At 47.7% G+C, this 143,866-nt stretch overlaps 2 protein-coding genes and 2 long non-coding RNA genes across 8 annotated transcripts in view; all 4 read left to right on the top strand.

Annotated features, from left to right (window-relative positions):
- The window catches only part of LOC143434029 (uncharacterized), a 1,293-nt gene extending 891 nt beyond the window's left edge, over positions 1-402 (top strand). The window contains exon 2 of the long non-coding RNA XR_013103175.1: positions 285-402. This is a non-coding gene — a long non-coding RNA (uncharacterized LOC143434029). The remainder of the gene's footprint in view (positions 1-284) is intronic.
- Positions 403-4,110: 3,708 nt separating this feature from the next.
- Positions 4,111-24,224, top strand: LOC143444100 (uncharacterized). 3 transcript variants are annotated; one of them, XR_013113662.1, is made up of 4 exons: positions 4,111-9,049; positions 10,803-10,994; positions 11,677-20,666; positions 21,847-24,224. It is a non-coding gene; the product is annotated as an uncharacterized LOC143444100 (long non-coding RNA). The 3 variants fall into 3 exon arrangements; XR_013113663.1 differs by having other exon boundaries at positions 11,677-21,957; positions 22,052-24,224; XR_013113661.1 differs by having other exon boundaries at positions 11,677-24,224.
- Positions 24,225-25,065: 841 nt separating this feature from the next.
- Positions 25,066-106,579, top strand: Rcan1 (regulator of calcineurin 1). Of its 2 annotated transcripts, none has more exons than XM_034515477.2 (4): positions 25,066-25,396; positions 101,270-101,443; positions 102,732-102,891; positions 105,430-106,579. In XM_034515477.2, the coding sequence occupies exons 1-4, from the start codon at positions 25,151-25,153 to the stop codon at positions 105,603-105,605; spliced, it is 756 nt and encodes a 251-aa protein (XP_034371368.1). In that variant the 5' UTR covers positions 25,066-25,150; the 3' UTR covers positions 105,606-106,579. The 2 variants fall into 2 exon arrangements, with proteins under 2 accessions (XP_034371368.1, XP_034371369.1); XM_034515478.2 differs by lacking the exon at positions 25,066-25,396 and adding an exon at positions 98,576-98,823.
- Positions 106,580-138,244: 31,665 nt separating this feature from the next.
- Kcne1 (potassium voltage-gated channel subfamily E regulatory subunit 1) overlaps positions 138,245-143,866 on the top strand; it is an 11,336-nt gene continuing 5,714 nt past the window's right edge. Inside the window, exon 1 of one of the 2 annotated variants that reach the window (XM_076911198.1) lies at positions 138,245-138,600. The gene's annotated coding sequence lies outside the window, so the exon portion shown is untranslated. Of the gene's footprint in view, positions 138,601-138,627; positions 139,074-143,866 lie in introns of those variants that run through there. The other variant, XM_034515855.2, reaches the window with a different exon arrangement.

The raw sequence follows: 143,866 nt of genomic DNA, 5'->3' as shown, positions 1-143,866 counted from the left end.
GCCCTTGGTGTCTCCTCTAGCAATGCTGAGTTCAGAAATTTGAGTTCAGTTCCCCTCAGTGGTAGTTTGAGTGAGAATGGTCCCCACAGGCTCATATATTTGAATGTGTGGCTTCCAGTTGGTGGAACTGTGTGGAAAGGATTAGGAGGCATGGCCTTGTTGGAGGTGGTGAGTCACTGGGAACAGGATTGGGGGTTTCAAATGCCCACACCAAGCCCAGTCTCAGTCTCTCCCTCTTCTACTCCCTCTTCTTAACCCCTCTCTTCTCTCTCTCTGCCTTTCAGGATATAAGCTCTCAGCTACCTATCCCAGCACCATGCCTGCATGCCTGCCACCACGATAATCATGCACTGATTCTCTGAGTTTGTCAGCAAGCCCTTAATTAAATCTTTTCTTTTATAAGCTGGCTGGGTCATGGTGCCTCTTTATATCACCAGAACAGTAACTAAGACTCCCTCTATGCACAAAACCAAGAACAGACACCCCTGCAGCTGGTTTCTCTTTGGCTGAATAGAAACTGAGAATACAAATAGAGGAGCTGGGATTAGTTTAGAATCTTGTGGCTAAACATGATAAGTTAGAGATGTTTTTCAACAGATTTAAATTTCAATTTCACCTGAATGAGACAAAATCACCCTGGTCTCACATAAAACTCCATTCCTTTTCCTAATGGATCCATCAAGTCAGAGGCCCGATCTTGAAATGCATGCTTAGATAAAACAGTGCCCAGAACATTCCCTCACGTGAGACTTGAGTAGAGAAAGTCCAGAAGAGGAAAAAAGAGAAGAAAGAACTTTACTCTCCTTTCATCCATCAAAAATTAATAATGTATCATAAATTCCTGGAAAATGATTGACTCTCTTAGATATTCCAACCCAAGTTTGTCTCCCTTTTTGAGGGCCTGATGATACATATACATATATTCTATTTTATGTATATGGGTATGTGTATAGCTACTATGTGCATGCTGTACCTGTAAAGGCCAGAAGAGGGCATCAGATTCCCCTGGAACTGGAGTTGAGGACAGCTGTGAGTCACCATGCGGGTGCTGGGAAGTGAACTAGGGTTCACTGGAAGAGCGGCCAGTTCTCTCGACCACTGACCTATCTCTTCGGCCCACCTGATGTCATATGTGAAGATTCTAGGCTCTGGCTTTTATCTTATCTTATTGAGGATGCCCAGCCCAGTTTATATCATCCCTTGGGCTATCACAATCACCTGCTATCATTCCTCAAGTCAAAAGTCTTGTCCTCCCACTGAGAGCAGTTTCTATGAGACATCTGGAAACTATGACAAACTCTCAAGTTGACTATAGCCCAGGCCCTGTTTTAAGTACATGGTACACATCTGCTCATATGATTTAATAATACTTTGACATGAATATTTTTACTGCCACATGTCCACTAAGGACAAAGAACTAGAGGGGTGGTTAGCCCAAGGGCACCTCGTCAGAAAGCAACGGAGCCCAAGAACGTTTCCAGACAGCCTGGCTCCAGAGTCTGTGACCTAATCCAACCTCGCCTTTGGACAACATGTGCTGCTCATTCCTGGTGCTGAGCTGCATGTGCGCACACTCGGGAGATATGTACAGAGACCTGCTGGGGTACTTGTCACTATTCTGGGGACAAGGAGGTGACAAGGACGCACAGGTCTTCATGAGCACACAGGTATTAAATGAGTAGTGCTAATATGGGGTGATTAAATGGCCTGTATACTTAGGGTGGGGACCCCAACTGTGACCTGGAACTGAATAATCTGGAGACAAGCTTAATCAGATCCAAGATCTAAGGTATACATTAAAAAGGAAGAGACATTTAACTGACACCCCACCCCCAAAGATAGAAGAAGACAGCATTCACTCTAAGTACAAAGGGAAACAAACTTGGAAAAAAAATCCTTGTCAGGCAAGTGTGTGTGTGTGTGTGTGTGTGTGTGTGTGTGCGCGCGCGTGCACACGTGCGTGCATATATATGTGTATATATACATATACACATATATATGCATATACGTATATGCATATACATATATATGTATACATATACATCATATACACATACATACATACATACACACATACACACACACATATATATAAACTCAGTTTAGTAGGAGCAAAGACTAGAAGGGCCCAGAAATTCCTGGAAAAGGTCAAGGAAACACAAAAAGGTCAGCAGGAACTCAGGTCCACAGATATACTCAAAAGTTCTTGACTCTATCCAAGCAGCACTGAGGTGCTCACGCTGTCGCAAATACAGGTCTTAAAGGAGATGAGTAAGAAGGTACAGCAGGGTCCAGGACAACGATGGTGACCACGCTCTCTGAAAAGCTGCTTAGGGATCCAAAGTGGGAATCTAGAACATAATGGCTGTGCTGGCTTTGATATCAAAAAGCGTGGGGAAGGTGGTATCTGAAAAGTGCCCACCCAGCCATGGGCACAACCGTAGTTCCCAACCAGGGGGCAATTAGCCTATGGCTGGAGACGTCTGGGGTTGTCACATCTCAGTGAGATACAAGCATCTGTACCTGGTGGTAGAACTTGGGGTGCTGCTTGGCACTCTGTAATGTATAGAGCAGCCTATTCTCAGATACCAGCGGTGTCCATGCTGAGATACACCACACTCCACAGAGGCCCCAAGGGAGCGACATGTAAGCCGCAGAGCCTCCTGCCCGGGAGTGACATGTAGGCAATTCTGATTAAGTTTCTGTGGGACAAAGAAGCAACATGGCCCTCGGCAGTACACTCGTCTCTTAAAAGTAAAATGAGTCAAACAGGAAAGGCTGAAGAAAGGCTGGAGAGATGGCTCAGCCAGCCATCAAGAGTGCCGTGGCTCTTGTCTGAGTTCCATTCCCAGCACCTACGTCATGTGACTCACAGCTCTCTGGACTTCCAGGTCCTGGGAATCTGACAGTGTCTTCCGGACTCCTTGAGCATCTACATGCTCATGAGCCAATAACTGTTGACTGAGCGCCTCTGTTATCAATGGAAAAGGAAATCAAGCATTTAGTCTCAATATCCCAATTTATTATAAGTATCTTAGCAAATTTCTCTACGCATTTACACACATATTATATTCATGTTTGGCTATTAGTAAAAGTGTTATTACATTCGCATATCATTTGTGCTGTAGGATTACACAAAAGGTACATAGCAAGTGAGGTCGGCACCCAAGATGTCTCAGTACGTTCTCAGAAGGTCATGGCCTGATTCTTGAGGCATGGGACTCCATTGGTATAGAGTGTACTTAGCATGTGGGAGATCAATCCTCAACAGACACCTGGTGGTGGGGGAAGCATCTTAAGTGTTGCGATTTGGGGGCAACTAGATTGGAAAAGGTTGTTCTGTTTATCCCAGGGCTTTATAAAAAAAAAATGCTTAGACCAAAAGTTTCTGGCCTCCAAAAGTTGAAATGGAATGAACAGATCGTCGCCTGGTTCCTCAGAGAGCTGTCTGTGGTTTCTGTCAAATAGAGCTCAATGCAAACATGCTCGCGTTTCAACTCACAGCATCTACCCATGTGTTCTGGAACAGGCTTGCCTCTTTGTGGTGAGGGAGACCCAACTGGAAAGGAGCCTGCATTGAACTGCTCATCCCGGCCATGTGGGATTCTGACCACGTCCAAACTCTGTCCACCTTTTCCTCACCAGGGGGGTGCCACAGTGAGGAGCCTTTCACATTTCCCCAAAGAAACCCTGGAAAACTTAACCAAGAGGAGGCGTGAGTGTGGGCGTGAGTGTGGGCGTGAGTGTGGGCGTGAGCTGCCATTGTGAATACTTTCTTAGCATGGCTCTACTTTTGAAATTGTTGAGTTGTCGACAACTCAAGAATAATAATTAATATTTTAAAATGAGATGAGCAAGTCCAGTTTCTGAGTTTCTACCCCCTCCTGAACTTCATATGTAGACTCTAGATTTTCCTAATGACCTTTCTTCTCCATGAGCCTTTATTCAGACGCTACACTAACTAGTTTGTATCTTTCCTGTCAGGCACAAATTCTGTGGATTTCCTATGACACGTACCAATCGGGTGTGCATCCTCTGTCTTTAAAAGGGCCCCATCTCCTTTAAACTCTCCTGGGCCAGCTACCACAGTCTGGTTTCAGTGAACTCTGTTTTGTTCCGGCTTACCTGCTCAAAGTATTTGTTCCCCTGGGAAGGTTTTGAATGAGTCACCTGATCCCGCACTGGCTTTGGGAGGTCAAAGTGCCAGTTTTTTTCCCCCCAGCCACCATCCCTTCTGAAGCCTTTTAAAGTGCTGGGCTGATGGTTAGAAGGGTGGATCATATATCTGAGGTGTGTAAGCCCCCTTTCAGAATGCGTTCACCTGTTAAGGAGCTTTTGGCAAGTGATTAGCCTCCAGGAATTTGAAGCCTTAACATGTTACCAAAGCCCTAGATTATGGGGCCCAAGCTCCCTTATTTGGAGGGCCAGCCTTTGGAATTCGTGACGTGCCCAACTGTACCAGGTACTTGGCATGCCTCTGTGCCCAGGGACCTAGACTCCAAAGCCTTCCTATGTTTCCAAGGGTTGGCCCTATGTTAGATCTCTTTGTAGGAGCCAAGGTCCCACCAGGACCAGAGAAAAGAATTCATGTGGAAGAAACTGGACAACCATGCAAGAAGGGCCTTCCTTCCTCACAGGATTTGAAGGATGCGCGAGGTCGTTGGAGGACACATGAGTACTGGGATTACTTCCCCCAGAAGACAACATGAATTGGTCTGAAATAACTTCAACCTGTACAGTAGGTTTGTGAGCGTGCAGATTTAGTGTGTATACACGTCTTAAATGCTGTGATTTGGGGGTGACTAGATTGGAAAATGTTGTTCTGTTTATTCCCAGGCTTTAAAAAACACTTAGAGCAAAGGTTTCTAGCCTCCAAAAATTGAAAATGAAACAGACAGCTCGTTGCCTGGTTCCTTGAAGCACCATCTATGTGTACACGTGTACACACATATAGAAGCACGTGTAAATGTGTGCATATGTGGGGGCTAGATATTAACCTCCAGTATCACTCCTTAGGATGCTTCTACCTTGGTTTGTTTACTTGTTCTGTTTTGGTTTTAGACAGGCTCTCTCAGTAGTCTGGAACGCCCTGATCCAGTTAGACTGGCTGTAACCACTAAGCTATAGGGCTCTTTTTCTCTTCTTCACCTCCCCAGTGCTGAGATTCTAAGCCATACCTGGCTTTTAAACAAGGTCTCTATAGGGCAAACTCAGGGCTGTGTGCCAGCACGGCAAGCATTCCACACCTGGATGATCTCCTCAGCCCACTGTCCGTAAAGTCTTGATGAAACTGAAATAACCAACTGTGAACGGTAGAAATATGGCACTATACAGCTCTTGTGAGATAACTTGGTAGCCCAATCAGTTTGTTTACACACACTAATGAATGCTCCGCTTCAAGGATACATTGTATAAAGCCTGGAATGAGAACTGTCTTTACTTGTCAATGTAAATGTCTCCTGAGAGAGACCTATGCCAAAAGGTTAACGATGAGAGAGACAGGCACAAAAATTGTAAGCCAAACTATATTAGAAAAGCCATATAATCATTTGCCATTTAACCCAGCAAACTTCCTCCTTGTTGGAATCTGTCCTGAATATTATTGCAAAAATTTAAAAAAGAGGTATATGCATAAGACTAGTCAAAAGTATTTTATCACCAGTGGGCGGGGATGCAGATGTCCACCACCAAGAAACTGGGGAAGGAACTGCATGGGTCCGGAGGAACCGGGACCTGTTCTGGATGATACTGTGAGATAATCTCATGTCTGTATAACTAAGTGAAAAGGAGCTGAAAGAGAAAAAGACACAGGGTGGGGAGAGACGCACAATCCATGGGTGAGGATGTAAGAGAATGGAGGTGGGGAGACACCCCATTCATGGGCAGGGGTGGGAGAGACACCCCATCCACGGGTGGGTGTGGGGTGAGACGTGCCATCCACTGGCAGGGATAGACGCCTCATTCATGGGTAAGGAGCCGTGTAAATCGAGAGTGGCAGATAGGGCTACAATTAAGCAGCCGGTTTTATCTGGGGTGTGTAAGACTCACTCACAGATGGGGAAACAAAGGGACAGTTGGAAACCAGGTGAGTGCCCACTTGGTGAAGCAGAACCAAGATTTAGAACGAATCAAGCAATCCTCGAAGGACATAAGCAATCCCGAGGTTAATTTCAGCACTAGGAAACTGCTAAGAAAAACAGTAACGTAGTAAGATTTGCAAGTCTGTGGAGAAGTTCCCAGTCAAGAGGCAAACTGGCTAACTTAGTATTTCTCAACCCTTGGAATTATTTGATATGGTTATGTTAATTGTTAACTTGACAAGCTAGATTCATCCAGGAGACAGACCGATAGACATGCCTGAGGTGGGGCGGGGATTAGCTTGATTAAATTAGTTGAGTTGAGAATGCATGCCCATGGTGGGCGGCACCATTCCCAGGCCTGGATCCTGGCTTTCGAAATGGGAAGAGAGTTGAGCAGGCAGCCCAGATTCACCTATTTCCTGTTTTGGATGTTTTGGCTTTAACTTCCTGCTGTCTTGATTTCCCTGCCATGATGGAGTGGACCTTTAACGGTGAATTAAAGTAAGCCCATTCTCCAAATCTGCCACAGTGTTTTATCACAGCAACAAGAAAAGAAACTGAGACCATAGTATTTGATTCCACTGGTCATTTCCTGACACAGTATCAATTGTCAACTTACTCTGTCCAAAACATATCTAAGACTCAGAAAGAAATTTTTTTCCTCCCTTTTGACTATCTGAGATAATTTTGGTTTCTGTGTTATCAGAGGGTTCTGTTTTGGGGCAGTGGTGGGCCATGTGAGCAGAGTTCTGGAGTTTTCTGATACACTCTTTTCCTATGTTGTTCCCCAGATGCTGTCTTTCTTTCTTTCTTTCTTTCTTTCTTTCTTTCTTTCTTTCTTTTTTTCTGATCAAGGCTCAAAGCTTTAATGTTCAGCTCTCAATTTAAAGGGGAAGGCCCAACCCACAACCCCTCCTGGTTTCAGCGGAGATGGGTGGGATAATCCATAATCCGTTCTAGGTCATGGCCGGAGATGTCTCAAGGCAAACCCAGGCTGCTGTGTTTCTTGATGGTCACCTACTCTGACCACCATGTCTGAAAGAGCCCTTAAACCATCATATAGTTACTTATATCGTGGTGACAGCAGGTGCTCATCAAGTGTTCTAGCCAAAGGGTGACTGTGAACTTCAGGTCCTCCTAAGTGCTAGGATTAGAGGTATGCCTGGTTGTAAGGCCTTGCCCATCAAAGCCAGGACTCCCAGCATGCTAGGCAGGCACCCTACTTATGTGGCTACATCCTCAGTCCTTGTTATAACGTTTGCTGACTGCTCTAATGCTCATCTGGAGGTAAGTCCAATGTTTCCCTGACATCTCGGTGACTTCTGTGTCACTGTGTCGCCTGATATAGAACTGCCAGGAGGCATTAAAGACTGGCCAAGAGCAGAGAGTTGCTGAAATGGAGGAGTGATTTGGTAAAAACTGCTCTGCTCTTCAGAGAAAACCACACAAGAAAATGCCTCTCAGTCCTTGGATGCTACTGTGTGTCTAGAGGTAAACATTGTATCCATCTCATAGAAAGGCTGTGTCTAGGGACTCATGGGGAATGAAGCCGGAACCCCGTCGGGTTCAGTCAGCCCTGAGATCTAAGCTTCCTGCAGACTTACAGTCAGATGAGTCAGTAAATCAGCCACTTGTCAGAGCTTTTCGAAATGGAGGTTTCTGGGATGTGGGGCTGAGCACATCCCGTTACAGGGGCTTCTTCTCTGTACCCTTGATGCTATAGGGACTTGAAAGCCATCCGTGTCTCACCATGGACGATTCTTTTCAGCTCATTCATACCAGCTGATAGGAAATATTCCACCTACACCTTTTAACTCATCCACCGGGCGTGCTCATTACAGGTCATCTCTGAGTCCCACTGTGTGTACATGCAGTTAGAGATGAACAAAGGCTCTGAAGAGAACTCACCTGTTTCTTACACTCTCTTTATGGTGCTCACTCCTCTAGTCCGTTTCTAGGTCATCAGAGTAGTGGTCACCTCAGTATGGGGGCTGAGCAGTCTGGTGACTGATGTTTGTATCTGTCTACTATGGTGGGACAGGGACAGGCTTCAGTGTGAGACTTCCTTCTTCCTTGAACCCCTTGGCCTTCTTACTGCTGAAAGTATCTCATCCTTGGACCTCCATAGCAATCCTGGGGCACCCTGGGCTACTATCCAAGATGCTGTTTCCTGCCATCCAGGTGCCTGGGAAGCAGATTTGTAACCATCGGGCAGCTTGATGAACAGGGATTCAGAGCACAGAAAGACATTTATCATGGATCATCACTCCATATGCAGGTCTGGAGCAGCAGTTGCCTCAGTAGCACTGTGGGCAAGATGGAGGTATCTGCCACTTGGACACACAACACAGATACACACAGAAAGACACACAGACATAGACACACGTAGAATCATGAGGGGAGAGAGAGAGGGAGAGATCATAGACACATACACACAGAGACATACAGACATGCACACAAGCATACAAACAGACATACTCACAGACACATACACATACAGAGACACACACACAAGACATACACACAGAGACACATACATACACACAAAAACAATTAATTTAAAAATTCAAAAACAAAGAAAATAAAGAAAGACCAGCACCTGTGTGCATTTGCCTGTGTTTTGGGGTAGGACGCCCTTGGCGTGATCATGTCTAGGTCCCTGGAACTTCTCCATGACAAAGAAAAGTTAAAGTTGTATGTAAAGTGGCCAGTGTGAATCAGCTGACTTTAAAAAGATCTGGACTCTCCTGGCAGGGCTATTGTGATGACCCTCCGCGTCCCTTAAAACTGAAAGAAGAGTATAAAAAAAAAAAAAAAAAAAAAAAAAGAATAAATGAAAGAAGAGGAAGAGACCGGGTGGCAAACACAAGGACGCTGTGATGTGAGACCCTAAGCCAGAGGATGTGGGCAGCTTTTGGAAACATGAGAAGCCAAGCATGGCTGCCGCAGAGGCAGAGGAGGCTGCTCAGGTGAACCGCTCCAAAAACAGGACCCAGAGGGGTTTGTGGGTTCAATAGTGAGGGAAACACTAACTTCTTAATACCTCTAACTCTGACCTGATTTAGAAGAAGGATCTTTGCGATGTAGTCAATTTAAAATGGGTCCTGCTAGATGAAAGGAGAGGCTAAATCCACTTCCTTATAGAAAAGAGGCTTGGAACCCAAGACACATGGAGGAGAGGGTCAGAGACGGAGATCGGAATGATGCCCTGCAAATGGAGAAAAACTAGGGACTTCCCCAAGCTGCAATTTGGCTTAGACCTCAAAGGGAGCCCAGTCTTGCTGGTCTGACCTAATCCTGTGGTCCCCAGAACTGAAGGGGGGGTGTCATTGGTTTCAGCCTTTCCTGTCCCCAGCTGGTGGCACTGCATGCCCTCCAGCCTTAGGAAACTCATATTGAGAGTTAGGAGCCTGATCACACCTCAGAGCATGGGATTGAGCCCTCCCAGAGTCCCTTTAAGATAGGCACCTTCCTCTGCTGGTGCAAAGTGACACCAACCAGCTACTGCCTAACCGGTGGGCCACATTTCACTAGAGTCAGATGAGTTGTTGTTTCTGACTGACCAGAAGCCAGGATGGAGATGGCTTTTTATTTTATATTTTATTTTTTGCCATGTCTGTTTCTTGTCCATTGTGTCTCCCATCTATGTGGTAGGGGCACCTCTATTAGGTACTTTTCTTATCACTGGGACAGAGTAATGGGCAGAAGCAGTTAAGAGAGACAGTAACTTAAACAACTGGCTAGTTGTTTAAGGGGGGAAGGCCCAGCATGGTGAGGAAGACATAGATTCCAGCCAGGACCATTCAGCATGGCTTGTTACATGTCAGGAATCACAAGCTAGAAGCCCAGTGTGAGATCTTCAGCCCAGCCCCTGCAGTCTCACCCCCTCTAGCTAAGCCCCCAGATGTTCCCCAGACTTTCAAAAGAGTGCCACAAGCCAGGCATCAAGCGTCCAAACGCATAAAGCCTGTAGGGGCACACTCAAACCACATCTTTTAAATGTAGTCTCCTAGTCTTGAGCTCTGGGTCCCAACCCCCTAATCCCAGAGTTGCCCTCCAAAGTCCCTGCCCTACATACCAGTCAGAATCCAAAGAACTCACCTCTCCCGCCCAGAAAGGCACTAGAATGCTAGCATATTTCCGGATACCATCAGGAGCATTCCAGGCTAGGGGCCAGCAAGATGGCTGAGCAAGGCACTTGTCAAATCTGATGTCCTTGGCTCCAACTCCAGAACTCACATGGAGGAGAGAAACAAATGCAAGCTGTCTTTTGATCTCCACATGTGCACCACAGTAGAAAGAGTGGGGGGGGGGAGAGAGAGAGAGAGATTGGGGAAGGGGAGAGGAGGGGAAAGGGGAGGGGGAGGGAGGGAGAGGCGGGGCACGCACAGGTGCACATACACAAAAAACCATGCTTGATTAATTCGTTAAGGTAATTTTTTTAAAAAAAATCCACCTGAGCACCTACCTAACGGGAGTGTCTGGCTTAGAACGAACCTGCCAGATACTCACCGCATGAGGGCATCCTGTATAGCATCACCTCTTAGGGACCCCAGCAGGGCTCGTGGACAGAACCTTGTGGCGGAACAAGTAGCGTTCCAGACCCCACTGTTCTCCAAGCCAATCGACCCAGAAAACACTAAAGACCAGACCTCCTCTTCATCCAAACTGCCCTTATCTTTCCAACTCACCTCCTTCTCTTTTCCTCCTTCCTTCTCCCAGCTTTTCTAAAGTGATATGTGCGCATGCTCGATGTTAAAGAAATGAACGGACAGCGAGCGATAACTACGGTTTTTGGAAGTCTGACTTTTACCACTAGGGGGAGCGTTTGCACAGCTGGTTCATCCCAACCTTGCAGTTTGCCTGTACAGGACTCCAGCGAGGAATGAACTCTAGTCTTCATATATCTAAAAGGTAAGAAAAGGCCACAATTCGTGGCTATAAGGGTAAAATCATTCTCTTGACAGATATCCTGATGAATCCCGAAGAGATACAATTGCAAGTAAGAATGGTTAGAACGCCATTCTAATTGTTCGTTTTGTTCTAACCCGGGTAGCAAAAGAGCTACTGCCGCTGTTGCCAGAATCCAAATATACCCCCAAGTTTTAGACACAAATGTTATTGGGAAAGTGCAGTAAGTTGCGGGTTGATCTCTGGCGGGTTGCTCTCCTGTACTGTTTGTGTAGGCATGCTATTGTCTTTAAAGTCGCAGGTTACGTTTTAGAGCAGTTTGTGGTTACAGGAAAACTGAATAAAAGATGCCCTGAGTGTTGTAAATAGCTCACCTACCTCCTCTCCCCCAGTTTCCCATCGCTAACATTTTGCAGTATTGTGGTTCATTTGTTAAAACTAATAAGCCGATGTTGATACACAATGATTAACTAAGTGTGTAAATCACAATAAGATTCATTGTTGGTGTTGTGTGTCCTACCCACGATGTACATATTGGCATGTATACGTGTGTGTATACGTGTGTGTGTGTGTGTGTGTGTGTGTGTGTGTGTGTGTGTCTTAGTTAGGGTTTTACTGCTGTGAACAAACGCCATGACCAAGGCAACTATTATGAGGACAACATTTAATTGGGGCTGGCTTACAGGTTCACAGGTTCAGTCCATTATCATCAAGGCAAAAGCATGGCAGCATCCAGGCAGGCATGGTGCAGGAGGAGCTGAGAGTTCTACATCTTCATCTGAAGGCTGCTAGTGGAAGACTGACTCCCAGGCAGCTAGGACAAAGGTATTAAAGCCCACACCCACAGTGACTCGCCTACTCCAACAGTGCCACTCCCTGGGCCAAACATATACAAACCATCACAGTGTCTACGTACAACCTACAGAATACAGCAAAACAAAACAACGATAAAAACCGCCTGTGGCTCTCCCCACAAGTTACATAAACTCTGGAGCTGACAGCTCCTGTCAACGGCGATATCCTAAGGAACACCTTTTCTAGTCCAACATTTTTGGATCCAGAGATTGACAGCTGGCTCGCTCTCTGTAACAGCCAATAGTGACCTCACTCAGCATCTCCTTCCTGGGGCGCAGCACTGTCACTCACTTATAGGGGCGTCTCATTTAGCAGCAAAGGAAATGCGGGTTAGGGACCTGGAAGCCCAACAAGGCTCAACAACCACACAAAGAGAAGCAGCTGAAAGGAAAAACAAAAAAACACACAAAAAAACAAAAAAACAAAAAAATAGGAGAAGTGAAGACGTCTGTTTTGGAAGTGACTAAAATAACTTAACATATCAAAAGCAAAACAACCAAGTCTGGTTAGGAAGATGGCTCAATGGGTAGCGCTTTCTGTGCAAGCAACAAGGAAGCCGAATCTGATTCTCTAAACCCACATTAAAAGAAAGAAAAGCTGAACAAGACAGTACAGGTTTATAATCCCAGCACTGGAGGCGTGGAGACAGGCAGATCCCTGCCCTTCACTGGCCAGACAGTCTAGCCTGGTGAATGTTGGCCAATGAGAGAGCCTGTCTCAGAAACCTACATACACACACAATCCAATTAAAACTTCATAGACACCTAAGACAATAAAGCCATGATTTAAGGAGGAGAAATCCATTAAAAGTAAAGAAAAAAAACTGGGATGCTTTTAAAAATTACACACAGACTCATTTCATTCATGAATAGGGAGAGGAAATAGACCAGTGGTGGATTGTGGGTAGTGTGGGTGGGAAAACGTAGGGTTGGCAAATAAGACCTGGAACTCAGAGGCATCTAAGGTGAGCTATGGGCCAGTCCTGAGCTAGTCAACCCGAAGGAGGAAGGCAGGAGAGCTGCTAAGTTCTCATTCTGGTACAGTGATGCACCAGGCAAACTGGTCAGGACCTGTGGTGACGGGCCAGCTGAAAGTGTTCACAGGGAATCTGTGTTTCTTCCCCAGAGAATGAGAAGATGGTTTAGCTGTAAACTAAAAGTGAGCATAGTGAGTGGGCTTGTCAGGAGGCAAGATGGCATCATGCTTCTTGGCCTTTTGAACTTGAGATAGTCTTGGGAGTTTGGTCTGTTTCTGACATGGGTAAAATTTCCATGTCAGAAAATCCCCACAGTCACAGACAAGAGCCCAGAGCAAGACAGTTGTCAATAGTAGAGTCTTATCCCTTCTATCAGGTTGGCGTATCGGGTCAGGACTCCGTGGTCGACAGTGGACGGCCTTTGTTCCCTGGAACCAGTGAAAACTATTTGTATGTTTATCTCACAGTGAAGACAGTGTTTTCTTCAGCTTTGTGAACTGGCTCTGGTGCAGAAGCCTGGGGCCTGTAGGGGACAGACATTTGCAGAACACAGGGTCAAGTGTCTGGGTCCATCTCCCAGTGGGAGCTGGCTGAGATAGGATACAGAAAGCCACTAATGTGGCCCCTGAAGTTCACAAGGTAGAGGCTGAAGTGTCTTTACACACCTTCTGTGCTTCCAGACCTCTGCTGCCATGGCAGATCTTGAGGTCCCATGAGGTGGATTTGTGGGTTATCCTATCTCATGTATAACTAGGTCAATCGTCCCTGAAAGGAGCAAATACTTTATAGAAATGCTACAAAAACACTATGAACTAATCCTATCAAAGACAGTAAAGGCTGGCATTCCCCTGCTCCAGGTATAGACGACTGCCAGCCACAGTTAAGGGGGTCGGGCACAGACAGTAATTTAAAAATATATAAGCAAATAGCACCTGCCGACTCAAGGTGAAGGAGACACCTGAGAGCGAATGAGAAAGTAACCACTTTCTGTCAGAAAATTGTCTGAAATTAGGAATTTGGAAAGATTTCTGTCATTAAGTGATTTTATTGCCCCAATCCGAGATGTATCTGTAAAAGTTCTCCTAGCTCACACTTTAAAACTTGAAGACAGTTTTCAGTCAGAAGCCTTCAATGGCCTCCATGGGTTGCACTCCTGTGCAAGGTTCAAAAAAGTTAAGTAATTGCATTTGATGTTCAAAAGTGACTTGCTGACCTTAAGGCACACGGAAAGTCATTGACTGTATAAAATTGGAATAATATTCCTCTGTGTATGTAGATGGTGTTGAAAATGCAAATACTGTGAATTATTAGGCATGGTACACAATGGTGGCACGCCATGATCTCTCAAAGGCGAAATGTGTGCTAATGGGGTGATTTCTGTTGACTAGCAACCAAAAGGAGCACACGAGTTTTTGAGAAGAGAAAGTTTTCTTATTTTATTCTGAGAGAAGATTCTCTGAGGGTCTGCCTGTGACTCTCCTGTCTCAACATTCCTCCTGAGATGGGTACACGACACCACACCCAGATAAACCGTCTTAGACTCTGAGAGTGTTTAGTTTCATTCCTGTTGCTGGAATAAAATACAGCAAAAGACAGCTGGAGGGGGAAAGTGTTTGCTTGGATCACAAGTCCAGGCTGGAGTCTGTCACTGCAGGGAAGTCACAGCATGAGCCCAAGGGACCTAATTACATCCACAGTCAGGGGCAGAGCAAAGGGGTGCAGGCTCGCCCCTGCTCAGCTTGCTGCCTCTACTCTACTTTAGAAACTCACAGATCCTCAGCTTCCACTTTCAGGCTGCAGCTTCCCACGTTATTAGTGTGAAAAGACACGCCCCTGCAGACCTGCGCACAGGCCTGCCTGAGCTGGACAATCTCTCTCTGTGACCCTCTTCCCAGGTGACTCTACATTGTGCAAGTTGACAACTACATCACAATAAGTAAGACCCATTCTTTTATTAATTCATTAACAAATGCTACTGAGACCCTGTGTGTGTCTAGAACACTCTAGGCTATGCAGATCATAGTTTGGATAAACACTGTATCATTATGCATGGGAGAGGGAGAGAGGGAGAGACAGAGAGGAAAAGGAGACATGCACATAGAGGGGGGATGTAGACAGGGGAGAGCAAGAGTGAGCAAGTGAGCGAGCAAGAGAGACAGAGAGACAGAGATGACAGACAGACAGACAGACAGACAGACAGAGAGCTAGCTTGCTGGCGCTCACCCCCTTTCTCTTTTTTCTGTAGCTGGGGACCTGGGCCTAGAAGGCAAACAATGTATTGTCTTTGTAGCTTCCATGCTAGAGAACAGGGAACATGCAAGAAATATTTAAATCTGTGGTCCTTTTCTTCCTTAGGCTGTCAGTACTAATTCTAATGTACGTTTTGTAGCAGGTACTAAATGTATCAACAGAGTGGAAGAAGCAGAGGTTGTTCATAATAGGTGTGTCTAAAAATTTGCATTTTTAGTGTCTACAACATAAGAATGTTACTATATGTTACCAACATAGTTCCATATTCATGTATGATGTGTGAATATACTTTCATAGACCATATTACATATAATATATATTAGGCCTTGTAGGTGATAACTGAGTTGTGAAATGTTGTATTATATTGGTTAACTCCTATTAATGTATATGCATCTACCATAGCTTTATGCATATAGTTATCTACCGTGTGGTATACGCACCTACCATAGCTTTATGCATATAGTTATCTACCGTGTGGTATACGCACCTACCATAGCTTTATGCATATAGTTATCTACCGTGTGGTATACGCACCTACCATAGCTTTATGCATATAGTTATCTACCGTGTGGTATACGCACCTACCATAGCTTTATGCATATAGTTATCTACTGTGTGGTATACGCATCTACCATAGCTTTATGCATATAGTTATCTACCGTGTGGTATACGCACCTACCATAGCTTTATGCATATAGTTATCTACCATGTGCGTATTTCCTAGTACACACAACTTAAGCCACATCCGTATATGCAAACTCTCTTTTTCTGTTCACTATCTCAGGTTCCTAGAAGACAAACTCCTTTACATTCCCCCTCGCTTTAAACACTCAAACAAACCCCCTATTCCCTATTCTTACTTCCTGTTTCACTGAGATTAAAGCAAACACAAGGAACTTCCCCAAGCCCAGACCTCTGCCTGGCTGTCACAGTGCGCCACTCTCTAGCCCTTGTGCTGGGCACACCTTGGGGTGCAACACTCCCTCCCATCTCTCCATGCACGCTAGTCCAGCACTCAAAGTAGCTTCCAACGAAACAAGGAAAACAGGATGGTAAACCTGAATTCTCATCTTGGTGGGATTTAAGATCTCCATCGGAACAGACCTTCTGGTGAACCTGTGAGAGGTTTACAGATTAGGTTGTAGATTGAAAGACCTGCCCAGGTCCATGTTATAGAAAAAAAGAGAAAGGGGGTAAGAACCAGCAGCTAGCTAGTGCTCTCTGTCTCTCTGTCTGTCTCTGTCTCTCTCTCCCTCTCTCTCTTTCCCCTCCCTCCCTCTTTCCCTCCCCTGTCTATCTTTTCCCATGTGTGTCTCCTTTTCTTCTCTCTCTCTCTCTCTCTCTCTCTCTCTCTCTCTCTCTCTCTCTCTAGATGCTGATGCAATGTGACCTGCCTCACACCCATCTTGTAGTAATTTCCCACCATGATGGACTGCACACCCCAAAACTGTAAGCCAGGACAAGTCCTTCCTCCTTTATGTTGGGTCATATGGATCATTCAATTCACAACGTGGAGAACTCCAGGTAGAGAAAAGAACTGATCCAAACTAATGGGTCTGGTGCTCTCACCCCACAGAAGCCAGCCAGAGGGGAAAACCTTCTTCCCACATTGTGAAAGACTGTTCTATAGAAGAAACACGAGCCTCTCCCAGATGAAGAACTTGTCTCCCTCCTTTATAAGCCCTCTTCTGAGGTGTTGACTGAACTTTGTGTCCAGCTCCTGAAGCATCTTGGAGAGAGGCTGTTTGTGTCAAAGAGCTTGGGGGATTTTCCCAGAGCCACTGTGAGGAATGAAGTTGACACAGGGTCCATATGGCTTCCTGAACTGTGCAGGTATGAATGACCTTGTGATGGGAGTGACTGTTTTAGATCAAAAGACACTTTGAAAAACGAGTGTGCACTGAACATGCCCAGGTTACTAGCTTTCAGGAGATAGGCTCAAAATGACCCCCACAGACAGCCCAGCTTCTGGATGCTGTAGAGAGAGGTTCAGTTTCTAGAACCTTCCTGAGACCTGGGTGTATTCTTGCCTTTGCCTCCCATGAGGTGAACTGTATCCTTCAAGTTATTCTTGTGATGATTCTCAAGAAGCACATAGCTACCCTTTGGGTGTGCATTGCTATCCTCTCTCTCTCTCTCTCTCTCTCTCTCTCTCTCTCTCTCTCTCTCTCTCTCTCTGTGTGTGTGTGTGTGTGTGTGTGTGTGTGTGTGTATGTGTGTGTTTCCTGTGTTTAAGTCTAACCATATATAAACCTCTTCATAAAAAATTTTTTTTCTCTTTAAACTGGTGGCTATGGTTTGTGGTTTAAATGTAAATTGTCCCTTATAGGTTCATGTGCTTGAAAAGTTGGTCCCCAACGTGGTAGTGCTGTTTGGAAGATTATAGAATCTTCAAGAAATGGGGCCTAACCAGAGGACTGGTCTGATGTCAGGGTGTGGATTGAGCCCTATGGCCTATGGTCTGCTTCTGGTTTCCTCTTTGCTTCCCAGTCAGCTGTCAGGAAGCAGCTGCCTGCCAGCTCTACAGCACTCTCGCCTCAACACACTGCACCCCTCAAACTGGGAGCCTCAATAAATTCCCCTCCCTCACATTGCTTCTCAGCAGGTATTTGGTTAGAACAAAAAGGAAAGGAATTGGGGAGCCGCTCTCAGAGATTCCTGTTCTCACAACCTGAAGAATCCTGACCAGGGAAGACTCTGCATCCTGTCCAAATGCAAAGGAAGAGAAATGCAAACAGTTAGTGACCTTCTCCAGACTGAATTTACGGCTGTGATAGAGAGTCTCAAAACTACCAGAGCTTTTAAGGAACGAATTTTAAGAATGAGCCTTGTGGTGGTTTGAATAAGAATGGCACCACAAACTCAATGTGTTTGAAAGCTTGGCATAGGGAGTGGCACTATTAGGTGTGGCCTTGTTGGAGTGGGTGTGGCCTTGTTGGAGGAAGTGTGTCACTATAGTGACAGGCTCTAAGGTCATATATGTTCAAGTTTGCCCAGTGTGGCACACAGTCTCCTGCTGCCTGTAGATCAAGACGCAGAACTCTCAGCTCCTTCTCCATCACCGTGTCTGTCTGCACGATGCCATGCTTCTCACTATGATGATAGTGAGCTAAACCTTTGAAACTGTACCCAGCGCCAATGAAATGTTTTACTTTATAATAGTATAATAGTTGCCATGGCCATGGTGTCTTCTCACAGCAATAAAACCCTAATTAAGACAGACCTTAAGGGGAAGAAATATATATATATATATATGTAAAACAAAGCAAAGCAAGAGGCTGGGGACTTAGCTCAGTGCTTAAAGCACTCTAGTTGTAAGAATGCAGGCCAGATAATGGGCTCCCAGAATCCATATGAGTGTTGGATAGGCATGGTAGCTATTTCAGCCTAGAAGAGGCAGCAGATGCCCAGAGAAAGCTGGCTCTGGAGATTAGCCATCAACAAGCTCTGGGTTTGATTGAGAGACCCTGCTTCAATGTATATGTGGATGTATGATTGATGAGAAGTCCTAACGTCAATCTTAGGCCTCCACATGAATGCACACCCATGTGCATACATGTGGATCCACACAAACATGTAGCTACTCACACGCAACTTTCATACACACACACATTGCATATATATATATATATATATATATTGCATAATATATATATATTAGCTGTCTTCAGACACACCAAAAGAGGGCATCAGATTTCATTTCAGATGGTTGTGAGCCACCATGTGGTTGCTGGGAATTGAACTCAGGACCTCTGGAAGAGCAGTCAGTGCTCTTAACCACTGAGCCATCTCTCCAGCACCAGCAAGGTACCTTCTACTCTAGGTAAAATTTGAAAACGTTTGTAATTTCTCAGACTGTGCAGGACTGTCATTGGTTCATTTAGTAAATGTTCAACAAATACCTCCTGCACACAACCCCCTAAGTCTCCAGAACAGACTAGAAAACAACCGAAGGTGTGGTAGAAGGAACCATCATGAGCAGGCTGGTATATCCCTTATGGGCGCTTCTGCATAACAGGGGGAGGGGTGGTTCGAGAGACAGGTGCTAGGAGCAAACACAACCATGGTATGCTAAGCCTCTTTTCTTATTATATACTAAGTATCTTAGCTAGGGCTTTACTGCTGTGAACAAACACCATGACCAAGGCAATTCTTATAAAGAACAACATTTAATTGGGGCTGGCTTATAGGTTCAGAGGTTCAGTCCATTATCATCAAGGTGAAAACATGGCAGCATCCAGGCAGGCATGGTGCAGGAGGAGCTGAGAGTTCTACATTTTCATCTGAAGGCTGCTAGGAGAAGAGTGACTTCCGGGCAGCTAGGACTAGGGTCTTAAAGCTCACCCCCACGGTGACACACTTCCTCCAACAAGGCCACATCTACTCCAACAAGGCCACACCTACTCCAACAAGGCCACACCTCCTAATGATGCTACTCCCTGGGCCGAGCATATACAAACCATCACCACTAGGTCGTTGCCATGGCCAATATAAGCATCAGGGGAGACATGAGTGACAGGAAGGGAGGTACACCAACTAAAACACCCCCACCTCATTTGAAGAAACATGAGTAGTTCTTCATCTCTTCCTTTCCATCTGGATCAAATCACCTGCAAGCACCAAGTCTGGTGCCAGTAAGAAAGGAAATCTCTCTAGTCAGACACTGGGAAGATCTGAGGTTCCAGGCCTGCAGCCAGTAAAAGGGTTACAGTTATCGAGCCAAAAAGGGTGCCTGGAGCATCCTTGATGCTTTATGGCGGCATGCTCTCTAAGAAGGTGGCCTCCAAGTTCACTTGATTCCCCTCAGAAATGGCTGATCATGTTTATTCCAGGGATGTGTCGGGCTTCGTTTCTGCCTGTGCTGCTGACAGCTTCACCGTCTATTTTTACCTCTTTGGGAGCAGCTATTGATTGTTGATACAGATAGTGTCACTGGAAACATAAGGCACAGCTTAATTAAGCTCCGATTTAAAAGGCACCGTGAAAGTTCCAGTGACTAGAAAATGCTATAGTCTAAGTGCAAAGAGACATGGGCCATGTTGTTATCAAACATGTTTCTGGGGGGAGGGAGCAAGAAGGATGGCTACCCAGGTATGAAAGGCAGGATGCTCATCCTATTTGTACACAACATTTTGACCTGGCATTTAAGAGGCTTTGCCTGATACCCATGCTGCCAGAGCTGGTTTGGGTGTGTCCGAGTGTGCCGCATAAGGGTAGCCTGTGGAGGTTGGCTGAACTTTCTCTTGGGATCATCACTTCTGCTCCCTGCTCTCTGTTTCTCCATTTTTCCTCTTCTCTTTCTTTGCCTTATTTTTCTCCTCCTCTTCCCTTTGGTCACGTCTCTTTAGACCCCTCCCATTTTTCCTTTGCTGTAGAACCAAAGGGCCAAGAGAGCATGAGAACGGCTGGGTTCTGCTTGCTGCCTGTTTGCTCGAGGGAAAGCCCTTTGACAGGTGCAAGGTGCCTCTGCTCTAAGAAACGGCAGGAGGAGCCTCTATGTTCGAGGATGTGAGCTGGCTTACAGATGCACGCATGGAATATTACATTAAAAGGAAAAAAAAGCTGTCTGGGATTGAAGAGATGGCTGCTTAGAGGTAAGATTACTGGCTGCTTTTTCAGGGGACCCAAGTTCAGTTCCCAGCAGCTACACCAGGAGCCTCCCAACCATCTGTCACTCCAGCTTCAGGAGATCCCAAATACTTTTCTGTTCTTCATGTGCTGATAGCACAGAAGAGAGAGAGAGAGAGAGAGGGAGAGAGAGAGAGAGAGAGAGAGAGAGAGAGAGAGAGAGAGAGACAGAGAGACAGAGAGACAGAGAGACAGAGACAGAGAGAGACAAGGAGGGAAGAAGGGGGAGAGGAGAGATAGTCAGAGAGAGACAGAGACGGACAGAGAGAGAGACGGGGACCACCCATGTGGGACTTGGGTGGGATCTTGGGGGGACTTGGCTGACAATCTAAGCACTGGCACTCACTTTGCTTGGCTGCCCAGGGAGGACGAGGCAGGAATATTCTTCATTCACATCTTAGAAGTGATCGGTAGCACTCTAAAACTAGCTACAGATCACTTTGTCCTTGCCACTCCCCTGAGGTTGCACCCAATTCTCCTGCCTCAGAGCTGCCACAGAGAGCCAGCTGTGATGGTACGCTTGACCACATATTGGGTTTCTGTCTCCATGGGGTGCTCTCTCCCCTCACTGACTTTGCCCATCAGGCCTGCTCTGAGTGCCACGAAGGACTTAGAGCAAGCCAGCCACCAAACAACGCCCTGCCCCTCGGATGAATACAACAGACCCACCCAGCAACTGGTTGGCTGGGTGTTGTTTTTCCAAAACCGGGCCTCGTTCCTTTTGTTACCCTTTTCAGAAGGTCTGGCTGGGGTTTGCAGAGGGTGTTGTGATGTTGTCCTCTCTGCTGAACTTCAATCTAATCCCGCGTGGCCTTTATCGTATCATATTCTGTTTTAAAAATACTGGCTATGACGAGACAATCGCTTGCTTTAACATTTACCCTTTAAAGCACAACCAAGTGATTTTTCCAATATACAAGGAGTCTGGCAGACATCACCGCCATCAGTTTTAGTTGTGACTCATTCTCAGTCACTCCCTATTTCCCTCCCATCAGTCCCTGGTAGCCACCGATTATTCTCTCTGTATATTTGCCTAATCTGGACATTTCATATATGCCATTGTGTGCATGGCTTCTTTCATCAGCATCATGTCTCCAAGATCCATCACGGTAGTGACAATATTAATACTTCTTTCCTTGTGTGCAGATCCTTCTGCTGCAGGTGCGCTCCTGGTGCATCCGTTCACAGGCCATTCCAATTCTTTACATGAATACATACATCAGCATGAACACCGATGCCAGGAGCTGTCATCTGCAGGTCTGTGTGTGGCCGCATGATTTTATTTTTCTTTGGATTAGATCTAGAAGAAGAACTTCTGGGTCACATGGTAACTCTAGATTTTCTTTTCCAGGAGACAGGCCTGAGACAGATCTGTTTCTCCCCATCCTCACACCCTCAGGGCTTTGTGAATTATTTCTTCTCTTCCATTCACAAGGGCATCATAACAACCCCAGTATGCCTTACACAGGGCATACTTGGAATAAATCTCAGCTCTATTGGGTGTACATTTGATGATAATAGATCCACTTCCTAACTAGATGGAGTGCCTGCTTTAGGAGAAAACACAGACCTAACTCAGCATTCCCCTAAGAACCTAACTGCACAAGCAGAGGTACCATTTACTGAGCACGCACTGAATTCTCAACATTCCCCTAAGAACCTAATCGCACAAGCAGAGGTACCATTTACTGAGCACGCACTGCATTCTTCCCCATATGACCTCGTTTCATTAGAAATGAGGGATCTCCCGCACTCTGCAGGTAATTAACTGTAGGGGTGATATTTAAAAAACTGTGCCTGGTCCAGCTTGCTCCTGGGCAGCCACCATGTTCCGGCTGCTCCTAGGCTCTGACTGGGGCTCCGGCTAGCTAGATGTGCAAGCCCTGGCACCTGAGAGATGCCAGTGTGGGAGATGGCTCTGCCAATCCCCCATGCTGCATCCACAAAGTTCAGCTGAACCCCAGACAATACCCACCATCCTCGAAGTACCTGGTAGAAATGAGACTCTTAAATCTTTTTTTTTTTTGACAGTTTTTAGAACTGTATTTCAATGTAAGTATATGCATAAGAAATGCACTCATGTTGGTTAATAGAATGAAATTATGTTTAACTTATCCTACACAATCTTGACCAGAAACTTGGTACATGGTTTACAATTTAAAAAAAAAAAAAAAGGTAACAAAAACCAAACTGCAATCTGTTTCATCTCTATCTATTACAAATGTATATTTAAAAAATCCTCCATCAAATGCTGCTGAAGGCAGCAGAATCTTGAGAAATATACCTTTGGTTTGCCTTAGAAAAGTAACACATATTGCACTGTAAAGGTTTATAAAATTGGCACAAAACATTGTTGTAATGTCACAATACCACTTTTAAGAGTTCAGTAACTAACGGGAGCCTATGGGCCATACACAGAGCTGTAGAGGCTATCACACTTAGCCAGGAGTACAGACTGGAAATCTACACAATCAGATCACTCTGAACTAAGACTATCAGCTCACCTCATGTGCTCAGTCAACCAGGAAACCCTAGATATACCTTGATTTTTTTGCAAAGAAAACAGGAGACTCTTAAATCTTAATGATTAAAGGATTTATATATTTAGAAATGCTCAATCAACAAGATGCCCACACAATTAGAGTTGTTACCCAATATCTAACCTTTTGATAGAAGTTGCTACCCAGGACAGCTTTCGACCCATCCGAGGGTTTCCATGGCTGATAACCTCCTTTCTCTTCCCCTTTCTCTTTTTCTCCCTCCCTTCCTCTCTTTCTCTCCCAGCTCCACCTCCTCTTCTACTGCCTAATCATAGAGCTCCACTGCGAATACAATGTAGCAGAATAAGAATTCTGCTATAATTAACAGAAAGGTGAAACACATAGTAGTTCTCACGCTGATGAGTTGTCCCGGCATAGTGCTCACTTGAGGTCCTGTTTCCCCTTAATGAATCCCCCCAATCCAAGACCCAGTGTCGTGTCTCATCTCCTACTGCAATGGTTCTCAGCCTTCCTAATGCTGTGACCCTTTAATACAGTTCCTCATATTGTAATGACCCCAAACTAGAAAATTATATTTTGTTGCTATATCATAACAACAATTTTGCTACTGTTAGGGAATTGTAGTCTAAACATCTGATACTTAGGACATCTATAGCAAACCCTCTGACAGGGTTGTTGGGCCTCCAAAGGGTTCAAGTCCCACAGATTGAGATCCCCTGTCCTACTGTACACAATTGTTTGAATAAGAAGTGTCTCCTATGGACTCTGGCATTTAAACATTGGCCCCCAGTTGGTGGCACTGTTTGGGGGAGGTTTAGGGAGGAAGTGAGCCACTAGGGGTGAGCTTTGATAGCATACAGGCTCCCCCTGTTTCTAGTTTGCTGTCCCTACTTCATGGTTGTGGTTGAGATTTGATCTCTCAGCATCTGGCTCCAGCTGCCATTCCTATTACTTACCCACCACAATGGACTCTTATTCCTCTGGGACTCTATATCAAACTCTAATAAACTCTTTTATAAATTGCCTTGGTCGTGGTATTTTATCACAGTAACAGAAAAGTAATTGATACACATGGCTTCCCCACCCCCACCCCCCTTGAGATACTAAAGCAGAAAGGGAAGTTTTAGAGGAAATAGAGGCAGCCAGCAGGATTGGAGAAAAGGCACAAGGGAAGGCAATGAGAGACAGATGTGAACAAAATACAGTGGTATCTGTGTATACACAAATACACGATATATGTACGAAAATAATTATTGAAACCCACTCATTTTTGTACTAAAGATGCTTCTAATTATCTGAAAATTGGAGGGTGACATAATAACTAATACGTTGAAGTATAAACGTAAAGCCATATCACGTCATTTAAATCTTATTTGTGATTCCGCGGTAATATGCACTAAGTATCTAAGCACTGCTAATGTCTACCGAACACAACCTCTAACTAGATTTAGTTTAAGTCCTCCAAAGTTGGCTGCGTGTTTCCAAACGTCGCCGCGTGGGAACTGCAGAAGCGCTGCCTCCTGGGTTACTGTCCCGCAGGCTAACACCCGGCTTGTGTCCTTCAACAGGCACCGCCAGCTGTCAGAAAAGCAGAACTGGCCAGAGGCCTCTGCCCCTAACAAATATGGCCGCCCTAAGGCTTCAGGCTTAGGGCGGCAGAGTGAGCCTCACGTGACAAAAATCCTGTTGTATCATTGGCCTGCTCTATAGGAAGGGCGGGACTTAATGGCCCGAGTGGGCCGACCTTAAAGGGAACGCTCTTGGGCTCCGCGCGAGCTAGGACTCGAGGCCGGCGGGCTCAGGCTGGCCGCCCCTCCCGCGCGGGGCGGAGGCGGACGGGGCGGGCGCTGGAAGGCGGCGTCCCTGAGCTGCGGTGACCCCGAGAGGGTGAAGCGAGAGCCGGCGGCCGCGGCGCCGAGCCGAGCCGAGCGAGGGAGCGCGCGCCGGGCATGGAGGACGGCGTGGCCGGGTCGCGGCTCGGAGAGGTGGCGGAGGCGGTCGAGGCGCGGGCGCCCCGCAGGGTGACTCTGAGGCCCTTCGCGCCCTTCTCCGCGGCTGCCGAGGGGGACGAGGGCGGCGGCGGCGACTGGAGCTTCATCGACTGCGAGATGGAGGAGGTGGATCTGCAGGACCTGCCGAGCGCCACCATCGCCTGCCACCTGGACCCGCGCGTGTTCGTGGATGGCCTGTGCCGGGTGAGGACCGGGCCGCCGTCGGGGGGCGGGGGGTTGGGAAGGCGGACACTTGTTGCGGGGCGCGGCTGGGGCGGGGGACGGGCCGCAGCCCTGCTCCAGGGGTCGCTGGTTCTGGAGGCGGGCTTCCTTTTGCACCGCCTACGTAGTCCAGATCGTGTTCTACAGGATCACTGAAGATTTGAAATCAATTCCTCTTATCCACTGCCATGGTTGGTTACTCATACCTGCCCCATATCTTTCCCAGGGTGTCAAATTTGTGTGGATTTGGGTGAGGAAGGAACAACTCCCAATACCGAGTGTCCCTGATGGTGGCATGTCACCCCTTTAAGGAACTAAATATCTTAAAGGCTTAGGAAAGGCTTTTCCCCCAAACTGGCCAATCAACCACAAGATAATGAGCAACCAGGATCCTCACCCAAACACTGGCTTTTCTTCCAATAGTGCAGATTGAGAATGCAGAGCGTAGTCTATTTATGAACGGTGAGTCACGTCTGTTTCTCCTTCCAATGAATGAGGTGCACCCCTCCTCTATCTAGTAAATGCAGGGCAGGGGCTAAACCCCCAGCGTTAAGGAACAGCTCCCCTAGCCACTTCAGGTGATAACTCATCCAGCACTTGCCCTAAAGGCAAAAATGCAATTTTATTTTCTGCTGTATCTTCAGATCCCAGAACAGCATCACAATAAATAAATAAATTAATAAATGTTGACATGAGTGGCTGACCAAGTGGGCAGAGCCTTAAACAATGCTGTTCCCAGATACCAGGCACCCAGGCAAGTGCAGTCTCACTTTGAATTGATCTTGCTTCAGGCAAAAAGAGAGAGCCCGAGATCTCTAAAAGAGGTTTGAAGTGCTGGCCAGAGCCCCGCCTGCAGAGAGAGACAGAAAGCCCCTGAGCTGTGACAATTGTTGCTCTACACAGGATGTCCTGAAGTGTGCACGGCCAATTGTAAATCCTCTCTGAAAGTAAATGGCCGTATAAATTATAAATAACCAAGACACAGCGGTGTCTCTCTTGGCCACAGCCCTCAGCTACACTTCATTGACATGTGGACTCAGTGCCAGGGGCTGGAAGCTTTGCTGACATGTTTGATTGAGGGAAACAGAAAAGATAAATATCAGCTGTAGCAGAAGGCGGCGACGGTGCTCTAGGGAGGAGGTGTGCGGGTGGGGGGGGGGGATAGGGTCTGAGGGAAGGAGGAGTTGGCTGCTGTGCATCCAGCGAGCAGCGATGGCACTCTCTGGAATGATAAGGCGGTGATTGCTGATGACCGGTGCTGGTTTCCAAAAGTGGTTTCAGACTCAGAGGAGGAAGTGGTGAGCTTGCCAGGCTTGTCACTTTCATGAGCTTGGATTCCAAGAGGGTGTGGAGATGGGCAGGCCTTTGGGAAGAAGCACATGAAGGAGGTGCTCTTGAGCACAGCCACCCCTCTCTCTGACATCCCTCTGATACTAAAATCTACACATGGCCAAGTTTCCTATGTAAAACAGTAGGTGCTTGCATATAGCATATGCATAATCTAGCATATACATAATCTAGCAGATGCATAATACAGTGTATGCATAACATAGTATATGCATAATATAGCATTTATAATATAGTGTATGCATAACATAGTATATGCATAATATAGTGTATGCATAATATAGCATATACATAATCTAGCAGATGCATAATATAGTGTATGCATAACATAGTATATGCATAATATAGTGTATGCATAATATAGCATATACATAATCTAGCAGATGCATAATATAGTGTATGCATAACATAGTATATGCATAATATAGTGTATGCATAATATAGCATATACATAATCTAGCAGATGCATAATATAGTGTATGCATAACATAGTATATGCATAATATAGTGTATGCATAATATAGCATATACATAATCTAGCAGATGCATAATATAGTGTATGCATAACATAGTATATGCATAATATAGTGTATGCATAATATAGCATATACATAATCTAGCAGATGCATAATATAGTGTATGCATAACATAGTATATGCATAATATAGTGTATGCATAACATAGTATATGCATAATATAGCAGATGCATAATATAGCATTTATAATATAGTGTATGCATAATATAGCAGATGCATAATATAGCAGATGCATAATATAGCAGATGCATAATATAGTGTCTGCATAACATAGTATATGCATAATATAGCATTTATAATATAGTGTATGCATAATATAGTGTCTGCATAACATAGTATATGCATAATATAGCATTTATAATATAGTGTATGCATAATATAGCATATACATAATATAGCAGATGCATAATATAGCAGATGCATAATATAGTGTATGCATAACAGTATATGTATAATATAGCATATGCATAATATAGTGTCTGCATAACATAGTATATGCATAATATAGCATTTATAATATAGTGTATGCATAATATAGCATATACATAATATAGCAGATGCATAATATAGCAGATGCATAATATAGTGTATGCATAACATAGTATATGTATAATATAGCATATGCATAATATAGTGTATGCATAACATAGTATATGCATAATATAGCATTTATAATATAGTGTATGCATAATATAGCATATACATAATATAGCAGATGCATAATATAGCAGATGCATAATATAGCAGATGCATAATATAGTGTATGCATAATATAGTGTATGCATAATATAGCATATACATAATATAGCAGATGCATAATCTAGCAGATGCATAATATAGTGTATGCATAACATAGTATATGCATAATATAGCATTTATAATATAGTGTATGCATAATATAGCATATACATAATATAGTGTATGCATAATATAGTGTATGCATAATATAGAATATACATAATATAGTGTATGCATAATATAGTGTATGCATAATATAGCATATACATAATATAGCAGATGCATAATATAGCAGATGCATAATATAGTGTATGCATAACATAGTATATGCATAATATAGCATAAAAATAATATAGTGTCTGCATAATATAGCATATATATAATATAGCATATGCATAATATAGCAGATGCATAATCTAGCAGATGCATAATATAGTGTATGCATAACATAGTATATGCATAATATAGCATTTATAATATAGTGTATGCATAATATAGCATATACATAATATAGTGTATGCATAATATAGTGTATGCATAATATAGCATATACATAATATAGTGTATGCATAATATAGTGTATGCATAATATAGCATATACATAATATAGCAGATGCATAATATAGCAGATGCATAATATAGTGTATGCATAACATAGTATATGCATAATATAGCATAAAAATAATATAGTGTCTGCATAATATAGCATATATATAATATAGCATATGCATAATATAGCAGATGCATAATCTAGCAGATGCATAATATAGTGTATGCATAACATAGTATATGCATAATATAGCATTTATAATATAGTGTATGCATAATATAGCATATACATAATATAGTGTATGCATAATATAGTGTATGCATAATATAGCATATACATAATATAGTGTATGCATAATATAGTGTATGCATAATATAGCATATACATAATATAGCAGATGCATAATATAGCAGATGCATAATATAGTGTATGCATAACATAGTATATGCATAATATAGCATAAAAATAATATAGTGTCTGCATAATATAGCATATGCATAATATAGCAGATGCATAATATAGCAGATGCATAATATAGTGTCTGCATAACATAGTATATGCATAATATAGCATTTATAATATAGTGTATGCATAATATAGCATATACATAATATAGCAGATGCATAATATAGCAGATGCATAATATAGTGTATGCATAACAGTATATGTATAATATAGCATATGCATAATATAGTGTCTGCATAACATAGTATATGCATAATATAGCATTTATAATATAGTGTATGCATAATATAGCATATACATAATATAGCAGATGCATAATATAGTGTATGCATAACATAGTATATGTATAATATAGCATATGCATAATATAGTGTATGCATAACATAGTATATGCATAATATAGCATTTATAATATAGTGTATGCATAATATAGCATATACATAATATAGCAGATGCATAATATAGCAGATGCATAATATAGCATATACATAATATAGTGTATGCATAATATAGTGTATGCATAATATAGCATATACATAATATAGCAGATGCATAATCTAGCAGATGCATAATATAGTGTATGCATAACATAGTATATGCATAATATAGCATTTATAATATAGTGTATGCATAATATAGCATATACATAATATAGTGTATGCATAATATAGTGTATGCATAATATAGCATATACATAATATAGTGTATGCATAATATAGTGTATGCATAATATAGCATATACATAATATAGCAGATGCATAATATAGCAGATGCATAATATAGTGTATGCATAACATAGTATATGCATAATATAGCATAAAAATAATATAGTGTCTGCATAATATAGCATATATATAATATAGCATATGCATAATATAGCAGATGCATAATCTAGCAGATGCATAATATAGTGTATGCATAACATAGTATATGCATAATATAGTGTATGCATAACATAGTATATGCATAATATAGCATTTATAATATAGTGTATGCATAATATAGCATATACATAATATAGTGTATGCATAATATAGTGTATGCATAATATAGCATATACATAATATAGTGTATGCATAATATAGTGTATGCATAATATAGCATATACATAATATAGCAGATGCATAATATAGCAGATGCATAATATAGTGTATGCATAACATAGTATATGCATAATATAGCATAAAAATAATATAGTGTCTGCATAATATAGCATATATATAATATAGCATATGCATAATATAGCAGATGCATAATCTAGCAGATGCATAATATAGTGTATGCATAACATAGTATATGCATAATATAGCATTTATAATATAGTGTATGCATAATATAGCATATACATAATATAGTGTATGCATAATATAGTGTATGCATAATATAGCATATACATAATATAGTGTATGCATAATATAGTGTATGCATAATATAGCATATACATAATATAGCAGATGCATAATATAGCAGATGCATAATATAGTGTATGCATAACATAGTATATGCATAATATAGCATAAAAATAATATAGTGTCTGCATAATATAGCATATATATAATATAGCATATGCATAATATAGCAGATGCATAATATAGCAGATGCATAATATAGTGTATGCATAACATAGTATATGCATAATATAGCATTTATAATATAGTGTATGCATAATATAGCATATACATAATATAGCATATACATAATATAGCAGATGCATAATATAGCAGATGCATAATATAGTGTATGCATAACATAGTATATGCATAATCTAGCAGATGCATAATATAGTGTATGCATAACATAGTATATGCATAATATAGTGTATGCATAATATAGCATAAAAATAATATAGTGTCTGCATAATATAGCATATATATATAATATAGCATATGCATAATATATGCATATCCTCCCATGTGCTTTAAGTCATCTCTAGGCCACTTATGATAGCTGGTAGGTTGTAAAGGTATATAAATAGTTGCTATACTGTTTTCTTAAAATGACAAGAGGGAAAGGTATGTGCCTGTTCTTGTGAATGCAATTTTTCTTTATTTAAAGAGAAAGAGAGAGAAAGAGATTCTAGATTGCCTGAACCTGTGCATGTACAACCAGAGGGCATGAGCGCTGGCAGAAGAGAGAGGTACAGCACGGGATGGATATAAAAGAGAGTCAAGCAGTAGCAACAGGTGGCAGGCTGGTGGCAGCCAGGTTCCTTATGGGTTGCACACTGGTGGCTCAGGATGTCTGACTGTAGAACTAGCTAACTGGGCTGGCCTCAGGAGTTCCACAGGAGGTATCCACCAGACCAGTAGCCATGAACAGCCGCTAGAAGCTGGAGCTCTGAGAGGAAGCATTGTGGCTGGAACCCCTGTGAAGAGCTGCCTCAAGTGCATAGGTCTGAAGATGTGAAGTTTGGTGCTAAAGAGCCTGGCCTTCCCTGGCCCAAGGGAGCCCAAGCCAGATCCACGGGCAGGATCTGCCTTCCAGGGTCTGGAGGAGGCCTCTGGGGACAGTGCGGAAAGTGACGCAGTGAGAAGTCAGTGCAAGGAGCCTAGGGTGGCCCCTGCACAGGCTGGCTGGCTGCTTAAGGAGAGTTTTGTGTCTAGAATCCAGAGGGACAGCGACGCTGAGGTGCAGGTGCCAGGGTGACCTGGGTAAAGGCCAGGAGTTCCTGTGAGTGCTGAAGAGAAGGGTGCTGGGCTGCAGAGGTCTGAAGAGCATCCAGGGGAGGTCCCCAGAGGGCTGAACTCAGATGTTACTCTAACTTTAAAGTTGGGTGGAAAATGTCCTGTAGGGAAGGAAGATGGGTGGGGAGGGGAGGAAGCAGTGAGACAGGCCAGGGAGCTTGTCAGGTTGTTGGAAAGGAGAGTCCTTAGTGCAGAGGTGTGGTACTCAAGGAGACAGATAGAGGGCCTCTGAAGGCTCCTCTTTGTCTCCACCTTGAGGGCTGATGCTTCAGTATGGAGTGTTGTGCACTGGTTCACAGTGATGCAGACACCATTAATACATAGGTCTAAGAGTGCCAGTCCCCAGGGCCAGTATCTCTACAGGAAGACAAACTAACAAAACCACCATTGTGGTAGGTCATTGGTAGGCCTCTCTGCAAGCTGATTGTTTCTCAGCTAGAACCATCCCTCTGAGAGAAAGTGTGACTGGGGTTCAGTCTACCCCATGCATGCAGGTTACCTTTAGATGGTAGATTGAAAATGTGTCTGCTTCAAGTTGACCGCTGCAAAGCTATGGGGGTCCTCAGAGCTGCCGTCCTCCTTTCTAACAGTACTGAAGGGCCACCGGGGGTGCTAACCTGCAGAAAAAGCTCCTTTCCTATGACTCTCCTGATTCTATAACCTTAATCTTAAATGAAAAGAAGAAATGGACCTGAACTAGTCATTTGTTTGGGAATTCCAGAAACTGTTAGAACTACTAACAATCTGATGTGTGAAATTTGCTTTTAGTAAAATATGATAATTAAGTGTCTATATAAAAAATTATTATGTAAAATAATCTTACTAGAGAAATTCACACTGTTACAAGTTAGAGGAAACCTTTGTTAAAATAAGGTTATTTTCTACATGGGTAAATGTTTGCCTGGCACACTCTGTTTTCCTAGCTGCTGCTTCTGTGAACAGTTGTATTTAGAGAGCAGAGCTGTGCTTTGAACCAGTGATTACCCGTGCTTTGGGCTGTTGGCTCTGGTTAGTTGGTTCCCTCTGCTCAGCTGTCACCAAGCTAACCTGCAGTTTCAGAGTTTGGCTTCTACGAGGCAGAGCTCCAAACAGTAGCAGAAACACACACTTTCATTGGTCGTCTCAAACATGGATGCACATTTGATGGATATAGCGTCACCAAAAGTCTGTATCAGAATCGGCTGTCAGGAAATCGTATCCATTTCTACTGAACACACATTTCTTTTTAAAAAGGCTGTGATTCATGGTAGCCTTTTCTGTCATTTTCTTTTAATAACATGTGCTCTGATCTGCATAAAAGGGTCTTAAGCAAGAGTTCTGACTTCTCTACGTATGTGACCCTCCCCAAAAAGGGAGATTTCGATGGTACCTATAACCTTGGAATCTGTTTTAAAAACTCTGTGTGTGTATGTGTGTGTGTGTGTGTGTGTGTGGAGAGAGAGAGAGAGAGAGAGAGAGAGAGAGAGAATATGATAATATGCATGTGACATGTGACAGAACCTTTGGGAGCCTGTCCTCCCACCATGTATTTGAGGCAGAATCTCTCACATCCCTGAGGCTTTGCAGACTTCCAGTCAGTTGGCCGGAAAGCCTCCGTGTGCTTCCTTTCTCCTCCCCCCCCACCCCCCGTAGCCGTGGGGTGTGATGTGAGTAGCAGTGGGGTATGATGTGAGCGGGTGCATCTGGTTTCTTAACACAGGTTCTGGGGCTCATAAGGCTTGTAGCTAGCAGTTACCTACTGAGCTACCTCACCACCCCTCCCCCAGCCTCTGGAATCCCAGGAGAGGGTTTGAGAAATTCCCTTGTCCTCTCCACTCTAAACTAATTCCATTCTCCAAACTACTCCAAACTAATTCCATTCTCAGGGTGGGAGCTGGGAATGGCCTGTGGGTGGTTCTCTTCACTGAGAAGCACCACCTCCTGCTTAGCTGGAAGGGGTTTGGGTCTCAGCTCCTGCTTGTGATGTCAGTGCGAAGGGAGGATTGTCTTTTGCCTGATAACTGGGGAACATAGTGAGTTGTGGGTTGTGGTCCAGCCTGAGTGAAACCCCGTGGGGAGTAAAGGTAGTGGGAGAGAGAAAGAGGCATTGAGGGATTTAAAGAGAACGCTGAGTAACTGGTCCCACGCCTCAGCAGATATCCAGCCTGCCTGCGCCTTGCTTTCTTCTAGCCTGTAATGGAGGTCAGGTTCCGGACCTGAGGCTCCCTTTCCTTACCAGTGACTTTGAAGCCTGAGCAGGATAGTTGCTGTCAGCGGGAGGCCTGTGTGTTTAGGAAGTGGTGTTTAATTTAGGAAGCCCCACTTTACTCTAAAGATGGGCCACCATCCTTCCTCTTACCCTTATATTCCGTCCCCAAGGGCAGACCATGGACTTGTATGCAAGTCGACATTCAATGGCAAGTTGATGGTTGAAATGTTGGGGGCTCTGGAGTAGCAGCCAGTGTCCACTCCAAGATGGAACATCCCTGGCCACGATTCTGCCTGTTTTTGTCCAAGTCAGTCCATGTAGCATGCTGGGAACATGGACTGACTGGAGAGGAAGACTTGGGAGTCCTGGTGGTTTCTGGCCCTTCTCACGCTTCAGCCTATTGTGGGACAAAGCCGTGTTCTCTCAGACTCAATCTTGGTCAAGTTTTCCATGCCGTGGTTTGACCTCAGGTGTGGTGAGTTCAGCTTAATTGGAATGCCACATTAGGTGCAAGGTTTGGCTGAGAGTTTACCCACGCTTTCCTTGATTTTAGAATTTCTGACCCTTTACAAAGTGAGATGCTTTTTTTTTATTGGTGTTGTTGTTGTTGTTTTGTTTTGAGACAGGGTTTCTCTGTGTAGCCCTGGCTGTCCTGGAACTCACTCTGTAGACCTGGCTGACCTCGAACTCAGAAATCCGCCTACCTCTGCCTCCCAAGTGCTGGGATTAAAGGCGTGTGCCACCACCGCCTGGCATGTGAGATGCTTTTTATAGCCACACTTTGTTTTCCTTCCTTAATTTTTTAGTCTCCCTACCACCCCATTCCCTACAAGTCAGTCCACCACACAGCTTAATCGTAGCACTCTTCATAGCTAAAGCCACAACTACAGACTCTTCAAGCCTCAGGACAGTTACATAAGGTGACAGAAAAATAGGCTTCGTGATAGAGCAAGACAGGGGAAGCTGTTGTCTCCTGTGTTTATAGCTCAGGCCGTGCCCTTCTTTTAAAACCTGTGAAAACACAATCTACTCCCGAGTACAAGTCAGTGAGGGGCTGGTTTGCTTAGCTCTGTGAATGCTTTGCTCCCGTGCAGTGGTGGTGGTGGTGTTGTGTGTGTGTGTGTGTGTGTGTGTGTGTGTGTAATAGACCCTTGGATTATTTGTGTGCCGTGCAGTCATTAGGATCTATTTTCAGAACTGTGGGGAGTTCTAGCCCTTTGAAATCCAATTCTGTTGTGCGAGGCAATTTTTCCCTTTTTAAACACTAATGACTATCAGAACCTGCAGATGCGGAGGTACCAAGAAGGAAGCCATGTTCTGGAAGCAATAGCTGGTTTCCCCATAGCAATAGATAGTAAAAATGCTTCCTCTGTATCTGTGTTAGTCAGGATTCTGTTCAAGGAGCAGAACTGTCCCCAAGACTAGATGTCTCGGCAACCCCAATCTGATGCTGGGGTACTGGGAGGTCCTAGAGAGATGCCGATTGGTTTTCAGTCCACATTGGAATCCCAAAGAAGTGGACTCTAACACCCATGGAAGAATGGGTCGGGATAGGTGAGCCTGTCCGTGAGAGTGGCAGCAAGCAGGCAAGAAGCACACGCTTCCTTCTCCTGTGTCCTTTTAAGAGGGAGACCACCAGAAGGTATGGCCTAGATCGCCCAGTTTTAGTTAATTCCAGATGTAGTGATGCTGACATCCAAGGGTGTCCATCAGTGTATCTTTTTGGGGAAACCAAATATATCACAATATAAGATCAGGAGACCATCAGATCTGGGAGCATCAGGGTGTAAAGGCACGGCTTCCTGTTGTCTAAGTCAGTCTCTAGAAATCCTGGCATGGCCTGTCCACAAGGAGGCAGTGTAGCCTAGCAGTTAAGAGCACATTCACCCACCCGTGTCTTACTTTTCTTGCCTGTGAAATGGGGATACTAATAGTAGTTATGGAAGAAAAAAAAATCATGGGTGACTTGGATCTGGCAAAAGGACATGTAAGTTACTGTTTCCGTTTTCAAGTACTGTGTAACAAGGTTACCTAACACTTCAGTGAACTAACAGGACACGGTTCTGGGATCCAGGAGAGGCTGGGCTTAGCACAAAGCTGCAGTCCCCAGTCATTTATGGTCTCACAAGAAGACTGGCAGAGGGCATTTCTTCTGACTGTTACCGGGAACCTGAGCCCTTTAATGCTGAAGACTGGAGGTGTCTTTTGTTCCTTGCCTCTTGGGCCCCTCCACAGGGCTGCTCACAGCATGGCTGCTGGCTTCCCTCGGAGCAGGAGAGAAGCCACCATTCCTCCCTAACTGAGCCTCTGCGTGAGAGCCGTACTGTGCTGTTCTTCCAGGAGTGAGGCACAAGGACAGCTTCGGTTTAGGATTGGCCCTCTATCTCCCTAATCTTAATTTCTGACCCTTAAATAAAGGTGACTTCATACGGATACCATTATACAAGGCACTAGTGTTGGGAGATGGGTCAGGACCAGAGGCAGGCCACCTTGCAGCACCACAGTGAGACCTTTGCCATCCTGTTTGTTTACTTTTAGACAGACCACAGGAAGAACACAGTGGCCTTGAACTCGATACCGAGAACGACCTTAAATTCCCAATTCTCCTGCCTCCAGTTCCCAGGTGCTGGGGCTTCAGATGCAACCACTACACCTGTTAGGCTGTTGTGTTTTTGTGTGTCTTGTTTTTCTCCTTATAAACCTTTTAGGCTTCTGCTAATGTTTAGAAATGTTTACTAAAGCAGGCTTGAGCCAGAGCTTGGTGTGGACAGTGTTTGCTTGTTAAGTAGTCCCCCAAGTTCAAGCCCCGGCACAGAAGATACTTAGTAAGTAAGAAGATACTTAGTAAGGTTTTCTTGACCTTTTGAGGTCAACACCATGAAGAGTGCAGTTGTAGCCCCCACAGCTGACTGCCTAGCTGATGCTCTCTGGCTGCACTGTGGAGTGTCTGAGCATCAGAAGCTGTTATGAAGTTTCTGCGGGCGAGACCCAGTCGATGGCCACAGCGCCCTGAACACGGCTTAGCCCAGGCTGAGCAGGCACAGGCCTGGTTAACCTGGAGGGTTATCTCTCTGGCTTGGGAAGGCCCAGTCCTCCCCTTTTCCTTGCTATTTTCAACAGTTGAGGTATAAAATTTCCACTGCAACCGTAATTAACCCAGGAGAGAGAGGTATTTGAGGTTGGCCTGAATTTAGAATTAGAAGACAAACATGTTATTTAATTCAGAGAGCTAATTTTGGAGTTTTTTTCTATCTAAGATTACAGTAGCTTTCCTTACTTTATCGTGGCATTAGTCTGCTTGGGTTTTCTTCCCAAATACCACATCAGGTCAGGTAGCTTCACACACCTCAGCAGCCCCACGTCTGGGATCAGGGTAAAGAGTCTCTCCTTGGCCTGCAGATGGCACCTTCTTACTGTGTTCTCAGAGGGTCTTTCCCCGGATGGATGGGGACAGGGACTGGTGGCCTTTTACAAGGACATGTAAAGACATGAAGGCCCTGCTGTTGGCTCATGGATGAATTACTTTCTTAGAGGCCTTATCTCCCAGCCCAGCCACATTGGTGTTAGGTATTCAGCGTGCACATTAGGTAGAAGGGGGAAGGGCAGAAACATTTAGTGACTCATTCCTAACCTTCACATTCCTGGTTAATCTTTGTAACAAGTGCGTCTATACCATTCGTATCATACACATTGTTTCCCCATGGCTCAGCTGATTCAGGCTCTCAAATCCCAGGTCATTGCTTCCTGCTTCCATCCAGTCTTCACTGAGTCTGAAGTCCTTGATGCTTACCCTCTTCCAGTAGGACAGCATCTTATTGAAATCCCAAGGAGTTCTCTGAAGGACATGGTTTTGAACATAAGGTGCAGATAGACAAGTTACAACTCTCCTGTGCTTTGAGGTGTCTTTACTTTGAACAGATGTTGGGCTATCCTGATAGGTCAGGCACAGTGGCAGCTGTTATGTAAGTCTCCAAGCTGACTGGTACCTGGCCACTGGAGCCAGGCAGATCTGGGTCCAGCATTCCATCCATCCGCCCATTTGGCATGTTCATTCAACAAGTGTTTATTGGGTACCATTCACATTTTGCATTACATAGTTCAAGACTAGCCATCCTCAGTTGCCAAAAAGACCACCATAATCTCTATCAAAAGTCTAGAAAAGTCCATTTAAGGTGGTCCACTGCCCCCAGACAGTAAACATCTCTCCTTTCAAAGCCCAACCCCAAAGGAAGACATAAGAGATTCGTTTTAGATATTGGTCATGCTGTGTAAATGACGAACTGTGTGTTGGTTGTTGAGTTACTCTGCTTGTCCAAACTCTGTCTACTTCCTGTCATTTGAGCAGGTTAGACGGGAGCGTCTGAGGCCATGCTTAGCTCCAGAAGCAGTGTACTGTTCTCCCTGTGGGCGCCATTGCCCACTGCCCCACTTCTGCTCCCCAAACCCACGAGTCCAGACTTTCCCTCAAGCAGGATTTGCTCAGGATGAGATGTCTCCAGTCATTCTTGCTGTCCTCTCTTCAGGTCCTTCAGCCTTCCAGCCATCCTCTGTCATGTCTTACACCATTAGTTCATGGCTAAAGGAGGGTGACTTCCAGACACTTAAACGTTAATCTCTTGTACCAGTGAGGATTTAAATGACCCCAGCACTGGTCGTTAAATGGTCCAGCCACCATCTTAATATTTGCCAGAACACTAGAGTGACATTTGTTTAAAGTCTGACAGCGAAGTGTTTTCCAAATGTCATGGCAGGTTTACTTTAGTGAGAAGATGGCTGGTTGCTGGCCATCTACTTGATTTATGCTTATTTCCCAGGGAAATTAGTTCTTCTCTTCCTCCTCTCCTCCTCTCCACTTCCTCTTCCTCCTTCTCTTTCTCTTTTTTTTTGAGATGAAGTCTCACTGTGTTAGCCAGAGTGGTCTCCGGCTCCTGACCCCAGATGACTCTCGCTTCAGCCTCCAAGTGGCTAAGACTGCAGGTGCATGCCACTGCTCTGGGCTAGGGATGACTTCAGTTACATGTCTTTCCATCCTTAAGTTCTGGTAGTAAATTATAAAATTAGTAACTCCAAAACTAACTCTCAGCACGTCCGTCAATTTGGTAGTGTGTTATTTATGCCAACTCTGTAGAGTATTACTCTTTTGTTTTGTTTTGTTGTTTTTTTGTTTTTTGAGACAGGGTTTCTCTGTGTAGCCCTGGATGTCCTGGAACTCACTCTGTAGACCAGGCTGGCCTCGAACTCAGAAATCTGCCTGCCTCTGCCTCCCAAGTGCTGGGACTAAAGGCGTGAATCTTTCTTAACCTTTTAAGAGTGACACTGTCATTTGCTCATTTTCTAGACAAAGGTTACTTCTCTTTATAAAATTAATACGCATCGTAGAATCTTCTAGGTTTGGAGGTTTGATTCTGGGGTTCAAAGCCCATGTGAAGAGACCTGTGAACCTTGCCTTGCGTTTCTCTGGGAGTAGCTAAGACCCAAGTAGGTGACGGTATGGACTCAGGAGTGTTGGAGCCAAGCACAGGTCTCCGTTCCTAGCCCACATAAGGAGCTCAGAGGACACAGGCAGCGCGCAGGACGCTGGGAGTCAGAGCAGGTTTGCTCCACTGCTGTTCATTGATCACCACCAGGGGGCAGTAACTTCCCCTGTGTTCTCCATGGTGGGCTGAAGACTGTTCAGGCATGCCTTTCCCTAAAGGAAGGGAAGAACAGTCAAGCTCAGAGCTGCAAAGACAAGTTTGTAATCTCAGCTTCAAAGGGGAGAGACAGCATCCCATCTCCTAACAGGAGCCAGGCACACAGGAGGCCGCTCCTGCTGCTGCCTTCCCTGCCTTCCCTGCCTTCCCTGCCTTCCCTGCCTTCCCTGCCTTCCCTGCCTTCCCTGCCTTCCCTGCCTTCCCTGCCTTCCCTGCCTTCCCTGCCTTCCCTGCCTACCGGGGGCCGTTCTGCCTACTGGTCAGTCTCTAAGGTAGGAGAGCAGAGTCTGCCTGAGGGGATGCCTTTCTAATGGGGTGACCCTCCCGCCCAGCTGTGCCCTGGCACAGGCTTATACAATTTCTTTCTGAAAACTATGATTTAGTACAACGTGTGTGTGTGTGTGTGTGTGTGTGTGTGTGTGTAATATGATCCAAATAGCCAGAATAAATCATTAGGACTGGGTGTAGCTGTGTATGGTAGGTCAATTGCCTGACCTGTTCCATGCCAGCACCATGACCCACAATAAAATAGCATAGAAATTCTCACTCGGGAAAACGTACACATTCCAGAAACACTAGGGCATTCGGAGCAGCACACTGGATCAGGTTCCTGATGATTACTTTAAAAGCGGAAAGCTTATGCCCACGGGTGAGACACAGGGCCGTGTGCTTAGACTCGCTCACCCTCATGGGAGCCCTAAAACAATTTCCAGAATTTCCACTGCCCAGACCACACTGTGACATCATCTGGGGCCGGGACTGGGATTCTGGGAGGTACAGGTTGGTTTTAGCTTCTTTCATGCTTCTGGACCTAAGAGTCTCGGGTAGGCAGGGTCAGCAGTCTGTAAGACCTGGCAGCTCCTAAAAACAGGCTGCCAGCGTTGGGAAGTGACTCAGGGCCCGTTTGTTCAGGTGTGTAGCTTTCTAGAGTAGGTGAATCTGAGAGCAGATGCAGAGTGAGTTGGGCCATCATAGAGGGCTGTGTCGGGCAGTGGGCTCTGCACTTGGTGCACAGGACAGCTGGGCAGAGGACAGGGAACATCCTGTGGCTCAGAACCTAACTGCAGCTGCTCAGGGGTGCACCTGGGTTCCACGCAGCCCCTCATTGCATCTGGAGAGGTTCTCTCAGCTGAAATGTTTGCGACCTGAGGTGGCTGAGGCCGGGTTGGGAGTCCTTGTGACTTTGGGATATTTGCGTGGGTGTTACCAGTTGAACGGCCTTAAAAATCCAACGAAAGCAGTTTGGATTCTGAGGTTAGGGAGGATCTGGTGAGAGAACCTCCAGGATGATGTATGGGCACGCATGGGTCTGGTGAGCCACCAGGATGTATGGGCTGTGCACGCTCACTGGGATGCTGCGGCCTTAGTAATGGCATCGAAGATGGGGGCCACTTAGACACCAACCCATCTCCACCAGGGCTCCCACTGTAATGACAGCGAGATGTCCTCCCGGTGCCATGTGGTTCCACCGTCCATCCGTCACTTGTCACCTTCCCCTCAGCAGGGTCTCCCACGTGGTGGCAGGGGTGAGGGTGGTTCTTGCCACATAGAATTAACCTGGCTGGTTCTCATGAGAGCAGGGGTATGGTAAAGATGCACACAGCCACGCACTGGAACCCACTCTTCCGTACACATGAGTGCTTCTGCAGCCAGAGATGTACATTTCAGGGCCACACCATGTGGAAAGTAAGAAGCTGAGCCCTGAGACAGGTCAGGCTGAATTCTGGACCTTGATTCACTTGTGAGAAGCAGCTTTACCTGTGCTGACAGTCGGACAAAAGGGGCTAGGAGAGAGCAGAGAGCAATGCTGGAGGCACAGCAGGTGTTAGCATGGTCAGAGTTTCGTTATCATTAGTATCCAAATGCAAACATGACTGGGCCCTTTGTGTGTGTGTGTGTGTGTGTGTGTGTGTGTGTGTGTGTGTGTGTGTATTTGGAACAGTGGGGATAAAACTACCATAAAAATGAAAAGTATCCCTCTTCTCCCCTTAGCTAGGGTCTTACTATGTAACTCTGGCTAGCCTGGAATTTGCTTCTTAGACCAGGCTGGCCTTGTACTCACAGAGGTCTGCCTACTTCTGTCCCCTGAAAGCTGGGATTAAAAACTATCCAGAACCCCCAGCAAGCACTGCATTTTGAAGTCCATTAACTGGTGGCCTTTATTTTCCCGTGCCTGCCTGCAGGTCTAAGGGCGTGTGTGGCCTCTACATTTCCAGACACCCAGGACTCGGTAAACCTCTTGTCACTCGTAAATGCCCGGAACCTAGTGCGCTCTGGGACCTTGTTAAAAGGCTGTTTAATGCGAAATGAGCTTTGCCTCAAAGTCTTGTTACTTAGGAACTAAAGAGTGTTTTTAAAACTCAGGTGCAGAGAACACAGTGGCTGTAGAGACACCATGGGCAATGTCTGCAGATAACAGGTCTTAGGGTGTTCTCCCCCCAACCCCCACACAGCTGGAAAACAAATGCTAATGCTTTGTGGGGAGCTTTCCCTTCCCTCCCTCTTTTATCTCTCTGTCTCCTGAAAGGAGCCGGCCATCTTTTCAGAACAGCATCTGCTGTGTCTCCACCTCCTCTGCCCACCTCTAGCCCCTTGATGGAAAATGGCTGGGTGTCCTTTACCATGTCTGGTCCTTGGAGGGCCAAAGCAGCTGTGACCCTCTAATCTCTGAATGCCATCCTGGCTTGCATGAGGCTGTTCTGGGGAAGGAAGGCCTCTGTCTGTCATCGTCATCGGTGTGCGCCTGTGAAGGTGACTCCATCCTCAGTGCTCACTGGCTTCGCAGTGTTCAAGGCCCCTGCTGCAGTTTTAATTAATCTTTTAAACATCCTTCTTACCCACGAAGCTCTGTGCCGCCTAACAGCTTGGCTATAGCCAGCACTGCAAGATAACTGGTCACAGAGGAACCTGCAGGGGCTGAAGAGTGGAGGGGGCCTTTAGCATAACGTGATCCATACTCAGTTTTTGGGGTCCCCGTGATTCATCCATCTTCTGCAGACCGGAGAGTACCGCTGATGTGAGCTGAGTCCAGCAGACGGTTTACCCATTACCCACTAGCCCTGCTGCAGAGCTAACAGGCAGCTCTAGTGCGGGATGTCTGGAGAGCCTAGCTCATCCACTCTGTGCGCCAAGTACCAGCCGTAGACTCTTCCATGTGTGTGGATCGCCGTGAGATCGCCATGAGTCAAAGGGTAATTACTGTGAAAGTGGTTGTGAAACTAAAACTGCAATGTTTACTTAAACCCCGCTTCATCTTTCCCCAACCCCTTCCTCAGTGGTGGCGTCTGGGACATGTCCTGTGTTGTGTTTTCAAGGTATTTAAGAGTCTGGTGGGTAGAGATAAGTGCAGGTGCTGTGTTTACAAGCTGCAGAGTGCTGTGTTAAGACTATCTGCTGCTGCCTTTCTGTGCTGTGGTGGACCTGGACAATACATTTCTCATGTCTGAGGTTCCACTGTGACATAGCCAGCTTAGACAAGCCCAGTCCACTTGTGAGCAGTCAGCCTCTTTGGGGAATTTTTCCTTACTACAGTGCTGTGCTCAGAACACCCTCCCACGAATGTCTCTGTTTATGAGTGTAAACACGTTTCTGAGGCGGAGGGAAGGACGGCTGTTTAATATCCCCGCCATGTCACCGTATGGCTGGGTTTGCATTGCCGCTGGCCCCGTGGAATCCTGTCCCTTGTCATTTTGGGTCTCTGACAGATGGAAAAGAGTTTGTTTTAAGTAGCCTGGGCTTAATCAGGAACAAGGTCGGCCATCTTAACAGGCTCCCTGGTCACTTGTCACATTGTCTCTGTAAAACATTTTGACATTTTCTGTTTTTCTGGGGCTGTTTTGTCCCATGACTAAGAATTTAAGAGAAAGCTGGCACACTTAGCTTGCAGATATCTCTGCGGTTGGCCCTGGACTCACTGGTGATGGCAGCCTCACAGAGCTCCTGCAGTCCGCATCCTGCATCACAGACGTGAGGAGGCGTTTTCTTCCAGAGCTTTAGAGTCTGCTTTTCTACTTTACTTTAGGAAGGGAGTTAGTTGTTCAGCTGTCACCTGTGACTCGTTCCCTGTAGGCTTGTATCAGAACCCCTGAACCCCTGTTACTCTCTGTCCATTTCTGAGACAGCTTTGTACTGACTTGTGACTGCACTGGCTCAGCCTTGTGTTAACAGGACTGATTGTCTCCTGTTTCCGTCTTTGTCCCTTGTCCCTCCTCCCTTCTCACACACACACTTAAATGCATTAGAGTGAGAGCTGGGCCAGTGAGATGCTGCAGTGGGTGAGGGTGCTCACCACCAAGCCTGATGACTGAAGGCCACACCCACTGTGTGCACGTACACCCATACACACACACACACACACAGATACACACAGATACACATACACACAAGCACACACTCATACATATATGGGGACACAGACACACATGTACATGCATGCACAGACATCATGCCATGCACACACACATATCCACATGCTCACTAAATAAATATAATAAAGAAGGAAAATTAGAACTTACTACTTTTTTAAATTTCTTTTTTTTTTTTTAAATAAATTATTTATTTTATGTATATGAGTACACCATTGCTCTCTTCAGACACCCCAGAAGAGGGCATCAGATCCCATTACAGATGGTTGTGAGCCTCCATGTTGTTGCTGGGAATTGAACTCAGGACCTCTGGAAGAGCAGCCAGTGCTCTTAACCTCTGAGCCATCTGTCCAGCCCAGAACTCACTTTTATTTTTACTTTTACTTTCCCATAAAGGAAGTTTCTGTTTCTGTCTTGACTCTAACCCATCCTTCATACCAGTGCCTCCTGCTGTTTCTCACCAGTGGAGTGTCCCTGAAGCACTTGGAACAACCTGTCCTGACTTATTTTTATTGTATCTGTGTTTCAATGTCAACTCTTCACTCCAGTGTTGAAGTTTCCTCTTGTGTTATGTCAGTGTTTGAAAGGCTTTGAGTGAGGAGCTGTCAGATTTCTGAGTTCTGGACCAAGGATGCTTGACCTGTGCATGATTATTCTGCAATATTTAGATGTATAACCATGTCACATGCAAACAGTGACTCTGCCATCATCTATAACATACATGTTCCGGTTTCTGGTCTCCTGAGCAAACCGTACCACAGCATTAAACGGCGGATGTAGCAGGTCGACACCCTGCTTTACGGAAGGAAGCGTGATAATGTCGGTCCGTGGACTGAAACTGTGGAACACCTTGTGGTAGTTCACACAGCCATCTCTGGTGAATACCCTCCTGCTTTAGACCTGCTGCAGGCTAAAAGCACTTCTGGGTTTCTTCCCCAGTATCTTATATAGGTCCTAACAAGATACGCAGGTCCTTAGAAAGTGCCTTCAGGATTGTTCTAAGAATGTCCTATGAACTATGTGTCCCCACCTGCTGCAGACTTGAGGCTACCCAGTGGAACTCCATGCACCCAGATAGTAACGTTCCATGCCTGTGCCATTGAGGGCAATAACCTTGACCAGAAGTGGCCACTAGGGTTTGAACTGTGGCAGTTGGGACTGGGGAGCCAGGGTTATAGTTTATTAAGTTTTAAATCATTTTAATTTGAATCCCCACACTGCACTGAGCTCTTGCAGCTGTGCTTCTGAGCGTGTCTGAATCTCTAAGACTAGTTCATTTTCATTGCAATGGCACCTGTCACCCATAAGAGGTTGAGACTGGCCCCAAATCACACAGAAGTTTCATGACCAAACCCAACCTGGAAATCTAGGCCTCCTTTTCTTGGTCATGAGGTCCCCCCTGTGCCTGCCCCACTTTCTTCCTCTCCCCATTTCCTCTCTGTAACCCCAGCTCCGGTGTTTGTACCCCAGTAAACAACAGGAACTGCACCGACTTTTTCACTAAGGCTGGGTTGGTCCAGGTGTTTGTGTAAGTATTGAATTTTTGGCTAAGGTAACCCCGCTCTGGTCCCAGTCAACAGAATTCCCTGACTGTGACTCGGGTCTTGTGTCCTGAGGCCCCTGCTCCTGCTCCTGGCAGTCTGCCTCCTGGGCCCTTCCATTGTGAATCCACTAGAGCACCCATGGCAGCCAGCACCATGAGCCCATGGTGATAGAATAGAGAATACAGCCAGGCGCGGTGGTGCCTGCTTACAGTCTCAGCCCCCTCGGGGCCGAGGAGGGAAGGACAGGGAGTTCCGGGCCACATGGCAAGACCTGCTGTCAAACTAGAAGGAGGGTTTCTAGAAACTGGCTGAGACTCCCAGCAGGGCAGCTTCCTCGGGAAAGAGATGCCAGGGCTACCTCACCCACGTGTAGTTCTTCCTCTTCTGCTCTCCACTCAGCAGAAGCAGATGAGCCATTCCTCCAGAGCGTGTTAACCTTTCCTAGGGATAGGAAGCACCACCTCCGATCAAGGTCAGCGGCAGGACAGTAGTGCTGTCTGCATGGGTCTCCACTCAGTTCAGACAGCCCACCGTCAGGACCATGGCTTGCCCACTGTAGGGCAAGGGGGGGGTTATGTTTTAGATGCAAAAACGTCTCCAAAGGTGCGTGTGTTAAAGCCTTGGCTAGTGTTGGTGAATTCATCATGTACCACTGAGGGCGTACCCTGAAAAGATGGGACTTGCCCCTGTCTCCCGGGTCATCCCACCCTCCCTCCATTCCTTCCCCAGCTCTTTCCTTCCCTCCCTCCATCCCTGGCCTCCATGAGACTTTCCATCACTGCCCTTCTCCACGATGCACCGTGAACTGAACCTCAGAACCTACGCCAACATAAACCTCTCTGGCTTTTTTTAAAGTTGGTGTTCTCGGGTCTTTCTTCCCCATGATGGAAATGAGTACACTGCTCCTGCTTGCAGCCAGCAGAGCCTGTGTGATGTCCTCTCTGTGACCAGTCAAGATGTCATTCTTGGCTGTGACAGGGAGCCTGTCTCCTGGGAGCCGGAGCTAACTCAGTCTCCATGAACAGCACCGAAGCAGTGGCTCCTGGGAGGCTTAGATAGCAGCCACCTGCATTGTGCAGACACCCTTGATGCTTAGTGATTGAGCCATGGCCACACACTTGGCAGGAGTGTCGTTGAAAGGTCACACGCGGCTGGACTCTATTCTTCCAGCAGCTGCTGCTCTGCGTGGTTTGCAAGCCCTGAGGCGTGCGGGAGCTTCAGCACTGAGCTGGTTTCCTTCCTCTCTGGTGCCCCTCTCTGTTACCTGCCTCGAAGCCCACCCTCCAGGCTTTCCCCAGCTCTGTGGGTGGAGTAGTCTAGGCCTGTGGAGGGACAGTCCCTTGTTTGGTATTGCACAGCTAAGTCATGGGGGACAGGTGTGAACCCCAGTTGTTTTATTTCAGAGTCTATGGTCTTACCACCCCTTACTGCCAGCCTGCCCTGGTCTGTGCTGAGTCTAACCTCCAGTTGTTTCCACTGAGACTTCCCCACTACATTGGACTGTACCATGAGCTGTAAGTCATAATAAACCCTTTCTCACTTAGCTTTTGTCACTATTTACCACAGCCATGGGAAAAGAAACTAAGACACTCCCATAGTACACTTCAGGGACTCACGGGCTCCCTAAACGGCATTCGGTTCACCTCTGCTTCTACAGAACGCTATTTTTCTCTGACAACAAGATTGTTCTTTTCCTGTGTGTGTGTGTGTGTGTGTGTGTGTGTGTGTGTGTGTGTGTGTGTTTGTGTATGTGTGTGTGTGTGTGTGTGTGTGTGTGTGTGTGTGTATGCGCGCGCGTACGCGCGTTTGCAGCTTCTGTAGCCTCTTGTGGGAGGCATTCAGAGCCGTCATCTGTTCAGCTTCTGGCTGTTTATTTTAGAAGCTTTGCTTTCTGATTCAAGGGCTAGGAGAGACTTGCCTCTAAAATCACCGGTCTGTGGGGACATCTCTGTCCCCTTTCTGCTGTGCAGCAGCTCAGGATTTACTCGCTTGCCCACAATGCTGAATAACACGTAAGAGCACACTTCCTCCATCCCCTCCTTTCCAATTCCAGAAGGAAAGTGAGTGAACAGTAACATGCTTTCCTATTTACTCTGGAATTCTGGGTCTGCCCAGGGCATTGATCACCCTGGGGCATAATCTATTCCTCTGGCTGAAGCCTCTGTCCTGCAGGGCAGATGGGCTCTGCCTCAGCATTCTAGAGTTCCCATCTGTTTGCTCAGCATTGTGCCTACCCCTGGAGACAGCATGCATTCGTCTCCCTGCAGCAGTGGGCCTGCAGCAGAGCCATCTGCTGGTCCTGCATCCTAATATAGGGGATCACTCCTGTCTCCTGCAGATAGTCCACTGCCCCAGGAAGTGGGCTCAGTCAGTCCAGGCTGCTGAGAGCCACCATGAGTAATGGGGAAGGTGGCAGAGGTATTAGCCTTGCCTGTGGGGCAAACTCCCCAGAAGGAAGACTGAGACCCTGGATGGCCCAGACAGGTACTACTGACTGTTGAGAGAGTCATTTAGGAGAGCATCCTGACCTGACAGTTGTAGGCACTGTCAACCGGTGACAGTTGGGTGAGAACCAGTTAGTATTAGGCTGAAACTCTTGAACTTGCCAATACATGGTATTTTTTTTTTAACCAGGAATGAGTGTTTCCGTATTGTGCCTCTTTCTGACTACATTTCTCAGAGATCATCCTGTAACAACCTAGTGGGACCTAGCAAGCTGAAGACCATTAGCTGCAGGTGGCAGATTTTGTAGACATGTAGCCCTGGATGTTTGAGCTCCTCTCAGGAAGGGTGCAAGCATTCTTCAGTGCTGTGAACACTGGTGACAGCAGGACTGCCCCATCCATGTCCCCTCCATGAACCTAGGGCCCCCGGCACCAGCCCACGTCCTCACAGGAAGTGCATTTCCATGAGAGTCAGATGCTAGTTTAGGACATATTATTACACGTGATTATTGCCATTTGTAAAGTGTATCAGAAGGTGACTTTTAAACTGAGGTCTGAGGGATATAGAGCCAAGCAGAGGGAGGGATTGGCCCTCCCTGGCCAAACAATCATGGTGAGTTCACACACCTGTAAGCCAGCTATGGTGCCTATGCAAACAGAAGGCAGTAAACACAGGGCCATGTGCAAGACGAAAGAGTATTTAATAGTCTGCACCTTGCCAGGGTTCTCCAGAAAATGGACTCCACAGAGCAGGTGCGGAAAGAGGTAGCGATGCCCTGTGATGGTACACCTGGTATGACTGGGGGGTCGAGAAGTCTCACTGCCTGCCACCTGCCTTCTTCCCCCAGACAGCAGTGGTGTGGTTGACAAGAGTCTGGAGGCCTACCAGGCAGTGGTGGTGCACACCTTTAATCCCAGCACTTGGGAAGCAGAGGCAGATGGATTTCTGAGTTTGAGGCCAGCCTGGTCTACAGAGTGAGTTCCAGGACAGCCAGGGCTACACAGAGAAACCCTGTCTCAAAAAACCAAGGGGGGAAAAAAAAAAAGAGTCTGGAGGCCTGAGAACAGGTGGGGCCAGTGATAGCAGCACCAGTCTGAGGCCCAGCAGGTGAAATCTCCCATGCTGGAGAAGCCTCTTCCGACTCCCAGCCATGCTTTGAACTGGCTTCTTCTCCTTCTGTGTTGCTTGGAGTAGTCTTGAAGCTATAGATTCATCAGGTAAGTACAAACTCAGAATTGGTAAAATGACCCTTTTGGCTTTCAGTATTAAATGCCTCTGCTAGTCAGCTTTATGTCACTGTAACAAAATACCTGAAATACTCACCTTGTAAGAAGAAAGGTTCAAAATGGAGGAGTGAATGGGGCAGGGGAAGAGGGGGAGCAGGGAGGAGAGGGAGGGGAATCTGTGGTCAGGATATTATATATATCATATATGTATGGTATGTTAATGAATATATATACATACATACATATATATATATATATATATATATACACACACACCATTTTTTGTTGTTGTTGTTTTTTCGAGACAGGGTTTCTCTGTGTAGCTCTGGCTGTCCTGGAACTCACTCTGTAGACCAGGCTGGCCTCAAACTCAGAAATCTACCTGCCTCTGCCTCCCAAGTGCTGGGATTAAAGGCGTGCACCACCACCGCCCGGCTATACCATATATCAATACAATATTTATGTATATATGTTGTGTTGGAATGGCAGCTCGCCGGATAGACCACACCAGGCCAAAGCAGTTCCACGAGGCAGAGGTTTTATTAGGGAAGAACAGGGACAAAGGTGAGAGAGAAAAGACCAGGGGCAAAGGGGTCAAGGTGAGGAAAGGTTCACCTTTCATTTAGGCTGTGACATAGGGGGTTCCCAGGTGAGTGTGAGGAGTGGGCTCCAAGAAGGTATGAAAAGTTGTCATGGCAACAGGTGTCACCTATGTGTGACATTCCTGAGTTTGGAGCCGGTTTGCCAAGCTGGCTCTGGATACCAACAATTAAAGTTTTGTTTTCGTCTTGTAGCTTTAGCGCCCCATTGGTCCATTGGTGATCGGTCCGCCTGTTGGTGATTGGTCTGCCTGTTGATGATTGGTCTGCCTGTTGGTCTACCTGTTGGTGTTGGCTCTCCAGGAGGATGCTGGACGGCAGTGATGGGAGCTCACAGTAGAGCAGAACTGGTCAACTCAGGGCCAGAAAGCAGCCGTCAGGCCAGGCCGGGCCCACCACGTCCCCTCCTTCAAAGAGTTCCACACCTCCCAGTAGAGCCAAGCCTTCAACAGACAGCCTTTGGGTCTTTGCAGGGCATTTTGGCTTGAGCTGCCTGTCCTGGGGTGGGGGGGGGGGCAAGGCTGTCCAGGGCTTCTGTCACTCTTGCCCACCCCTCTCCTTGTGTCACCTGTTGGTTTCTGTTTGTTCTGAGTGACTTAGAGTCTGTACTTCTTTTGAAGTAAGTAATTTTTGAAAATTACTTCTTTCTGACTCAGGAACTTGGCTGTTAAGATATCATTTCTCACTGGGCTGTGGTGGTGCACACCTTTAATCCCAGCACTTGGGAGGCAGAGGCAGGCGGATTTCTGAGTTCGAGGCCAGCCTGGTCTACAGAGTGAGTTCCAGGACAGCCAGGGCTACACAGAGAAACCCTGTCTCGAAAAACCAAAGAAACCATATTTCTCTCTGTTTGAATGGCTCCCACTCAGGTGGTGAGTCCTGGTCTAATGCAAATGCGTATGTAGACAGAAGTGGTCCCGTTGGCGTCTCTGGCCAGCGAGTGACCCTGGAAGTGCACATGTCATTGGCTCTTGTTGCTGTTGGAAAAGAAGTAAAGCCCACGAAGACCTCACGGGAGCTTGAAGTAACTAATCACCAGAGTGAGTCGAAGATGATTATTAGAAGCCATTTAAGTTCTCAAACAGCTTGCTACTAGTTTTTTTTTTTTTTTTTAATTATTTTAGATAAGAATAACTTCTAAGTGACTTAATGAGTGTGCACAGTTTATATAAAATGTTTTGACAATATCACTGCATGACGCTGACTTGGGACTTGGTTTTGGTCCTCAGGTCATTCTCTGAGGCAAAGCTGTTAGGGACCTGTGAGGCTCTTCTGAAATCTGCTGGGATCAGGCTCAGCAAGGAAAGCATGCGTGGTACAGGTTAACTCACGGGGCTACCCAGGGCAAGCAGGTACACGCATCTGCAGTGCTCTGCAGACACGGGGCTGGTCAAGTAAACAGGTGACCCAGCATTCAAAGGAGTGATGGTCTTTTGGGTATTTTCTTCCTTTGACTGACACCCTCTGCATCCTGGGTAATTTCTCCCACTATCCTAATTACACCCACTCACCTAGCAATTTGACAGAAACCTTAATAGGTGCTAACATTAACAGGATTGTATTCAGCAACAGAACAGGCTTTCCACAGTAGTCAGCATGGCTGAAGGGTGAGTCTCAGCAGACAGCACTTAGCTAGAGAAAACCCTTTGCCAGAGGGAGGTGTCTGAGGTGCCATTTGCAGAACAAAGTGTAAGTCTTGTAACCATTTGAGTGCTGGTTTTCTCGGAGTTGGTTAGAACCCTCAGAAAGATGCTGGTGTTGAAAGGCTGTTTTCTGCTCTGAAGGTGTTTGGTGAATCCACAGGAAATCAGCCGGGCTGGGATCTCTAACATACCTGGGCTCCTGAACATCTTCTGGGGGCCGGGGAGTGATCTCAGAGATAACTTAAGTCCAGGGTGGGACTTCGACCTCTAAAATTTGGCAGAAGATTTAAATTCAACATGTTCATGCAGCATGACAGAGTGCCCTGGAGCCTTCCAAGCTCTGTCTTAGACCAGCTTCCAAGTGTCTTTGCAAGCTGTCTTAGACCAGCCTGGTTCTTGGGAATCAGATAGGGGCTGCAGCAACTATGCCGAGTTAGCACTGGAGCCACCAGAAGGCTGTCCCAAGGTACCTGAGGTGTACACCGAAGCTCTTGGTTAGACCTCGTTATGATGATCGTCATGACCTTGCTTCTGTGTGCCTGGGTGCATGTGTACATACGTGTATGAGTATGTGTGGGAAACAAGATGGAATCCTGTGTTAGATGGACAGACCCAGGTCTCTGCAGTGGCTGCTCTGGCCATGTGGTCTCTAAACTATAGTTCAGTTTATCAGCCTATAGATATAACAGAATGCCAGAAGCTTAAACAACAGAACTATCTCTCTTTCCCCCTCTCTCTCTTTTTCTCTCTCCCTCCCCCTCTGTTTCCCCCTACCTCCCCTCTCTCTCTTTTAAGTAATTACATTGTGGGTTTTTTTTTTTAATGTTTACCTATTTAGTTTATGTATAAGGTTTTGGTCTGCATGTATATCTTTATCAGAATTTTCTATTTATTTTGAAGTCTGGAAGTCTGAGATCAAGGCATCATCAGGTTGGTTCTTGTTGAGGCCGCTTTCTATTCCCTGTATCCTCACAGGCTGTCCATCTGTACACACACATTTCTAGCAACCGTTGTGTACCCCTGACCTTCCTGTCTCGTGGAGATGCATGTTGGATTAGCCCCACTTAATGACTGTTTAAACTTTCCTCTTTACAGGACTGTAAACAGTCAGTCTACAGCCCTGATGGTGAAGGGTCCATATCAGATGAGAAGCTGTGTAATAGCTGCCTGTATCGTTGCTCTAACCAAATACCCAGCAGACACAGCTTAGGAGTTAGTTGAGGATTTATTCTGGCTCATGGTTTCAGGAGACACAGTCCACATGGCGGTGCAATGGTGGCTGGTCTGTAGCAGTAGAGACACGTGACAGTGACTTCTCAGGTCTCAGCAGGTCAGAAAGCAGAAAGCTCTTGCTGGAATGTGAAGTGGCTGCTGCCTCCAAGGCCCACCCCAGCCATGCACAGGCTCAGGCTAGGCCACCTGTCCCACAACCTCCCCAAACCGTGCCAGCAGCTGGGGACCAGGTGTTCAAACACGAGACCTGTGGATGACCTTGCACAAGGCAAACTGTAACTGGGACAGGGGTCATGGATTCAACTCAGCTGTGATGGTGACCTGGACTCTCCACGGGCACGGTCAGAATACCTGCAGGATGTTATTAGCAGTAGCATTTCTGAAGTGGGTAGCAGGTGCTTCTCCTTTGAATACACTTAAAAATCTCTCCAGTGTCATGCAGCTGGCCCTTGGCTTTCTTCTTCACACTGTCACTCAGCTGCACATGAAGTGCTATGTGTCTGAAGATTTCCACATCCCTCGGCCTGCATGGGCACGGCCACTTTTTTAAACTTTAATTTTATCCTAAAAGTATGCATGTTGAGGCGGGTTGCTGCATGGATGCAGTTGCCCACAGAAGCCAGAAGAGGGTGTGAGATCCTCTAGAACTGTTCAGGAGGCTGGGAGCTGCCAGGCATGCGTGCTGGAGCTCAGGTTCTCTGTCAGAGCAGGGCATGCCTTTAACCACTAAGCCATCTCTCCAGCTCCCAATGGCCTCAGCATATTTTTAAAAATATATATATTTATTTTATTTATGTTTTGCCTATGTGTATGTGTGTGTATGTGCCACCTGTGTGCCTGGTATCTAGGGAGATGAGAAGTAGTCATCAGATTCCCTGAAACCAGAGCAACAGGCAGTTGTAAGCTGCTGTGGTGTTAGGAATCGAACCTGGGTCCTCTGCGAGAAGTACTCTTAACCACTAAGGCATCTCTCCAGCTCCTCCCGAGCCCCAACCACAGCCTCTTGATGGTCACCCTTCCTGTTTTCCTGAGGTGCTGTTCCCCATAGAAGCCAGTGTCACTCCCAGACATCAGTCGCATCTGCCTGGTCACACTGAGCATACTCCGCGTGCCACGGAGCTTCTGGGAACATGTCTGTGGACTGGCTGCTTCGCCCTTCCAGGGCCTCCTCCACTCCTTCTGGCATGGCTGGAGCATTCTGTCCTCTTGATGTTGCTCCAGTGTGATGGGTACTGTTTGGAATTCCTAGTGTGTTCCTCCTCACAGATATACCCTGAGTCCCTAACAGGCCTTTTTTTTTTTGGTTTTTTGAGATAGGGTTTCTCTGTGTAGTCCTGGCTGTCCTCGAACTCACTCTGTAGACCAGGCTGACCTTGAACTCAGAAATCCGCCTGCTTCTGCCTCCCAAGCGCTGGGATTAATGGCGTGCGCCACCACCACCCGGCCCTAACCGCGGGTCACTTCTTGACAGCTCCGATCATGGTCACTCATCTTTCTTTGTTGGACTACCAGCTGTGCCCAGGAAACACCAAGCACCTAAAACCTCACCTGGTTCATGAATAAATGTCACACTGCTACACATCCTCCTGTGGCGCCAGTGAGCCCAAGGTGTCAGCAGCTGACAGCACAGGGTTCTCTCCTGAGCTGGGAAAGGCCTGATGGCTCCTTGCCTCATACCCAGGACACACCCAGGAGAAACTGCCTGCAAGATTGTGTCTGACTTAAAGATCAGCCCTGTCATTGGATAAGAGATTCCTCGCAGGGGGCCACCGTTGCCCTCTCTCTCCCTCTCCCCATCCCCACATCGACTACTTTTTCCTGTTGTTCACCTTTCCCTCGTGGTTAATGGCAGTGATCTCTGGAAGTGACTGCTCCGTCTTTAGGGTTGGTCCGATGCCCTTAACCAGTTTGGAAAGTGTAAAGCAGAGAGTTGGGAGCTTAAAGGCTGGGAATCTTTTCTTCTGTCCTATCCTCTTCCTCTTCCTCCTCATCCTCCTCTTCCTCATCCTTTTCCTCCTCTTCTTCCTCCTCCTCCTCCTCTCTCTCCTCCTCTTTGCTGTCACTTCATCCCTTCAGTCTGAGGAATATTTCCCTTGTGGAGGGCCGAGCATCCGTGTGGTGTTTTAGTAAAGCCTGGTTTTCCATCTTCTAGTTTCCCCTGTCCTGGAACAGGCCAATGCACAGCATTCCCCTAGGCTTGCCTGGTCTTTCCTATCTACAGGACATTTTAGAAAGTTTTCACCTAAAGCTGTTCTCCTACCTCTACCCAACCCCGTTCACAGGCGCGCACTGCAGAATGTGTCTCCTGGTGCTTTGCTGAGATTCCAGTGTGTGTGCATGTGTGTAAGAAGTGGGGGTGTGGTTGCAGGCCATCAGTTATCAGATAGGTTCTGGAGTCTCCCTGTTTGTGCAATCTCGAGCTAGTCATTCTGTGGGACAAAAGCTACAGAGGCTTGAAGATCTCCCTGAGACCAGCACCAAGGTGGGGGCAGCAGAGAGTAGATGCTGCCCTCTGCTAGGTGTTTTGTGGGTACCACCACACCCACTGTTCCCTGACTGCAGCTCACAGGATCCTGTCCCTGCTGCTTTTGTAAGCACTGCCTCAGCTTGCGCCCCAGAGAAGTACAGGCCTGAGTCCTGGCCAGCAGCGTGAGCTGCAGTGATATTTTAGCCTGGGCCCCAGGCTGACTGTTCATTCAGTCATTTAGCCCTAAGCAAGAGTGGATTCAGACTTTCCATCAGGGCAGGGCCAGCCAGTTTCCATATCAGCCAGGCCTCAGGAAGGTAGAAGGACACGTTGTCAGTCTTTCCATTGCGGCTGAGCCTGCCTGCTGCCGGGCCTGCATGCCAGCAGAGCTCGCTGCAGGAAGTCGCCACTGTTGACCCTGCTGAGTAGCCTCGCCTCTGTACACTCGATGACAGATAAGATGGCTGACTTATCTACAAGAGCAAAACGCCAGCCACCCTTCTCCTTGATAGTCCTTGACCACTTCTCTTTGATTTTAAAATGTTGAGGTAATTGTGCTTATAAACATTTTGAGTCTGAGAGAACTGTGTGTGACATTCTCCCCTGGTGCCCTGACACCTGTGATATGTGACTGTCTGACTCTAGCTGATGCCATATGTAATCCTCTCAGCTACCCTGGGGACAGGTTGAAAGAAAAGAAATGAAAATCCCAATGTTCAGGCTCACTGCTAAGCCGGCAGCCTCGACAGGAGACGCTCATACACCTGGGCCTGCCGCTCTCTGCTCGCCTCTTCTAAGCACAGGGGTATGGGGGAGCTCAGGGGTGTGTGGGTGCTCAGAGGTATGAGGAGCTCAGGGTGTGGGGAGCTCAGGGTGCAGGGGTGCTCAGGGGTGTGGGGCGCCCTTGCTCTGGTTAGGAATGCACTGGAGGGAGATGACAGATGGGTCCGTTTCAGGACCCTGGATGGCTGGCTGGTTTCTTGTGCCCTTCGTTCTGTAAACAAGCAGAAGCCACCTACAAGGGTGAATGTCACCCAAGGAGCTGTGCTGTGCTCGGTTCTAGGGCATCGTGACTGAGCTGGTCTGAGGGCTTGGTCAGTACACGTGTAGGCTCATGTATCATGAGAACTGGGAGGGACTTTGGGCAGTGTATGCGGTGGTCATGGAGTCTGGCTGTATGTCAGAACCACATAAAGCGCTCATTTAAACTTCAGATGCTGTCAAACGTTTGGACTCTTTCTCAAACATCGTGTGTGTGTGTGTGTGTGTGTGTGTGTGTGTGTGTGTGTGTGTACACTTTTGTATACACCTGTGTGTGTACATATAGAAGTCCAAGGTCAGCCTCAAGTATCAGTCCACAGATGCTATTCAGCCTTTTTGGTTTTGAAATGGTGTCTGAAACTGATCTGTAGCTTACAAGTAGGCGGGGCTGGCAGCCGGTGAGTTCCAGGGATCCACCTGGCTTTTTCCTCTTTTTAAAAAAAAAATAAATAAATAAGTTCTGCGGATCAAACTCATACTCACAAGGCAAGTATTTTTTACAGACTGAGCACCCCCTCACCCCAGCCAGTGCATTCTTAACAGACTCTCCATGTGGGTCCTAAACAGCAAAACAGAAATCTCCAGGACCCACCTCTAAAAACCAAATCATAAATATACTTGGTTATTCTTTTTATTGGCAATGTATTTACTGTTACTCGATGAGAAACCAGACCACTTCTGCTGACTCTTTGTAACCTTCCTGCAGCTCCTGCTAAATTGCTGCAGCCCTAGGAGACATTTCTCCTCAGATAAAGGTGTAGGTTAGGGGAGTCCCTCCCCAGCCTCCCTCAGGGTGGGGTTCTTTGTGGGACCATCTACAAAGCCGCCTTCCTTCTGACCCATCCTACAGAGGGGTGCCACTGAGGCCAGAGCGGATGGATGCTAGCACTTGTTCTTAGATCAGTGCTTCCCTTTCCAGCTGCTCTCTATGGTGACCACATGCTTGGGAGACTAGAATGTGTCCCTTGCCCTCCCTCAAGCTCCTCCAATACAAGTGATGGCTACTCATAGCGAGGGTCTGACTACCTGTGTCTAAGGCTGGCCTTGATTTCCTCCTGCACAACGAGCCTGCACCCAGGTGGACGGAATAGGCCTGAGTCTTCCCTCCATCCCTGCTCTTCCTGGAGGCTCTGGCTGTAAGGTTCCAGCTCAGTGCCCAATCAGACGGGTAGAATTCAGTTTCCAGACTGTGCCCAACCTCAGTCTCCAGTAACATAAAGTCCAGTATAATTTCGTTTGCTTATTCAGATTACTTATTTTGGGCATGTGTTGGGCGAGCAGTGGGGAGCAAGGGTAGGGGTTTCCTGATGTACAAGAGGGCGGTGTGACACAAGGGGCAGGTAGGATGCCACAGTTTGCACTTCCATAGCAGTTATCAGAGTCTCTCAGATCCTGGCATGCTTTCCTTCATGGTGGCTGTCCTCTGCACTCTGACCCTGGTGTCCTGGGTCTCCTCATCTCTGTTGTGTCACTTGAGGACACAGACATGGCTCTCTGTGGGACACCAGGCTGCTATTCATGCTGTCCCCTAGCAAGCTTTTGTCTCTTGGACATTTCATGGGTATTTCAGTCACCTCTGGAGGCCACTCTAAGCCCAGCCTTTAGAGGGTCCCAAATGCAGTACTTCTGGAAAGACCAGCTCAAGTTAAAGGTAGCCCCAGTGTGTGGGGGAGGTGGGTACAGGAGTGAGCCTGAAGCACTCTGGACTCGGGTTACTACACTTCCCTGGCAAAGATGGTAGCAAGCCCCGGCCTTCTTTAATCTCTGAGTTAACTCTGAACCCTTCAGGTCAGCACGTAGGGCCTAAATGGGTCCGGCTAAACAGATACAGAAACCCTCCATGCTGCTGGACCAGCCGTGGCGCAGAAAGGAACAAGAGGGTGTACCTGTTCCACACACCAGTCACCACCGAAGCTGTGCCACGTGGCACTTTGCATCCTGTGGGACCTGCCACCCTGACTGACGGTTTTGTTTCCCTGTGTCCTTTTGTGTGCATTGTAGTCTGAGTTCTTCGGCTTCTCCTCAGACTCGAGCTTTCATGCTGTGCATTCTGCATTGGCCAAGATCTGAGGCTGAACTGTGTCCTCACCACACGGCCCTCTCAGCCTCCTAAATGACTGTCTGAACAGCATGTCTTCTGTTGTGGCTTTGGTCTGTTGTGGGGACAAAGGGACCAGAGTGCCTTGGTCTTGAAGAGCCACATTCACATTAACACACACACACACCCCAAAACAAGAAAGAGTGGAAAGTAAATTACACAATTTCTCAATAATGCTTGTTTGGCTATCATTCTTTATTTAGTTTTGTTGTTGTTAGTTGAGACAGTCTCACTGTGTAGCCCAGGCTGGCCTCAAATGTTCCATGATCCTCCTGCCTCAACCTACATACTGGGATTATGGGGTGGACCACCATGCTCCTCCCTCTTGAAAATACCTGAAAGTGCCTACGTCTACCCCTGCTGTATTTAAGGCATCTGCCTGAAGAGTTCTCCAATGAATGTTGTTTGGGGGAGGGGTGGGGACTTTCTTGTTTGACTGACAGAAGCCTGAGGCCTTGTCCCTGGCAGGCCTCCTCCTAAGGCCTCTTTCCACCTTTGTCTCTTGACATCTCACGTCTCAGCTTCTTTGGTCCTGAGCAGCTTTTTTTTTTTTTTTTTTTTAAGTGTTTTTACAGCCGCCTTCTCCTTCATTGCTTCTGTGGGATTCCTGGTGGCGCTGGGCCTCCTGGAGCGGTGCTCCCCGTTGCTGACATGTTTCGTCTGTGTGCTTTTGCAGCACTGGTAATGTTAGCCATTTTCTAGCAATTGGGAAAGCAGCATGCTCTGTACCAGCCGGAACAGGAACTACGGGTAAGACGGATTAAAGGGTGAAGTAGACCCTGGAGAAGCAGGGTACTAAGACAGGAGAGAGAAAAGGGGAGTCTCTCTGGGGCAGAGGAAGCACCAGGAAGGGTTAGTGGGGACAAAGGGAGGCATTATCTCTCTGTCTCTCTCCCTCTCTCCCTCTCTCTCCCTCTCCCTCCCCTTCCTCCTTCCTTCCCCCCCCCACCCCCCCAGGAAAGAACAAGTGGTTGCTTCTTATGTGCTAGAGAGAAAGAGAGAAGCAGGCTCTGATCAGGATGACGTGCTGTATAGCACAAGAGTGGCCCTTGGTAGCCACAGTATCGGGTTGAGGTCACCTCCAGGCTGATTCTGAGGAAGATAATGCAATGAAGAGCTTGAGAAGACAAATGCTGATGGGAACTTGACCCAGAGCTTGCGGACCCATGTGAGGTCACAGGATGTCTTAGTAGTGGGGCCAGTCGGCCTGGGTTCTAGTACTGATAGAAGAAGCCATGACCAAGGGCTTAGCTGAGATTTGGCACAGTCATCATGGTGATGGAATGTTGATGAGGGGTTTCCATCAGACACGCTGTTTCCATCTCTCATGGTTACCATAAGAGACTAGCTTAGGGATCTCAACTACATCCAAATGTGTGACATCATCTCTCTGAGCCCTCCCTACCACTCTGAATCACCATTTCCACACCAGGACTCGCTGAGGAAGAACCAGGAGCAAGTGGAACCTGAAGTCATGGTTCTCTGCTGAGCATCTTCCCATGCTGTGCAAACAACGCGCACACAGCATCTTCCCACATCCTTGCAAACAGCACCTCCCCACACAGCGTCTCCATACATACCTCAACAGGACTCAGAACCAGCTTCCACCTCCACACAAACAGCAGTCATGCGGCTTCACTCCATGTCCACTCAAACAGCATTCAGACAGTGTCTTCCCAAGTCCACCCAACAGCAAACAGAGCTCAGACAGCACCTTTGAATCCCGGGTGCAAAACCAAATCCTCACTCAAGAAAAAAGTCTGTCTTGCATTCGGAGTTTCTGCTGCTGTCTGTCAGGAGCTAGGAGCAGATGAACATGCTTCGGCTGACCAAGCCGGAAGAGGCCTCAGCCTCGCTGGATAGAGGCCTCAGCCTTGGTGGATAGAGGCCTCAGCCTCGGTGGATAGCTCTTGGGGGTTGGGAAACAGGTTCCCTGTACAGTTTCCATGTTGCTCTGAATGAACCTTTTTCTTTTTTTTTCAAATGAGTTCTTTTACCAAATCTTGACACACAAACCAGCGCCACTCCACTATGGAGGAGTCAGCCTTAAAGCCACACAGTGAGCTGTGCTCACTGGCCACCTTGTAGCAGGGCTCCTTGGTTTATGGCAGAGGAAATCAAGCCAGGAAGAAGTGTTGGAGTGTCTTCCATATTTTTGCCCAAGAAGCAATAGTTCCCGGGACCTATAAGCATGTGGTTTAATTCAGACTTCTGACATTCCAGTTCCTCACTGAGGCAAGAGGTTTGGTTCAGACCCTTGGTCCCTTGGGTTGTATAAACTTTCCTGGTCATAGGGGAGTTAGTAGCTGTGTTCTTGCCGTGTGAGTGGTTTCTGTGTCCCTTGGATGAAATACAGGTGAGCTCTGCCTGTGTCCAGTCCGCTGCAGTGACTGACAGTGGCCACCTCAGAACAGCTCTGTGCAGCCAGCCCTCTGCATCCACGGATCTCAGGTCTGTGGTGTCAACCAATGGCAGCTCACAGGGATCACATAGGCGCTCATAGTGTGTGCAGCTGTCTTAGATAATTGTTTTCTAATCAATACAGTTCACTAACAATCGGGATCACAGTTGCCCCTTATTAGATATTATAGCCACTCAGAGATGGGTATAACGCTTATCGGAGGATGTGTACCGACCAATTGTGCAGACTCTGCCTCATTTGACGACTGGGCATCTGAGGGGTGCCTGGAGCTCATCCATCTGGACACTGAAGGACAACGCTGTTGCCCTGATGATAGAAGAGAGCTTTTCTCACACTTAGAGGATTAGTGTCTTGTTTTCTTGGTTTCCAATTATGTTAGTGATTATTAAATTACGGCTTGGGTAGGCATGAAGTAAAAGCAGTTTGCTGTAATTTACCAAATTAAGTAAATTAACTTAATGATGTGGGTTTTTTAAAAAGATGTATTTGTATTCTCTATGCAGTTCTAATTTAAAACTAATTAATTGGTAGTATTAAGGAAATTTCATTTCCTTACAGTACTTTCATGTTTTAACAGCACTGCTTATTTTTAAGAAGTAGATATGTTAATTTTTATAGGATATATTTAACCAGTTTTTAAATAGTAATTTTGGTTTTATTTTCAGAATACTTTAACAACTATAACAGAAAAGTAATAACAGTGTGGTGCATTCAGAGGGGTCCCAGGTGTTTATAAAACAGCCCTTCCCTGGGGCCGCTGCCTCAGCTCCTCTCACCGTGGTCCATGTTTGTGGGTCTTGGTTAAAGGGTGCAGCATGCAGTCTGAGATTAGAGGAAGGGTCTGTTTCAAAAACAGGTCCTCTATTCAGCACTGTGTTTGTCTGTCTAAACAAAGGTCTCTGCTAAAAACAGTGAGTGAATCTTCTTAAATTACATTAAAAGCAAGTTCCCTGTATGAGAGCCATAGACAGGTGACGGCCACGTCCTCTTTTTGGTATAAAATTATGTTGCTGGTTTTATCATAGACTGATGTATCATGGTTTTATCAAAACAAATAAACTAAACTGTTTATCAAAACAAGTAAAACCCCACTATCTCCAAAAGGCAGAGGGATCATCAGAAAGATTTTATAGAAGTTGGTGGATGTTGTCTCCCACCGTGGGAGGCGCTGTGGGGCAGGAAGGGAGGGGCTGGCTTTCTCTAGTGGTCAGACGTCTTCCTGAGTAGAGGCAGGATACCCTAACTCAGACTGTCAAGATGCTGTTATGGCCTCTTCTTACTAGACATCTGCCTCGCTAATACCTCAAGCAATGGGAGTTGCATGCAGAAGCCAAGCAGTCTTGTCTTTCTTCAGGCATAGGAAGACTGCACTTAGGAGCACACACCTAAGCCACATAACACAGCTAAGAACAGTCGAACCCTGCTTCTGCATATCCTCTGTGCTGTCAGCCAGGGACCTTTCCAGGAAGAATTTATGAACATCTCCCATTCGTAAGATGCCAGAGCTGTAGACTAGGCCATTCAGAAAGAGCGGTGCTCATGGAAGACATGTGTTTTGGATGTGGTGGCTGAGCTCGCCGGTGTGGTGACGCTTGTCTCCACCAAACGGGGATCCTGTCTGTCCAGCCATTGCGGTGGGCACTGAGGAAGGACAGGGAAACACTTCCTTTGCGGTGAGTTCCAGAGCCAGTCGGGGCTTCCTTTCAACATCTCTTATTTTCTTTAGCTCATATTTTCCCTATGACTTTGGGGGGGGGGCATATATATTTAGGAAGGAAAGTGCTTTTTCTCTCTGTTTGGGGCCCATCAGGAAGCTAGAGCGATGGCCCATGCTTAAGAGCAGGCACCGCTCTCATGAGGGCCTGAGTTTGGTCCCAACACCACACTGGGTAGTTCAAATCTGTAACTCAGCTTCAGACCCAACATGGTTTTCTGGCCTCAGTGGATACCCACATACATGTGTGTGCGCGCGCACACACACACACACACACACATACACATAGACACACATGTACACACACATGTATACACATGTACACATACATATACACACATACAGATACACGTACATATACACATGCACACACATTACAGACAGACATACATGTACATATTCACATACAAGCAGACAGATGCACACGTACATACACACATATACACACATACACACACATAACTAAAACAAAGAATCTCTGAAAGCTCCCTGTGGTCTCACACTTTCAGAAAGCTCTGCTGCCCAGGCCCAGGGCCTCTTCCCAGCACCCTTAGCATCAGTCTGCACAGGCTCCGGGGATAAGCATGGAGCCCCCACCTGACTTGGTCCTCTCTCTCTCCCAGCCTCTTCCCCTCCCCTGAGACCCACAGAGGCCCCTTAGAGCTGCCTCATCCCTGGTTCCAAACACTGGATCCTGAGGATTGATGGGTCTGAGCAAGGCTAAACCTCTTTGCGGTGATTTCCTCTCTCAGACAGGAATCCACACCTATCTACCTCACAGCCAGGATGAGAAGTTCTCTTCTGTGCCCAGACTCCTGGTGCAGCACACAGCACAGTGAGCCTACGCCCTAGGATCCCTCCTTCTCTCCTTCCCTTGTGTCTCCGGGTGCCCTCCACCCCTCCCCGCACCTGTCCATCAGACGCTCTCAGCAGCGTCCTCATTTAATCTGCACTAGGCAGGTCCTTCCTCAGTGTGGGGCAGACAGAGAGGCCTCTGCTTCCCAACCCAGCTCCATTCTTCTGTCCCATGGATCATCATCCCAAGAGGGTATCTGGTCTAGGACATGGTAGTGTGTACTCTAGTGCTTCAGAATTGTGCTTAGGCTGTGTTAAATTATTATTGCTTACTATTATTACTCATTATTATTATTATTATTATTATTATTATTATTATTATTATTATTTGGTGGTGGTGATGGGGGTGGGGGTGGGGGTGGTGGTGGTGGTGGTAATAGTAAGTAGTAGTAGTATGAGTGTTTGCCCCCGTGAGTGTCTGTGCCAAAAGAGGGCACTGGGTGTCCTGGAACTGGAGTTATGGATGGTTGTAAGCCAGTCTATGGGTCCTGGGGACCAAAGCCAGATCCTCTGCAAGAACAAGTGCCTTAACTGCCGCGCTCTCTCAGCCCCTGGATTCAGTCAAGATAACTGTAATGAGACCGCCTCTCGGGGCTGTTCCTCGGGCTGCTACACAACCGTTCTGCCCACATCAGAACGAATTCCACATTATTCCGAAGTCTCTGAGCCCACTGCTCAGTGCTGGGCAGCTCTTTCCCACCTGTGCCACCCCAGTGCAGCTACATGCGGTTAGAAGCTAATCTGGAAACCTACAGGGAAGCTGTAACAGACAGACAGCACCCATGAGGAAGCGGGACTTAGGCAGCCTGGCCACTCTGCTGTGCCCGAAAGGCAGCTGTATCCTGTGCCAGTGCCCCTGTTCGTTCCAGGTGAGCACGCCTGCTCCCTGAAACAAGGCTCCTTTCTGCATAGAGAGTTCACACAAGACGTTGACTTCATAGACACTTCTCCATCTCAGAGCCTCAGCAGTTCCATGGTAGCCGCCAGGAAACCGCGGGGTGCCGGCATAGCCCGGCTCCAGGCTCCAGGCTGTGCAACTTTCAAAGTTAACTGAAACCTTTAGACACATTTGAAGTCAGCTCCAACAGCCCATCTAATTATAAGCAGAGCCCTTTGACAGACAGTGGACTAGGGGAAACACCGCACCCAGTACCAACCACCTTTATTATCAGCTGCACAGAGAAGCCTGGCCTCCCAGGATGAGCTCTGATCACATGGGCTAATGAGGAGGGAGCCCTGAAGCAGGAGGCCTGCTTCCCAGAGATCTGGTGACCTTCCTTCTGGGGGGACAGGGCATTCCTTCAGAGCCAGAGCTCCAGCCTTTTGGGGAGACGCCAATGGAAACTGCTAGAAGAACACTGTCCCCCTGTGTGCCTGTTCTTCCACATCCAGAGCCTGTGGACTGACTGATCAGTCACAGGAGAGGCTTGGAACGAAGAGGAAAGCCATGAATGAAGTCTAGATAGAAGCAGCCAACATGAGGCTTCCCGCTCTCTTCTTCTGTGACTGCTTTGTCGTGTCAGCCATGGCAGCAAGTGGAAAGTTCTCACCAAGCCCATATTGCTAGCACTTTCCTCCACTGTAATTTATCTTCCAGAGATCTGGCCAAGCACTTTCCCAGTCAGCTACACAGCTGAGGTTCAGAGTTTCTAAGCTGATTCGAGATTACTCTGAGTAATTATGGTTCCCATGCATCAGAGGCTGCCCCTTGAGCTGGCCTTTTCAACATTACGTGTCTGCAGTTTGTTTTCTTATGTGAGTTATCAGTATTTCTCTTATTTCGAAACATTTTGTTTATGTCTACACAATTTCAAATGTAAAAATTGCATAGATTCACAGTGGCATTTGGAGGGGTAGGAAGCGTGGATCTGTAAGATTTTTAGCCCAAAGCCATTTAGTAAAGAACAATGGTGTGAGTTCATTTAGAATGTTCTCTATGTCCCTTTGTAAGTGGCGCTTGAGTCCCTCCATTCCCAGGTGACTGCTGCTGGTACCATCAGGAGCTAGTGGTTGTTGTGTATGTACACATATACCATATATGCACACACACCATGTACACAATACTGTCTTCAGACACATCTGAAGAGGGCATGGGATCCCATTACAGATGGTTATGAGCCAGCATGTCATTATGTCATTGCTGGGAATTGAACTCAGGACCTCTGGAAGGTACACATGCTTATACACACCACACACATACATAAAAATATACCTACACATATACTCACACATACATGGCAATACACATACACCACACACACACACATATACACACACACACACACACAAATACTACATACACACCACTACAGTTACTACATACATACTACATACACACTGACACATACATATATACACTACACATATACACAACACACCTATACATATACTCACTGATGTGTTTATAAAAAGATAAAGAGATGGGGATATATATTCTATGGGTGTGTGGTGAGGTGTGGGGCAGGGGGATGTCTCAGCGGCCGATGCCGAGGTATCCCTTCCTCTGAGGGACCAGCCACACAACGGTATAGTATGAAACAGAGTTTATTCAAGGCATGGTCAGGGGAGTTAAGAGGGTAGTAGAGACAGAGAGAGAGAGAGAGAGAGAGAGAGAGAGAGAGAGAGAGAGAGAGATGCCATGAGCACATGGAGAGAGGGGGGAAGGGGCAAGGGGCCAGAGAGGGAGCAAAAAGGCAAGAGATCAAGAGAACAAGAGTGCAAGAGAGGGAGGAGGGGGCAAGCAGCCCCTTTTATAGTGAGCCTACCTGGCTGTTGCCAGGTAACTGTGGAGGTGGAGTTTAGACAGAATGCTAACACTCATACACACAGCACATACACATACACCACACACATACTTCACACAACACACACACTACATATACACACACATATATATGTATGCACACCACACCTACATATACACATATTCATACATACAGCCTACACATATACACACACACGTCCTACACACTTACACACGTACCACATATATACCACACATACATATAAACATCACACACCACACATACATGTGCTGAGAAGGGAGAGGAAAGTGAATAGGGAGATTATAGACTGGAACTGGGAATGCACTTGAAAAGCCCTTTACCCAGAAGCCATTTGGCTCTGACACCCTGCTGGCCCTACGCCAGTGGTGGCTCAGTCTCCGTGCTATGACGGAACAGCCTCCTCAGCCCCCACGTAGCCACGTCATCTTTACTAGGTTCTCACACAGTGCTTCTGTGTCCTCAGCTAGAAGTGCACACCCCTCCCCCACCCCGTGGTGTTATCTGGTACATTCCAGTATGATGGTCAGCGTGGTGAGCAGTGGTAAGCAACGGTAACTGCAAGAGTTGGGGGAGGAAAGGCCCCGCGCGCGCGCACACACACACACACACACACACACACGGGAGGGGGTGGGAGAAACATATCTCATATAGGAGCTCAGTCAAGTATATACACACAATCATTATTAAGAGACGCCAGGAGCCCTGTAAATCAAAAGGTGTATCATCTCTTGTTGAGTTCCTGTTTAGTTTGGTTTTTGGCTTTGTTTTGAGATAGAGTCTCACTATGTTTGTAGACAAAGCTGTCCGTGACCTTGCGATCCTCCTGCCTTTTCCTCCCCATGATTAGATTACAGGTCTGTGTCACTCAGTCCAGCAAAGCACACTCCTTCCCTTACCATCCTCGTGGGCCAGTTGGTCTAGTTTCCTTGTGTTGTTGTGGTAGAACACGGGGAGCAAAAGCAACTTAGTTTCACCTCAGAATTCCCAGGCCAAGATCCATTACTGAAGGACTTCCCAGCAGGAGCTCAAGATAGAAACCCAGAGGCAAGAACTGTGGAAGAATGCCCTTACTGGGGAACCCTGGCTCACTTTCTGCCTTGCTCATGCTCCTCTCAATTCCTTACACAGTTCAGGACCCCTTGCCTGGGGATAGTGCCGCCCATGGTGGCCTGGGCCTTCTGCATTTGTTAACAATCAGTACACTCCCTCATAAAGACAACCACAGGCCTAACTGATAAAGATACTTGCTCATCAACTGCTCGTGATTCTAGGCTATGTCAAGTTGACAGTTAATGGTGACTAGGATACTAGTCACAAGTATTTGCTTCAAATTGCAAATTATGTAGCGAACATAGAAAGGTCACTGAATTCATCCAATGTTACCTTTCTACCATGACAAAGTCTTTGAGCCATAAGAGGTTCTAGGTCTGTTGGATTGTAGGCACCCTTTCTTATACTAGCAATGTTTTCTGATCTGTGGGACAATAGATCACTCAGTGTGACCCACACCCAGGGCTGTAAGAAGTCCTCAAAGGACATCTGTTCAGCCCTGGCTATGCTACTGTATCCCGCAGTGTTTTCCACCACTACGCCTTCTCTATGTTGAGCATCTTGTTGGGGACTACGGTCCTATTTAGGATACAGGATGTGTGGGAGGTATTGCTGCTGTTGAGCATGGGCTGCCTCAGGCTGCTGCTCTCTGGACCACTCCAGCCCTAAGAGCACACACTTCCCTCTAGCATTTGTTACTGGGCTTTCCTCCCATGTCTCCTGTGTGCTGGGCTCCCCTAGGAAATATAGGAATACTTGTCATGTAGTATCATCCACACTGACTGAAGGAAGGGATGCTTATTGGAGATAGTGGAACACAGAGTTCAGCTGTCCATCATGGTCCCTGTGGAAGTGGCTCTGCTCTGGCATGACTGGGGTGTCAGACTCAGGAGGTGCTCCAATCCTGTGTGTAACACTCAACACTGCCCTGTGTGGTAACTGATATCATGTAAGTGTGTGCACACAATCACTGCACTGTACTGGCATGTGTGTGCCGCTCCCTTTCTGAATTTGTTCCCGGCACTCTGGGATTCGTGTGGCAGTACCCATGGATGCAGATGGCCGGCTAGATTCTGATTTCCAGAAGTGTAAAGACGTAGTTGTCACTAAAGGTGTCACTTTGTTGACATTTAGACAAACTCTACCCTAAGGGCTCGTCCTAGAGAGAAGTGGAGTGGAGGAAGTGCTGGACAGACCTTCCCATGGGGGTCAGGGAGCACTCAGCAGGCTCGTCCTAGAGAGAAGTGGAGTGGAGGAAGTGCTGGACAGACCTTCCCATGGGGGTCAGGGAGCACTCAGCAGGCTTTTCTTGAGATGCTTTACTCTGATGACCTCACAGGAAATGTGAGGCAGATGGGGAGTGTCCCGCCTCAGCCAGTGCAGTTACATGGGAGATGTAATTGAGTGTGGCGCTGGTGCAGGAGTGATAAACGACCTGGAATTTCTGGGTAAGTGTCTGCTGCACTGGGAGGAACAGGACTATAAGCCTTTTATGGAACCAAATCCCTGAGTCCTGCGGCTGCGGGAGAGTGCAGTCCACGGTCTAGGGTCCCTAGGAATCCATGTTCCACTTCTCATAAACAGACTTCTGGGGTAACTTTAACCTAAAACAACCCAGAAAGGGGCAACACTTTCCTGAAGTGGCTAGTCCCCACAATTCTGCTTTAACAAGGGCTGGGAAATGCCTCAGTCATTTTGAGCACGTAGGGTCGGTTGCCAGCACCCACTTGGTGGCTCACAGACACCTGTAACTCCAGTTCCAGGGGACCTGGTGCCCTCTTCTTGCCTCCACAGGCACCAAGCATGTGTACAGTACACTTATATGCATACGGACAAAACATACACATAAAATTAAAAAATAAGATTTTTTTAAAAATAAGGTATTTGAGCCACATAGAACTTGCTCAGTATTTTTACCCTTGGAGGAAGACGTAACAGTTCTGAATGCCTTTGTGTTTATGCACAGAGTATTAGAATAGAATCAAATACAGACAGGATGAATGGGCAGGTCTCTGTTTCTGAATTCAAAAATAGTCCCACCATGGCTCACAAATATGCTTCAGGGATCATTTTTCATTGCACTAAAAATAAAAGTTTCAAAGTAGTCACTTGCCAGAAAAAAAAAAAAAATAGTGCTGGAGAGAACCGGATGGGACTGGGACTGTCTCCTCCGTTTATGCTGGTCGTGGTTTCAACACAGTCAGCTGGCTTTACTGGACATGCCACTTGCATGCTTCCTGACTGACCATTAATTGTCTCTCCTGTCCCTGCCCCAGGCACCAAGTGGCTTCCTCAACTGCCACACTGCCCTCCCGGTGTCTCTCTGAAGCCGATGTCTCTCTGAAGCCTTGTCAGTACTTCTGAGTTCTAACACAGTTTTTTTTTTTTCTGTTGTCACTTCAACCAAATTTTCTTCTAGAACATTCTATATTATCCTATTAAGCATGAAAAGTATTAAAGAATTGCAAAATAATTTCCATTATAAAATGCTACTTTTCCCATTTACAGCTATCTTTGTAAAGATATTTCCAGGAAATGGGTCTCCTCCCAAAGTCCACAGCCCCAAGGGAAAGCCTTCTCTTCTTATTCCTCAGTTTGACCCCCATTCTCTGTTACCTCCCTGTTCTCAGTGAAAGCTGGAGAACGAGAAGGCTTGTCCTGCCTGCAGTCTCACAGAGAGGCCCAGGGCTCTGCTGTAGAAAGGCTTGTCACTGCTAAAATACTCACTGAAATGTGACTTCCTGGGAATAGCGTTGAAGGAAGGGGAAACTGACCAGGGCTAAGGGCCACTGAGGCTTTTCTCACGGGCTTGGATTAATTCTCGAGGAAGGAACTGTTACTGTCAGCACACGCCTGACAGTCCTCTCTGCTTTGTCAGGAGTTGACAGAGTAGGAAGTTCTCAATGGCTCTAGGCCCTTAGAACCCTGAGTTTTTTAAAAAAAAAAAATCCTCATGAATTGCCAAGTTTTAAAAATTTCATTGTAGACATACACACGCACATGCACACACATGCACGCACACGCATGCACACATGTGCACATGCGCCCACACACATGCACGCACATGCACATGCACACACACGCACGCATGCACCATGCTACTAAGGTAGTTTTACATGGAGGAGTCAAGGTTTTAAAATTATCGGTCTTAAGGAAACTTTCCAGTCCCTCCAGCGTGGCACTTTCATAGGTAGCCACACCAGTGCCAGTGTGTGTCTAGAGCCAGGAGCACCTTCACTGTGAGCAGCCCAGGCTGCTGGAGCTGAGTCTGTACTGGGTCAATCTAGACCCCCAACCCACACTTACTGCATTAGCATAAGAACACTTTCTCACCCTGAACACTCTCACTGAGTAATCCCTGGGCAATCCAAAGATCTGTCTGGTCCTTGTTTGCTTCCTGTTGCTGTGATAAACCCCATGACCAAAAACAGCTTGGGGAGAAAAGGGTTTATTTAGTTTACATGTTACAGTCCACCATGCTGGGGAAACTAAGGCAAGAACTCAAGGCAGACACCTGGAAGCAGGAACTGAAGGTGAGGCCACAGAAGGGTGCTACTTACTGGCTTGCTCCCCATGGCTTGCTCAGCCTGCTTTCTTATACCCAGGATCACCTGTCCAAGGACAGTCCCATGAAGAGCAGGCTGTGTCTTCCCTCAGTCGTCATTCATCAAGAGTGTGCCCCACAGGCTGGTCTGATAGAGGCAGTTCCTCTACTGAGATTCCCGCCCTCTAGCTGACTGTAGCTCGTGTCGAGTTGACAGAAACTAGCCAGCACAGTCAATGTACATACATGAAGCAATACAGGGGCTAACCTAAAGGCTCTTAATGACAAAAAAGAAACCAAACCAACAAACAACCCAGAATCCAGTCATACTATATAACAGGAATCAGTGTGTATCCGTGAACCCATGACCTTGGGCCAGTAAAGCACAGTTGGAAACTTTTTTAATTATTATGTTTCGTAAGCATACAAAGCAATGGTTTCCACTGTGACAGTTTCCTAGCATATGCATTAGCCTTTATTTTTAGCTGTCTCCTCACTGCCTTCCCGTGTCCTCCCTGCTCCTGCTGGCCTCTCCTCCCCCAATGGCCCTTCTCCCCTTTTCTCCTTTCATGTCACACACATGTGCACATGCAGACGTTCTAAATGTAGGTTCTGCATACAGGAAAGAGTGTATAGTATTTGTCTCTGAGCCTGGCTTTTTTTTCCCTTCCTGTCCTGTCTCCAGTTCCATCCATTTGCTTGCAGATATCAGAATTTCTTAATGAGCATGTTAATGTGGGGAGGACCTTGCCGCCTTCAGAGTGTAGGCTGAGTGTTACTTGGACACGTTGTCAGACAGAGCCCGCCTCGTAAGCTGGAAAATGTGAGCTACGTTGAAAAGAATGTCAGGCCCTTGTATGGGACCTGCCTCCAAACACTGTGACTGACCTAACCCACTTGGAGCAAAGATTTCAGAGCGTGGTTTCTACAGTCTTTCTAGACTATTGCCAGGGGGACACTTTTGTCCCCAATAAATAGGTTCTTTATCTTTTACCTCCGTCCTGCCCAGGAAAACTAAAAAGGTGTCTGTTGAGACTCCACACCAGGGCACACTGCCTGAAGAACTCTCCAGTATCAGACCAGTGTCCGGGATAAAGAGAAGTTGCCGAGGGCTCTTCCTGCCTGCATCCTGTGCTGAGAAGCAAACACACACTGTAACTTCCTGACGCCACCCAATGACTGAGTTTTCTTCTACTTGCGGCCCTAATTCGGCCTCCTTGTGCTTCTCCAGGCGTTCCTGGAACGAGCTTTGTCCACCTCTGCCTTCCAAAGTTCCCAGTGACCTTGATGGGAATTCCGTGCAGCCACACTGACAGAACGTTACGCTTCTTACTGTCAGGATTACGTGCAGCTTATTTCTGGTATTCAGACAAAACATCTTCACAGTCTCTGCTGTCGGTCTCCCTCCCCCACGAGGTCCAGTTGGCAATGCTGACCAACTGGGTGATGGTCCCCAGTAGCATCCTGCAGAGTCCTTGAACTCTGAGCATCAGGGCTGAAGGAGACTTGGTCATCAGCTTAGAGACAGTCAAGACTGAGGTGTGGGGGTCAGGATATCAGGTACCACATAGCCTGTCATAACCATAGCCAGGGCACAAACCAGAACTTCAGACTCCCAAGGTGCCACCATGGTTCTTTCGAGAACCAGAATAAAGATTTTGTTCCCTTCTGAGCTCCTTTAGACAGAACCATCACTGTGGACAGTGGGTTTGCTGAGGAGCTGAAGGTGGCCTGCTGTGTGTGGTGTGGTACGGAGTCCTACAGGTTTGACTGGGCATCTGTGTAGGACATGGGCTCCAACCCTCCCTCCTATGTGTGGATCAAAGTTTCATTCTTTTTTAAAAAAGGGAAATGATTACATTTCCTGTCTGGGACAGAGGGCACACACTCATGTGGAGCTCAGAGGATACCTGTGGCAGTCAATGCCCCCCGTACTAGGTGGTCTCTGGGGGTCAGTAGTCTCAGGTTGGAAACTCAGAGCCTTCGAGCATCTGAGCCATCTCAACAGCCAGTCATCTGTGTCCTTGGTAGATCTTAGTAAGGCCATTTCTGTCCATGGCTCCTCAGCCACCACAGGTGTCAGTCACAGGCTCTCCTACAGGTGGAAGCTTGAGGCCTGCCTTTCTGAAGAAGGTGACCGAGCTGGAAACCCTTCCCATCCTGTTCTTCCCTTGTTTGTGTCCCTGTGTATGTCCCTCTCCCAACCCCCTGTGTCTGAGGCAGGGTGTTACTATGTATCCCAAGCTACCCTCAGTTTTCAGTGTTTCAGCTTGAGTCGGGTGCTAAGAATAGTGCCCAGAAAACTGTTACTTATGTTTTGGTGGTAGTGGTGGTGTTTTGTTTGGGTTTTGGTCTGGAGCTTGTTTTGTTTTGTTTTGTTTATTTCTTGCAGTTCTAGGAGTCAAACCCAGACCCTTGTGCTAGTCAGCAAGTTTTCTAGCCACTAGGCTAAGCCCCCAGCTTTCCCTGCACAGCAGCTCTCTAGTGGAGAGCTCCACTGCAGGGTAGCATAGTGCCTGTCTATAGAAATGCAGAGATGAACGTCTGAAGCAGCCTTCCCCCTACAGTCCCCTCCCCTGTAGATTCCTTCTGCATAGCAGCCAGGCGTGGGGTGGACCACAGCAGTGTGGAACCCACAGGCTTTCTCCAGCAATGCTGCTGGGACCATGGGCACCACTGTAGGAACTTGAACTTGTCAGCATAGATTGTCATGGGGTTGATGGATCGTTCCTCACTATTTGAAGAATTTGTGTCAAGCTGGATACAGTTTCATTGTTAAGTTGCTTTAAATCCTGGTTACAAGTCAGATATCCAGGAGACCTAAGCAATGCACGCAGACATGCACACTTCCATGTTTTCAAAAAAAAAAGAAAAAAGAAACAAAAAACAAAACAAACAAACAAAAAACACAAAACCTGCCTGTCTCAGAATGCTGTGGGAATGAACGAAGAGTGGCCTCAGGACCTGGTAGCCACCGTGAGCTGTCCCTTAGTGGTAGCCGTCTGTCTCACTACCCCATCACCACCATTGCTGGGCACTGCTCAGTCCCCAAGGTCACCTGTGAGCAGTGAGACCAGCTTTCTCATCACTCAAGTATGCTCCGTGTGAAACTTGTTCTCATGGTCACTATTTTTACAACTCACCTCAAAATCAAAAAATGATACTTGTGAGTGTATGTCATCCGGTTTACAGTCTTCCCCAGGTTGGCAGCAACCCTCTGGCACCAAAGCTGGAGAGCCGCAGCCCCAGCTGCCTCCTGCCCTGCCCTGCCCTGAGCAAACACATCATCTGCAGCAGGGTCTCCCGGGTGGAATGACACCCAGGCTACCTCCTCCGGATTGCCACGGGAGCCAACAGGTGGCTAGGGTGAGTCACATGATTGCAGGGTGGGGTGATGGCTGCATGACTTCACCGCAGCCGATGGCTCTGGCATGATCTGATGTGCCGATGGCTCTGGCACAGCTTTGAAAGGGCCCGAATGTGGCCAGATGTGTCCCTCAGCAAAACAGAAAGAGTGCCTTCCCAGCTGGTGCACTCAGCTGGGCCCCACTCCTGTGCGGCTGAGAGGCTCTCTGAGATGCTTCTCTACACACACATGCCCAGGCCGCCTCTGCACAGTTTTCAGTATTTCCCCTTTCTTACCATAGGACAATGATTTTAAAATAATCTGGATATGTTTGCCACTGACTATAGTGACTGTACAGAGAAGCCGTTTCTGAGACAGTTGTAATCTCTGCAAAACCTGTTAAAACGTGAATGGTGCGTTTCAGCTCTATGAATCTCCCATTTCATTATGAATGCTGTTAGACCACGCCATTCAGGATCAGGCCGTGTGCTGTGCGCTGCCAACCTTGCCCTGAGTCTCTTAGCAAGTCTCTCTCCTTCCTTCCTTTCTTCCTTCCTTCCTTCCTTCCTTCCTTCCTTTTTCTTTTATTTTTTGAAATAACTTTTTACTATGGAGATTTCAACCTCACACAAAGGCAGAGAGAGTCTGATACATCGTGTCTGCTCACTTGACCTTCCAGCCTCTACTGGACAACACATGGCTGCCCTTCCCTCCCTCACAACGGGGAATACATTTAAACATACTTCAGGTAGCATATTCCATTGTACATAAGTCTAAGGTATAAGAATTCTACTTTGTTGGTGGTTTTCGGGGGTGTTTGTTTGTTTGTTTGTTTGAAGACAGGGTCTCACTGTATAGCCTTGGCTGTTCTGGAAATCACCATGTAGACCAGGCTGGCCTTGAATTCAGAGATCCGACTGCCTCTGCCTCCTGAGTGCCAGGATTAAAGGCATGCACCACCACTCAGCTACTTGTAGGTATTTAAAGCACAGTGATTTTTTTATTTTTTTTATTTTTTAGCACAGTGATTCTGATGAAGTAATCCTTTTTAGGTCAAAATGATGGCATAATTCACACTGTCTTGACATTTTTCTATAAGGATGCTTTTCAGGATAATTACTAGAAACATAAAAACTAAAGTGAAGCATTGTGGCGCAAAGGCTGTCATCAATACCTGTGATGCCAGTGAAAGGTCCGGGACTCCCCAAAAAGGGGTCCACTTAAGTCACAGGATAACACGCACCCAAAGGACACACGAGAGACCGTCTTGCTGTAAAATACATGAGGTGGTTTATTATATCAGAGCTCTGGGCCAGCCCATATCCCCATATCTCACATAGGGGATGGAGGGACTGACCTCGTGGCTCAGGGGCATAGCGCTTTTATATGGGCGGGGTAGGGAAAAATCGAACTTTCGCGCGGGTGCACAGGATTGGTTGTTTTACCTCTTTTGAACACTAGTAGGCCGTACCATGGGGCAGGGTGTAGTTCTTCCCTTGGCCAGTCAGTTTCTGGGATGTTCTTAACAGGCCTTTGTACTGTAACTCCCCCCTCCTCTGTAACTAATTAGATGGACCCAAACCTGCTGGCAGGTGCTTTTCTGCCCAAGGTCTAAGGCGAAAAATTTACACATATTTCATAAGATGGCCTTTATAATTTTTCACTCTACATCAGCATACCTTGGGGACCTAGGAGCGATCCCAACAGCATATATCAATCAATCAGTTAGCAGTTGTAAAGAAAGACCAGCAGACGTGACTGGCAGAGAGTTAAAGCTGTTTCCTGTCTGTCAGTGCCAACTAAATGTGTGTGCAGCGTTCCAGAGGGTGTGTTAGAAAGAAATCACAAGAAGCCTTCAGCCCCTCTCCTCTCTCAAGTCCAAACTAAAGCAGGCAGTGTTCCTTTGGTAATAAAAACATAATGATAACATATTCAAATAGTCTGTAATAAGGCACTTCGCCTGGCCGCCTTCTGAGGGATTGTATGCTGTCCCTTGGCATTTGCATCTTTGCTGCTGTAACTGGATTCCCAGCCTCCCCCGATTCCAAGTTCTGCTCATTCATTTCCCTGGCAGTAACCGGCTGTGTTGCTGAACTCGGGAATGTGGGGTTCGAATCCTGTGCTATGCTACAAAAGGCTTGGGATTTTCCAATCACATGTTAATTTCAGAATTAGATCGGGAGTTTCGGATTGTGCCTGAGTTTCTGGATTTTATGTATCATCCCACTTTTAAATGTGGAATAATCCTCATCAGAATCACTCAGGAAGTGAGAGGGGGAGGAGCCAGCCGTGAGTCAGCCATGGAAAACTGAAGCATGGAATGAATTAGTCAGGACAAGGGTTTCAGTGGCCGGCCAGGCTGTGTGCAATCAGGAAGTCGTGTGACTTTCCGAGGTTCCAGGCACTGTAAGTCATGTGGCAGCATCTCCAGACACCTGGCTGGGCCTTCGACCTGTTTTTTCCAATCCTAAGTTTTGAGGTAAATTTGACAAGTTCTGATTTAGCAAAGACTTCCCCCACATCTGCTTGTCCTTGCGGGGGGGGTGGGGAGGCGGCAGGGCACCTGCTCCCAACAACCACAAAGAGGAAAGACTTGGTTGCCGGTCTGGAGCCCCACAGAGGCTGCTGGGGGTCAAGACTGAGAAGTGGCTAGAGGCAGCAGAGCTGCTGTCCCAGCTGCTGTCCCAGAACTTTTGGTCCTGGCCTTTTTCTCCCACGACCCTCAAAGCTGTCACAGAAGAGAGTCCAGTTCACTGTGTCTTAGGTAGCCTGAAATTCAGAATAAAGACATTGTATTCCAGTGTTCTTCATCCCGTTAAAGAGAAACAAAAAAAATGTGTAGGAATGGGGCGGATTTAAAGTCTGAGTCAGGTGAAGTCTGTAAAATTGGTCTCTAGGGGGAAGTGCTGGGAATACAGGCAGCCACTAAAGTTGCTCATGGAGGGAAGAAGTTTATTGCTTTATTGGCCATGTAAGTCAGTTAAACTTAAGTTCAGCAGCTGCCTCCCATCCTCACGGGTCAGCACACACGACACTCCATGATCACAGGGTGGCACATCAGATAGAAGGATTCCATCAGGAAGCAGCTGTGTGCTTGTAGCTGGCTGTGCTCATTTTCTGGTTTAGGGGCACAGGGTCTCACATGTTCCAGGTGGCCTTGAGCTCACTGACTTTGAATTTCTCATCCTCCTGCCTCCACTCCTGAGTGATGGAATGGCAGGCTTATGTGTTCCCAGTTTATACAAACGCTCCGACGTTTTGCTGAGCCGGATCCCCAGCCCTGGTGCTGAACACTGATGGAATTTCAGTTGACCCTAGCACCCTTGAAAACGTGCTAAGCATGTCCCTGGACGGGATCCTGAAAAGCGCACTGGCCGTTTGTTCTAGTACCTTCCCCATAGAGACTTAACTCTGGACGTCTTCACACACACACACACACACACACGCTGTCACTCGGCCACCAGATGCTAATAACTTACATACCCTCCCTCTCCGCCTCCCACAGAACGGTGCTCCTCGGACCTCACTATGCATAGGAGTCCTCTGGGGATCTTGGGGCCCGAGATTCTGTGCTCCCAGCAATCTCATGGCTGACGCCTAAGCCTGCTACAGATTCCGGATCTGTTGGTGGCCCAGGCTGTGCAGCAAGCTGCATCTGTAACATTACCACGACTCTAAGCCATAAATAGGATCATGGCCTGACAGGAACACTGAGCCTCTGCATGTCACAGTGGTGCTACTGTACCTAACAGGACTTGCCTGTGCACAGTGTGTCCATGTTAGTCTTACCTCCAAGAAGCTCAGCAGAGCTTTCCTCCTGTATCCGTGCCTGCACCCTGACTGAGTGCTCTGCTCCTCAGACCCTGCCTGAGCCTAGTGAGGAACTGGGCACTCCTCCTCTGCCTCAACTGGAGCTCTCAGCCATCCAGGTCTTCTTATACAACCCGTGAGCCAAGTTCTAAATCTTCTTTCCATGGTATTTTTACAAGGCTCTGTGCCAGTGTCATGCCAAGATTCCCTCCAGGGGGCTTTCTGCTGACCTACAGGGTCAGGGACCTCGGGCACTCCTCGAGCGGGAAGGAGACTCAAGAGCACCGTAAGGAAAGGTCCGAGAGGCGCCTCAGTGCTCTAATGCTGACTGAAAGGCCCTAGCCACTAGGGACCATCGCAGCACATCATAGCCCTGACGCCATGCTTGCCCACCGTCAGAGTGTGGGCTTGTGGCCAGATGAAGGAGGAGAGTCTGGAGGGGCCGAGCCGCAGCTGCCGCTCGCGTTCCCCTTGATTGCTCCAATGGAAAGCGGCAAATGATCCTCATCTTAAAGTCTGGGTGTGAGTCAGGCTTTGTCATCCCTTTTCCAAGGAAGAAACAATCACAGATATTTTCTGCAAGGATGCATTGCGGTGTGAGTTTTCCACCTAACCAGCCAGCAGAGCTTCCTGCTCAGCACTGGGGCGGGAGCAGAGCCCGAGGAGACACTTTTGGCACAGGTCCACCCCGGGTTTCTCTTGCTGTGATGGGTGCCTTTGAAAGCCTGACTGCCAACTGTCCTTGGATTCATTAGGGGAGGGAAGAGACTTGGAAGTGACTTTCACACCTCAGGCTAGCTTCCTTTCTCAGAGGTGACAGTTCCTGGGTTCTGTGAATGAATTGCAGCTTGGTGTTAGACACTGGGATGTGAACATCCTCAGCTCTGTAATGGAGTTAGCACCCCTTTCAGGAGGGCTGAAGGTAGCTAGTGCTGCAGGGGGAGGGGGGCAGGTAGGTGGCCTGGAGCCATTGCTGACCACTCACTTTCATCAGGATTTCTCCTTGGACACAGTAGAAGCTGTAGATAGAAGCCTTGTGTAGAATGAAGGTGTTAGTTCAAGGTGGGCATATGTTAGACTGTTGCATTGGAAACTATAGTAGTTTATTAGGAGTGCCCCAACACAAATCACAGACTAAGTGTTCAACAACTGGGACTTTGCCCTCCTGTTCTTGGAGGCTAGAAGTTCAAGACCAGCATGTGGGTGAGGCCGTCTCCCGAGGCTTATCCCTGGTATGTGGATGGTAACTTCTTGCTGTCTCCTTAGACAGTTCTCGGTCTGGCAGAACTCAACTCTAGGTCTGCCATGACACCAGGCAAAGTTAGGCCCACTCCGGTGGCCTATTTACCTTAACTATTTTTTTTAAAGATGGTTAAGATGGTTCATCTTTTCTTTGCTTCACGGTCAGTCGTGGGGAAAGTGCTGGATTTGGGGGTGCCGTCCTGCCCTTAACAGAGGCTGTAAGGCCTGTGAATGCCGGGCTGCTTCTTAGAGTCAGCTCATTCTGGATCTCGCCTGAGAATGCTCTGCCTCTGCCTTATGCAGACAGCAGGCTGGAATTATGCTGAAATTCTCCATCCCACACTCCAGGTCACTGGAGAAAGCTTGACCCCATAGGAGCACTGCTTGAGAAATACTTGAGTGGACCTTTGTCACTTACAAGTGTAGGTCATAGCTAAGACATGACACGAGCCTGTAATCTCAGCTACTCAGTAGGCTGAGGCAGGAGGACCACAAACTTAAAGCCTGCCTGGGTTGTAGAATGAATTCAAGTCCAGCCAGTGGGCAACTTAGTAAAACATTGTGTCAAAATGCAGAGTAAAAGCAGGTTAGAGATACAGCCCAGTGGTAGCACTCTTGCCTAGTCTGTGTGAGGCTCTGCATTCAATCTCAGTCCGATACCTTAAAACCAGGACTGGGGCTGGAGGGGCCTCTCTGCCTTAACTTTCTGGGACTACTTTAAAGCCACCAGCACCAGCAGGAACATTGGCTGGAGTGTAAGACCCCACTGGGTCTATGCTCAGTGCCCCGGCAGTCTTTTGGGGTGACCACATGTGCCCTGTGGAACCATCAGTTCAACGGAGAATTGGCCCAGTCAGAGCCCCAACCATGGCTGGTGTTCACTGAACAAATGGACGGCTCAGTGAGCTGCTGAGAGAACTGGGAAGGCTGGGAGTTTTCCTCCTCCATTCTGTTCCGTACTCCCGAGTATTTCAGCAGAACAGGAACTGCCTGGTCTAAACTGGTGCTTCTGCTTTGTAAGGGTCTTTTCTGTGTATGTTACCAGTCTGGCAAAGGCCACGCCTTTGTGTTACATATAGAAATAAACCAGGACCCCTGCAGCTCTGTGTGAACCTGGGCTGGAGAGGCAGCAACACCATCCTTGCTGTGAGCATCAGTTTTCTAAGTTCCCCGCCACGATTTGTCATTCTAGGGCCTTGGGTTCTCACCACTAATACTAGTTTTGAGCAGCCACAGTGAATCAGTTGACAGCTGTGTTTTTAAATCCTAGAGCACATTAGACCATCACCTAACCACCAGGTTAGGAAGTGAGCAATTATAAAAGAAATAAATATAATATTTAGATGATATCACAGGTTAAGCTCTGGATGGTGCCCATGTAAGTAGTTCACATCTGAGCTCATGCTGGTCTGTGTGGCCCTTAATGTCTGACTCTCCTTTTACCCACTGCCCCTGCGGGCCTCCAGGGGCACGAGGCATGCCACACTCAGATAAGCGTGTTTGGGCACAGCACCTTAGTCATGGACAGAGACAGTGAAAGCATGAATCAGGAAGGCAGCGGGCAGAGAACTGAGATACGCACGAGGATTTGGTCATGACCCAACAGCTGACAGCACAGCAGTAAAACCCTAAGAAGTTGGTGCCAGGGACTGGGGCATTGCTGTGATAGGCCTGACCATGCTTTTGCTTGGTGACTTTGGATTTGGAAAGTAGTAGAATGCTTTAAATGGGGCTTAATGGGCCATCCTCGTAGGAATATGGAAAACTTTGTTGACTGCCTTTTGCCCTTGTCTGAAGAGTCTACCTGAGGCTAAGGTAAAGAGATTTATATTAATTGCATTGACAAAGGAAATCTCAAGAAAAGCCCAGCAGAGACTTTGTTCTCTGGTTAAGTCTCATGAAGAGCGCTTTGAGCAAGCATAGCAAGGAAAACTATAAAATACATGGTTCCAGTATCAGAGCGGCACCAGGAAGTGAAGCGGAGCTGAACCCTGTGTTGAAGGAGATAACAGGTTAAGGCAGTGGGGCTTTGGGGCGAGATCCTGTCCAGCTAAGTTTAGGTCGAGGCTTGATGGTATGTATATACCTTTAATCCCAGGAGATAAAGCCAAGTAGATCTCTGAGTTCAAGGCCAGCCTGAGACTGAGCAAGTTCTAGGTTAAGAAAAGCTTAAGTCCAGGAAGAAGAAGCTAGTGATAATGTAATAGAACAAGGGGGCCATGTTCCAGCTCCTGCAAGCACTAAGCAGAACTTGGCAGCTTCGGCCATGTGTCTCTGGCTTTATAGTCAAGAGGAGAAGAGACTACTGGGACAATTGATGCTGGTTAGCTGGAGCTAAGAAATTAGCGGTGATTAAGCAGAGACCAGCATCACTGAGGTGAAATATTCTGTGAAGTGTTTTCTGAGAGCACATAGAAGCTGTGTTTCAGAGACAGCCAAGGTTGTGCCTCGTGCTGCAGCTGGACTTGGTAATGTGTAAGAGTCACCAGGTGGTACTGGTTTTGAAGGCATGAAGGGGTCACGAAGAGCAGCTGAGGCTCGGCACTGTGAGAGGCCATGGAAGGCCATTGGTGAAGGTGCAGCCTCAGTTACAGTTGACAGCCCAGGACTAAAGAGGTCATGCAAAGGATTTGAGGCTTGGCACCATGACGAGAGCCTATGAAAAACTATTGGTGAAGCCTAGTTGCAGTGGAAGACCCCAAGGGATTGGAGATGCCAGTACCATAGGATGATCACCAAGAACAGTTGCGGCAGTGGAGTGGATCAACCAGAGCCTAGAGTGCTACAGAGGGCAGAGCTGCAGAAGTGACACCAGCCCTTTGGAGGAGCCCAGAAGATCATGTGTGGATCCCAGACATTGAAAGAAGAAGCTGTAACATTGAAGTTGCCTTGGAGACTTCAAGATATTTGAGATGCCAGAGCCATGGTCTATGTGCTGAGGAAAGCTGCTAACAGGGAGTAGAACCAGCCCAGGAGAAAGAAGTTTGTTGCAGTCAACAAAGATGAAAAAGGAGTTGGAAATCAGAAGACTGCTTTGACATCAGCCATGGAGATGCAGAATTTGGAGTTTACCCAGCTGGTTTCCTGTCTTGCTTTGGGGATTACAGTTAAGTGATTGGATGAGTCTCAGAAGAGACTTTGAACTTTGGACTTTTAACACTGTTGAAACTGTTATAGTCTATGGAGACCTTTGACGTTGGACTAAATGTATCGTGCATTATGCTTGTTTAGGTATGACCCCGGAAGACTCATATGCTTGAACAAGCCTGTGGGGGCCAGGGAGTGGAATGTGATGGTTTGTATATGCTCGGCTCAAGGAGTGGCACTATTAGAAGGTGTGACCCTGTTGGAGTAGGCGTGTCACTGTGGGTGTGGGCCTTAAGACCTCATCCTAGCTGCCTGGAAGCCAGTGTTCTGCTAGCAGCCTTCAGATGAAGATGTAGAACTCTCAGCTCCTCCTGCACCATGCCTGCCTGGATGCTGCCATGTTCCTGCCTTGGTGATACTGGACTGAACCTCTGAACCTGTAAGCCAGCCCCAATTAAATGCTGTCCTTTATAAGACTTGCATTGGTCATGGTGTCTGTTCACAGCAGTACAACCCTAAGACAGGTCGCTAGCTAATGTTTCTTTCATGGTGTTTGACCACGAGCCAATTCAGCATTTATAAACAGCATGACCATCAGGCTGGAACAAAATCAGCAGAACATGTGCAAAGTGAGTGCAGAGGACACACAGGCGCCACTTTGCCACTGCTTCGCGTGCTCTCAACTAGACCTTTGTCTCAGTTTACAGGGAACCAGAAGAATAAGGTTCTGTACGTGTTATGTATTTGTTATGTGTGAATGTGTGTGCTCTCAGTTTATGCACACCACATGTGTGGGACCATGCACACACCACACACACGCACGGCACCAATACAGCAACAACCATAAAAACCAATACTTACGATCTCCAACAATGTGTCAGGTATATGTCAGAGTGTGAGGATACCGACTTGACTGTACTGGAACATCATATATGTCATAGCTCAGTAGAGCTGCTCGAGTCCCATGCGTGTATTTCAGGAACCCTTTAGCCTGTTCATGAGCTGCCTTCACACTGTTGTCATGCCTCCCCACGGGGAGGAAAAGAAGCCCTTTCAGCAGGTCAAAGAGATGTTGAAGATAATTTGACTGGGAGAACGAAGTCCTCACTCATCCAGCATAGCCAGCTTTGCAAAACCAGCTTCACATGTGGCTTTGAAAGCAAAAAGTATGGTGCAATTAAAAGACACTGAATGTCTTAATTCATTGCTTCTTAGTAAGTCAAGAAAACGGGTCTGGAATCCGTAGACTGTTAAAACCCTGGTTTTAAAGCTGAGTGTCTGAGATATCTTAGCTCAGGCTCTGACAAACTACCATGGACTGGTGAGAACGAGCATCTTAGCTCAGGCTATTACAAACTAACACTAACTGGTGAGGCATCTTAGGCTATTCACAAAGTACCACAGACTGGGTGGCTTAACACTGAGGACTCACATTTCCCATCCACAGGACTTCATCGAACCCAGTCCCTTTCTCAAGCCCTCCCCCAACTTCCATGACGATGAATGGCAGAATTCGGTCCATAGCAGTGGGGAAATGAATCTGTCACATTTCCCTTCTATGTCACAGGTTGACTTTCCACGTATCTCCTAGGATGTGTTCCTAGGGAACAAGTGAGAGGAGACAGAGGAGAGGCCAGCCATGCTCTAGAGGGTGACAGACCGAGGTGAAGCTGTGGCCCCGAGAGGCTCTGACTCTGGTGGAGAAACGTGTTCTGGGATGGCAGTCCCTGTCAGAGCCACTGTCCTACCTGTGTGGTGGGAGTCCCTGGCCAGGTCCTCACTAACTTGGTTCTGCTGGTGGCAGCAGCTGCTGCCTCGTGGCACCTTGTGTCCTTTTGTGAGACTGTTGTTATTTCATCTTTGTCTGCACATGTGTATGTGTGCATGTAAAAACACGTGTGTACGTACCATAAAACACGTCTAAAAGTCACAGGACAACCTTGGGGGTCAGGACTTGCCTTCCGCTCTGCTTAAGACAATCTCTTGTCCATCACTGTGTCCCTCCAGGTTAGCTGCTGGTCAGCTTCCAGAGATTCTCGTGTCTCTGCCTCCCATCTCTCCATAGGAGAGCGATAATTACAGACAGGCACAGCCGTGTGTAGCTTCATGTTGATTCCAGGGATCCTGATGTATGACAAGTACTTTACCCAGTGAGTCACTGCCCTGGCTCCTAGGGCCTGCAGAAATCACTGTCTAAGCTTACTGTGTGACTCTTTCCAAATAAAGACCCCTGAGTAGTATTGGAGCTGTGTCCTCATCAGGGACAGGCCGTTTCTCAGCCACTTCTCCTCAGTCGCTTCATGACCAGTCAGTGGCTCCACTGTTCTCGGTTTCCAGACATAGTAATGGGTCAGTGGCCTCTGACCTTTTCTGTTTCCCCTCTCGGTGGGAAAAACATGCTCTCTTTCCACATCTGAAATAGAATCAAACATTTCTTGTAAAATATACATCTGTGGGAGGAACCCATTGCTATTCTAACCCTGCTTCCTCCTGTTCTTGAGTTCCTGGTCTGCGGGCTGCTGCCTGTGGGTTCCAACTGCCACTTTCCATGTTGCAGCTAACTGCATGCTTAGCAGCATACAGAAGGCAGCGGCATACAGAGGGCAGCGGCATACAGAAGGCAGCGCCATACAGAGGGCAGCGTTGGCTTTCAGCCTGCAGCATCTGAGCTGCAGGTTTCCTTGTTGAGATTTGTTTTTTTCCATCGAATTCTAGAATAAACAGGAGGGCTGTTGATACTCCAGTATTTTGATTTTTTTTTTTTAAGTAATTTAATTATACCAGCAAATGTTTGTCAGTTACAGCCTACTTAGTTAGAAACAAAGTTTGAAACAATACTATTTTTTTAAACTAACTTCTTTATTTTTAAAAAATAAGGAAGAAACTGTCTTCACACCATAAGATCAACTTTTTAAAAGTCATTTCCTCTTAGCCAGTGTGTAGCTAGTTCTTGGCTGAGGACCAGGCAGGAGTAGAGAGCTTATGTGAAGCCGGGGTTTTATTTAATGAAGGAGGGGAAACAACAAAACCCTATGGCCTGAGAGAACGGTGAATCTTCTGCTGCTGTTTTGTTCTGAGACAGGGCCTCACACCGGCCCTGTTATCTCAGGGAATTCTTCCTGTTAGCAGCCTTCAGCTGGCCGGAGAGCACTCTGTATGTGTGGGGGTTCACTTAGGATCGAGCTACTGAAACCTTCCAGCATTTCTGCCTGCACACTGAGTTGTGGACAGTACGGGGATCTGCTTGGGACCTGTTTGAAATGACACACTTCACAGGTGTTCTATATTAGAAGAGGCCGTTCTTTCCCGCTGAATAAGAAATTAAATGAGTGCATTTGCTGTGCTGGGGCTATTCTTGGCCTGTTAGGACAACCTGCTTAACTTTAGATCCCGAGTTACTGTTCTCCAAGGGTGTCCTCCCAGGAGATCTGGCAGTCTCCATGAGGCTCCGCACTTGTGGGAACAAACAGAGGGCAGTGGCTGGTGTTCAGGACAAGCAAAAGGAGCAGCAGCAGAGCAAGAGCTGAGGCTGTGGGGAGAGGAGCCCAGAAGGCTTCACGGAGAGAGAGCGTTTCATCTGAGCAAAAACAGGGCTCTCGGAATATTAGGACACTGGGTCTTTCTACCTGGTGAGCTCCCCTCTCCTCAGACACACGCGTGCCTGCTTCTGCCTCTGTGGGGCCCGCTGTATGCCGCCCCCATCTCTGAATGGCCTTCTTAGATTGGGGGCAGTTCACATCCCACAGGGACCAAGGCTCCTGTCTACAACAGCACCATCCTTCATTCAGAGAGCCCTCTGAGGGTGCTGAGAGACAGCATGCAGGATCCCGGATCCCGCAGAGTGGCCCACTCTGCCCTGCTGTAATCGGTCCACTGGGGCTAGAAACAACCGAAAGGAGCTCAGGAGCAACAAGACCAAGTTCTCAGCACAAAGGAGATGTATTTGCCCCAGAGGGACAGAGGACAGGGAATGAGAGACAAAGACAGAGATAGAGGAAGAGGAAGAGGGGAAAGGGAATGAGGGAGAGGGGGCAGGCTGTTTGTCCTGGAGACAGAGGACTGCCTCTGGACAGACTGGAGACACACATGGCCCATGGCAAATGACAGTTTACACAGGTAAAGGGGAAACAAACCCCCGTGTTAGGATGAGGTGTTGAATTTTAATTGGTTAATTAGTGAGCCACAGAGGGCTTTGATTGTGGGACTTTAATCCTTTGACAGCTTGCCCTTGGAGCTTCTGGAGGAGGAAGTGGCCAAACAAGGGAATGGGCCTTGGTGGCTAGCTTCAGGACTGTAACCTAATGGGTTTAGCAAGACATGGGGACTGGGGAGAAGTGCAAGGCCTGCCAGAGCCATGTTTGCCAGGCCTGCCATGCTCAGGCCAGCCAAAGTCCCTTCACAAACCTACGGTGGTCCTGCTACTGGGAGCAGGGGAGCGAGCCTGAGCCTGGCTGTGTGACTTCGCCTTGAACCTGCACTTGTTTTAGTGTCCTGAGGGGACTCATCCCATTGAAAGCCTGTGTAGTGCCCAGCTGTAGCACACAGGGCAATGCTGTACCTGTCCAGCCCTCACCCCGAGGCTGTCACTGGTAAGTTCTATAGGAAGTTTCAAAACCCCAAGACACCACACAAGACTCCTCACTGACCTTCCTGTTCTTCAGGGACAGACCTTGACATGTGGGACCTCCCCTCCTCCACCCACAGGAGCCTTTTGCCACCTCTTGCCAGTCACTCCAGTTCTTAACTGCCATGCAGACTATAGCTGCAGTGGGAGCCTGCCGAGAGCCTGGCTTTCCCTTGCTGTCCACTTGGGGCAGCAGGCCCCTCCCACGGGGAAGAGGCTTCAGAACACTGATGGAAGGGCTACTAAAAAACTTACACCCAGAGATCAGAACCCCCTACGGTCATTAAAAACCAGCTCGGTGATTTCTCCCCCTTCATTTTAACCTTGTGGCGAAAGGTAGAATCTCCAGCGAGCTAGGTGCTGCGGCACCAGCCGTCTTCAAAGCCATGTTTCTTCTTTGTAGGTGAATGTTTTAGAGTCGACAGTTAGCGGCATCCTTAGTTCATCGCAGCATTCCGTCAGCAGTCAGCGACCCAGCCCGCCTCCTGGGCTTCCTGAAATGGCATAGGACGTATGGGTGTTTGTTTTCCAGCCCTTGGGGAGTCTGGTGGGCAACCTGGGCTGTTAAAGGGACAAATGTGGACCCATTGTCATCTGGGCCAGGAAAAAAATGAGGTCCAATGGAGTGGTCCCTCACACAAGGTGTGCAGGGCAGGCTTGCCAACCAGAGTGGGGCTTTTTAACTTTGTGTTAAAGGACGAATGAGCCAGAAGGTGAGGGAGATGTTCCCATGGAGGAGAGTTTGGTTCAGAGCACCAGACATGAAGACAGCCTTTAGGGAGGGAGCATCAGTGATCCAGGACAGTGTAGCTGGAGCTAGTCACAGATGAGACAGGACCCGAGCTGAGAGGTAGCTGGAGCTATGTCATGGTCCAGAGACTGGATTTTCTCCTGAAAGCACGTAGAAACCACAGGTAGGCTTGTCATTCCTCACTTCTGTTTTGGGAGTGTCCAGAGGGGCTGGGCTGGTGTTTTCAGGATGCCCGTGGTCCTGCTAAGTGTATGTGTGAGCTCAGAAGTCCAGTTTGGCCAGAATTGTACCAGATGGCTCCTTCACACCAGCAGTGCTTCAGCTCCAGCTTACACAATACTGGTCACCTGGAAGCTTGTTAAACACTTTCCAAACCAGTAACTCTGTGTCTGTTTCTGTCGCTGTGGAACAAGTTACAGCAGATGCATGGTTTGCCCCATCAGGGTCTGACAGGTCTGGAGGTGGGAAGACCAGGCTTGCTCACTGGGTGTTCCCACTCTTAGAGGCCAGAAGCAGAGTCCTGGCTGGTGTGCACGTCTGTTAGGAATCTGTGGAGGGGAGTCTGCTCCTCAGCATGCTCAGAGCCTTCTCTCTGAGGCTGGCCTTGCTCCTAAGGGGACTCGCCTTACTTGCCATCTGACTCCTCCATTGTCAGAGCCAGCATGAGAGACCATCTCCAGCCCCTTGTTTGCTCTTCAGGCACTTAGTTGCCCAGGCTGACATTGAGCTCACTGTGTGACCCAATCTAACCTCAAACTTGGAATTCCCCCATCTCAGACTCCCAAGGGTTGGGATTACAGGCCCAGGCCACCATGTTTGGCTAGAAGGTCCCACAATGAGTCTGATTTCAGGAAGAGCCAGGTCCCTTTGAGAGGCTACCCTGCTTAATCTCCAGGATCGACTTAATCTAATCACAGAGTAGAAGCAAGCCTTTCAAGTTACAGCTCCAGGAAATGCAGGCCATGACACCAGGGGCCACATTAGGGTTCCTGCCTACTGCAGTAGAAGTGGCATAAACGGCATTTCTCATAGGCCCCAGGCGGTGGCCATGATGTTTCCCGGCAGCTGATGTCCGAGAAGAGCCCTTCCCTCTGCTGACTCTACAGGTGTTTGCCTTAAACTGTTCTGCCTCACAGAGGAGGGACGTGCAGCTGGGAGCACTTCAGCCAGCACACAAGACTACTACCTCACAGTACTGGGCAGTCTGACTGGGTCTGAGCCAGTCATGCCCGAGTCTAGCTGTAAATCTCATTGTGTCCAACCTGGCAAGCTGCAGTTGATGAGGAACAGCTAGCAGGAAGGTCTAGAGCTTTGTCATATCCAGGCTTCGGCCACTCAGTATGCTAACCCTCAGAGTCACCCCTCCAGACATCCACACCCTTAGTCCCAACACTGGAGAGGCAGAGGCAGGCAGATCTCTGTAAGTCTAAGGCCAATCGGGACTATAGAACGAGACCCTGTCTCCAAAAAGAGAAGCAGGGTCGGGGTGTGGAATCGATGTCTCAGTTCTCATGAGTACCAGCTACTCTACAGTGATGTGCACCGCCCACAGAGGCCAGCAGCGCTGCTGTGTCCCTGAAATGGAAGCTGCAGGGAATGTGAACACCATGTGGGTGCCAGGAACTGAACCTGGGCCCTATGCAAGAGTACCCAGTGACTTTTCCCTGGTTCCAAAGGCTGCAACATCACTTGGCTGATGTCCCCACCGCCTTGCAATGGCGCCTCTGGCATCTGACTCCTTCCCATTAGGCCCACCCTGCTAACCCATCATCCCCCGGTCTCAAAATTATCAGTGTGCTTGGCTCTTCGTAATTCAGCTTACCCCATAGGATGCTCACAGAGTCTGGGATCAGCGCAGTCATCTCTGAGGTCCCCTCGTCAGCCCACCTGATAGAGTTCACAATGGTGTGCATTCTAACAGCCACTACCTTGGTAGCACTCTCTAGGGGCACCCTGTGTAGACATGAGGTCATTAGTGCCACAGCCAGGTCATGAGCTGGGTTCTGTAACATTCCATCCTCACAGATGACCTGAAGGCATACGAGAGTTGAGAACATAGCCCAGGTTTTATTTATATACATACATACATACATACATACATACATACGTACGTACATACGTGTGTGTGTGTGTGTGTGTGTGTGTGTGTGTATCACTATATACTAACTGTATAGCGAATAAGGTCTCGAAGTTAAGGAATGGAGCATTATCAGGGTTCCTGCCCAGCTATGTGTCCCTAGTGTCCATGCCACGACCACTGTGTGTACCTTACCCAGGCCTGTAGCCCCTGTGTATGTGTATGTGTTTGTGTATGGGTGGTAAGATGCCCCCTGTTGTATAGACATTATATCCCACCCCACCCATCCATGGTCCTGTGTGCTTCACGTTTATGAAACTGTAATGAAACCCTAATGTCGTTTAACTCTAAAACATCAACAACAAAAAAAAAACCCGAGGGTTTGTTTTGACTCTTTTTTGGAAGTCCCCCCTGTGCAAATCTGAAGGAAGGTGGAGGGCACACCATGGTAGGTGTTCACGGGAAGCAGGATGCCGGCAGCCTAGAAGAAAATATGATGCACACACACAGTGGAACCTTGCTCCAACCATAAAGAAGAATAAAGGTTTATAATTTTCAAGAAAATTGGCAAACTATAAGTAATCATCTTAAACAAATTAAGTCAGTCTCGGAGAGACAAATTTCCTGTTTTTTCTTATATCTATCTCAATCCTAGATTTTATATTAATACATAAATCAAGTGTGTGTGTGTGTTAGTGCGAGAGTGTGTATGAGTGTGTGTATGTGTGTGTGAGAGAGTATGTGTGTGTTTAAGAGAGAGAGAGAGTGTGAGAGAGAGAGAGAGAGAGAGAGAGAGAGAGAGAGAGAGAGAGAGAATAAGTAGACGCTGAGCTGTAGGGAATGAGGGATGAGGGATGGGGAGGGGAGATGGTAAAGGCTAGCAGGCAGGAGCACTCAGCATACAGTATACACTTGCAGGAAAATGTCCTGATTTCACACAGTGCCATATACATTGAATAAGAACTAACAAACAAAGAGAGGAAGTGCCAGGGTCCTCCAATCACCTGACCTTAGGATCTCCCAAGTGGCCCAACCCCCTAAAGGTTTCACCACCTTCTGGCATCACCAAGCTTTCAACAGGGTCCTCTGAGGAGCCATTCACACACAAAGGTCAGCAAAGCCTGCTCTGATGTTCACGCAGGTGGAAAAGCGATGGGTGGCTGACCCCATGCTTGCTTCTCTCAGTGCTTGCTTCCCATCTGATTAGCTGCAACTCTTGCCTCGTGAGCACGTCTGGGAAATGTCCCCTTACTGTTGCAGCAGAATGATGAAAGGTCATCGCTTAAAGAGGTGATAAGTGGTGTTCCTGAGTTTCCATTTCTACAGAGGCATCTCTCTGTGGAGTCTCCTGAACTTTTCTTGGCCCAGATGCTACACAGAGCCTCTATTCAAGATGCCACACATAGTGTACATTCTAAGAGGAAGTGTCCTGAAGCATGTGCATGGCTTTTTAACCTTTTTAACTTTCCAGAAGACATAGAATGTCTGCTGAAGCACTCATAGGAACCCTCTGCATCCTAGGGCAGGGGACACATTCTCCCATTTGATGGGGGATGGCAAAAGTCCATGGGGTCATGTGGATGAGGGATGATGCTGCAGATGTCTTTTGAAAAGTCTCTCTGTAGAGGCCACCTTTTATCACAACTGCCCACAGCTCCATCACACTCAGCAGCCTGCCCACCTCACCCTGTCACACTCAGCAGCCTGCCCACCTCACCCTGTCACACTCAGCAGCCTGCCCACCTCACCCTGTCACACTCAGCAGCCTGCCCACCTCACCCTGTCACACTCAGCAGCCTGCCCACCTCACCCTGTCACACTCAGCAGCCTGCCCACCTCACCCTGTCACATTCAGCAGCCTGCCCATCCCACCCCATCACACTAGACGCCTGCCCACCCCACCCTGTCACACTCAGCAATCTGCACACTTTGCATCTTGTGTACACTATTCTCTGGGCCCAGATTCTGGCATATGGCCTAATAAAAGATTTTATTTAATAGATTCATTTATTTATGTTGGTGTTCTTACCAAAGGTATGGGTTTTTTTTTTTTTTCCTTTGAAATTAAAGTATAGAGAGATAGGATGTCCTGACATCCAGGATAGAAGTGAGGTATTTCCACTCAGCCACAGCCATCTAAGACTGCATGACCTGAGCATTCCAAGTGAATGGAGTGGATGAGCCTTCCAGAAAAGCAGCTGGCTTCTTTGATTCTGCATGAAATATCAACTTTTCAGATAGGAATGAGAAAAGCAAGGGTATATTTTTTCTATCCATATGAAATCTAACCCTAGTCTCAAATATTTTTTCTACCGAACGTACTGCCTTTCAACTGGTTGGCTATTGAGTTGGGCTCATCACCAAATGGACTTAGCCTTTGTAGACCCCTGTCACCTCATCCCTGAACACCCATGCATCTCTTTAGATTCTCATGTGTGTGCATGTGTGTGTACATGCCTGTGGAGGTCAGAAGCCAACCTTGGATGCTGTTCTGTAGGCACTGTCCACTTTTTCAAGGCAGGGATTTCTATTGGTCTGAACTTGCCCAGTAGGGTAGGCTGGCTACCTCCCAAGTGCTGAGATCACAGTGTGCATCGTGCCCAGCTTGGTGTTTGTTTGTTGTTTGTTTTGTTTTTCTCTTCTCAACATGAGTTCTCGGGATTGAACTCTGATCCTCGTGCTTGCTAAAGAAGAACCGCACCGACTGAGCTGTTTCCCAGCCCTCTCTGTGTTCTCTTGTCACCCAACCTTCAGCCCTGTCTCCCAAGCTGCAATGCTAACCCTGTGTGTGGACAAGAATTGTGCCTTAGGCATTTGGAGCTCCTAGTAAACTGTTGGGTACCATACTGCACCCTTGGTAATGGCTGAGTGCTCTTTGACTGATTTGGCTGGGAGCTACTGGAAGGAGTAACTATGCCTTCCTCTCCTGCAGATCTCCACAGAGCCTAGAAATGGTGCTATGTGCCCTTCAGCAGATGCTTGTGAAGGAGTTGTAGTGTTCTGGGGTACATAACTTGGTCTCCCCTTAGTTTAGTGGAGGAAACCAATCATAACGTGCTGAGTGCTAAGAATCTGGAACTCCTTTACGAGATGTGTGATGGGTCCTTTGATCCCAGCGTACTGTGCTCTTCAGCTCTTACTGACAGTTTGTCACAAGCTAGAGTCGCCTGGGAAGAGGCAACCTCAGCTGAAGCATTGCGTCAGGCAGATTGGTCTTTGGGCATGTCTGTGAAAAATTAATTGATTAATGTTCAAAGTGGGAATGCTTAGCCCACTGTGGGCGCCACCATCCCTACGGAGGTGGGCCTTGGCTTCATAAGCAATCCAGCTGAGCAGGAGCCCATAAGCAAGCCAGTAAGCAACGGTCTCCATGTTCTCTGCTTTCATTTCTGCTTGAGTTCCTGTCTTGACTTCCCTCAGTGACAGATTGTGACCTAAAATAAACCTTTTCCTCCACAAGTTGCTTTTGGTCATGGTATTTATCACAGCAACTTAAAAAGCAAAGTAGAGCATACAACAGATCTTTAATAAGTGATAGTTGGATGAACAAATTTATCTTTTTTTTTTTTTCCTCTTTTGAGACTTGAAAGCATGACTGATGTAGGTCCTGGACTTTGTGGGCCCTGGGAGTTTTCCTCTGTAACTGACTTCTTGCCTGGAATTTTCCCTTTAGCAGTGCATTCCTTTGGAGTTGAGACTTTGATCTCCAGAATTTGCTGATTAAATACAAATTCTCTTGGAAGGCCTTGTACATTAAACAGCTGTTATCATTAATGCTGTAATAGGGAAAGTTTGTTGGGTAACATTCCAGACTTGTTAGAAGGGTGATTCCAGGGAAGGAGCCAGGCACAGAGACAGAGGGGGTGGGGGTGGGGAATGAAAGGGAGAGAGAGGGAAGGAAAGGGAGAGATAGAGGGAACGAGAGAGTGAGGGAGGGAGCACTCTGTATGATCCCAGTGACTTAGAGAAGTGGAGCCAGAGATGAGGAGCAGGAGAGACTCAGGGCAGTGCCCACACAGTAGACCTTCCAGTGGTGTTAGAGTCTCACTGCTGGCCTCACACTGGAGTCTGCAGAATGTTCTGTGCTCTGGATCTGCTCACACTTATGCAGAGCTTGACCCAGCCATCTATGGCACATCACAGGACAGGATGAAATGGCTGTTCCCTGGCCCTGATTGTACTGCCAATACAACTCACTAATTGTGTGTTTCACTAAAAATGGTTGGCAGAACAGGGTTTTGTTGTTTTGTTTTGTTTCTTTTTGCTTGTCTTTCGTAAAATAAATAGTTCTGGCAAAATTTTGGTTTAAAGGGAGATTTTAAAAATAAAATCAGTAGCTGGGCAGTGGTGGCACATGCCTTTAATTCCAGCACTCAGGAGGCAGAGGCAGGCATATCTCTGAGTTCAAAACCAGTCTGGTCTACAGAGAGAGTTCCAGGACAGCCAAAGCTACACAGAGAAATTCCGTCTTGAAAAAACAAAAGAAAGAAAGTGGGAGAGGAGAAGAAAGGAAAAGGAAAGGAAAAGAAACCAATGACTGACAATACAAAATAAAAACACCAGGCATGGACTGGGGTAACAGTTCAGTCTGTAAAGAACTTGCCTTGCAAGCATGAGAACCTGAGTTCAATCCCCAGAATTGGGTATGGTGATGTATGCTTGTGAGCCTAGCACTGGGTGTGGCAGAGACGAGTGGATCCCTGAGACTCTCTAGCTAGCTAGCCAAACCTAGTTAGTGAATTTCAGGCCAATGAGAGATCTTGTTTCATGAATGCAAGGTGGCTAGGACCTGAGGAACTAACTACAGCTGGTATTACATCTCTGGTCTACACACACATGCATATTCACCCATGTGAACACACACATGCATTTGCACCCATGTGAACACACACATGCATTTGTACCCCTGTGAACACACACATGCATGTGCACCCATGTGAACACATACATGCATTTGTACCCATGTGAACACACATGAGTACATACATGTATATGTACTCGTGTGAACACCCACGTGCATGTGCACCCATGTGCACACACACATGCATGTATGTATATGTACTCATGTGCACACACGCATGCATGTGCACCCATGTGCATGCACACACTTACACACACAACCAAAAGAAATTTTGAGTAATTTTAGCTAATAAATATAGTATAAAATTAATGGCCACAATACCAAATTAGTCTTCTAACCTTGAACTTTAAACGGTATATCTGTTAACCTTGACTACCAAAATATAGCATCAAGTGGGGGAAGGGAAAAACAAAAGCTTTTTGTTATTCAAAAGTTAGTTAATATGCACTGTGGAAATCCTGTAAATCCAATAAGCCAAGAGAGAAAACACAGTGTCTTCCTTATTATTTCTGTTTACTGTATTCTTTTTCTTTACCAAACTGTCTCAATAATATTATTAATAATTATTATTAACAACAGTGATTTGACAGTAAATCTTAGCGTCTTTTAACATTAAACATTTTCACTCCTTCTTAAGCAGCTTTATTCGCTACTAAATGGAGTTAGCATCCTTATTTTTTAAATGCATTTTAACATTTTTTTCATTCTTATTGTCTGGTCATTAGTTAAGACGTTCATTTACCCAAAGGGGCTCATTTTCATCTTAGTCCACTGCCAGGAATTTTGTTCCTAGGAGTGAGCTGTTGGGTCAGTTGAGGGTTTTAATGGACATTACTGAAAGCTCAGACTTGCTTTATCACCTCCCTTCAAGTTACTTACTTAGGTAGACGAGCTAATGGTTCATGGCTACCAGCAGCTTTCTTGTGGTTTAAATAATACCCTATTTGTCAGAATTTTCAGATGATTTAAAAAAAAAAAAAAAAAAAAAAAAAAAAAAACCTTCTAACTTTTTGAACTCATGTTTGGTAGGCTGGTACGAAGGACACTGACTCTTGATGTCCCTTCAGGAATGGAGACCGTTGCTTACTGGCTTGCTTGCGGGCTCCTGCTCAGCTAGATTGCTTATGAAGCCAAGGCCCACCTCCGTAGGGCCTTGCATTCCCACTTTGAACATTCATCAATTAATGTTGAGACCTGGTACTCAGTAAGAAGGGGAACAGCTCTAGGAGAGGGAGCAAGGAAGGCCAGGCTAGAATCTATGACTCCCCAACACCAGACAGAAAATCCAGCTTTAGGACTAGGGTGCCCCTCATTGGTAGAATATTTTCTGAGTCTGCAGAAGCCCTGGGTTTGATCCCCAGCCCCGCATGTACTAGTGTGAGGCACACCTGTAATCCCAGCGACTGGGAGGCAGAGGCTGGAGGATAAGAAAAGCTGGACTTTCTGTCTGGTGTTGGGGAGTCACAGATTCTAGCCTGGCCTTCCTTGCTCCCTCTCCTAGAGCTGTTCCCCTTCTTAGTGACTACCAGTTCCTCACCAGGCCTCAGTCCCCAGGCTTCCTGGAGGGAACTTCCAGAAGGTTTTCTCAGTCCTGAAAAGAGTGGGAATGAGCTGCTGCCTGGGGAAGACAAGTTCAGGAGGGGCCCCGCCAGGAAGTAGGCTCACACTTGGGAGACTAGGGACAGACTTGTTGGAAAGATTGAACTGAGGCTCGTGAAAGCCATTTGACAACTGGATGAAGGAAGACCACCATGCTGGTGAGCCTGTGGGGGAGAGGGGATGTCAGTGGGTGTGGCCAGAGTCCCCCCAGGCAGCAGCCCAGGCTTTGTGTGAGATATCAGCCTCTGCCTTTGGGTGAGGATTGAATCAGGGCAGAAGGTGAAAGTCACAAAGCAGGTGAGTCTGGAAAGAACAGGCAAAAAGAGAGAGCCGACCAGGATGACTAAGCTTTGGCTCTGGCCTTGTAATCTCTAAATCAGCGATGCCTCCCTTAATCCACAGTGATGTCAGAGCTGCCTCCCTTAGTCCTCTGTGATGGTCCCCAGGTTGTTAGAAACCGCTCTGATTGCCTGTGGCTGTTTCTTAAACTTTGCAAGCAGTGCTTTTCCAAGAAGTTACGGAGGGAAGGTAATCTTTATGTGCCCAAGAAAGACTGTAGTAATAAAGAAACAGGATTCCTAACACTGTTCCTGCAGCAGCCCTCCCCCTCCCCACAACTCCTGCAGCAACTCTCAAATACTAGCAAGCGTCCTTCTGAGAGCACTGTCTGTGAGTCTCCACTAACAGACTTCCAGGTGCCCTAGTTTTTCAGTCCCTAGTGAGTTTGTAGACTGGCAGGGTAGACATACAGGGCACATCAAAGGCTCTTGGTGGCATATTTTCTTCCCCTCTCCCTCTGCTGGAGAATCAGAGTCTGTCTGCAGGCTCCCATGGGACCCTCTAAGAAGCAATGTCCGTTTTACTTCATAGACCTGATTCTCCTTGGAGCCCCCCTACCCCTCCCTCACCACGATGTCTGAAGCTTGTAATAAACTTGTTTTGGTGACAGTCTGCCTCAGAACCTGGTGACTGACACACACACCTACTACTTAGCACCCCAAACATTTTTTAATATAAATTCATCTATCCAAGTCTTTGGGGTTGGCAGTCCTGGGTAATCTGGCAGCGCAAACTCTGTAACTGGTTTCTTACGTAACCCCAGTTGGCAGCAAGGCGCCGGGCTCCAAAGTTAAGCAACACTTGCTCATCTGAGAAGACTTGCCTTGTGTGTGTGTGTGTGTGTGTGTGTAGGGATTGATGTTCTGTTTGTTCCAGTCACATATATTGTTCATAATTATTGGCTGACTTTAGTAGTACTTTGAATAAAGCTTTCAATGTCCGGCTTAACTCCTGGACACTTAGAAGCTGACACCCCACCTTGCCTAGAGAAGGCCTCAGTACTTCGAAGGCTTTCAGGTAATAATGAGATTAGGGAAAATGAGGAAATGGGGCTGACAACTGATCCAGACTGGTCGTTGCAAGTAGGCATTAGGACTCTCTGGTCAGAAGGGGTGGGGTGGGGTGCTGGCATCTCCTGTGCTCTGCAGCAAACACCCCAACTCCTCGCAGGCACAGGAGCCTGGCCAGACATGCTCATTGGTTATATGCTGCATTCTTTCTGTTTCTTCCTCCTTTTCTGATGAATAGAAAAAGTATTTAGCTGAAGAACAGGTGACTGATTCCCTGTCAGACATCAGTCTCTGGCAAGTGCTCCCCCATCCTCAGCCTTCTAGGACATTCTTAGCTTGGATTCTTTGAGCCCTTTAGGAAACCCACAAATGCTGCCCATCCCTGGCCCCGCAACTACAGTAAGGACGTTTTCTTTCTTTCTTTCTTTCTTTCTTTCTTTTTTTTTTTTTTTTTTGGTTTTTCGAGACAGGGTTTCTCTGTATAGCCTTGGCTGTCCTGGAACTCACTCTGTAGACCAGGCTGGCCTCGAACTCAGAAATCCACCTGCCTCTGCCTCCCAAGTGCTGAGTAAGGACGTTTTCAAAGGAGGCTCTTGGGTGCTCTTCCACCATTCACTGAGAACCGGACATTAATCCAATAAACTACATGAGGAGGGGGTAAAAACACTGCACTTCAAAACAAACCCCACTTTTCCCCTTTTCTCTTAAAAAACTGCTCACTGACCAAGACAGATTTCAAAATGTTTCTCTGATGCCCAGCAAGACACATCAATTGAGGTTTTTCAGGAAATAATAGGGCTAGCAAGACTTGCATTGCCAGGTCTCTCAAAGCCTCAGGACTCCCTGGAGGCTAATTGCCGTTTACAGCCACAGACCTTCGTCCCTCCTTTGTAACATTTTCCATCTTAAGCAGGGCCCGCCCCGTTCAGCCCTAGAAGCGTGTTGTCTGGGCGGCTGAGTGGAATTACTACCAGTGGGAACTATGCCGCTCGAGGGGCGGTAACGCTTCGGGGCTCAGCAAACCTTAGCGGCCTTTTCCACCCTCCGAGCAGAGGTAATTAGCATAGGGAAAATGACTAAGGTGTTGACGTCACCTCTTTCCAGTAGAAACTTACACTTTGTCCCTGTCTGCCTGAGGGCATGCGGGACTTGACTCAGGAATTTGCTGTCTAAACAGGACGCTCTGGAAGCCGAGCCCTCCCCACCCCCAGGGGGCTGGCTCTCGGAGGAGCTTTATAAGCTGCGGCTGGAGAGAGACGCGGTGGTCCCGCTCTCTTGCAAAGGAACCTCCGGCTTGGCTGCGAGCGAGTCGTTCGTTAAGCGTCTGCCCCGTGAGAAAGCAGAATGCATTTTAGGGACTTTAACTACAATTTTAGCTCCCTGATTGCCTGTGTGGCAAACGGTGATGTCTTCAGCGAAAGTGAGACCAGGGTAAGCCTTCCGACGAACTGTGATCTCTGAGCATTTTCCAAGCACGAAGCTAATTGGGAGAATTAGCTGAAATACTCAGGGGTGGGTGGCTCTCCCGTGGGGGTTTATCAAGTAAGCCCCAAAGTATTTACAGCCTTGGAAATCAGGCTGTTGCCTGAAGAATTAATTGGGATTGGATCTGGGTAGAGAGCTTCGTCTTTGAATGCTCCCAGGTTCCTTGCTCGGGAGGTGCGAACGTTGTGTGTGGTCACACCGCGCTCTTGTGAACCCCGGAGGGAGACTGCTTCCAGCTCTTGCGCCTGGAGTCCCTCGTGGGAAATAAATACTGTGAATAGATTGCCTGTTTACAGTAATCGCAAGGGTCTGCCTCCAACTTCCAGATCTTTCTGAGTAGAGAAAAAATACAGACAAAGCAAATATTAAAACTCAGTGTTGGATGGGAGCAGCTCTCATCCAAGTAACTAATCAGTCGGCATCATCACTATGCTTTTCTCCTCCGTTTGGTAAAAACATAAGAGGTTCTTTTCCCCCACAGGTTACTACCGACCATCTAACTGATCTTTAATAAGAATCATATATGAGTGGATATTGAATATGTTCTGGTTTTTGTGAGGATGGTGTTTGTGTGCTCTGGCTTTATATTCAGGCAATATTAGGACCTGCAGAGAACTTGATAACTGTTACCTGAGTGTGTATAATGTTTGAGAAACTTGGACAGGAGTTCTTGTACGTGGTTGTAGGCGCCTTGTATTCATAGACACACCACAGACGATGTGCTGACTGTTACTAGCCTGGGAAGTGAAATCAATCGTTTCTTAATTAGGTAGCGATATGATCCAACTGTAACTATTAGAACAAATAAGATTATTTCATAAGTGTTGTGGTGGTGTGGATTTGGCAAGAATGTGTGTTCTCTGGCGCTTTGGTTCTGAGCTCTGACTTGCATTCTAAAAATATTCACCAAAGTCATCTCTCGCAAATTCCGAATCATAACTTCAAAACTACACAGTTAGTCACAGTGCCTATTGATGAGGTCATGCGTAAATCTCAGCTTTACCAAGAAACCCTTAAGCCAGAAACTCACCCAGTGGCCAAGAGAGATGGAGGAAAGACATCCGCCAGAGACATCCAGGGCAGAAGTCAGCTCTGCCTTCTCCACACCCACCTCTGCAGAGCCCCTAGTGGGATGGTCACAGAAATGCTCCTGAGATGAAGAGAAGCCAGGGGATGTACTGAGAGGAAGGTGCGAAGACCTATGGGCTCCTCCACCTCCTGCCGCAGAGAGAAGGGGCTGCAGGTGTAAGCCATTAGGTCTTTGTTCCCAAAGATGGCTGACTCAGAGTCCCTGACTCCCCTCCATTTCCGGGATAGGCTTGTGAACTGTGTACCCTCTTGTGCCTCAGGGATTCTCCTGTGCAGAGAGCACCTCTCAGGATGCAGGATCTCTGCCAGATGCCTTCTCAACACCCCACCTTCCAGAAGTCCCCACAAACGGCCCTGAGTGCTTAGCCTGCAGAGAGGAACTCAAAAACCACCTGGCATCTAACGCTCACAGAATCGCCCAGGAGGTGCAGCCCCTCTTCTCCCCTCCCCCACACACTGCTGCAGGAGAGGGTGGGGCTCCCCAGCCTTTTCCAGGAGGCTGATGAGGTTTTTCCAGAAGCCAACAGCCAAGCTTGTAATCCCCGAATCTGGGCTTTCCAGCCCAGAGCTAAGAGCTAAGAGCTCATGATATTTCATAATTCTCAGCAGCTCTTACAACACCAGGGCGAGCCGAGCACCTGCATGAAAGCCATAGCTGCCGCAGAGGGCCGGTTTGCACCCCGTGCAAGTTTAAGCCAGTACTCCTTCTGAGAGTTAAAAAGTAACAGACTGAGATAAAGCCACTGCGGAGTTCACAAGCGCTACCTTTTAGGCCATTGTTCCTTGTTCTTCAGTTTTTCCGAAGGTTCTTTCTACCCCTTCAAATCCACTGCAGGGCCTTGAGCCCTAAAGAAATTCTGGGAGAACACAGTATCCACCCCAGATAGAGTTGGCTAGTGGGCTGAAGTCTCGGGGTGTATCAGGCTTAGGATAATGAGCGCCCTGACTGTACCTCCTTAGAAAAATGCTTGTCCCACGTTAGAAAGAGTTGGTAATTGTTCTGCTGTTAAATGGTGTTGGTATACGGTATCTTGTCTTCCAGCCTTCTAAGATCATCCGAGTGAGTCTGACCGAAGCTCGATCCTGTGTTTGTCTGTGTGCAAGGCCTCCTGGCCCCAACATAACAGACAGCAAAGTCTTCTTGTTAGGAGGGGCAGGCTTTTCTCTAACAGACATTTGGAATCCTTGAAGTGACTGATAACTCACTTTTTCACCAAGGACAGTGACTAAGGACCCAGTGAATTTTAAGCCCTTATTTTTAACCCTTAAAATTATTTTTAAAAATAATTTTATTATTTTTCAGGCCAAATTTGAATCCCTCTTCAGGACGTATGACAAGGACATCACCTTCCAGTATTTTAAGAGCTTCAAACGCGTCCGAATCAACTTCAGCAGCCCCTTATCCGCGGCCGACGCCAGGCTGCGGCTGCACAAGACCGAGTTCCTGGGGAAGGAAATGAAGTTATATTTTGCTCAGGTAAGTGCGTTTGTTCACCGTGAAGCAGGTCCCTCCCTCAAATCTCTTCCATGGCACAGCACCTTATTCATTGATTGTGTCGTACACTGGAAACCTAGAGTTCACCTCAGGAAAGGCAGGATTCCTACCCAGAATTCTTAGGGTCTCACCTGTTGTGTGAAGGGATAGGGTGCAGGTGATGGTAAGCCTGGACCTTCCTGAGTTCCTAATTCTCCAGGGAGCTTTGGGGCAGGGGCCGGGGAGAAGTCACTGCTGGCTACTCCTGCACACTGTAAGCTTCTCTGGGGTCAGGCCAGCAACGTGTCAAGAGCTGTCTCAAGCTGGTGCAGGTTCTCAGTGGGTATCTTGTAAACCTGTATTCAGATCAGCACAGGGCTGTCAGTTGGGGCAGGGGTAGGGGTTATCCGATGGGTGAGACTCTAAGCTGAGGTGCAGAAAAGGGGGCTGTGGATGGGTTGTCCATTGTTCCCCCAACCTTGGGTACACCCTCAAGGCGGCTCCCAACGTCTATCTGATAGTGTAACAGGGACTGGTAGATTGTAGCTTCTAGAATGTTCTTCCCAAGGTAAAGTCAGCCCTGGTCAGGCTCTGGAGCTCCTCCCTCCTCCACCCCCAGAGATGTCACTGTGCCTTTGGGCCCCACAGAACCTCTGAATAGGCTCCTCTGACCTCGACTGGTAGCTCCCTTTGTTCTAGAGTTGTCTCTGCTCACTTCCTGCCAGCTTTGCGGGGTGTGGCTCACACTAGAGCACTCCCTCTCACCTACCAGCACTGGTAGAGCTTGGCTATGAAATGCCCTTTGTGGCCTCATGTATTTGAAGACTTGGGTCCTCAGTGGTGCAGTTTTAGAGAGTTAGGGAACTTTAAGAGGTGGGGCCTACCTAAAGGAATTAGATCCCTGAGGGGGAGGGTGGGCTTTGAGGGGTTAGAGCCCAGCCTCACTTCAGGTTGAAGCTCTCTTTGCTTCCTGGTTGGCAACATACAACAAGGTACCACATGCTTCTATAGCTCCCTCGAGGCCTGCTCTGCCTTCCTCATGAGCCAGGATAAGTCTTTCCTCTTCAGTTTACATCCAGGGTTGTCAGACACCTGAGACGCTCACCCAACACTGACACCAAAACCAGGATCCAGTCCCTCCTTTTCTATACAGACCACACCATGGTTCCTCTTGGAATCATACCTGGTCTACTGCCTGACCATTGGTCTGCCCTTACGTGCTTGCCTTCCAGAAGCTTCCATGAACTGCTGTGACCTTGCTGCATAATAATGAACTGATTTCTCTCCTCAGACTTTACACATAGGAAGTTCACACCTGGCTCCTCCCAATCCAGACAAACAGTTTCTCATCTCTCCACCTGCTTCTCCACCCGTTGGCTGGAAACAAGTAGAAGATGCTACCCCAGTCATAAATTACGATCTTTTATATGCTATCTCCAAGTTGGGGCCAGGTAAGCAGCACCCTCAGGTGGGCAAGTGTCTGGGAGGTGTGGGGAGACTGTCTGGGGTCCCCTCGGGACACACATGACCTCATGCAAATGTGTTGTTTGACCTCTGCGGTATTCCACATTGCTAGTGTGTGCAAACATTCCAGGAGACGACAGCAGCAGTGGGTTTTGCACACCACTGCCCCCCCACCAAGTGTCCCCTGAATCTTTTCTGTCACCCAGCCACCATACCTGTGTGGCTCACTCTAGGGCCCAGATCATGTTGTTCCGGGTGGAATGGGAAAACAGACCAGCCTCTAGGGAGTGAATATCAGCTGTCATTCCTTCCTGACTTCCTTAGTGGGTGGGAGGGAGGGGACCACAGGTCAAGGGTGAGGACAGGGCCTCAAATGAGTCTCATCCGTTGGCACTGTGAGCCACAGATACTCCAGCACCCAGTACACAGCACTTTGCATAGTGCCCGGTCCCCAGTTAGTGCTCAGTGCTGAGTGTCTAGGGTTTGGAAATAGTGAGGCGTTGATGGCTCCTATCCTATGGATTGGGTTGACAGGAGACTGGGTGGGAGGCAGCTCTACAGTGCAGGGTTGCGAGCATCTCTCGCTCCACACAGCAAGCGCAGTCAGCACTGCCCGTCGGCTGCTGCTCTCTCCTCCACAGACATCCGATGTTCCTTTAGGGAAGGGTTTTATTTTCATGGCTCGTCAGCACTTCCGTGCTGAAAGATTACATTTCTGAGAACACGGCCTAAATGGAAATTCCTCCCGTGGTGCAAACTGAGAATCACGTTACTAGTGCTGATTGTAGCATGGAGGTCAAAACTGGAAACGGCCTGTGCGAACACGGAGACGGCTCGCCATGGCGGCTCCTTGCGCAGCTGAGGGTTTGGAGTCTGTGGGTGTGTTGCATATGGACACAGATCTTCATCTGCCGCAAGGGACCAAACTGTATTCCAGAGGCAAGAACTGAGGTGAGCCTTCTGTCTGTGAGAACCCAGACAAAAAAACAAAGAGGCTGAGACATTCCTACCAGGGCTGTAACTGGATTCTCCACACCCAGAGCCAGCACACTTCAGCCTTCAGGGCTGCAGAGAAGGCCTGCCGAGAGCAGACTGTATGTCTGTCTCTGTGTGTGTCTCTGTGTGTTAGCTCAGCCCTGCATTTGGGCCAAGGGTAGAGCCTTAGAGAAAAGCTTCCACTTCCAGCTTTCTCAGCATCCCTCAGCGCTCAGGGAGAGCTGAGGCTGCTTTGCTTTTCTCCTCACAGGTGGGGTGGAGGCCATGCTGCCTCCCACTCCCGAGAAGCAGACTAGAAAGCAGGCCCCACCAAGCTGCTCCATCAGCTCCAAAAAAGCGGGGTCAGCAACAGGATTCAAACCTGGGGCCTCGCATCTGCCACTGAGCACCTCCTGTCTCGTCTACACCCCCAGCGCCCGTCATTTGTAAAACACAAATCTAGAGGGCATTTGTCAGGCATGTGTGTTGTAAGCTGGGTGCTGTGGATTCGTTCTCTCATGGACTTGGCCTGTTCAGTGCTGTCACTGCCCCACTTATAGAGGAGGCACAAAGAGAGGAGACAGCCCCAGACAAGTCTTCCATTCCACCCCCGTCCACACTGCGGACACTCCACCATGCTGCCTCCCCTCAGCTTCCAATGTGGACTCCCTCAAGGGATGTCCCAGACCCTCTCTTCCCAGCCAGGTTTCTTGATGACAGAAGGCCCATCCTAACCTTGCTATACCACAGTGGTGTGAATGTACTTGAGCCCGGGCAAGCTCAGGCTAGCCCAGAAGAGCAATGAGGGAGCACTCCCAGTTCAGTAAATATGTTACAAGAAAAAGTAAATGATAGTTGGATGATAGATAGATAGATAGATAGATAGGCAGGCAGACAGACGATGGTGTCACTCGGGTGGGTATGAAGACTGAGCTTGGCCTCCAGTGTCACATAAATCAGGCATGGTGGTGCAGAACCTCTGGTCCCAGGGCCTAGAAAGTGAGGAAAGAGGACTAAAAGTTTAAGGTCAGATGCAGCTACTCAGTGAGTTCGAGGCCAGCCCATACCATATAAAACCCTGTCTCCAAAGGAAAGGATAAGTTGAGCAGATTCAAGGAACCTCTGTGTGCCTGGCACATGCACATAGGGACTCGCCGCTGCCCTGCTCTGGAGCCCCGCCTACAGGACATTTATTTCCAGCAGTGGTGTCTGCTCATCTTTTCCCTGTAGTGATGTTCCCCACGCCACCCTTGGAGAATGCTGATGGGAGCCCACCCTCTGGGTGGACATGAGGAGGATTAGCTAACAGTCCGCTAACAGTCCATACTCTGCCTCCCTCCCTGCCCTCAGTGCTTGACTGAGAGCAATTCTGTGAATAAGCCATCCATGAGGGAGGCACAAGTGCAGACTGGGCCTGGCCAAGTCTCTCTGCCCATCAGAAGACAGGCAGAAAGTGGCCAAGCAAACCCTAGTGTCCTCCCAGGGACCTGCCTGTCATCCTCCAGGACGAGGCCCGGTCACCACTCACCATGCTGATTTGCTTCCCGCAGGAGAGAAGTACGAGCTGCATGCAGCGACGGACACCACCCCCAGTGTGGTGGTCCATGTGTGTGAGAGCGACCAAGAGAATGAGGAGGAGGAGGACGAGGTGGAGAGAATGAAGAGACCCAAGCCAAAAATCATCCAGACTCGGAGACCAGAGTACACACCCATTCACCTCAGCTGAACGGGCACCCAGACCAAGACAGCGTGTTCCGAGTCCCACGTGTGGGAAGGAGTCTTTTACTGTGCAGGTGGCTGGTCGTGGCTTTAGAGTGACAGCCGTGACCACTGTGGCAGAAATTCCAGTTCATGTCGCTCAGGAGAGAGTCAAGGTCTCCTCTCCTTGTTCTGATGATGCACCTCAGTCCGGGTCCACGGCACCTGGGAATGTCTTGGGCCAGTCACTGAGTGTGTGGCAATCCCACGAGGAGACTGGGGACATCCTGAGAAAACTGATAGTGTCTTGTACTCACTCTTGTCTAGATTCTGTTTTTGGCAAGGACAGGTTGACTGGTGGCCCAGGGAGAGATTTCTGTTTCCAACCGGTGTTCGGTGTGCAGCCCCCACTGGAAGGCAGAGGCACCTCCCCAAAGCCACCAAGTGTCCAGTGCAGAAAGGTTGTGGGACAACCCCATCCGCGCCGTGTGGAAATTGTCCTTGTTCCTTCCCTTGTGGTCTAACGTTCTTGCATGTGTATCACTGGGTCTCAAGACCAACCTTTGTTCACGTAGAAAGTTACGATGTTGTTTTCCATCTTGGGAAGCTAGGAAAGTTCTGGAACACTCGTGCCACGTGTCCTGGTCCTGGCTGTCTCTGCAGAGCACCCACACACGTGGGGTCGAGGCTGGAGATGTCTGCACGTCACCCTGCCCAGTGCACCATGTCACTCGTGCTTTCCTGCAAAAGAAGTTGATCTTGAGTCCCTGTGTAGAACTTAGCTTATCCAGTGGGAGAGCAGCGGGTTCGCTGCCGGCCGTGTGGGTGGGAAGGTTTGGCTTGGGTGTTTGTGTTCCACCCCGGTCTCCGTTGTTTCCTTCATGTAGTGGTTTGTGTGTGAATTTCAGCCAAAACCCTCTTTGGGAGCTGTTGGTTGAGACAGTTTCACCCCCATTGAAACATGAAGATGAACTTGTAAATAAAGCCAATACCGTATCTTAATACCGTCTATACCTGGGTGGACGTAGAAAGGGCCGTGGGGGTTTCCAGCTACCCGTGACTCGTGTGTGGTAGAAGTTACTGTCATGTGTTTAATGGGGTGAATCTGAGCATGTGGAATACGTTCTAGCCGTGTGTTCCTAGAGGGACACAGTGCCTTCCCCTCATTCAGATGACCGTTACACTCGGTGAACATGGGGGTTTCCCCTCTTCTACTCATCGTGTGTGTATCTGCTAAATAGGTCTTCTATTTTGGTCTTACAATGCCATCACAAAGTTTGTCACTCTGAATAACCTAATGCCAACTAACAGTGCATGCTTGGGGAACTCAGAAGGCAGTTTCCCCTGGGGAGCGAATCCATCGGCATTCATTCGTTTTTCCAGCTGTTTGCAGTGTGAAATGGGTTGATGTTCTTCATACCCCGTTTCCAGCCCTCACTCTGTGGGGAGGGAGCCCACAAGTGGGAGGCCGGCACATCGCTGCCCAGTGTTTCCAGTTCTGCACTTTGAACTGGAGAGGCTAACCTCAAAGATATTTTTTTTTTAAACTGCATTCTATAATAAATCAGCACAATACGCTCTTCTGGAAAAGTTGTCTTTTTCTTTGTGAGCCCAGTGTAGGTCGCCTTCATTTATCAGCTACTTACAACTCACGTCAGGCACACATTACTCAGGACAGGGCCAGCATCTCCTCTCTACAGGGGACAGACAGTCTTATGTCAGCCCTGTTCACCAGAACCTCTGCTGAGCTGTTTATTTGCTCTCTCATTCACTCATTCATTCATTCATTCATTCATTCACGTATGGAGCTGGGAATTAAGTCCAAGGCCCCCTATGTACCAGGTAAGCACTTCCGCCACCAAGCTACACCCCCAGCTCCCGTCATGCCTGCCAATCTGAGGGGTTCTCTGCTAAATAGAATATCCAGAGAAAATAAGATAGACCACATCTCTAAACCTGTATTTAGTATAGAATAGATCTATGTGTGTAGCTCAGGGGACAACTGGTGACAGTGTGTTTTATCCTTTGACCATGCAAGTCCCAGGGATTGAACTCGGGTCATCAGGCTTGGCTGCAAACATTTTTACCTGCTATGCTAGAAAAAATTGTTCAGAAGATCTGAAACTCCGGCTGCCTTTTCTCTGAAAAGGGGGTTGTGAAGCTCCTGGCCAGCCTGCAAAAGCCTCAATAATTATTAATTTGCTAAAATATGGAAAAAGACAATCTTGATCACGATTAATATTAAATAATCCTCCATGGAAATTTACTCGCTACCCTTTTTAATCCAGTTGCTCAGAGCTAATTATTGAACAGATTCACTAGTTGGCTACCTGCAGATAGAAGGGACATATTTCTAAATGGAAACACACCATGGTGTTCCCCTCTTTTATTCTAGATGACCAAGACAGTGTGGTGTGCTGGCCCAGGTACTAGTTCATAAATAACCCTAGAAGAAAGCTGAGGTGTTGCCCAGTAACTGAGCTGCTACAGAAAGGTGGTAGCCCCCCTGCCGAAGAAGCTGACCCTAGAGGAGAACTCACAGGTCACTGGACACCCACATGGAAGACCTCTTTTGAGTAGTCCCATGGTAAGCATGAGAGGCTAAAAGTTGGAACAATTACTGACTAGACTGCCCAGATCTGAAGGCCCAACAACATGCCTAAGACTCACAGGACCGTGGGTGGTCTTAGAGGGAGGGCCTCAGCAACGTGAGAGTGACAGATACAGGGTTGGCGGTCAGGACATATGAGGCTATTGATCAAATGTAGGTCTTAAACAGTGTGTGGTTCACATTTCGCTGCTGTGACATATATCAGAAACAGTTTAAAGGAGGGAAGATTGCCCATGGTTCCAAGGTCCAGGCTGTGCTGGCTGGCCCTGCTCCTGGGCCTGGTAAGGCAGACCATGGCACCTGGGAATGATGAAACAAGGTTGCTCAGAGGCGCCAGGAGGCAGAGACGGGAAGGGGCTAGGGACCAAGTATCACATTCAGAGGTATACGCATCCCACTACAGCCCCTGACCTGTGACCTCTGACCTCTAGCTTTCCCTCATCTCCTAACATTTCTACCACTTCCCAAAATAGTATCACTATCTGAGGTGACAGGCAGAGGACCAAGCCTCCAACACACGACACATAGAAAACACCTAATATGAAGACTTCATGGGTACCTGACCAACCTGGTAAGCTGGGGTCATCCAGGAGGCCGTGCCCCTTGGAATGATTGTAAATCAACATAATATTGGCACACAGTGAACAGCGTGTGGTAGGTCTTGACATTGTTAAGGCTCAGGGTTCTAGGCAGTGATTTGCAAACAGCGAACCCAGCATGGAGGAGAGAACACTCCCAGACTGTTCTGTGACTTAGTGTCCACAGGAAATCTGGTTTTTCAGAGAGCTTAAATTTGTAGGTGAGAAGTAACAGAACTCAACTGTGTAGTAAATACGCTTAAATATTAAATCACAAAGGGTGAAATGCAGCAAGTGGGCCTGTCGTGGGCAAAACCGAACAGGCAGCTGGGATACATCCCACCTCACAGACCAGAATGTTTGTCTCCGTTTAATAAGTGTGTTCAGTTTCACTCGTCAAAAGTCAGCAGCTCAGATAGAAACTACAAAAGTAATTGACCTCAGAATTACTTAGGAGGAGATCCTGAGTTTCAAAAAACCCTCCCCTTCCCTGGTATCTGGGCCTCTGTGTCTGAAATAGGACCTGGGGCGGTGGGGGGGGGGGGGGTGTCTTTGAAGTGTGCTTCTTTCTGCAGCTGGTAATTCACACTGGAAACTCAGTCTCACTCATGGAGTCACTTGGCCGTGGGGCAGCCAGGTTTCCTTCGCACACGCCCATCTTCTCCAGGTGGTCTTTCGTTCGTAACGGCCATTTTCATCATGGCACACATATGAAAGTTGGGAATATCTGCCAGTGATTGAGTTGCAGTGCCCACAGCTGACATTTCCTCTCCCCCTGAGGTTCAGACTGGGGCTCTGATCACCCTTCTTCAGGGAAGGGACTGGCAGATGTTGAGCCTCCAGCCGTAAGCTGTTGATTCTCTACTATGCTTGTTCTAACACACACACACACACACACACACACACACACACACACAGAGAGAGATGCACCATTTCTCATGCACGCTTTACTTAGAATACTACCCCAACCCAGCTTGCTTCGCCATGTTGTCTACCCTGTGAGGACAAGCCTGTCTCTGTCATGCTCCTTGGTGTCCCAGTCATTGGCAGTTATCACAGTGCCTGGCCTGCCACGCTCTACAAATACTGGTGAGTAATTAGCCAACTCAGTATTGTTCTACAAATATTTATCATTAATGTCTGTTCCCCAGAAAATCAGCACTAGGCTGCTGGGTCCTGCTGTGCTCCACTCTTCTTGTCATGAGCATCGTCTGTTGCAGCATAGGTATTTGCCTTCCTTGTTTGAACCTAAATTGGCTGGTGATGTGTTTATAAAAAGATAAAGAGAGAGGGGATATGTTTAGTGGAGGTGTAGTCAGGTATGGGGGAAGGGGGTGCCTTCACAGGCCCATGCTGAGACATCCCTTCCCCCTGAGGGACCAGCCACACGATGGTGTAGTATAGAATAGAGTTTATTCAGGGCATGGGGAGGGGAGTAGAGGCAGAGAGACAGAGAGAGTAGAGAAGTAGAGGCTGACCATGAATGAGCACGTGGGGGGGGGGGTAATAGGGGGAAGAGGTGAGGGGACAGAGTAGGAGCAGGAAGGCAAGAACAAGAGAGTGAGGAGGGGCAAGCAGCCCCATTTTTTAGTGAGTCAGGCACACCTGGCTGTTGCCAGGTAACTGTGGGGTGGAGCTTAGACAAAATGCTAACAGCTGGAAACTGGATTTTGGGTAGGCAGCTAATGGCTGATAGTAGACACTGAACATACTTTATGGATACTAAATTGATTAGGATGATTGATCGATGGATCAGTGGGTGTATAGATCAGTTGATGGAGGATGAGTGAGATTAACTGGTGGATGGATGGATGGATGGATGGATAGATGGATGGGTGGGTGGGAAAGTATGTAGTTGGACAGATAGACTGGATGGATAGACAGGGTGGTTGGGTGTCTGGGGTAGGGATGTATGGATCGATGGATGGGCCGGTAAATGGGTGGGTGGATATCGGTTAGTGGGAAAACCGATCTATCGGTGAATCACAGATAGATAATGAGAATTGAAGAATGAAAAATGAGCTCCTGCTGAGAAAGAACAGAGAAACAGTGAAGCCTGTCCCTGTCTCTCCCGCCAGTAAGCAGCTCAGTGCTTTAATCCTGCAAACTGTCAGGCTGCTGATGCTACAATGGGAAATTAAAAGCAGGGATTAGGAGGCGTGATTGTGAGAAGAAAGGCTTGTGTAAAACTGTTTCTTCTCAGAGACTGGCTGGAGGGCGAATGGCTGGGAAGGCCTTGAAAGAGCTTCAGTAATGAGACTGCCTGTTCCTGACCGAGAGACCTGCTGGCAGAAGTGACACCAAGCAGCAGCAACATGGGTGTGTGCATTGCAGAGGCGTGCATCTGCCCCAAACCACCAAAGCGCACGCAAAGCGCATGCAAAGCGCACGCAGAGTCATTGGTTACTGCATGCCAGTGAAGACGATTTGACTTAAATCAGCATATAGGGGGAAAACCCAAGTCTTGGACAGTACATGAGAGTTAAAGGAAGGTCTTCATCCCCGTCATCTACTCTTAGAAATGCAAAGAGTTGGCAGCATTTAAAACATGCTGTTTGTTACAAAGATCTAGGGCCCTGTTTGAGTGTATTCTAAACATTTTCTAGAAGACATGGTCTAATTCTGTATGTGCGCACACGTGTGTGTGCGTGTGCGTGTGCGTGTGCGTGTGCGTGTGCGTGTGCGTGTGTGTGTGTTTTAAACCCAAAGCCATGTACAAGCTGTGGAAGCATTTACTACTGAACTACACTCCCAGCCACAGCAAAAACCAACCTGAGGGAGCTGAAGAGATGTCTCAGTAATGAACAACTCTCTTACGGGGACCTAGATTCAATTCCTAAGACACATGGTGACTGTCGATCACCCATAACTGACTGGGGTATCCAACGCCCTCTAGCGACCTTCACATATGAGCACCAGGTAAACACACGGTGCTCATACATACACTCAGGCAAATGCGCAGACAATTTAACAAGTTCACTTAGACCACATTCACTTCCTTCAAATTAAAAATGATTGATTTCCTATGCGCCTAAAACCCGTTTGTTTTTTTTCCTTCAAGAACAACATCCATTTGTCTGTACAGTATAGAAAAACAGGTGGGTATGATGAGAGTTGTTGGTCTCTGCTATGGACTTTGACTACTAGAACCTTCTGAGATTCTACCAGGACAGGAAATATTGCAGACACCCAGGGCATAAAATGAACCCTGCAACCCTGGCTGGTCATGTTTTCAGGGAAGGAGAAGCAAGAGTTACTAAGAGGCTAAGACTCTAAGACTATAATAGGCTCAGCCTTTGGGGACATTAGCCCTCCTGTGACTATTGTCTGGATGCAGCAGGCTGCCCAAATTCTTCAAAGTTAGATGAGCTGAGAATGGAACCATGCAAGGCCCTTCCCCTGTGACAGATCTATGCTAATGACTGTCCTCAGGGCTCCTGGAAGTGAGGCAACAGATATAGAAGACAGGCTTTGGATTGGCCAGGCAGGACTCGCACGATGGCCATGGTGAGAGGACCCTGGTACCAAGTAAAAGCCTCTTGGCCTGTGGAGAAGGTGGTGTGGCCTGGAGCTCACCCAGCAGGGCTCTGCCAGGTTCTTGGTGCTACCTGAGGGGGGTCCTGCCTGTGATACCATGGGTAGACTCTTCCCATTAGGGTCAAGGTCAGACATGAATACAGGGAGAAATGCACACCTGTGCAGGCTCCTCAGCCACACCTCTGTCACTGGATGGAGGACAGGGCCTGACTCTATGGATACCTAGACCTGGGAGGGAGAGGAAAGACTGACTAACCACACAGCATGGGCCTTTTCCTCCATGCAGGGTTTGTCAGTCCTGAGGCTGTTGGAAGGGGTTGGGGGGAGTTGCTCAGGGGCCTGAATAGAGTTAGCTTCCTTCCATGGCATCTCACCAGCTGGGGCAGCATCAGGAAGGAGGAGGAACGGAGAAGGGAGCATCCCAGGAGTCTGGAGCCCAGAGCCTACTCAGGAAAGTTTCACCAGAAAAGCTTTGAACAAAGGCCTGAAGAAAATGAGGGCCAGAAGGGATGCTCTCAGTAGGAAAGAGCGAAGTGTGTAACCAGTGTGTCTGGGCATTCAAAGGTGTCATGGCTGGAAGAACCAGGGAGGGATGTGGCCAGCCACATGGTGGGGTAAGAGACCATCAGGGGAGAGGAAGAAAGTCAGAAATGGTTGTCCCCTTTTGAGAGATATCATAGCTGTTAGTATGTCCCCCTGCCCACGCCCCTGCAGTTGGAGGCCCTGACATATTTCACGAGCTGTAGATGTAAGGGACAGACAGGTTAAGATAGCTCTTACGAGTCTCACTCCATTCCCAGAGAGGACAGGCCTTGTAAAACCCCCTCTGAGTCTCTGAGTGTCGGCAGGCCCTCTGAGGATGATGGGATGGCTGGCACCCTTGCATCAGGTCCTTCCATGTGAAAAAAAAAGTTTAATTAAGATATAGAGACAATTGGCTTTGAGTCCTTCAGGATTCTGGAGTAGACCTGGCCAAATCAGGGGGCCCTTAAGGAAGGCCAGGATCAGCAGCGCCCCCTGCTGGCCAGAAATAAACAAGCAGCTGTTGTTGGAGAGGTGAGCCTTCTGGCAAGGGCCTGGGAAGCCTCCTCTATTTAATACACACACACACACACACACACACACACACACACACACACACACACACACACACACACGCCTAACCTGAAGCCAATAAGAGAAAACAGTACCTCTGTCCTACCACCACAGGAAAACAGGCTTGTCTAGCAGAGCAGGGGCTAAGGGAAATCTGTGTGGCCCTAGCCCTGGCCCTTTAAATATACCATGATGTTCAAGGAACCCCTAGCAGGTCCTCTCAAGTAGCCCTGAGAACCTGACAGAGCCCCACCGGGTGAGCTTCAGGTCTCATCATCTCTGCTCTGCACAGGTCAAGAGGCTTCTTCTTGTGGTAGGTACCATGGCTTCCTCACGATGGCATCTAACTCAGGTTGCCCTGACAACCTAAACCTTGGACCTCAGATATGTGTTATAGCTCTTAATTATGTGGTAGTATAAAGCTGTTAGCAATGTGGTCTTGAAGGGGAGCCCCGGGACACCCTATGTAGACCAGGTAGGACTAGAACTTGCACAGATCCCCCTGCTTCCGCATGTTGAGTGACAAAATTACAGATATGTACTACCCCCCTTCAGGCTGCGACTTCTAACGCTGTCATGTTAGCCATTAAGTTCCAACACCTGGAGTTTGGAAGGGACACTTTCAGACAAGGTCTCATTCCTTAATACTTTTACATCGGGTCCTTGGGTGCAACGTGTGAACTGGGCAGACATACACATTCCTGACTGCGTACAGACTACACTTTCAGAAGTTTCTCTTTTGGCTCTCCATAGGAGACATGATTGACATGCCTCAAATAGTCCCACGATCTGGGGGAGGGGAGGGGAGGGGACTGAAGCCCACTGCCCATAGTTAAGTGGCAATGGCGGCCCAACTGTCCTCGGGGACTCCAGTTGAGACTGTTACAGGTCATCCCACTTTTACCAGAGGTGAAGGCAGCATAGAAAGCCGAGTCTTGCTTTGTGCGTCGTATCATATTCTCACATTCCCGGCTACTGGTCTTAACATTCCTGCCTCGATTTTGAGCTTCCTGGACAATCTGAGATATCTCCCCATCTCAAGATCAAAAACGTAAGCACACCAACAAGCCCCATTTTACTACTCACAACCGCATACTGCAGAGTCTGGGATTAGGACATGAATACCTCTGTGGATGAGAGTGGGATGGGGGAGGGGTGTTCAGTCCACTACACAGGGTCCAGGGACACACGGTACCTAAGACTGCAGGCTTGGGGAAGTGTTTTGAGACTGTTGGACTCAGCCATAGGGTGTAAGGAAGAACTACCCAAGACATAGGAAAAATACCTGCTTACCTTCTCGAAGTGAGTCTAAAATTATCTCAGGAAGCTTTTATAGAACTATAAAGAAATGAATGATTCCTCTCTTAGGGACTGGAGAGATGGCTCAGCAGTTAAGAGCACTTGTTGTGCTGGCAGAGGACTCTAGTTCAGGTCCCTTGCCTCTTTAGGAGACCACAGATGTGGTGGGTGTGCTCTATGCGTCCTTCTTCTGATCTCCCAGCCTCTCACCATTCTCCAGACCCTCACCAAGCTTCTTGGCCTTTGAGGAATTGTGCCTGACACCTGCTGCTCTCACTAGGAAGAACCATGTGCCCCTGCTCTGGCCATGGTATTCCCCACACAATGCTGCCTCTCTGGTCTCCATGGCAACACTGGATTCCTTTGCCAATTCTCCCAACCAGCCACAGTGTGTTCAACAGAACTGTCTGATTTCTCAGCAGAAGGCTTGGGAGGCAGTTTCTAGTTTGCTGAGTGACTGTTGGATGAGTTGCTTCCATTCTACTCAATTCCCTTTTTCATTAACCCTTTATAGACCCAGATGTCCCCAGACACCACAGGTCATTCTGAGACTGTGTAGGTGGGGGCCAAGCACCTGATGTAGTAAATATTTCAGGGAACTTGTTTTTCCCAGTGGAGACAATGTATCCAACCATAGAAACTTCAGCCTTTCTTCCCCCAGGTGCTGCCAGGATGGTTTGGTTTTCCTCCTGTGCGCCCCTGGTTATGAAACTGTCACCTGCCCAAGGTCAGTGAAGTTAAACTGAAGCAAAAAATAACTAACATTGAGAAAGCATTTCAAAGACATGAGAAGTCCAGCAACCCAGAAATTATCTGGATGCATGTCTCCATGGGCCATTCCAAGGAGCTGGGACAGAGAGGGCACATTCATGAGTTTCAAGACTTGCTGTACACAACTATTGTGGCTATGTCAGAGAGCAGAATAGCATTCATTGCTGAGGGAACCAAGACCAAACTAACCTCAATGTGCACCATCTGCAAGCTCACTGGCCAGTGGGCTGATGGAGAGGGTATGAGTGACAGACTTGCTAAGCAGTCTAACCCTAACCCTAAGAATTCTGAGAGTCGAGGTGTTCGCTGAACATGACTGAATTTGATCCCTGGAACCTATGTAAAGGTGGGAGGGAGAACAACTATCATTCGTGCACCGTGGCAGGAACAACCATATATCAACCACACACAAAAAAACAAATAAGTAATTCAGAAATACGCCACGCTTGAAACCCACCTTGTTTAGGAGGCGTTGCCTTGCTAAGTGAGGGAATAACATAGAAAGAGAGTGAGGAGATGCAGAGATGGGGGTGGGGGAGGGGAAGAGAGGGTAAGATGGTAGGGTGCTCTGAGGCCTGTAGGTTCAGACCAAAACAAATGTCCAATGAGCATAGGAAGATACTCCATACCCTGGGGGGGAGGGGGGGATGATCAAAGCCATGGCGAGAGACATCACACCAGACAGTTCACACCTGACAGTTCACACCTGATGGAACAGCAGTTCTAGGATGCTGGTTCAGGACCTCATCCAAGGCTAAGAAACCTTGATAACTTGGACAGTTGATGGCCTTGGGTGCAGGACTGACTGCAGAAGACATGCCTGTCAAGTCTTTTGCAGAGACCTGGTCTGACCTCTCTGTCTCTAGTGACCAGTAAGGGTGTTGGCTCTCACAGGTGAGACCTGCAGAGGGGCAGGTGTGCATGGGTCCCTCGGGACATGTGGAGGACACAAGCGTAAACAAGCATTCTCAGCTGTGGAGATTGTGGGGGGAGGAAGACATTTAACTGTTTGCAGCACCAGTGCCAACCAGCCCTGACTAGGTGGCTGAGCACTGGGTGAGATGGTTTCTGTCCCAACTCCATAGCTGTGAGGAGGCCACAGGGTGAGACTGACACCTTGTGCTACACCCTCATGTCTCTGCTTAGCGTCTGTCTCATGCCTTACGGGTACAACCCGTTGATTTGGTTTTCTGATTTGTTTTGTTGTTGTTTTGGTTTTTTGGTTTTTTCAAGACAGGGTTTCTCTGTGTAGCCCTGGCTGTCCTGGAACTCACTCTGTAGACCAGGCTGGCTTCAAACTCAAAAATCCACCTGCCTCTGCCTCCCGAGTGCTGGGACTAAAGGCGTGCGCCACCACCGCCGGGCTTGTTTTGTTTTTAATGGAGTTTCTGAGAGATAATCCACATGCAAACAGTTCGCCCACTTGGCATGTGTCGATTGATGGGCTTTGGTACAGTCACAAAAAGTATAGCAGTTCATTCTCGTCAACATATACATCACCTCTCGAAGAAACTCTGAACCCTAGCTGTTGCCTCCCCTCCATCCCAGCCCCTCCCCCACTGTGCCCATCCAACCCTGGACACCACCCATCCAACTTCTCCCAACTGGTTTGTCTGCTTAGCTCTTTGCTCTGAGTGGCATCTTGTAAGACGTGTTCTTTTGTAGCTGGCTTCTGTCTCTCAGGGTAATTGTTTGAGATCCGTCTACATTGTACTGTGAGTTGGGACTTCACTCCTTCCGATGACTGAATAGCTCCGTGGTATGTATGTCACATTTCAGTTATGTATACCTCATGGGAACCATCGTTGAGCTTAGAAGGAAGCTGGAAAGTTCTGGATCTTTGGGCTTATTTATTGGTTGATTGGCCGATTGGTTGATTTAGGTTTTTGAGACAGGGTCGAGGCTGTATGTAGCCCAGGTTGGCCTTAGATTGGTAGCATTCATTCTACCTCAGCATTCAGGATGCCAAGATTATAGGCATGAGCCACCAAACCTGGCTTTAACTTTTATTTCAACAGAAGGTCACTGTGTAGCCCAGGCTAACCCTGAACTTGTAATTTTCCACTCCTCACCGCCCACATAGCTAGGATCACAGGCATGTGTCGCCAGACATGGCTAAACCCATGTTTCCTTCAGAAACTTGCAGCTTAAAAAGGAGGTATTAGTGTGCTCTCCAGCCTGTGTTCCAGGCCCAGTGGCCTGAACATCACTTCCCTGTGTCAGGAGAACAATGAATAGTAATTAGTGCCTCTGTGAAGCCTGTCACTGACAGAGAGACCTGTAGGTCACTCCTCAGGTGAGGCAGGTCAGAGAGTGAGGTAGGGAAGGACAGACTGTCCTAATCATAGCTCATGCTGAGGTCCGCTAAGCTCAACGGGAGAGAAGGAGCTAAGGGCTGGCAATAAGAAGTCTGAGCAGGCCCACACCTACACAAGTGTCTGACTTAGGGATTCTATTGCTGTGATAAAATGCCATGACCAAAGAGCAAGTTGGAGAGGAAAGGGCTTATTCAGCTTACACTTCCACACTGCAGTTCATCACCAAAGGACGTCAGGACTGGAACTCAAGCAGAGCAGGAGCCTGGCTGGAGCTGATGCAGAAGGCATGGAAGGTTGATGATTACTGGCTTGCTCAGCCCGCCTTCTTATAGATCTCAGGACCACCAGCCCAGGGATGGCCCCACCCACAGTGGGCTGGGCTCTCCCTCATTGAGAAAATGCCTTGCGGCTGGATCTCATGGAGGCAGCTCCTCAGCTGAGGCTCCTTCCTCTCTGATGGCTCTAAGAAATCCTATATAAACCTGCCTACCATTTAATACAGCGCTGCTTCCTGCTGGAGTGGAGGCTCTCATGCTCCTGGAATTTTCTCTCCCAGTAAATCTCCTGTGTGAGGTCAAATTGACACACCAAACCAGCCAGTACAAGGGACAGGACAGGTCTCGGGATGAACACGCCTCTTTTGACCTTTTATTTCCCAGCAGGTACAGTGCTGAGTTAAACTGAGTGACCGTGGAAACAGGCAGATGATATCCAGACCAGTGTCCTTTGCTGTTGAATTCATTCATTCACTCATTCTCTTAACAATTACTAAGAATGATCTGAGGGGAGGAATGAGAATAACCCAAGTCTTCATGGTCTGGCTGTGACTGGATGCAGATGGAACCAGGATGCAGGACTGAGTCCTTCTCCTCAAGGGGAGCTCAAGAAAGACAACACTGGGGGCTGAGGGTTTATGCCCTGAACCCCAAAGATGAAGAGAGTGAGTGAGAAGTGATTCCAATTTTAAACTCAAAGCCCATCCTCAGCCCATTTCCTGCAGCAAGGCCATACCTGTAAGTGTTGCAGCTCTGAAGGGACGGCCTTCCCCTTATGGAAGTGTAACAGTTCTGCTCCGTTGAAACTGTTACAACTACACAAAGTCAGGTTGCACAGCAAACCTCACACAGGAGATTTACTGGGAGAGAAAATTCCAGGAGCATGAGAGCCTCCACTCCAGCAGGAAGCAGCGCTGTATTAAATGGTAGGCAGGTTTATATAGGATTTCTTAGGGGACCAAGCTTTCCAGGGTGAGCATTGGTGGGATTTCAAGTCCTGAACTTGGAGGGCTAAGGGATTGGTGGAGTTTCCCGTTCAGGGATTGGTAAATTTCTATGGAAAGCTCAGGGATTGGTGAGTTTCTATGGAATGCTCAGGGATTGGTGGAGGGTTTTTTTCACCCTTTTTTTTTCCTACATTGAGCCCATGGGTTAGGACAAGGAAGACATTCCTGGCCATGGAGGTATTCAGGGAGGCTGGAGAGGAGGTGCAGCCACCATGGCAGCTCCTGTGGTGGTACCTCACTGAGTGGAGGCAGTGGCTGTCCCAGCAACATGTCACTCACGGACTACAATACCTCATAAGCCTACCCAAACAGTGCTACCAACAGGAGACCAACTTTCCAAATGCCCCAAGACTACAGTGGGACATCATATTCAAACCACCGCAAGGCCTAGTTTCCATGGCCTCAATATTTTTGGCTGGCTGAGATGTGGGCCTTTCAGGTCCACGACAGCTAATCAGTGATGATATCACTCCTACCATCCCACTTGGGATATGCTAAGCTAATAGTTACTTGGGGCTGTTATGGAGCTCACTGTTCCCACTCTTTAGCTGTATCTAGGCAGGTGACTGGCGGGTGCTATCTCAATGTGCAGAAGTCATGAACAAGTCAGCTGTAGAGTGGTGGCCTGCTGGGGATGAGATCACAGTTCAGATGTGGGTCCCCATGTCTGGGTTTGTTCCTGGGTACTGGCTTGGGGCCCTTGTACTCAAAAGCTGTCTTCTACCATCCAGCCTATATGGTGGGTGCTGTCCCCTCAGCACACCCACGTGCTTCATGAGCCACCGCCTCTTGGATCCAGACATAACCAACCTTCTGCTCCACCTCCAGCCTGCCCCTCAGGGCCCTGCACCTCCGTGTATACATTCTGAAACCCACAGAGATGACTTCATTATCTTTCTCAGGCAATGGAGTATCGACCTCCAGGGAAATAGCAGGAGCTGGGACTGGAGACTGAAGTATCTTCCCAAACTGGGATATCATGCCCCACCTCCATGAGAAGCCATCTCTCCATTCCCAGTGGAGCTGTGAGCAGCTCTTATCCTCTGTGATAGGCACATGAAGTCTCTGTCGTCTGTGTGATACAACCCTGGGTCTATGCATCTCTACATCCGAGCCACTGGTGTCTGTTGAAGACTTCCTGTAGTTCAAGAGGCCACCAAAGTACCTGAATAGACTTCAGAGAAAGATGGGGATCTTTGTCATTGAGAACAACCCCCCCCCAAAACAAAAAAACCCCAAAAAACAAACAAACAAACAAAAAACTTGAAGCACCATAACTCTCCTGGCACCCATGTTTGAGAAGAAGATCAAGTTACACAAAAGTTTAAAACTACTCAGACATGGCAGACCTGTAGTAGGTGTCTGTGCTTCCCTCTCAAAGGGCTGAGCACACAGTATGCCTCAGTCCATCCCCAGAGCCTGACTCTCCCTCCTGATAGACACCCAATGACTCCCTAGTACTTGGAAATGGTCCTGGGAATCTCTGGCAAACGTCATATTCCTCTCTTGCCAAAGATCTGGGTGTTATGAGAATGTGCCAGAGCTTGCTTGCTATTGGGGAAATACTTAAAATAAAAGCTGGCATTTTAAAAAAACCCACTCCAAAGAAAGCAAAAAAAGACCAACCAAGCAGTATGTCTCTGGTGAATTCAGCTGAAGATTTTTGTCCCTTGATGTTTGTATGTACTGAAAGGAAACATCACATGAATCAAGACATCTTCAGTCAACAGGAAATTGTCCTGATAGATAAGGGACTGAAAACAGTTTTTCCAAAACAGCCACACCACATAAATTCAGCCAAATACGAGTGTGACACATCTCAGCAAATGCTTCTCAAGATGCCTCGGCTTTATGCTTCATCCAGCAGGATTTGTTGTTCTGGCTGTTCACATCAAGAGGTGGCACAGAGCAGAGGCCACAGTGCTGGCCTTCATCTACTTAACCTAAGCCCACTGAGAGCCAACAGAGACGGACCCTTGCTAGGTGCAGCCCATGAATCACAGAGAACAAAAGAGCCAGGCTGGATCGTGCCTTACAGAACAGGCAACAAAGTGGGGCAGAACGATCATTCTAACTTCCAAGGACCAACGGCTGTTTGACAGGTGATACGGGATACCAAGAACTCTCCAGAACATGACAGCACTGATACTCTGCAACAACACTGCCTTAAAAATAATGGGAAATTCCTGGTGCCACGAAAATGAACAATCATAAGGTTAAGCTGGGTGTTGGTGGCACAGGCCTTTAATCCCAGCACTTGGAAGACAGAGGTTCGAGGGTAGCCTGGTCTACAGAGTAAATTCCAGGGCAGCCAGGCCTACATTGAGAAACCCTATCTCAATCATCTTCAACCTCCCCAAAACACTTGGGCTTAAACATCCATCCTCAGCTAAAGCAAAAGGAAGAAGACAGATGTCCCTGGGTGGGTAAGGCAAGTTATAGAAAGGTGACCAGGAAAAGTGATGAACAGACTTGATTCATGAGATCTGTTGTACTTACTTAAGTTTGTACCCACTCCTTGTGTTGTTAAGGGTTTTCCTGCAACATCCCCATGGTCCTTTCTAAAAGGAAAACTTACTCTGCAAGACCTTCCCGCCCCTCTTTTCCTTAATTCTCCTTTGGTCACAGTAACCCGTTTGCCAAAGAAGCATGAGATAGTTATGTGTCTTGCTGCTGCAACAGAATAACTTGACCTTAAAGAAGGGAAGGTTATTGGGGCTCACAGTTTGGGGTACAGCCCATCACAGCAGTGAAGGTAAGGGAGCAGAGACTGAGGCATCTGAAGCCAAGAAGCAAAGCTGGGGAATGCTATTGCTCCACCAGTTTCTCTTTCTTGTTCAGCCCAGTGCCCTACTTGGGGATGGTAAACTCAGAGGGAATGTGCCCATTTAAAACCAACTGAAAAGAAAATCTGATGGACACCCCCAGAGATGTATCTCCAAGGTGTCATGTTGATAATATAAACCCTCATAGGGCATGTTTTGGGGGTAGCCTCCTGTGTGCAGCAATGGGGTCCAGATTTAGTAACACGGAAGGCTTTTCTTGCTTTTTATTTTAAATGCAGAAAACTGGCTATCAACTATGAAGGGTGGAAGAAAATAATTCCAGCCTCGAGGAAAGTTCCTACAACGATCCTCAGATCTGAGATTAGAAAACACCTGGCTCCCCGGTGGAGGCACAGGAATCCACACAGGGTCCATGGAGGCAGTACCTGGTCTTGGGAAATGAAATAAAAATTCAGATGCCTGGGACTTGGCCAGACCAATTAAACGATAACTCACGGGCAGTTTTTAATGTTCCTGCAGATTCTGAAATGTAGCCAAGGTTGAGAACAGCTCACTGGAGGTAGGCTGTAGGGGAACTTTGTGTGTTGCTAGGGGGTCTGGGTTAGGACTTTCCAGCAGAGGAAAGCCTTTGGGAGGGCGTAGGGGAGAGGGCCAGTGTTAGTTGTTAGAAGTCCGACTGACCGCAGTTCAGAACAGACCACTCCAGACCACACGGTTCCAAGGGGGAGGAGGTTTATTCAGGAGATAGGGCAAAGGTGGGGAGAAGAAGGTGGAAGGATAAGACAGAAGAGAAGTAGAGGCCGGCCATGACCACGTGGAGAGAGGGGAGGGGAGGGGACAGAGAGGCAAGAGGGTAAGAGAGAGGGTAAGAGAGTAGGAGAATAAGAGAGTGAGGAGGGGCAAGCAGCCCCTTTTATAGTGGGCCAGGCCCACCTGGCGGTTGCCAGGTAACTGTGGAGGTGGAGTTCAGACAGAATACTAACAGCCAGGACTGCAGGATTGTGTGGAAGACAGATAAGTAAGGAACAACGGATCTCTAGCTAGGAGATTGTACTGTGTCAGTCAGCTTTCCGTCACTATAACAAATATCAGGGGAAAGCCAGCTTACAGAGGAAAGGTCCGCACGCGCTCATGGTTTTGGAGGCTTCAGTCCATGGTCAACTGGCACCAGAGAGTAACGGATGGCGAGAGGGCCAGGGCTCCACTGCGTCTTTTGAGGACACACCCCCGAAGGCCTGAAAGCCTCCACTACAGCCCCCCAAAACCCCTGTCTTAAAGTTTTCAGGAGCTCCCAGTAATGTGGGTGGACTTTTGTAGGATAACCACCGAAATCAGGGAACTGGAGGACTGGAGCCAGCTGAGGCCAGGCTGTAGGGATGAGTAACTGGAAGGAAAGCCTGAGAAAACCTACAGCCGGAAATGATGTCAGCATCACGCAAGGGGGTCCCTTTCCACCTTTGTTCTTCAACCTCTGCTCTTTAAGGAGGTTTTCAAAGAAATAAGCATCGGTTTATATACCGAGCAAGGAGAGTGTTCCCAACACAGAGAGGCAGAAATACCTGCTTAAATCACTCAACGACTATGACATAAGAAGGGCGGGTGGAGCTCAGGTGTACCGGCTATGCACAAGCCATCAGTCCCTACAGCGCATGTCTGTAATCTCAGCGCTGGGAGAGAAGAGGAAGCAGAATTCGTCAGGGTTATTTATCCTTGGCTGCTTAGTGAGTTCAAGGACAACCTGAAATACATGAATGAGACCTTGTCTCAAAAAAATTGATAAAGTAAGATAAAAATAAAAAAGATGATTATAAACTTATAAAAGGGGGATGTTAGGTAGCGAGACTTGGGTAACTTTTAAAGATATAATATTTTTATTAATCTTTGAGAAATTTATTCAGTATATTTTGATTATGTCCATCTCCCACTACTCCCAGATCAACCCCTAATTGTGTCTTTTTAAAAAGATAAGGAGAGAAAGAATATGTGTTGTGGATCTATAGTCAGGTGTGGGGGAAGGGGATGTCTCAGCAGGCCCATGCTGAGGCGCCTTCCCCCCCCCCCCCCCCGACCAGCCACAAGACGATATAGTATAGAATAGAAGAGTGTAAGAGAGAGAGAGAGAGAGAGAGAGAGAGAGAGAGAGAGAGAGAGAAGAGACCAGCTATGAGTACAGTGGAGAGAGAGGGGGGAAGAGAATGAGGAGAGCAAGAAGGCAAGAGAGATAGGAGGGGCAAGCAGCCCCTTTTATAGTGAGTCAGGCACGTCTGGCTGTTGCCAGGTAACTGTGGGGTGGAGCTTAAACAAAATGCTAACAACTCCCACCCCTCAACTTTTTGTCTTTTTTTTTCCCCCACTGAGTTCTTGGTAAATTTCACCTATTTTCTGTAAAAATTCTATTATCTATAATTATATATTATTGTGCTTATATCAGTCTATCTTCAAATGATTGAGACTCAAAGTATAATTTACTTATTAGGCTCTGCACAATTACTGGGGGATAACCCCTGTTCTGATTCTCTAGACTGGCTACCTTCACATATGTGTTCCCCAAGTACTTGCTGTTGAATCTTCCTGGGTTATTCTGCTCCAGCAGTCTGGTGTTGTGATGTGGGGGGGGGGGGGGGGGCATTTCACTTGGTCACGTGCTGCTGGTCCATCATGACTAATGGAGACCTGTTCCCTCTGTCTTCTCCTCTGTGCCTCTCTCTCTTTCTCTCTCTCTCTCTCTCTCTCTCTCTCTCTCTCTCTCTCTCTCTCTCCTCACTTCCCCTCCCATCCCTACCTGCCACGCTCAGCTACGTTAACTAAAAACCTGTCTGCCTCTATTTCATCCAGGGATTGTCTGTCACCATATTTATTCAACCAAAAGTTTTAAATTAGGGAGCAAGGTTTGCGCAACAAAAGCTGTGGTGTACTCAGAATTTGCTCAGCTTAGGGCAGCCAGATCTCAGGGTAGAGAATTTAGCATTTGAATACATAGCAGCAGCAGCAGACCAACCCAGAACAGATTACACTGATTATGTAAAAGAAATATGTATTTGTGATAATAAGAGCTATTAAAGAATCTCTGCTCATGGTTGCCGTTCAGGGCTGATTTGAAATTCCCACGGTGAAGTCCAAGGGGGTGAATCAAACACAGAGATCCTTTCTCTTCTCCAGATGACTGTGCCTCACTAGAACAGCTACAGTGTGTGGAGAACAGAACCTAGCTTTGGACCTGGGCGTTAGAGCCACAGGGACTGGGCCTGGGCTCCCTCAGCCTGGCTATCTAACCGAGTTGAGGAACCCTGAGCTGAGCTGGAAATTGCTTCTTCCAAGTAGAAGGCCATGGTGGCTAATACTGACCATTCGTTTTATCCAGTGACAATCGCCATGGAACATAGTCTCTAGGCTTCCCTGCTAGACACTGTATGTAAGTTAGATTGGGGTGGAAGGATTCACCCTAAATTAGTTGTTCCATTCTGTGGACTGGGATTTGGGGTTAATTAAAACAGTGAGAAAAAGCTGGGTGGTCGTGAACGTTCATCTCTCTCCGCTTCCTGACTGGAAACTGTGCCAGCCACCGCCTGCTCACCTGCTCCAGTGCCTTCTCTGCCATGGCCCACCTGGAGTCAAAATAAACTTCCTCCTTAAGTCCTTAAGCAGCTTTGTCACTGGAAGGAGACAGGTAACCAATGGGGTGGGGGTGGGGCCGTTCAGGTCTCAGCCAGGGTGCCGTTTGTGTCCCAGAAGGAGTGGCCACTTTTTCTCTTTCTAACTTATTTATTTCTGAGTCTGCTATTGCTTGAAGCACAGGAAGATATGTGCTTTGCACTGGAGAACACAAGAACAATGGCTGTCTCCTCTTTTTATCTGACAACCACCTTCACCTTCCTTGGCATCTTCTCCCGACCTCTGCAGACAGGTCAACAGCGTAGCTCCACCCGTGCCCTGCCGCTAAGAATTCCTGACTTCCAAGAGGATGTTTCTCCTGGCTAGAATCTATCTTCTCTCCTCTTCCCTCCCCTCTCTCCTTCTTTCTCTCTCCTTCTCCCCTTCTCCTCCCTCCCCACCAGCCTTCCCCCTCTTTCTTTCCTTTGTGGGTTCTTGTCCTGCTTACACTACAGAGAGGCTCGGTGTACCAGTGGACAGTGGCCAAACCACACGTTGGATGGGTGTGTGTGTGTGTGTGTGTGTGTGTGTGTGTGTGTGTGTGTGAAGGGATCAGCCTGGCATGGGCTAGACCTGTAGGAAGCCAGCTTGCTCTCTCCAGTAGCGCTCTAGGAAACTCAAAACTAACATTAGCAGCAACCACTTCCAAATGGCCAGGACTTGATTACCTGCCATCTCCCCCAGTGTTCATCCCTGCCAGACAGAGCCAAACATGCCCTCTGACCCCTCTCATAAGCTATCCTGAATCCCACCTACTAACCTACCTGCAGCTCCCCAGGCCAACAGCCCCCAACTAGGGCAGACCTGAAGTCTTCCCTTTTCCACTGTAAGGCTTCCCAACTCCCCCACGCCTCTGAGGCCTTGCAGGAGATGGGGGGGGGGGGGGGCTTGGTCACACTAGCTCTGAGCGTCCTTGGTTTTCCTCACTTGATTGCACATTAATTTGTGTCTCTCCTGTGAGGTACCATAACCACTGTAGTGGCTGTGGACCTAATTTCCAGCCAGGTGTCTCTCACCCTCTCTCTACAGTCGGTGTCCGGAGAGCCCTGGCATGAAGCAACCATCAGTGTACCTGCAACACACGTGTGCGTTTCTCCTTGATTTGAGCCTCTCTCAGCTCCAGACTCAATAGTCGACTCCTCACCTTTCGTCTTGGGCTTTGAAGGACACCTCACCCATCACACACCCGGAAGACAGACTTGATTAGCCTCGAACTTTCCTCAGTCCACCTGCCTGTCTCTTCACCCTGCTCTCTGTCAGCCTCCGAATTGTTGCTCAAACCAACTCTTCCTCATCCTCAATTCCTCTTCCCTTCTCTCAGACCCTAACGGGTTAGGAGCCATTCGTATCTTCCAAGAGCTCTGCTCACCCCCTCCCCACCCTGCCAGGCTCTACCCACTCTTCCAGACTCAAACAGCTGTATATCGAAGGGCTAGGCTTCCTAGTCGGAGCCTTCCTGACCTCCAGGACCCGACTGCTCCAGGCAAGCTTGTCAGCGAGCGTAATTGCTTTCCCAGGGAACTGTGAGATGAGATTCCTTAGAAGATAGGAATGTAACAAGGGGGTGGTGAAAGGCAAAGGTCTGAGAACCCCTGGATGAAAAACTGCTGCATTTAACAAAGGCTTGGTGGGGTCCCTCGCCCTCAGCGGCAGGGAAGGCATGGAAGGCGGGTGCTGATGACAAAGTGTTCCTTCAGCTCCTCAGCTGTTTCTGTACAGTGTCACCGTGTGTTTGCCCAGGAACCATGTGTTCTACCCAGTTATCCTTCTCTAAATACGCGTTTGTTTATACTTAGGTATGTACATATTTTTTAACTAGAAAGAAACATAAAACACAACATCGGGCAGCATATCCACCCACGGAACTGAATCCAACTGTTCCTTCCAACACTTCACAGTATGGGCTTCAGATTTTTCTGCACTGCTGAGGATAAAATCTACAGCCTCGAGTGTGCAAGTTAATGTTCTACTTCAGGCGACAGCCCGGGCTCCCTGTTCTATAAGGCACAAGAAGCTGTAAGGACTGGGGGAGGCTCAGTTGGTGTGGGGTCTGTTTGACATGCACACAGCCTTGGCTTCCATCCCCAGCACTGAATAAACCAGGTGTCGTGCTGCCTACCTGGTAACTCAGCACTCAGGAGGTGGAGGCAGGAGGATCAGAGTCATCTTCTACTAAGTTGTGAGCTTGAGGCCAACCTGGGCTACAGGAGACCTTGTGTTGTACAGGATTATATCCTCCAACCAAGTGCCACCCTCTTCAGTTCTGCGGGGTCTGCTTGCCAAGGATCACCACTGGGTCTGTTTATAGTGCCCCTCAGAGGAGGAAGGGGTCAAGAGGGCTATGAGAACCTACCTCCATATCTAGTCACCCCTCCCAATAAGTTATGTGTAGTCTGCCCTAACTCTGCCTTGTCTTTGGGGAAGAGTGAGAGGACTTGGGGTGGGGGTGGGGGAGGTTGAGGGAGGGACTCTACCTAGGCAGCCCTGGGTGAGCCATCATCCCTTCTGGGTGCAGACTGGCCGGTGTGGCTGCTTTAGGTCACCTGTGACCTTCCGGTACTCTCTCACCTGCCGTTCTTTAAATCAACTCAGCATATCCATCCATTCCCCATTGGTAGTGAAACAGAATTTTGAAATAGGCCCAAACTAATAAAAATAACAGGGCCCTGTGATTCCTTTTCCCTAACCTAAATAGTTAAAAGTGCCTGCCAGCAGGTTTGGGTCCAGTTAATTATTACAGAGGAGGTGGAGTTACAAGACAAAGGCCTGTTAAAACATCTCAGAAACTGACTGGCCAAGAGAGGAACTACACCCTGGTCCCATGGACTGGTACAGCCTGCTGATGTTCAAAAAGTAAAACAACCAATCATGTGCACCTGCGAAAGTTCCCCCTTTTTCCCACCCGCCCATATATAAACCCTAGACCCCTGAGCCGAGGGGTCAGTCCCTCTATCCCCTATGTGAGATATGGAGATATGGACTGGCCCAGAGCTCTGATTAAACCGCCTCATGTGCTTGCATCAAGTCAGTCTCTCGTGTGTCTTTGGGTGGGTGCTGTCCTGAGACCCAAGTGGGGTCCCCTGTTTGTCACTGGGACCTCAGAGGAAGGGGTGAATGTCGTTTACATCTCTCCCAGGGAAGAAGTTTCAGCAACATTCCATCTCAAAAAAGGTTAAAGTTAGATTGAGAAGCAACTCCCCCCCACACACACCTTAAAATTTCTGTTTCTATTCCTCTTTGAACAGACATAACTGGTATCATGAATTTGGTTTTTGTGATTTTGAGTATCTTGAAGGGCTGGAATATATTTTGTCCATAAGCAAGTATAGGCTCCTTTTTGAAGTGGCATCTTTCCTTTGACACCTTACCTGTTGAGTTCAGTGTTGTTCTGTGAGATTCGTCTTTGTGGGTGCACACAGTTCTGGCTCATTCTTGTTTCCTTTACTAAAGTTTATGGAGAGAAACAAAAATTATGAGTTCTGGTTCAATAAAGGTCACCCCCATTTCATCACATCAGGGCAAGAAATGGAGCTAACTGAGGCTCAGAAGTTCCTCCCATGTCAACCAGTCACCACCGGTTCTGCTCCACTGGCATAACCACAGCCCCAAGCGCTCTCAGCTCAGGTGCAGAGCTGTCTCTGTCTGCTTCTTAGCTGAGAGGCTTGTCCCTTTGTTTCTGGGTAACAGTGAGCTCACTGACTCAGTTTCTTTATTTTTTTCTTTTAAGATTCAACATTTTCCAATAGGTTCTAGAATTTCAGAAAAAATGACAAAGGTCATATACAGGTTTTCCATGCCCCCCCCCAAAGCATGTCCTCTAATTAAAATGCTGTATCTGTATGTTTCATCTGCTACAGTGAACGAGAATGACGTACGATTAGTATATTCATAATTTGCTTCTGCTTTTAAAACCTTTACCAGATATCCATTTCCTATATTCGAGGATCACTCTCTCTCCTGATGGTGCTCTGGGCCCCGCTGTGTGGCAGCTTCTCAGGCATTCTTTATTCCTCTTGCCCTTGAACATCTAGAGAACAGCAATCAGGTGATTTGCAGGCCGTCCACCGGCGAAGCCTGTCTGATGCTCGTCTTAGGATGAGATTGGGGTTATGGGTCGTTGAGAGGAAGGCGGCCGAGGGGACAGGCTATTTTCTTCACATCCTATCAAGCACACACTGTCATGATGATTTATGCGTGTGGGCAATAGCCTTGGTCATCTGTGTGAAGAAGTGCCTGCCAGATCTATCCACTAGAGTTATTCTTTCTCTGTCTCCATGTTGTACACAGTAGGGTGAAGTCTCTGGGTGGATGGAGATGAGGACACTTACAGTGGGGAGAGCAAGCTGTTTTAGTCAGTGTACAGACTTAAATATCAGTCTCATCTCAAGACATCTTCCTCAAAGCATCTCTCCAGGAGCCTCTCTCTCTCTCTCTCTCTCTCTCTCTCTCTCTCTCTCTCTCTCTGTGTGTGTGTGTGTGTGTGGTGTGTGTGTGTGTGTGTGTGTGTGTGTGTGTGTGTGTGCATACGTCTGCTGGCCCATGTGTACACATGTAGAGACCAGAGGTTGATGTTGGATATCTTCCTCTGTCTCTCTTCAGTTTATTTTTTGAGACAGATTCTCTCTCTGAATACAGAGCTTGCAGTTCCTGCTAAACTGGCCAGTGAGCCCCAGGGTCTGCCTGTCTCTACTGCCCAGCTCAGGGTTACAGGCATGTGTCAGCATTCTCAGATTTTTACATACAAGTGGGGGACCTGAACTCGGGTCTTCATGCTTGTTCACAAATGCATTACCTACTAAGCTGTCTCCTCAACCCCAGAATAATGTTTGACCAAATATTTGGGCATTTTGTGTCCCAGGCAACTTGATTAAATTAACCATCATACGTAATGCTAATATGTGATTGGCAGCCATTGTTTTTTTTGTTACACAATGCTTTACCTAATGTTTTTAAAAACAACTTACCATAATTAGCACACGGTATTTATTTTAGGACTGTTGGATTCCATGCACTAATATTTGGTCTCGTATTTTGGCATCTGTTTCAGGAATTGTGTTGTCCTGTGATTTTCCATCTCAGTCTGGTCTCATGAAGTTGGTTGGTATCAGTGTGTGCTAACTCCATAAACTAAGGTGAGGTCCGTTAGGTGCCCTTGGTATTAGATCTCATCATGTTTTAGGATGGACAAACAAGAAACACAGGACGAGAGGTAAGAAAGGGCAATGGTGAGGGTAAACCCAAAACAGTGCACACAGTTATGGTTGTGTTGCAGGAAATTCACTCCTTTGTCTCCTTTGTACAATTAATTTACACTGAGGGAGGGAGGAAGGAAGCTGGAGAAGAATGTCATAGACAAGGAAGCTAGAGAGTTCATGCTTTATCCATCTTCAGCTCTGAGCACAGAGCCATGGTAGGTGACATGTTACACACAAAGAACTGACAAAAAAAAAAAAAAAAAAAAAAAAAAAAAACACGTCTAGTTCAACAGAAACAGGGACGAGGCCGCCAGGACATCAGCTCACTGGGCTCTTTGTCTAACCCAGCAAGGAACTTGGCCCTTGCTAGGCAAACCCAAGGTGTTCTGTAAGGAAAACCCACAGGAACCAAACATGGGGCATAAAGTCAGAAACCAGGGGAAGGCCTTGAAGAATAAACAGTGAGTCTCCAATTCTCAGAGCCCAAGGAAGAAGGAGGAGAGCCAAGGCCCAGAGGAGAGCCAAGGCCCAGAGCAGAGACCAAGGCCCAGAGCAGAGACCAAGGCCCAGAGGAGACCAAGTCTAATGACACACTGTCCTCATGATGGGGAATTGCCCCTGGTGTCTCTCTGGGGAAGAACCCCCAAGTTTCTGTTATCCATCTAGTGCAGGATACGATCCCAGAGGTCAGGCAAAAGCTGTTATACAATGGTGGTCAAGGAAGGACTGCCTGGATGTGAGAGGCAGCTGAAAAGGAGATAAAGGCAAAACTCACCACAGTGAGGCTGAAGCCTACAACCCTAAAACATAATGAGTTCTAATACCAAAGGTGCCTAACGGACCTCACCTTAGTTTATGGAGTTAGCACACACTGATACCAACCAACTTCAAGATGGAAAATCACAGGACAGCACAACTCCTGAAACAGAGCACATATTCTTACCTCTGAGTGACACATGAACAAAGCCAGAAACAGAACTCCAGTCCCACCCCACCCACCCCACCCCACCCCACCCCACCCCACCCCTGCTCAGGGTCTGTGAGTGTCTGGCTGGGTGCTGAGCCTGGGACCCCACGAAGTGTTCCAGGATCCACGTCACTCTGGTCACACTTGCCAAGAGAAATGGAACACATAAGTAACCGTGGGCTTTTTTTGAAGACAATTTCCTTATTCCTTTATTCAACTCTTAGATTCTGTGGCATTTCGTGACTTCCAGAAGAGTGATGTCCAAGGAGACGCGGTCTGACCCGCTGTCACGCCAGCAGATCTTCATCTAGATCCTACCATTCATGCTCATTCTTCCTTCTTACACTTCTGGCGCAAACACACATGCTCCAACTTCCCCAAGTTCAGCTCAAGCCAGCATTCACTGGGGCTCCATTGTGCTCACACATCACTGCCGACTGCAGGCTTGGCTGCTACTGTTCCAAGAAAGAGGGCTCCCCTGGACCACAAAGAGACAACTGATCAGACACTTCAGAACTACCCAGAAAGTTCATGGCAAGGGCCAAGCTCTTCCTTGGAGATGGTGGACCAGAAACAAAATGGGCTGTTCGAATCTGCCCTTTGGAAGCTTCCAGGTAGAGCCTCACAGCCATTCCTGGCTAAAATGGGAAGTGACATCCTGGAATCGACCGCGCAAGCTCATGGGAGGCTGAGAGATCAGCCTGGAGCTCTTGCTCAGTCCTTGTCTAAAGCAGATCCTGGACAGCCTTCAGTAAGGGCTTTAGGAAAGGAAAGGGAAAACCAGTCCTAGGTGCACTGGGAAGAGGAAGGGTAGCCCTGGTGATGGAAACTGCTCAGATGCTCCCAGTAAGGAGTGAGGACTACTCTGTCAGAAAGTCTTTATGGGTCTGAGGAGGGCAGGTTGGTGAGAGAGGACTGGAATCTTAGCCTGTAAGGTGCCCAATCACCCACATGCATTCGACCCAGTATCTTGTGCCTTCCCCACATAGGAAATCAGCAAACCCTGAATTGAACTGAGAAGTCAGCAGTGATTTCTTTATAGAGGAAAAAAATTAAGGAAATGGGTCTATACTCAGATCAGAATATGATAGGAACCAAGAACACAGTTTCAAGATCAAGGTTTTCTTCAAAATCTTTTTATGAATTTTATACTATAGATTTTTGACATTTGCTTTCTCTAAAAACTTCGTCTGAATATATATTTTTTTCTTTCCTGTGAGTCATGCCTACCTCTGCCTCTGCTTTTGTCTTATTCTCTTACTCATTTAGTACCCGTGGGGGACCCAGACAACAATGTGTATCTAGACCTTGGGGCAATGGGACAGCAGAAACTGTGACCATGGCTGCAGACCACGTTGCTTCTAAGGTTCAGAAATCTTCAGTGGGCTGGGGAGATGACTCAGTCGGTGACTGCAGGGCTCAGGACCTTTTTTGGATCTCCAGTTCCCAGGTAAGAAGGTGAATACTGAGGTGGATGCCTGCAGCATCCAACTCTGGGAAGGTGGACCCCGGAGAACAGATGGGGCTTGTTCACTGTCAGTCTAGGTAACTTGGTGAGATCTAGCTTCATCAAGAGACCTTGCTTCAAAAACTAAAGTTAGAAGAAACTAAGAAACTCACCAAATATCTCCCTCTAGCCTCAACACCCACATGTGTGCCCATGCACTTACACACACACACACACACACACACACAGAGCATGCATACATGCTTTCCCTGAGAAGGCCACTTGCACCAGTGTGAAATGCAGGGTGCCCTGTCCTTTCATTTCAAGGACTTCAACAATAAGGCTTCTGTGTTCTCAGGAACTGGAGACAGACCAAAATAATATCAGACATGCAAGGAACTGAGATGCCAATCTCACTCCCTCATCTCCAGACTCCTGGGCCTAGGAAAACACCCGGCATATTGTTACCCTTTCAACCTTAGGTCTACAGTGTTTAAAAGGATTATACCCATGTCTGGGCAAACTGGACCACTTTGAGTTTAAAAAGGAAAATAAAAAGGCAGTGTTGATGTTCAAATGTCAAGCCCTGTGTAAGTAGATTTGGTGTTCTTTCTGACCCAGGAATATTATTCCAAGCTGTAATTAATGTATCCATCTCCCATCAGTCTAGCGTTATTCCTGGACAGAGACAGTGGTGAGGGGGAGAGGCTGAGGGGGTGGGTGAAGTAGTCACTTCTTTTGGAAAAGCTGTCTTAATTGCATGTGCGTTCCATTCATAACATCATGAAGATTGTAGCGATTTGTCAAAGGCAGCCGTGAGCCTAAAGCTGCAACTTCTTTGTGTGGTAGTTCAAGGGTGTTTCAAGTTAGCAAATATGTCCTCGAACCATGACCAGAGCCAGCTAAAAGTTTATTTCAGTGAGCGTCTTGCTGTCTGGCAGCAGGGTAATGTGCATGGCATTTGTTGGTCTTGGTCCACGGTAGAGTCCCGTAGTAGGATCGATGCTAAGGTAACTGGAAAAGACAGCCTTTGCCTGGAGTCGACGATCGCTAGCATGGTGGCCGCGAGCGCTGAGGCTCTGAAAACCTCTGCAGCTAGAAACACCCTTGAACCACCACACAAAGAAGTTGCCGCTTTAGGTTCATGGCTGCCTTTGACAAATCGCTGCAATCTTCATGATGTTATGAATGGAATGCACATGCGATTAAGGTTGAGGTGTTGCATGTGTGGACTGGAGGCAGGAAGACTGAAAACCATAGTATTTTGTTTATGGTCTCCTCCTCCTCCTCTTCTTCTTCTTCCTCCTCCTCCTCTTCTCCTTCCTCCTCCTCTTCCTCCTCTTCCTCCTCTTCCTCCTCTTCTTCTTCCTCTTCCTCCTCCTCCTTTTCATATTTCCAAGAATCTGGGGAAAGTTTGTGACTGTTGCTCTAAAATGGCACACACCCGACCAGCCTGAAAGCGCTGGCAACCCTACCGACGGACAAGCGCAAAGCACTGGGAAGTGAGGTTTCAGGTGTGAGAAAGAAAGAAACAGCTGGGTTGTGCTGCCCTGGTCTTGCAGGCAGCGGGCCCTGGAAGGGACAGACTTGCCACAGAGTAACAAACTCCATACTTGCAGAACCAGGCAGGCCATGACAAGCTAAGCCTGCTGAGGTCCACTGTTGGATGAACATGGGCTGAGGGCGGTCTGTGGTGAGGACCTTGAATTTTGTACAGCGGGGTTCATCTTACCAGACAGAGCCTTTCCAGATTCCTTGAGTTTGAGAACCAAACATCTAGATATTTCCATGTTCAGTTTTTAAAATTAACTGAAAATTAAGTAGACGGACCTAGACCTAGAGGCTCAGAGCTGGCCTGTGACCCCCACTGTGTGGCTGAGGTCTGAACCAGCCCTGGGGTCCATGTGGAGGAGAGTCTTAAGCTTGTGGGTTGGAGAGCTGAAAAGACAAGGCAGAAACCCTGAGGGAGGGTACCCATGGGAAAGGGCAGGCTGGGTAGAGAGTGGGGGCTTCTCTTTTGCTGCCTCAGCAGCTCAGTTGGAGGAAAGTTGTCGGGGGTCAGGGGGCTGCCAGCCCAGAAGGTGGTGGCCAGTTTTCTAATTCGGAGCACTCCCAGGAGGTAGCACTTTGCTGATGGATGCCAGATACTGCTTCTGAGCAGGACTCTCTCCACAGAGGAGCTCTGGGGGTCTAGAAGACAGACCTCCTATATCTTCCTGAATCTCGTCAGGTGAGGGAGTGTAGTCAAGAGAAGGGTTATAGAAGTCACCAGAGAAGATGTGTGGGTCAGGCCGTGGACGTGGGGACGACAATACTCCTGACAGAGATGGTGATGTGGATGGCCCAGAGGCCCTTTTCCATCTTCCAGGGGACTCACATTGGGCCCTGAGTTCCCATCCCCAATCCTGTCTCAGCCTGGTGTGGAAGTACTCGTGTTGTTAGCATGCTACAGCTGTGTTCCGTGATTAGGATAAAGAAAGCTTGGTAGTTTAGAGGTGGTGTTTCTCACAGAAGACCCAGAATTCTCAGGGAAATGACAGTTGCCCCAAGAGGCAATAGGAGCCATGGGATAGAAGGGTCGGGACAATGTTATAACTTTGATCTCTGTGCATGGTCGTGTGTGTGTGTGTGTGTGTGTGTGTGTGTGTGTGTGCATCTGGAGGACAGAGGCTGCTGCCAGTGCTGGTCCCCAGGTGCTGGCAGCATTTTTTGTTACAGTTTCTCGATGACCTAGAACTCATCAACTGAGGTAGGCTGCAGGTCACGGGTATCCTCCTGCCTCTGCCTCCCCAGCCCTAGGATGAGGACTTGGATTCTGGTGGGTGGTCAAACAGAGGTCCCCATGCAAACAAGACAAGCACTTTACCCACTGAACCATCCCTTCAGCCTTATGGGTTGGGCCTTAAATGTCACCTGAAGTTTGATTCTTGGCTTGGTGCTATTGACAGCTAAGATGTTAAAAAAGAAAAGAAAGAAAAGAAAAGGAAAGAAAGAAAAAGAAAAGATGTGGAGCCTTTAAGACATTTGTTGAATGTCTCTGCGAGGGACAGGAACATTCCAGCCCCTTCTCTGCCCGTTTGTTACCTGGCTTTCAGATACTGGTTTTGCTCAGCCATGACACACTCCCCACCACACAGGCTCAAACCACTGGGTGCCAGCCAGTGTAAAGAGAACCTCTTCCCTTGTGAGGTAATTATCTCAGGTTTTTGCTGAGGTAATGCAAAGCTACTTAACCTGGACAACAATGGAGAAGCCAAAGGACAGAGAATGCCCAGCCTGAGGCAGGAAGGACACCAGATGAATGGCAACCACGGGGAATGACCAAGTGCCATATGCATATACTGAAGACTTATCCTGGCTCTCTTAGCATCAGAGAATGAGCAGAGCCAGGAGGAGGCAGACCACTTAGATCTGAGGCATTCCTAAGAGGGGATGATGGGAAGTGGTTGGTTTGTGGATGTCACACTTACTGAAGTAGGGGCTCCAGGAAGATGAAGCTAACCCTACTGAGAGTACAGGGGCCATATCTGTAATGACTTTAGTAAAGGACCAGGAAGAAAGGAGAAGGAGGAAGCTGCTCTGGTACAAGGTCATTTGAAGGGGACAGAGGTCATATCCATTGTATCTAAGAGAAAAAGGGGTACAAATGAAAAGGTGAAGGAAAAAAGAGTTTTGAAAAGACAGGGAAAGGGCTGGAGAAATGGCTCAGAGGTTAAGAGCACTGACTGATCTTCCAGAGGTCCTGAGTTCGATTCCCAGCAACCACTTGGTGGTTCACAACCATCTGTAATGGGATCCGATGCCCTCTTCTGGTGTGTCTGAAGACAGCTACAGTGTACTCATATAAATATAATAAATAAATCTTAAAAAAAAAAAAAAAAGAAAAGAAAAAGAAAAGACAAGGAAGGCCATCCCAGCTCACCAGGGGTAGAGCATACCTCACAGGTCCAGGCTCACCAAGGGTGGAGCACACCTCACGATGACAAATGGGATGGATATCAAGTACAGCCATGTAATAATAAACAACTAATTTTGTGGGGAGCAGAGAGAACCCGGAAGAGAGCTGAGAACACTGCTGTGAGCCACACTACCTTTCTGGAAATGCTCCCACTCACAACGCCCAGGGACAGGAGGGAGGCATTATCCCATGCCCTGATAGAGTGATCCAGGCAGCTGGCCCAGTCTGGATTGTGTGTGGAAGGACCACATGTCAGTGCTTGGTAGGATAAACACAGTGTCTTCATCCATCACCCCTTTCCTCAGCTGCTGGACTCTGGCTTTGGAAAGATGGACAGAAGGACATCACACCCACACAGCACAGCACAGCACAGCACAGCACAGCGGAGAAAGAACGGGGAATTTTTAGGCCAAGTTTATGAACTTTATTTTCTCTGGAGTATGTACGGTTGCTGAAGGTTTAGAGCTGAACCCACAAAGTCCATCTTGGGTGACCCCCTGTGCCCAGTGCTGACCTCAGGCATTTTTCTCCTTGCTTCCCTTTGAAACAATGTCTCCCTCTCTGTAAAATCTAGGCCTGCCTTTTTCAGGTAGCACTATAAGATATGTCGTGTTGAGCCAGGTTGATGCTGCATGACTTAAATCTTGGCACTTCAGAGGGAGACACAGGTGGGTATCTGTGAACTTGAGGCCAGCCTGGTCTACACAGAGTGTTCCAGGACAGTCAGAGTAACACAATGAGACTCTGTCTCAACAAAGGACAAAGGAAACCACATTACAACCAACCCACTTGTAGACATTTTGCTAGTGGCTTCATGGGATATTTCACTGTGAAAGAGCTTTGTATCGTACAGGCCCTAATTTAATTGTTAATTTATTTTATTTTTATTTCTTTTTGGCATTAGGCAACAAGGTTTTAATTATTGTAAATAAAACTGTGAAGAACCTTTATATCTTTAAGACATCTCTAGACTCAGAGCCTGTCTCTGAAATCGATTTCTCAGAATCACATTACACGTCCAACGCTGGTCTAGGGCTCTCCACCCACGCCAGCACAGCTCCCCATCTGCCTTTGTCAACAGGAGTATTGTCCTGGAATGTTGCAGATAGGACTGCCTGCCAGAGGGCCTTCAGTTGCAGCCAGTTGTCCCCAGGGGCACATAGGGGCTGTGGTCCTTAGAAGTGACCAGATAAGGAAGACCACAGGGTGGGGTGGGGATGCAGTGACTCTTGGCTATGTCCTTTAGCTGTAGGTCAGAAGCCTGCCTCTGTATCTCATCTGTTAGCCTGGCCAAGCCCTTTCCCCAGAACTGCCCCTGCTGACTCACACCTGTCAAGCGGGTGGGCAACGCTATGAGACTGACCAGGAAGTCACCTGAGCCACTTTGGAGCTTGCTCCCTGCTGGGAGAGAAAGGCGGTTCATACTTGCCTAAGAACTTGGGAGGTGGCGCCAGGGCTGGAGTCCCTCCAGCAGCTGACTGCCCACAGCAGAGCCCGACTGTTTAGCCACCTCTGCACCGTCCATCCAGTAAGTAGATGCTCAAGATAGCCACGGGGGTCCAGCAGGGTGTTAAGATAAAGGGATCCGGAGAGGTTCTGAGCTATCTCTGAGGTGACTGTGTTTGCAGCGACTTAACAGGGTGTTTGCGGCTGCCCGGGTCTGTTCTCTTTATTCTCCCATAGACTGTCTGCCAGCCTAGCCCACCCACTGGAGAGTCAAAGTGCTTCCTGCCCTTGGGGCTGAGTGCAGCGTGCAGCGTGTAGTGTGCAGCCCGCAGCCTGCAGGGTGCAGGGTTCGGGGTTCAGGGTGGGTTGGGTAGCCTCAGAAACCTGGACTGGCAGATCACAAGCCGTGCCAGCTGGAAGCCCCCGCGGCTCTGTGCAGCTCTGCCTGTCAAAAGCCGTATCTCATGGGTGCCTCTGGGCTTGTCGGTCCTAGACCCCCGGCATAGGCTCCAAGGATCCCGCTGCACACCAGGCTCCCTTGGCTTCTAGACCCAGGTAAGTCAGGGCTCCTGCCTCTGGGACAGGTACCCTGCTAGGACCAGTCTTGGCCTACAGACACACAGCAGGGCCATGGATTTAACTCCGAGCCAGTCCCCTCTCTACCTGTCTTCATGTATAGGAAAGTTATAAGAAAACATTTTGCTTTTATTATTAACTCACTGGCATTCTCGGAGAAAATCTGAAAAATATTTAAAAGCATCAAATGAAAACTAAAACCATCACCCCCAGTCCTCAGCCTTGAAGAGATTTCCCCACCACCAATTCAGTGATACTTGAAGCACACCAGACACAAAGAACCTGATTTTATTTTTATTGTTTAGTTATTTATTTAATTATTTTGATCAGGAAGGTTCTTTGGGTTTTGGGTTTTGTTTTTGTTTTGTTTGTTTGCTTTGTTTTTGTTTTTCGTTTTTTTTTTTTTTTTTTTTTTTTTCCCTGTGGGAAAGGCATGGGACATGGAGAACATGGTTGATATCTGATCATGGTTGCAGTAGTGAAGGAATGGGAAGCTTCTAGAAAAAAGTCAGGTAACAGCTATGGTGTGCTCTTAATCCCTAATTCCTACTGCACTCCACTGAGGTAAAGAGCAATTAGGGTGGGCTCTTTGGGTCATCTGATGCATCCCCTGCCCTGGGATGTCTCTGTGTGGACTGATAGCTCACTTCAGCACAAGAAGTAATGTCCACCCCCACTGAGGAAGACTGTAACCAACTGTAGCTGCTGTTATTATTCCGTCTAACACTGGACATCTAGCAGCTGCCATTTGTGGTCCCTGATGGGGCCTTTGCTTGGTTCACAGGCTCTGCTCCGATTCTTGGATACAATGTGACTTTGACTGAGGCAGAAGCTTCTGCCTTCTGAGTCTGCTTGGTTTTCCCAGCAAATGAGGAAGGCGCCCCAAGTTCCCAAGGAAACAGTCCTGACATCACCCTACAGATCTTGCCTTTGATAGTGGAGTAGGAATCATTTCTAAAAATATAAGCCCTTGAAGGATCTCAGAGATTCACACACGTCACCCGTGTCTCTGGGGGTGGGCGGCTGCCTGTGTGGTCTCTCATTCTGGGAGTGAGATGGAACGCGGAGGCATCCATGCATCCGTGCATTCATGCGTGCACGCCTGCTTCTGGTGATTGCTTACTGCATTTCCACCAGATGCAGACTCTGTTCCAGCTGTTCTGGGCAGAATGAAAAACAGCTTATGCAGAAATCTCACTTAGAAATCTTACCTCTCGGTGGGAAGATGGACATCCGACAGCAGCACAGTAATTAAGAAACCTACCGTACATTCAAACACAACGCAATAGAAAAGGATTGTAGGGTGAGCATGGAGAGTGATGGTGCCAGGCAAAAGTGCATTGCATCAATAATCACTTAAATCTTTTTAGAGATAAGGTAGGGAGCCATATAGGTAAAGAAATTGTATCTTGCAAAAAAATAATAAAAATAAAAAAACTATAAATTTTAACAGGAAAACATACTGCATTGCAAGAGGCTTTCATGTAATAACCTCACAGGCCGCTTCCGAATGCAGTGTACCTTCTCAGTGACTCACTCCCTCATTGCAGTGGTACTGTCTGGACACTCCGAGTTCCATCCCTTTACATAGCAAACCTTTCTCCTACTGCGGAAGGGAGAGACTGGCCCCACAAGGGGCTGACAGGCAGCGTTCTCACAGTTTACCATTCTGTCTAGCCTTTGAAAGGCCTGTGGCATGAGATGTCCTGCACGTGCTCTTGAAGAGAGCAGGGGCAAAGGTCATTGCAGGGTTATTTGATGTTGCGTACAACCTTGTGGTGTGTGCAACATGCAGTCTGGGTAAGGTCACCATCCCAAACCTTTAGAGGGGAAGCCGAGGCTCTCTGATTTTTTTACCTGAGTTTCTGAGTACAGTTCCTGCCTCCTCAACTTAATACTTCATTTGTTCTTTATCCAAAATTCTCACACTCCCCCCCTCCCTGAATCTTCTGAGCATTTCATGTTTGCCTGTCCAGTCCTCAGACCCCAGCCTCCCTGTCCTTCATCTGTGGGAAGGTCTGGGGAAGCCAGGGAAATAGGACCAGACTCAGAGACCGCAGCCCACATGCAGCCAGGAAGCGACAGACAGCAGCCTCCCAGTCTGAGGACAGTGGTTCTGAGTCTCCACACTTAGTCCCTGAGAAGTCCTGTCTGCCTCAGTCCCCAAGGAAGGATGGAAGGCAGTGGTAAGCCAGCTTGCTGCCTGGAGGGCCTGGAGAGGCCTGTTGGCTTCTTTCTCAATAGGAGCATGCAGCATGTATGGACAGGAGCATGCAGAGTGTGGTGGACATGGCGTTGAAATGAAGGCACAGGCAATAGATAGTTGCTTCCAAGATCAACTGGTGTAAATTCTAGGCTCGGCCAAGGTCACGGTCATCCAGATCGGGCCTGTCTAGAATTGCCTTCACACTTATCCTGCTTCTTAAAATACACAAGGCCGAATGCTTCTGTGACTCTGCCCCCGGAGTCTTGCTAAGGAAATGCCTCAGGAACCCTGTCACTAGGAACAAGAATGTACCCCACTCCACTGAGATAAGGCATGACTGGGGAACGCGCCCTGGCTCATCCAAAGCTGAGTGGGGCAGGAAACAGTCCGAAGCTCTGGCCATGACCCTCATCACGCCCGTTTATCTTGGAACTTAAACTGCTAGACAAAGCCTTGCCAGGAGAGCCAGCCATCAAGTCCTCGGAATGTTGCCAGTGTTGGAAAAGCCTCTGTTCTGGAAGCTTCCAGACTGTTATCAGTGCTGATGGGTAACATAGCAAGAGCACATGGGGTGGGGGCAGGAATGCAGAAGGTGCACTGGGGGCCACACGGGCTCCACTGGCAGACATTGGGTTCCACCTACCCAGCCTCCTGAGCCCCATGTCTTAAGTGACTTGCAGCGACCTGGAGCTCTGGGTCTGAGCTTTCAAGGAAAAACCACATGTGCACTATTCTAACTGGGGACAATGCCCCTGCTTCAAACCCAAGCATCATCAGAAACATGTGGAGATCCCAGCCAGTGCCAGTGTGAGAGTGTCCAGTCCAAGCTGAGCGCCAGGCTGGTTCTGTCTGAAGCTGGGCTGTTCTGGTATCAGGACCCAGAGCCATGGCTCTCGGGCAGAGCTGTTTATGGAGGTCTAAGGAAGGGGACAACTTCTAATAGCTTAAGGGAATGTTTAGGGAAGAAGCCAGTCCTTACATGTAAGACCCAAGTGTACCCAAGAAGTGGCTGGTTCCCCAGTTCCTTTGAGTCTAAGGAGTCTGTCTCCTCTGTACAAGGTCCCGGGAACTCCCTTCTCTGTCCTGGGAAAAGGGGAGCCTGTAGATAAAGATTAAATCTCACGAGTTTTGCCAAGAGAGATAACCTTGGGCCACTCATCGTAATACTATGGGGCCCAGTTCTCTGTAAGTTAAAAATGGCTGGATCTCCACACCCACTTGGGTCCAACAGTCTGACACCAGGGCCACTGCACTGTGGGTGCTTTGACATTGTAATGGCAGTGAACTTGGAGAACAGGACACAAGCTCCCTAATGGTGTGCAGATTGGACTGTGTCATTTCTACTGTCACAAGGCCACTGACTAACTCATTCGGAGTCCTCAGTGTACGAACTACACAATGACCTTCAGGCTTTGTTGGGCACAGAGAGCATCAGCAACGGCAAGGCAATGCATAACTATAAAGAACAAGACAGTTTCCATAAACTTGGAGAGTTGTGATTTGAAAGGGAGGTGACCAAGCTGGCTTCTCTAGCCTAGCGTAAAGCTAACCATGATTTAAGGTGCCAGGGTGAGTTAACATGAGCAAGTAAAGATGACACGTTCTGGAGGCGCATGCAAGACCAAGAAAGGTCTGGAAAGCAAAGACAGTGTGAAGATTCGGCCACGATTTACGCCGCCGTGATTTACGTCTTAGACCATTAACTCTGCCAGGTGTTCTGCAGAACAGAACCTCAGTCTGTTTTCTAACTGTCCACTGCTCAGCCCAGATGCCTCCACCCTGACTACAAGATGTGCCAGTTGGGAGTACAGAGGTCTGTTTGGGACAAAAATATCCAGGAGTCTAGCTCATTTGATAGTGTGCTTCATCAGTATGCTCCAGGCCCTGGGTTCAGTCCTCCTGCAGCATACACTAGGCGTGGTGACTAATCTAGAATCCCAGCACTGGGGAGGTGGAGGCAAGACCTTTGGGAATTCAAGGTCACCCTCAATATGTAATAAGCTCAAGACCGGCGTGGACTACAGGAGACACTCTCAAGAGGAAAATTCCTTTTTGGACTGAAGCGGAAAGTCCAAGGCCAGTGGCTCACACCTGGCAGGAGCCTTCTTTCTGTGCCATCCCTTGGTGGAAGGTGGAAGGAGGGGAGGGGTTGACCCGCCCCGAATGCTTTCCAATCACCATTTAAAGGCCCTCAGCACTGTTGCACTGAGAATTCTTTCCAGCACATGCTCTGGGGACACATTTGAAACACAGTGATAAGCTTTTAAAAAGTCCAGTGTCAAGGTAGGGACCCAGAGCGGCATCATTACCATCTCAGGGGTAGGATCCAAGCATCATTATTCTCTGAGCTCCATAGAATTTCTCAAAGCTAGTGGGTCTGGTGCCCAGGGCAGCTCCTGGATGCAGAAGGCATTTGACATGCAAATTCCCAGTTTCCACCTAAGTCTTAGGGGTGCAGAAGCCCCTGAGGTGAAGCAGTACATCAGGTGCTTCTTAGGCAAGCTAAACTATGATCCTAAGAAGGAGAGGGAGGGTGTGTGGGCCCGGGGAGGGGGGAGGGGGGGCT

This window comes from Arvicanthis niloticus, chromosome 12 (genome assembly GCF_011762505.2).
Source record: "Arvicanthis niloticus isolate mArvNil1 chromosome 12, mArvNil1.pat.X, whole genome shotgun sequence".
Classification (NCBI taxonomy): domain Eukaryota; kingdom Metazoa; phylum Chordata; class Mammalia; order Rodentia; family Muridae; genus Arvicanthis; species Arvicanthis niloticus.
Note: the sequence above shows the minus strand (reverse complement) of the source record. Positions and strands in the feature narration are given on the sequence as shown.

Bases quoted from the DNA above. Each gene is read 5' to 3' on its own strand.
- Rcan1 (XM_034515477.2), top strand. From the start codon at position 25,151: ATGGAGGACGGCGTGGCCGGGTCGCGGCTCGGAGAGGTGGCGGAGGCG. The intron at 25,397-101,269 runs GTGAGGACCGGG...ATTATTTTTCAG, and splicing joins TCGTGGATGGCCTGTGCCGG to GCCAAATTTGAATCCCTCTT. The intron at 102,892-105,429 runs GTAAGCAGCACC...TGCTTCCCGCAG, and splicing joins TATCTCCAAGTTGGGGCCAG to GAGAGAAGTACGAGCTGCAT.